The following is a 144,179-nucleotide window of genomic DNA, read 5'->3' on the forward strand; positions in this document are numbered from 1 at the left end:
TTACGACTTTTCTTTCACTCTATTGAGTCTGGCACTATCCACAAATATTTTGTGTGTATATTTGATAACATCAACATTGTACTTGTAAAACGAGACAGGTGCAAAGCACATCCGGTTTTTTTTATGCTCAGTCTTGTTGCGCTAGCATTGGACGTGATGGTAAACTATGGTGTGCACTCTGATTGGATTTTATAAACTTTTTCTTCAATCCACAAGTTCTGATAAACTTTTTATAGTCTTTTTAAGTGAAATACTTGTTTATAATCAAACTCTAAAATTTACGCTTGTGACGTTCGTGCGATTGTTGCATCAAGCACATCTGTAATATCGAGAAAGTAAATAATGCTGAACAGTATCAGGAGACATCAAAGGTGGTCTGCCAAACTGTTTGAACTTCACAATTAAATTTCTTCAGTCGGAAGATCATAATCTCTGACACATATCAACTAATACATCTTCGCACGCAGCACAAAACGCAGAATCATGCTCGAAAATTGGCTTGCTCTTTCTGCAGCTTTTAATGCTCGCTCCCTTTTCATGCATCGTGCCTAGTACATATGTGTTCCAAACCGGCTCTTCGCCAGACACCCTGAGGGGCGCTATCAGCGTCAAGCAGCGTTTGCAGTAATATTCAGAACTAAGTAGCACACACTGCAAGGCCGCGCTGAAAATGGATAGGATAGGATAGGATAGGATAGGAAAACTTTTAATGTCCAACAGAAAGAGGGTAGCCAGAGGGCTACCCGCCTAGACGACGGCCGAAAGGTCTTGACTCTCGGCGGCGGCTTCGGCCAGTCGGACGAGTTGTAACTGAGTCGCCGGGTCGGAGCTCAGTAGCAAGGTCTCCCATTGATCTTTCGTGTTTATACCTCGTCCCTCCCGGGGAGCATGAGGACATTCCCATAGTATGTGGTCCAAGGTGGCCCTAAGTTCGCAGTTTGCGCATTTTTCTGAAAATTGCCCTGGCTACATAAGACTCCAGAGGGCCGGGTTTGGAAAGGTGTAAGTTTGTAACCGGCGCCAGTTGATGGCTTGGTATCTGGACAAGGATCTATCCGCTGGAGGAAGTCTAGCTCGTTGCAAACGATAGTGTTGTGTAATTTCTCTGTAGGTCACCATGCGATCCCTGTCTGTAAAGACCACCTCGCTTGGGTCCGCCCGGAAAGAAAAGCCTCGGGCGAACTCGTGGGCCGTCTCATTACCAGGCAGGGATGCATGTGCTGGTGTCCAGACTTGTGTAATTTTCCTGTCTATTACATGACGGCTTAGAATTGTATTCGTTAGAGGGGAGACCCGGCCCCTGCTGAAATTTAGTATGGCAACTTTGGAGTCACTGATGATGTATCTCGCTTTTGTGCCTACACAAGCCAGTGCTATGGCAGCTTCCTCTGCAGTCTCTGGGTTACCCGAGAGTATGGAGGCACTTATTTTGAGTAGTTGTTTATTATTGACGACCGCGACGGTCATCGTGTTGTTACCATACTCAGCGGCATCCACGTAGACCACGTCCTCGTCTTTGTAGGAGCGGAAGCGTTTCTCTAGCGCCTCTGCCCGCTTGGCCCGGCACACTGAGTGATGAATAGGATGCATATTCCTGGGTAATGAGGGTACAACTATATTGTCTCGAATTTTTCTGAGCATGTCAACTTTGGCGGTTGTTCTGTTATCTCGGCTCAGATTGAGTTTTTCTAGAATGGCCCTGCCGGTTGTGGTCCCGGCTAAGCGTTCGATTTGGGACGTTCTCACTGCTTCCGTAATTTCTTCCAGGGTATTATGCATTCCTAGCTCTAGGAGGCGGTGAGTGGATGTACGGATGGGCAATCCTAGAGCTTGTTTTGTGCATCGCCTGATAATTCCATTTATCTTTTCCTTTTCTGAAACTTTAAGATCAAGGAAGGAGGCAGCATACGAGATACGGCTTACTACGAACGCCTGTACCAGCCGTAGGAGATTCTGCTCTTTCATGCCGTGTCTTCTGTTGGCAATCCGCTGTATGAGCCGCATAGTTTGTTGCGCGCAGTTTTCCATCTTAGTTATTGCATCACCGTTATACCCGTTGCTTTGTATTATCATTCCTAAAATTCTGATTTTTTCAACATGAGGAATCTCCGCCCCTTGAGTTTGTAATTTGATGTTAGGGATGGTTCTACTTTTTCTTTGATGCGAAGGTCGATAAATAAGAAGTTCGGACTTCTGCGGCGAGCATTGCAAGCCCCTACGGCTGACATAGTTTTCGACCTCATTTATGGCCTTCTGTAGCGTACTTTCGATGTGCGCGTCGTGTCCACGGGTCATCCACATGGTGATATCGTCCGCATACATGCAGAAATTCAAGCCATCTATCCCCTCCAGTCTCTTCGGGAGCCGTATCATGGCCACGTTGAAGAGAAGAGGGGAAAGAACCGAACCCTGAGGGGTGCCTATGCTGCCCAAGTGTATGTCTTGAGACTGACTTTCACCGAAGTGGATGCGCGCTATCCTGCCCGAAAGGAAATTGGCAATGTAGTTGTATGTGCGCTCCCCAACGTTTAAAAGAGCAAGGTTTTCTAGTATCGCCTCGTGTTTTACATTATCGAAAGCTTTAGTGAGATCAAGTCCCACTATTACTTTCGCATCCAGCGACTTAGTGTCTAATATGTCATGTTTCAGCTGTATCATGACATCTTGCGTGGACAAATGCGATCTAAAACCTATCATCGAATGGGGGTATAAATGGAAAACAAACCTCAACAAGAATACGTCCGCGATCACGTTTCACTTTGCAAAACTGTCAGGGAGGCGTCCAGCTCTGATAGTCCTAAGAACGAACCGAGAGGTCAAGGTAAACTGAAGAAGGATGAGAGGGAAATTTCGGTCCCAGCAACTTAGCTTCTAGAAAGAGTATGCTCATGAAGCGGGTTCTAAGAACGTCGAACGCGGATCATAGAGTTTTCGAAAATGGCCCAGGAACCCTCCACGCATCGGCCGGCGAACAGGTGACTCAAATTTTTCAAAACTAAGCTTTGCTAGTTCAAGAAATCTTGGATTTCAGGAGTTGTAGAAGTTTATGCGCTCAGTAAACTGATATTCACTGGCTTATGAGCATAGCCAGCACAAACGCAGTTGACATGTGCTCAGTAAACGTATGATATGAAGAGAAAGTTTTCGAACTCAATAGGAACGTCAGCCGCGGTGGTTCCCTGCAAAAACAAAGGACAAAGGACAACATCAGGCAATTCTTCCTCATCAGCGGCACCATAAAGAGCGGCACTCAATTCCGCACCCTCGTCACACACCGTGATTTCTTGCCAAATGTATATGGATCACGTCCCGCACGCAATCTTTCGTATCTCTGCAATCCTACGACGCGCGCATGCTGAAGACGCGATACTGCGGTGATTGACGACACCGTGCGCTATAAAAGACAAGTAAACAAAGGACTGGCTTCACCGAAAGCTTGCTTGACTTCGGCAAAGTCATTACCGCCCTGCTTGTGACAGCTCTGGAACACTTTGAGATCTCCCTCTGCGCTGATAGGCAACACTTCTCCTTGGAGCGCCAACGTCTTCTACACGTTTTGGCGACGTATCTCCTTCTGGTCTGTTCCGACCGGCTGCTTCGTCGTGCGCCGATACTGCCGTGCTCTTAATTTCAGTCGCAACTTTTGTATCGACAGTTACCCTCTGAGTGCGTCACGCACAGGTGGACGCCCAGCTTCTTCTATGCTCAGGCTATCAACAGCGCCCTACGTTTTATCTGACTGATCTTTCCTGTGGAGGTGCTGGTCTCATTCTGTACTGCATTTTATAAACAGAGAAACAAACATACCAAGACGGTAGTGCCCCTTGCCTCCGATGTTGTATTCGTGTGGGATTAGTTGCGTATCCGTTGTCCTTTTGGTACTTGCTCATTTCGTAACCAAAGTGAGACTGTGCGGAACTTTCAGCTGCCTACAGGAGATATTCGTTGTGTACGGATATAAATTTTGCCTTGAAATACGGGATAATTTCTGAATGTGTTTCGGTGAGAAAACTGGAAGGAAAAAAATTGAAGGTCATAGGTGGGACATGATTCCTTTAGGATAGCATGACTGAACAACATAATGGTGGTAGACTCAATGAGTGATTTTTTTCCGACACTTTAATACCGGAATTATTTTCAAGCAAAGAAAATTAAGTGCTATGCAGACATTTTCCAAACACTGTGAAACCAAAAGCAATGTGGTGGCCTAAACTTTGCAGGGAACAAGCAAGCCTAATTTATTTCTTGGTTAGGCAGAAATAAAAGCCTTTGAATTGAATTGAATTCACTTGCATTAAAATGCTACGCGCACATGCAGTCGTTCTCGGTGTTGTTTGCTGCACTCGGTGCAAAGGTCTAGTCATTAACGTGCCCGAACGTAAGGAGTGCAAAATAGACCTAATAAGGGACCGTGATTGGCACTGAGAAGTGTGTGCACAGATCTGATCAAAAGGGTTGAAGCAGCAAGTATTTTCGCCGTTGTAACGCACATGAGAGCTGGGAGACACCAGCCTATATAAACAAGAAAGCTGATTGTCTTAAAACAAGTCCTGACAGGTTAAAAAAAAAAAGGTGACCCGCTTTGCTTGGATCCATCATTGTTTGGTGTGAAAGTACTTCTCTATTTGAGGCATTTTCCCTCAACTGCTAATTTTCATCTTACTTTGCTGCAGAATTACTGGCCTGTCATAGATCGTCACGTGGTTTATCCGCTGCACATATTGATTCACTGTTCCTTCACATTTCACTCTAACCGAGCATCAATGTGAGCACTGTATTGCAGCCGAGGCTTGCTCATGCTACCCTAGTCGCTCTGCCTTCATGGTGTTTTTTTTTGTTTTCATGTCCACACACGGAAAAAAATCTGCCAGCCAACTTAAAGGCGTCAAATCACTATTTATTCATATCGAAGGAATTATGCAATCGATCTATTATCTACCGGCTTAAGGCGAATCATGAGGCGTGAGAAAAGCTTGTGGTTTTGATGGCGCCAGGGAAATATCCGATACCCTGCAACGCTACCTATTGCACACTGCATTTTTTTCTTTACTTTTCTCCAGCTCAAAATTCTCCCCTTCACCTCCATTCATTTACCTTTGCTCACTACTTAGGCATTTGTTTGAATGTCTCCAGGACTTCTTGGTGTTCGACGTCTGCTGCGTTTGCAATTACGGACGTGCTGTTAAAAAAAATCTTGCCGCACTCTTTGCCGCGAAGAGCTTAGAATATATTACACTATATTTTACGCAATGTTTTGAATGCAGTTCAAAATATTTTACTCAGTGTGTTGCATGCAGCTTAATCTTAGAGTGCTAAAAACGCTGGATATATTATTTTGTTACAGTGGGACTGGCATTGTTCAGCCAATACGAGCGCTTGAACCACGAATTTATTATATCGAAGAATTTCTTTCACTGAACAACTGAAAATGATGAATCCGGTTTTCGGCAACCACATTTACTTTTAGTTCCTGACAGCAGCCGGATTCTCGTGCACAATTTAAAAACAACCTTAACAATAAACTGCCATTTTACTTAGCATGATTCCAAAAATTTTTTTAGGCAGTTCAAAATTTTTGTTTCAAACTATTGCGCCTCAGTTTTACAAATAGTGCACGGTAATCAAATGCACTCCGAAACCGAGTATTTGCTACATTAGACAACACTAGAGTGACCTGTATGAGCAAGATGTGGTATTTATAATCTCCTTAAAAAAACTTTGTTTTAAAATTTTATGATTGATTAAACTTGAAACACAACAACCGATGCTAACTCCCACTCCATCGCGGCTCACACTTTATGTCCGAAACGTCGGCATTAATTTTGGCTCCTGGTCAAGATGTATGTCGTCATTGAAGTTCTCAGCGTATGCGCTACTCAGAAAAAGAGTCTCTAAGTCAGTATACGTTCTTAAGGTCACTTTGTTTCTGAAGAAAACATGTAAGCAAATTGCGTGATCACTGTAAAGGAAATAATAGAGGCAGGCTGTGTTGAAGGGTTCTACGTGGTTCCCCCTAGCCTGCTGTTCTTTGCTCACAATTTTAGTATCATTACCTATATTTATTACAGCTTCCATATTTGTGTGCACACAGCCAAATAACTGGACAAAAGGTAGACATCGCCGTGGTATCACCATACCGTGGCTGAGTGGCCCGTTATTAAAAAGATAAAAACTAAAACACAACCATCAAGAATTACCCGTAATTTATTACAGATGGCTTTTCGCTAGAGCTTTCAAAACTTCTACTCAAAAAATAAAACTTTTAAAGAAAACGAAAAGTAGAAATTCGCGTCCTTATCCAGGCCGAAAGCGTGCCCCAAAATTATCCAATTACTCCACTCCTTGTACATGAGCGCGTTTGTATCCGCTATGCATCCTGACCAATCCCCCCCACCGTGGGTTTGTGCCATTAAGACTGAGGACATCATCATCATCATCATCAACTGCGCCCCAGGAGGCTGCCATTAAGACGCCGCGTAGCGAGCGACAAACCGGAAGCAGGATGATTTACTCTATGCGGCAAGAGTCCTTCCGCAGTCTTTTCCTCGTAGAATAGGAACGAAATGAATTGCTTGAAGGAGCGAAGACGACGTTCTCGCCTGTTTGAGCTCTGCACGCAGCCATCGGAGGATTTCACTCTGTAACCACGCACTTCTTTTTCAGCGTGATGAATCTGCATGAACAAAGTGAAGCATCCTTATCACCGAGGCCACACAAAAAGTAGTCTCTGCGTATAACTTCTGGAATAGTGTAGCGCTGCAAGAGAGAAACAGGAGGCGCATCCACCGTCATGCTAATGGTTCCGGCCCCTCGGACCATCTATCAGGTTGAAACAAGTGTTCCAGTATGTCCACTCTGAGCATCCCTGATTAAAAGGGGAGGCAAGGAAAAATAGTACAGCCACGAAGTCTGGTCCCGTTCATAGAACTTCTGGTCGACGCAGCGGAAATGCCCAGTGTTTAAGCCTACCCTACTTTCGTGGTGAATTCGCTGTCAACATACTGCAGCTTTCGAAATAAATGGACGTTGCGTGAAGTTCGCTCCACTCGAAGATATCACAGCTGATTTTCTGAGCGTAGGCGAGAAATTATAGGTGCTGCTCAATCTCTTCGTTTTCGCATAGTTATGCACTTTGCACATTTTGGAAAAGACTGCACTTTGGCAATGAACCTTATGAAAGGAAACTGGCAGACTTTCGAGAGCACATATTTAATTGCCCAAACAGCATACAGTCTTAGGCACCCTCAATACCATGCATCAAAATCCCGTACAAACTATGGGTTCCAAAAACTAACTCACATAATTCCTCATACATTAAACACCTATCCATATTTAACAGAATTGTCACTACAAAATATGTCCGAGGTCAGATTTAGGAAAACTGTTCATGAATATTTTTGTTATAGCTAGTTGTGGTGTGTTTTTACCTAATCAGTTATTGTCTTTGTTATGTTTTGAACTTAGTTTTGTTGTGCTTAGCTTTATGCATGCCTGGTCTCTGTTTCGTTGTCAATATATCCGCTGCTTTTCTAGTTTCTGTTACTTATGGAAACTTTGTACCATTGCCAAGTGCCACTTTGTTTTTGTTTTTTTTTTACAGGGGGAGGGCAGGCCTCAGTCAGGCGCTACTAGGCGCCTTTAGCTTGCTCTCCCTTGTTTGCAGTCTCTGTACTGGCCAAACAAAACAAATAAATGAAATGAAATGAAAACCAGTAATATTCCATTGCATAACCACTACACAAGTGTTGTCACCTTTAGACGATTTTTATTCTAACCCGGGACCACGAGTAAATAGGGAACGGATAAATCAGATGTCTACACTTGTTACTATTGTGCAGTTCCTGCCAGACTGACTATAGGCTACATAATTTCATTATCAAGATTCTGCTCAAAACGTTTTTTCCTTGCCTTCTGCCCGACATTTTTCGTCTAGCACGCTCTGTTGTAAAACAGAGTCCAAACTCTTAAGCTTTCTTTTTAATACTCGCTGTTTCTGACGGGTAATGTGAAGTGGCCAGCTTTTGTAAGGAATCAGATGCAGACGACAAATATTTTAAAGCAGCCTTTGTTCGCGAAAAACGCGCAGCACTAAAGCAATCTCTCGATGCTGCATATGTATCGGCAATCCCTACTGGGCTAGGCCACCAGTGCTTTGATCTCAATATGCAGCTCGAACTGTGCGTGAAGCTCCAATTGTCAAGAACTTGTCGCAACCGGTTCATATCACGACTCATCATGATGCGCGTTGAGCAGGGCAGGGCTACAAAAACAACGTTAGTTGATTCCTGGTTAGGAAGTACGTGTGGCGCTGCGTATATATTGATTCCTGATTTTTACCATTTAAGCAAAGCGTCTCTTTCAAAGCGGCGGCTCAATTACTAGAGGCCTTAGGCTGAGATCGCCGCGCGTTGCCGAGGACCTTCAAGGCTCAGCCAAGGCCAAACCTTCAGTTTATAAGATTGGAGAACAGGTGTATGGTCAGTGGTCAGGCCAGTGGTCAAGCAATTGGACAGGTCAAGTAAGGGGCAGGTATCTGTGGTTTCAGCCAGCGTCTTCGCTTTGGCGGAAGCGTTTGTTGCAACGCGCGTTTCTACTTTCTCTCTTTCCTCTTAACTCTCCTCTATCTTCACGTGGCAGCGGTGGTGGCTCGGCTCGAGCCAGTCGGCAGGCCCGTGCACTTTCCTTTTCATCCTTCTCTCAGTCGCAACAACAACAACAACGAGTGTCAAGACCATTTCAAAGTGAATTAAAGACCAGGCCGGGGACGTCAAGGTGGGCCAAAATTTGGTCACGTGATCAGTTTTGGGCTCGCTGACGATCCTAAACGCGCCGTTTATGTCACAGGGTGCGACCTCACCCCATCTTTAACTTAGTACATGACGGAAGGAGCGCCGGCGCGCCTAGGAATAAGTTGACATGTGGTGTTCACGTGCTAGTCCCTGACGTCACGGCCTCTTAAACCGAGTACATAACGGAAGTAGCGCCTGCGCGCCTGTCTTGAAGTTCACATCTGATGTCCACGTGCTAAGCCGTGACGCCAGGGTCTGCAGCAGCGGCGTACCTTCGCATGAATTCCACATGTGGTGTTCACATGCTAGGTGCCTGAGCGGCGGCGCACCTGCGCACGAGGCCCACATGTGGTTTGCCAGGCTAAACCATCCTGAAGCTGCCGCTTCTCAATCGATTTAACCAAAGGTAAAGCACCATTAATTTTGTGTTTGGCTTAATCAGGGTGAAATGCTTGGGAAATGGGTCTTGGACCCCACCATGAGGAAACGAAAATACCTTGTGCCATGGCGCTCTTTGGCCGCAGATGCCTTTACGCCATAAAAATTGATCACCGTCATCATCATCATCATCAATTTTGTGCTCATCCTTTTGGCCACCGCTTAGCCCCGCTCTACTCTACATACGGGAATCAGCAAGCTGCCCTACGTCAAAACGGCAAATTTCTTTGCGCCCGACACACGTTAATACTTCTGGTGTGTTCCACGACCCCGCCAACCAGGCCACCCACGCATGCTCGAGCAGCCAATCGCCCCATAAATGCACATAAACTCAGCACTCCACGACTTTATATCAGTCTGGTCACGTTGTCAAGTAATGTGCCCATATTAATGGCCGACTGACGCTGCTCATGCGCGTGAGCAAGACGGGGCTGGTAACAGATCATTGAGCGGGGCTTTCGGTCTTCTCTAACACGAGTTGGTCGTTGATGGCGACAGAAGATGCATTCTGTACGCATGCACGAGTGTGAGGCACTGAGTGCTCAGTGAGTCTGGAGAGCGAGTGCGCATTGCATCAGAATGGACATGTAGTAAACACAGTCGTAATAAGGGAGTAATTACTCATTGGCATCCACCTGAGCGCAGCCATACGGCTACAGAGGAAAATATACAGCTTTCTCATAAACTTCGTAGTTAAAGAAAAATTCGTCCTGGTCCGGTATTCGAACCCGGGACCACCGCTTCACCGGAGCAGTCACTCTACCAACTGAGCTAACCGGGACGGCAAGCTTATGGTAGGGCGAGAGCGAATTGATCAATAACTCGAAGTGGGAACAGTGTTGGTCAAATGTTTAGGGGAATCCCCCAAGGTGGAGTAAATTTGTAATAAGGGAGTAATTACTCATTGGCATCCACCTGAGCGCAGCCATACGGCTACAGAGGAAAGCTATACAGCTTTCTCAGAAACTTCGTAGTTAAAGAAAAAGAAAAATTCGTCCTGGTCCGGGGTTCGAACCCGCGACCACCGCTTCAACGGAGCAGTCGCTCTACCAACTGAGCTAACCTTTAACCTTTAAGCTTTAACTGTGACCTGTAGACGCGGCGCACTGGGTTCCTTCAGTTAAAGGCGCTTTTGCTTTTGCTTTCGCAACCTGCCAGGCTTAAGCAAAGCTAAGGGCCCGCAAATTTTTATAATTTGTTTTTGATATTGTTGCGACTAGAAAGAAAACAATCTTCAGCTGGTATGACGTCACAGCGGCCGTAGCGCCGCAGGTGCGCAGCGTGGCAAACACACACCGCAAACACGCAGCGGGGCTCTCTCAAGGAGCGAGTTGGTCGCCCATAATCTGCAGCTCGTATGACGTCACAGCGGCAGTAGTGTCACAGGTGCGCGGCGCGGCCTAACGCAGCCGCGCTCTCTGAAGGAGCGACTTGGTCGCCCATAATCTACAGCTGGTATGTCGTCACAGCGGCAGTAGCGCCACAGGTGTGCGGCACGGCGTAACTGCAGCCGGGTTGTCTGAAGGAGCGAGTTGGTCGCCCATATTCACTCCGGTAAAGGTCAAACGTAACTGCGGCCGGGTCACGCGAAGGCTCGAAAGTGCGAGTAGTACTGCTGTCGCAATAAAATTCGGAATTAGCTTACCTGTGGTTAAGCCTGGATATAGAAGCGAGAAGGTTCAGCTACGCATGGTTTGACGTCATGGCTGTCGCAGTTCGCGTACAATGCACTGGGAGCACCAGGATAACGATGGAGGCGTTCGGCCGTCCACACACTGCCTGTACGGAGGCGGAAGAGGAGACGCGCGTGTAGTGAATACGGTGCTGTCTTAGAAGGTTGCTTTAGAGACATGTACTGTGGTCTCCATTCCTTTCGGGTGTACACCAAGATATTAAAGTTTCCTAGCGCAATGTTTTTTTTTATTTGTGATATTTTATTTCTTTCATTTGTTTCTTATTTTCGTTTCTGTGCTTATTTTAATTCTTTTTTTAATACGCAGTCGGCGGCCACCTGCGCTGCGCGTGACTTCACTCGGTTTCGCGCATGCGCAGAATACGGCTCTTGCAGCATAGCGCGCATACGCGAAGCTCGGCTCCGACCCTCGCAGTGAAGCTTCTCGCATGAAAAATTTTATTTACATATGTACACATGCCAACATTACCAGATACATTGACATTTAGGAGAACATTTGACAGTAAGCATGTAAAGCGAGCCAATTAAAGAGGTACCGTAAACATCCCTATGTAACTAAGAGGAATGGACGGTGTAAAACAGGATAGCATACCTATTGACAGAACAGTGAAAAAGCAATAATTTGACATTGAAATACTGAAAAAGAGACCTTATCGCCAAATCGGCCTAGAAACCAGGACAAGACGACCGTTGTTCACCCAAAAGAAAGGGCATGACCATAGCCTAATATAGAATACAGACAATTTTCTAGAAGATTTGGAAAGAATTCCATAATGCTGGAGTAACAGATATCGCACATGCAGACGAAATCCCAGTGAAGTGATCACTGGTTGACCTCATTGTAGTGGCAGCATTGCCGAAAACATTCACCAAAATTTTGAGCAACCGTTCGTTATGCGCAGTCCTTATGGTGCGATAGCATTTCTCTTTGCAAACAGCTTATATATTTTAGTCAAGTTGGAGGCTAGCTTTCGATAAGGTTTCATACCAGTGACATGATAACTTTATATTTCATGCTTTCTGAGGCTACATTTTTCCTAAAGCTGGCGTTGAGGACACCGACATGTCTAGATGTGAAGTTGGATGTATCGTGCAATGTCAGTGCAGGTTAGGCACCGCAACTGGTGGAAATGTCCGGAACCCTTCACTGCGGCGTTGCTCATAGCCTGAGTTATTTTGGGACGTTAAACCTCATGAACCAACCAACCAACCAACCAACCTACCACCTAAATTAAATAAATTGGTTTTTGAGGAAAGGAAATGGCGCAGTATCTGTCTCGCATACCTAGTTGAAGGTGTGAACGTCGCCGTAAGGTATGGAAGGAGGGTGGGAGTGAAAGAAAAAAGTGAAAACGAAGTGCCGTAGTTGAAATCTCTGGAATAATTTGGACCACTTGGGGATCTGCAGTGCTCACTGACATCGCACAGCATACGGGCGCCTTATGCGTTTAGGTGCAGGCGGCATGCAAAAGGCGCCCGTGTACTGTGTGATCTCATTGGGAGTTAAAGGCTCCCAGGTGGTCGAAATTACTGCGCAGATCTCCACTACGGCACCTCTTTCTTTCTTTCTTTCTTTCTTTCTTTCTTTCTTTCTTTCTTTCTTTCTTTCTTTCTTTCTTTCTTTCTTTCTTTCTTTCTTTCTTTCTTTCTTTCTTTCTTTCTTTCTTTCTTACTTTCTTTCTTTCTTTCTTTCTTTCTTTCTCTCTCTCTTTCTTTCTTTCTTTCTTCCTTTCTTTCTTTCTTTCTTTCTTTCCTTCTTTCTTTATTTCTTTCTTTCTCTCTTTCTTTCTTTCTCTCTTTCTTTCTTTCTTTCTCAAATTCGAGTATAGAGATTGTGGGCAACGATGGCAGCTGGCGGAGAGTATCTGTTACAACAGGTGTCGTCGCTTCGGCGGACGCGGTCGTTCCGACGCGCGCCTGTTCTCTCTTTTCTCTCACATCTTCCAACTCCCTTCGGTGCACACATGGCAGCGATTATGGCTCAGCTCGACCCAATGGGCAGGCTCATGCATTTTCCTCTTCATCCTTCCTTCAGTCGCAACAACAATAACTCTCGTATTTCATTCCCACCAGGCACGTGTACTGCATACCTTGAACACAAACATGTCTTTGCGATCACCATATTCGGATTCTGCTCCACAGCATGTCCTCCTGCAACTTAATCGGGCAGTCCTTCACCCCCTCGAATGCCCCCATAATGACCGGGTAGTACTCGCCTTGAATCTTAAAGGATCATTTGACAATATAACCCACGCGAACACACGAGGTGACTATTCGTGCTGGGAACATCAATTTTCTTGCATCTAAACGAAAACAACAAAAAGCCCCTCTGTCACGAAGTGAGAAAAATGAGGGTTTTTATTCTCCTTCTGATGGTTTCAACTAAAATGCTTCGCGCCTTGTTTAGTGCAAGTTTTCCTTGCTGTTCTTTTATATTCATGTACGAGACCTGAGCCGGAAACAGGGACGACATTCTACGCCGGCATGGGCACCCATATTTGTTTGTATAGCGTCTAGCATGTTTCAGATCGCAACTGCAGCGGCCATTGTTGTTGTGTTGTGACTGAGAGAAGGATGAAAAGGAAATTGCACGGGCCAGCCTACTGGCTCGAGCCAAGCCACCACCGCTGCCACGAGCAGATAGAGGAGAGTTAAGAGATCAGAGGAAAGAGAAAAAGGAAAGAAAAGACGAGCGTCGCAGCAACAACTGCGTCCACCGGAGGGGACGCTGGTTGAAAAAAAAAAGCGGCCGAAGCCGCGCTCGCCGAAGCCAGAACAGATACTCAGCCAGTTACTTTCACACAGCGGCCGCTAAAACTGAAGCCGTTTTAATAGCGCGTTGTTTTCTTTTTTTTTTTCACTGGCACGTATGCGCGTTTCCATATTTTCAGTCAGCCATTATTCAAGGCTGGAGAGAGGCGCACTTTCGGCTATGCTATCCGACGCAAGTCTCCTGATGACTAACGCGGTCTGCCTACAAAGAATATATATGACCATGGCGTAATATGACAGAAATGAGCTGTGTGCTCGTTTTTTTTATTTCCTTGCTTGCGTGTGTGCATCATTGAATCGTTGTTATCTTTAGCTTATATGGGTGCCTCTGTGTATGTACAGTTTTTGTCAGAGGTACCCAGGCGGCGCGTTTTTCTTCTCAGTCGTACATTAAAGTTATGTCAGCCCTCAAGCTCTAAATCTCTGTATGGTAAGGAGAGCCCCTGCTCTCACCTTCAAGGAAGTTTTTTACCTTTAGGGAAGCCGTGAGGTCTCTGTTATACGAATGACAAGCAAACCATGGAACCTGGTTACTTTTGACAAAGACTGTACATAAGCTTACGGAGGCCATTCAATCCGGATTTTACGGTAACAACTTCCAATTTTATGAAACGTATGAGCGTTTGCAGGCATAGTTCTTCCTTTCTGTAGCTGCCAATGAGACCAAAATATTTCTTACTTGATTTTACACTGGCATATTGCCGTTCTACTGACTATCGAATGTCCTTCGACCCATGACATTATCTCATAAGTAAGTGCGCTACCTTCACGAAAGTGCCTGCTATTGAAAAGTGGTCTCTTCATCAAAATAAAGAAATTCGCCTCTCGAATGATGAAGACAAAAACATGAGAGAGGAGCGAAGGCTTTCTTTTTCTTTTTTGCTGCGTGCTTCTTTTTTTCGCTTGAAGCGATTGAAGACTGGCACTTTGAATATTTTAAAAAGACACCATTGCAATGTGTGACGCCAGTTGTTTTGGATGATGTCTATGAATTTTATCGGCAGAAAACATAGTTGGTCTCCTTTGTAATTCCACCTTGAGCACAGGGTTGGCTTATTAATTTGACATACACCTGATAAGCTGGAGGTGTGGGGCTTCACACACCTGTACAGCACTGTGCCTGATACTTTTTCAAAGGGCTCATATATTGCCCTGACCGAGCGCTCAAGTTCCCTGGGTTTAAATACCCGTGAAAATGTTTTTGTCTCACTTCGAACCGAGAGGATATGTCACTCATGGCGATATTTGTTCAAAGATTCCTTGCTGCTTATAAAAATAAATCATTATTAAATTGTGGCCTATGTTTTCAGACAGTGTGCCGTCCCCTTCTCCCGCTGCTGCCAGAACATTGAAGGTCTTCCATCGCTTGCTCCAAATTTCACACCTTAACGGGGGCTTATGGAGCTTGCAGTAAATACAGACCCACTGTAGGGGTTATAAAGGGTGGCTGCTGAACCCAATGACGGGGTCATTGCCTTTTGATTCAGGTGAAATACAAAGGCACCCGCGTCCTATGCGTTGTCAGCGTGCGCTAATGAACCTCGTTTTATCGTGAGAGATCTAGAGGACTCCACAACGGCTTTCTGGTGCTGCACACACACAACATCGCTGCGTTAAACATTACAGACAAACACAGTATATACATGGACTTCCTGAGTACGCTTCCTGCCCCATACACGGAGTTACCCATTTAGTACAGATCTGATGTGGCAAAGACTTTCTCAAGCAACGCCGAAAATGTCCAGCCCATGAGTATACCTTCCAAAAAGCTGAATCGCGCCTCTAGAAAAGGAACTGAAGAACCTAATAGAGCAGCTAGTAATCTATAACTTTCATTAAAAAAATGGGACAGAGCTGTCATGTATCGTAATATAGCTCTTGCGTGCCCCGTTATCCCTACCGTTTGAATTAAATTTCTCTTTTTCGGAATGTGGGCTCATTAGGTTTCCAAGAGTGTGATCGACATGCGTCTTCTTCGATAGTGCTGAATAAGAATGCTTCAATGACTAAAATTTCGGTTGAGACTGCGGGTTTTAATGACTGATACCGCAAATCATTCGTTTCGTTTAACATAACAGAAAGAATCTTTTGCTCTGAAGCATAGTTCAAGGACGTACACGCATTGTTATGCTTTTGCAAGCGCCGTCATTCGATAAGGATTCAGCAAGTTAGACCACAAGCCCGCTGTACGTCAAACAAGCTGCTTTGCATTTGATATATCCGCCTCTTCAATGGCTTTTAAAGTGTATCACATATTTTGTATGCTTCTTTCATTTCAATCTGGTAGATTTGGCTAGCAATAAAAAAAGAACTGGGCGCATTAATTTTCTTCTTTTCTTCTTCCGTGAGCATCATCATCATCATCAACCTGACTACACCCACTGCAGGGCAAAGGCCTCTCCCATGTCTCTCCAATTAACCCTGTCCTTTGTCAGTTGCCGCCACTGTCTCCCCGCAAACTTATTAATCTCATCCGCCCACCTAACTTTCTGCCGTCCCCTGCTACGTTTGCTTTCTTTTGGAATCCACTCTGTTACCCTTAAGGACCAGCGGTTATCTTGCCTTCGCATTACATGCCCTGCCCAAGCCCATTTCTTCCTCTTGATTTCAACTAAGATGTCATTAACCCGCGTTTGTTCCCTCACCCACTCCGCCCTCTTCCGATCTCTTAACGTTACACCTATCATTTTCCTTTCCATAGCTCGCTGAGTTGTTCTTAACTTAAGCTGAACCCTCTTTGTTAGCCTCCAAGTTTTTGCCCCATAGGTGAGTACTGGTAGGATACAGCTGTTGTATACTTTTCTCTTCAGGGATATTGGTAAGCTACCATTCATGATCTGAATGGGCCGCGAGCATTAGAGCCCATTTGTTCTATTAACTCGGGTCAGATGAATTTGTCACTACCCTCATGAGATTAATCACTTGCGAGCGGATTCCCGCCGAGATCAGGTTGAATTAACTCGAGCGTTTCAATGTTGTTGGCTTTTTCATCATTCATCAACCAGACAGCCGGTGGGTGTTATTGATGACTCTCAGTACTTTCGCTTGTTTAGGCGTGCGCGTACTTTGAACGAAGGTATAAGCACGGCTACTTATAGAGAACTACTGCCCAGAACTTTCTCATGCTTGTGTGCTGTCGACTTATATTTTCTTTCCTATCGATTTATTCCTTCCTAAATTATCTACTTTGCTTCCTGTTTCGAAGTTCTCGCAAGGCAAACAAAAGGTGATTCAGTAGTGTGTTTCTAATGAAGCTTGGCCGATAACCCATCAAGGGCGACAACTAATGTAGAAGAACTTCTTGCTGGGCGAGTTGGTGCATAGCTTTCTTGGGATGGCTTCGCGCACACGAACAAACATACACAGGAAGGAGCAGAAGACAGAAAGAGCGCTCTTTCTATCTTCTGCTCTTTCCTGTGTATGTTTGTTCGTGTGCGCAACGCCATGCCAAGAAGGCTACAAGAAAAGCCAGCTTTAGTAATGGCGAAAACAAACTAAAGCTCGAAGTTCATAGCTCGAATTTCGTTGCTTGTGGATAGCGCGAGAAAGATCTATCCGTGGAGCAAGGTACAGTTCTCGACACAAAAACGAAAAAAAAGAAAACTGATCCGCGAGCCACGTCTAGCAGACCCGAACTAACGGTTATATCGCAGCGGTGGCCAAATAGTTTGAGCGCACACCTCACATGCGGGAGGTGCGAGGTTCGATCCCCAGTTGCTCCGGGTACCTACCGGTGATACAACGGATACAAGCTATCTTGTTTAGCGCCGATGTTTAGCGCCTCCCGTTTAGCCCAAAGTGCGAAAACGGGAAACCGGAAGAGCGATAATGTTTTTCTGGTTTTATGAAACACCTTCCCCTCTTCCTTATACGCCCCTGTTCACCCGCGCACGTCTTTTTAGTTAGCCGCATCCAGACAGTCTGGCACGGCGGCCTCCTCTGCAACCGAGCCGCAGATTTTTTTTCCGGCGGATGCCTGTCCCTTAAGCCTCACTCAAATGTAAAGCGGATGAAAAACCAGAACTTGAATTACGCTGCCAAGCGGTAAACGGTCAGCGAACGGTCTGTGGGCGGCTAGGATTTTCTATCTCCAAGAGCTATCTCCGTCTATTCCAGATAAAGGCCGGCATTTAGATAAGGACAAGAACAGGACGTATGATTGTCGGAATCAAATTACTGTAAGCCGCTCTGCGGTGACGTGTCGGATTTAACTACAGGGGTGGGCTTAAGGCGTGTCTGTGCGACTAAGTCGCGTGAAAGAAGTACAGCGAGCGCGCTAGACTGATGAAGAGGGCATGAGTACCTTCAATGGCATGGCTCCCAGTGATTTCTCGCATGCTTTAGAATTGATGATACGGGGATACAATTTACTGAAATACAAGTTCTCACTCATGTACTCAATCTATTTCGGCAGCAGTCGAGCTGTGTGCGAGTAATTAAGGGTCGCTCGTAAGTTTGAAAAGTTAGGGACGTTTAAGAGACATTTCGCTATCAGTCTTGAACTCGGCAAACAAAGCAGCGCGACCGTTTATAATGAGGCTCACCTGCTCCACCTTGTAAATGGTTGGAGTAGCGGTTAAGTATTACTTCAAGTGGAGGAACTAAATTCTAAAAATTCGAGCGGCTGCAAGTTTAATGATTAGCTTTGCGCCTCGTCATGGCAATGAAATCTCGGACTGGTGCCTACTGAGCAAAGATGAAGCTTCACTTCAAATCATTCATGATTGTTTCCCGGGAACTGCTAAAGAAGGAGCTGCGCATAGTACGATAAATAATTTCTACATCGAGCTTACGTCGAAATAAAATGCTTAGTTTAGGAAACTATTGGGTGTAGGCAATACTAACTAACCTGCCTTAAAATGCTTCAAAAGTAGCTTGGTAGAGTTAGAAGTGCTTGAAATCTAATTATATTTAATAATTTCTTGCATCCGGCGGGAAGCAGAAAGTGAGGTTAGTATTATTTGAGAAATGTGTATTCTTCTAGATAAATCCCGGACTTAAATTTCTAAGACGGTGGTCAGAATTGCTCTGAATGACGTGACAAAGAGTTCCTAACCGCAGAATTTTGATATGAGAGAACACTGCAAACGTTTACCCTGTGCGCGCATTTGTGTATTTTATTAACAATGACACAGCCAAACAAAAAGAAATAGAGCACAGGCTGGAAACGTGTCTTCCTTAGCTAATATAATAAAGCAAAGGCTGTCTTTGAAAAGCTTCACAGAAAACCTCGTCAGATATCGAAACAAACGTTAAACAATTCGCTGTCTCATGCGACCAAGCGATTGCGCCATGGAAAGGCTTCTAAGCGTCCCAGCCGTAATTGAGAACGCGCAAAAAGAAAATGCAAAGCCAACCAATGCAGCTCCTGCACCTGACGTTAACACGACGCCACAACCGAAGATGAGACTCCTCGAGGCACTAAGCAAAGGAATCAAAGGACAGTGTTTCGCAACGTCCAACACAAAGTCATCCGGAGGCGGTGGCAGGAAGATTCAACGTTGAGGTATAATAAAAAGACTCACTGAAGAGAAGCACCACGGGTGAGTTCTGCGTGAGCTGGCAAAAACAAAAAATCTCAATATCAAAGAGCACCAAACCAAAACCTGCAAACGAGGTAGGGTTCTTTATTCTCTCTGCCGAGAAGCAATCAAGGGAGGCCAACAGCACACACATGTGGTAACGGAGACCAGTGATGAAGACCGGAGGTGTGGCAGTGACTCCACCTGCAGAAAGAGAAAATTTCGGATCATATTCTGAGAGCGGGGCGTTTCGCGATGTCGCCATTCTCATGCGACTGACGCAACAAAGCTTCCCCACGGCTAACTTTGTCCTTTCATCGGGAGTTGGACGCAGCAGTATGGGACTTACGGAGCGTTGAGGGGAAAGCCCCTGGCGGACGATTGTGGAGTGCTAAGAAAGGGACAAGCATCGGCAGCAGCGTCAAGAAAAAGCTTTTGGGCAGCTGTTTGCAAGGCCTGATGCAATAGCCTCACACAGCGCAGAAAGACAAGAAATTGTATTAGCATGGTCAGACAGTTGTAAACGAATGGGATGGGAGGCAGAGCATCTCCTGGATCCCACAAGCGTCAAAAGCCTTGGTATGAATGCTACAGCGAATGACAGTCGCAATATCTTAGAACAAATTATTAAGTTATGTGGTTTTTAAATGAAAAAGATCAATTTATAGCATGATGCATTGCTTTAGAAATGTCAGGAAAGTGCATGTTGTTTAAGAAACAAAATAGTATTTCTTCAGAACGAGCTCTGCAGAACATAACAGGACCTTTCTACGTATACTATAGGTGGTCATCTGAAGTACACGAAACAAGACAGGTCGAGCATGTTTAATTAAAGAAAATAACAATTAATAACCATCCTCATAACTCTTGTTTTGCGGCTGGAAAATTGAAGCAGCTTTTTCAAATTCTCCAAAATTTAAATAAAACTCGCGTGGAGCGCGACGAGAACTGGTGAGAACTGTGAATGTTGTCTCTATGACTGCACAGGGTACACGCGAACAAGCAATCGCTCGCTTCAGCGGTAACTGTAATACATACGCCTAGTGGAAGCTGAGCTTTGTAGTATTTTCAATGCCAGTGGTGCGTATGCTGCAAAAGTTACGTCGATGACGTCACCACGAACGAATCAGGTGACTGTCTTTTTTTTTTTCATTAAGAATAGCGCACTGTCCCATTTCCCACCTGTCTAGAGAATACACGCTCTGTTCTGCAAACGCTGCAAACGAGTGGCCTGAAGGCGTCTCAGTGATTTATTGTGTAAAGTTGAAAGGGGAGGGAATCGAATTACTACTACTGTCACTTATCCACCCTACTGGTAAGCGAAAAGCCTTAGAACACTCTGCCCTCATTAACAATTCGAAATTCGTAGCAAAAAAGCCAAATATAGGAACGCTTTACCGAAGTGCGTGAAATGGCAGCCATACTAAATCTTCAGCAATGAATAGTACCAAATCTGAGTGTCTCACTATATGTTAAACCACGCAATGATAAACACTTTAACGTAGTAAAAGTAAAAAGAGTCAAACAAAAAAGTTGTGCCAAGAAGACAAAGCTGTCATTCATCTAGATTCCTGTAACACGGCAAGCAAGGCAGAGTGATTTAAGTTCTGTGCTGAGTGACTATCACAAAATGGCCTGAAAAGTGCCTTTGTTGTTCAACAGTATTTGCTACCTGCAGTTGACGAAAGAATATAGGTTGAAAATGAGGCAACAACTTTTGCCAGACCGAGGGCATACACTCGTCTATCATTGTTGACAACACTCATCGGGACATCTTTTGTCTCAGTGCACACCCCTTTGCCTCCCTTCCTTCCTATATGCAATGCCTCTAGGGCGATCATCCGTCAATGTCTGTCAAGCAGGCTAATGGGCAGCCCACTGACCTCTCCGTCTTCTGCCCTTCCAGTCAAGCAGTCGCGAACCTCGGCCCCTGTTTATCTCGGGCATAAATAAAAATAACATGCAAGCGACGAACCTTTCGTCCTTGTTTCTTAACTGTCCTAAATATAGCGTTAAGACAAATGTGGCGTTTTACCAGACATAGGTGCGACCATGCGCTATTGTTATTATAATCAAGGCGAATTATATCATTGGCCTGTTTCTTTAGAGCTGCATGACAAGTACCAGCACGCCTGGAAACCACGTGTTGCCACGAAAGCCTGAAAACGTCATAGGCATGCCCGCATCTTTGTATTCCTGAACCAGTTAAATAAAGCTTTGAAATTTTCGCAAAAAGAAAATATTTTCAGCTCTTAACATCAAAAATTCGCTGGTGAGGTCCGCGACGACACTGGCGCTCATTGGAATCAAAGGCGAGGTGGCCTAATGGGGAAAAAAAACAACCGAATGGGTGAGGAAAAAGAAATCTTACAATGTTCGTCGTACGACTGCAGTACGCTTAAGTCGTCAGTTTTTGTTCTCTCGACACGCATACGGCTGGAGAATTTGTTACCTTAATGCGTTCACTCTGCGTAGTGGAATCGAACGTTGCATAATTAGAGCATAATCTCCTAGATTACTAAGTAATTAAGTAACGAAAATGATATGCGAATATGTTTAACGTTGATAGCAAGGTGCTAGAAGTGGTAAGAGGGTACTTCTACTTAGGGCACGTAGTCGCCGCTGATGCTGATCGTGAGAGGGAAATGACTAGAACAATAACAATGGGCTGTAGCGCATATGGCAGGTTCTCTTAGATCCTGAATGTCAGTTGCGGTATTGCGAAGCGCTATCAAAGCCACCTGACCATGTCGCCTGGGTCATGTTCTCTCCGTTGTGCCTTGCCCACTGCGATAAGGTGGATTATTAAAGCGCATTGGACCAGCCACAGGAGGGCATTTTCTTCGTTTCGGTTATCACAGAATAAAGCCATCCCGTCTGAGCTATGCTGCCTCAGTTGTCTAGCTTCAAACACGGCAGCAGTTTACCAATGTCCCTCAAGGGAAAAAAGTACAACGCCTGTATCTTATTGATACAGACTTATGCGCTAGATACTCTTGTTTTGAAGATATGGTGGGAACAAAATGCATTGGAAAAGTAACTCTGCCGTTTTGCTTTACCTGGTCGTGATCCGTGTTAAAAAAAATAATAGCAAGGAAACAAAAACATGGAGTAAGCATTAGATAAAGTCTATTCACTTCCATGGGCTACAGTAAGAAACGGATTTATGGTCTTTCTAAGATTACGATTCTTTTCACTGATTGCGTATTTTGTCTCGTAATTCTTACGTAGCGCCGCACCGTTTTGAACATTCGGTTTGGGCTTGATTGTTGAAAGAAATGCAGCAAAGAGAAGAAAATGAAAAGTTAAATGTGTGTTTGTAGGAACTTGCGAAAAAAGCTGTTCTCCTACCTTAAGTGTGCCACGCGCAGTGATCGGTAGCTCATTGAAAGTCTTGTGCCCAGCCCCGTCAGGCTAGCTCACATGTTTCCTAGCTCACTCTCCTCATTATTGTTTTTTTCTCTCTTTCAAAAACATGTTACAGTGTTTAAAAGTTGTGATTTTCTTAGCAAGTGATAAAGTACAACGTTTTCCGAGCCGCATGGCCGATGCAGGATAGTAACCCGGAGACATTGTGAATATTGGTGTGTGCATTGCTCACTTGCAGAGAGGCGTGTGCAATAGAGTAATGAAGCAAGTTGCATGCACGGATAACTACATTGCCGGCATGTGGTAGGTTAAGTAATTGTCGTAAATATGGCGAACTCCAGCGTATTGTGAAGCTCACGCGTCGAAGGCACTGGAAGGCATGAAATATACAAGAAAGTGCCACTCAACCTTACCGACTAGTCATGTGAGCGTCCTCTTGCTTCTGATTTGTATAAAGGTGTCGAGAATACTGTACGGTCCATTGTTAGCCTCTAAAATGCCTGGCGCTTTAGAAATAAAAAGTTAAGAAAGCTTTTTGTATATGAGTATACATCAGTGAGAAAATTACCATGCTTGCGTCCTGAGCATTTGAGTGCATATGCTAAAGATAACCGACAACGTATTCCATGCAGAGTAATGCAGTAAAGAGCATAGAAGCACTAACAGACAGTCGTTGTTTTTGCAGAGGAGCTCACTTGTGGTAAGCCTAGTTAAATAAGAATTCTGGTTTGGGGTAGTTGGTTCAATGCTTAGAAATATTCACTCAGTAGATTTATGTTAAGTTTTTTATCGGATAATTATTTGATCATTCGCCTGTTCTGATTCATCCTTTACTAATAATTTCATGGTTTCATTACCATCATGAAGGTGCCTAGGGGTGCAACACGTGAGGAGCTGTTTTGAGCAGTGAGCTGAAGGTGAGTGAGTTAAACATGCTGCTTTGCATGTTGGCAAGACTGATTTCTGTGGCGAGACCGACTTTTCTCTCTGTTACCACTTGCCACTAAAACTTCCGTTTTGCCGAGGAGCAGTGGCGTGAAAGCGCTTTGGTCGCTCCCAAGGTATCATAGGTCAGGATACCAACTGCGATTTCTCAGGAGCATTTGCTGGCTTTGAAAAACACCTAAAGTTCGGGTCGCCCGCCCCCGTACACAGAGCCTCAGTCGCATTTATGCCGCTAGGAGGCAAAAGATATTAGAAGGAAAACGAAGGGAATGGAGGATACAATCACGGCTCCTGGTAACTGCGATGTTAACTCATCGACGTGTTTCCGCCGCGGTTTCACCGTGCAGGGTGTAAGTTTCTCCTCATCGGCGCATAAATGTTCGTTTAAGAGACTCGCACCATTGATGCGCCTGTGCCGTCAAGAAGGTACGCTTGAATGTATAAAGTCGTTCAGTGCACTTTCGATGGACTAAGAGCCATCACAGTGGGCACCGGGAGTAGGCCTAGTATTCTATAGAACGCTAGAATTATGTAGACCTGGCGTCGGGTTTGAAATGGAGGCTGAAAACCATTGGGGTAGCTGAGGTAGATAGCCAGTCACAACTGTGCTCCCGTGCTTCCAGCAATGAATGACATAGCTGCCCCACCGATTTTAGAAAGTTGATGGCGCCATGCACCATGTAATCAATCACAAAAAGTGGCGCGGAGACCGACACCTAGAGAAGTGCAACTTGAAGCCATGCCTGTTTCACGCGTTCTCACTATCTTTGTACGAAGTACTAATCGACCCATGTTTCGATATAATTCTTCAACTCTCTATCTCTCTCTCACTCCCCCGAGTTTCTGTGCGAGCAATTTGTGCGTTCGAGCGCATACGAGCTTGAATTCGTGGACGTAGAAGTGCATTCCAGAGCCTCAGTCGACTGCAGGATCGCGCTTCGGTTAGCGCTAATAGATTTCCCCCCGTGTGTTCGGTTAAACACGCAAACTAGAATTACTAGAGGAAGAATGACTTTGCCATCAGGGCAGATGAATTACAACAAGGTACTCCTTACATTAGGTCAGATAATTTGCTTTCCACGAGGAAGCGCAAATTCTCTTTAAATTGTTAAGGCAGCTGCCTGTCTACATGCTTTTCACGCGATAAAATTAGACGCATCTTTCACGAGAAAATCCAACCACCGTCTGTCCTTTTCACGAGGCGCACCTGCACTGGTGGGCAGGTTGTGACCTGCCCACAGTTAGAGGTGGCAATGAAATTAGTTCTAATAAATTCAATACAGCTGCCACCTGCGCACCGTGGCACTCTACCTATCTGCCTCTAACAGCTATCTGTACCTAGCAGCATCCCAGAGAGCTACCAGTGCGAAATGGCCCTTAAAGGAGCTCGAGAAGAGTAACGTGGAACCCAAAAGCCCCACCGGTGTTGTATTTTAAAGAGCCACCGACAGCATCAGTGGCGCTTCCCTTAATCACTTTTCCACTGCGCCAGCAATGGTACAGCAGTGGTGTAAAGCTTCCCCGCGATCAGCGAATCCGTGAAAGAGAAGAAGTATTTGTGCTGCAGGGGCCCCTAATGCGACCGGATTGTACTGTAAGGTAGGTTAAGCAACGACCATGTTTACTTTTTAGGCTGTTGCTCTCACATCAGGAAGATAAATCTGTGTGGGGGATTTTCGCATACAGAAAAACTGCTGGACACCGGCACCTGCATGTAGAACTTCCAGAGTGTAAAAGTCTTTTAAGGCGGAAGCCTTCAATGCCTCATTGTTGTAAGCAGGAGTTGTCGACTGAAATGTCACGCTTTTCAATTGGTCAAAATGATCGTGACGTCACAGTGCGCGAATTTCAAATGGGGCCAACTGTACGTTTGCTAGTAACCATGCAACCAATTAAAGGGATGGTATAGTGATGCTCCAATTAAGTGTGACTGAGTTAAATTAATTAACCGATTAGCATAACTAGTGAATTAGTTAATTCACCCATTAGTTTTTCTAGTCAGACCAGAAAGATAAATAAAATCGAGAGGGAAATTGGCCGAGTTGGGGAATCGAACCAGGGTCTCCGGAGTGCGAGACGAGCACGCTAACTACTCCGCCACGCCAGCTCTTTTTTTTTTGTCTTTATTAGGTCTCTCCTCAGATCCACGTACTAATCTTTCGCCTTTTTCCGCCATGCCGGCTCGATGGCTCGGAATGAACAAAGGCGTGTCTAGTCTTTATTATTTATTTAAGGTGTCTTTATTGACTCCTATCTTCCTCCCTTCTCTTACGGCAAGATCCAGGTGTCCACCGAGATATGCGGGACAGGTACATTACCTTTCTTCAAAAGCCAATTTACCGACGAGCAAGGCGTACAGCCGAACGGGCGATGGCGTTCTGTGGACTCCCTGGTAGCGTTGCAAGACGCTGCCGCGTTCCACTATTAGGGGCGAAGCTTGACATTTTAACCACACACCAGTGACACAAGTAGCAACACTGCGCTTAAGGCTTTCGCCTCACCGCACTTTAGGTCAACAAAGTGCCCCCCTGAATTTTCATTAGCATCACCTAGAGCTCGTCCCGCGTCGCAGGGGCGCAGAGCTCTTACAGGGAGTACAGTACAGGGAGGCCCTGGCAGTACCGGCGGATCGCGTCCCAGAATTGAGGGCAACCGACCCGAGGGTAACCGACCCGAATTGAGGGTAACCGACGCTGTCACGTTCCACTCAGAGGCGAAGCTTAACATCTTAACCACACATCAGTGACATAAGCAGCAACACCGCGGTTAAGGCATTCGCCTCACAGCACTTTAGGTCAACATATCACCCCCCCCCCCCCCCTCCCCCCGAATTTTTTCTCCTTTAAACGGAACCCTCGCCGTAAACAAACTGCGGACTAAGAAATGGCGGCCTCACGATTGTGGTGTTTTTCATCACAGGGTCTATGGAGGCGTGGGAGTACATGCTTTCATATATGCTAGGGCACAGTACAAAAATTTATTTTTCACGTTTCCGCTCCCGGACCCGGGTACAGGAAACCTTAAAAGTGACCAAACTGACTTTATGTGCCAAGGGAGGGTGCCGTAATTTTTTTCTCTTATTCCCTAACACATACCATGCATCCCTCCGTCTTAGTTCGTTGCGGGTAAGCGGTGCGTCACCTACAGAGCGGCCACAAAAAGAATGCTTTCACGCTTGAAGATTAGCGCTAAAAATATCACACTTGCAACATTAGAATTTAGAGCTGTAGCTACATGCTTTTAATAACCTCATATAGCATCATAGATGATGACTTGTACCCGCCGCAATATCAGGTAAATGGTGAAGAAACAATGTGAAATCCAAATCTGCTTCTCGATGGTCGTTGACAGAACCACTAACATGCTTTGCTAGCATCCTAAAGAAACTATCAACCAAAATGAAACAAAATGGGAAGCTACAGCTACCGAACAAATGGCTCGGAAAAGTATTTCATCACACTTCAGTGCTGACCTTGCACCCTTCCGTGCTTGCCATGTGCCAGCATTGTCGGACCACCATTGATTTGCAACAGCCGTCGAACTGCTGCAATCCTTGCCCAACCTCTCCAGTATGCTCCAGGAGACGGCAATAGTGTGGAGGCCGGAGGAAGTCCCGAGAGCGAAGTGGTCGTTGTTTGGGTAGGTGAGGCCGTCAACTTCGCCCTTTGTTTTGATAACACAGCGGTTCCGTTAAGCTGCCGCTGCCTTTCGCTGACAGTCGATCGACCCGACATTGGACGGCTATAGCCCTCTGCACGGAGCACCAAACCGATAGGTCAATATAAGGTGAGGTTGGTCATTGTTGAAATAGGAACGGAAAGTCGCGTGCTTTATTTGGCACCCCGAAGAGATTTGAAGGCCTCATTTCAGGCCGCCCAGTGTGGAAAGAGATAACGCATTCGTAGTCCTTCCTCAAAGAAGCTGGGACATCGGTCTTGGTAGGGAGTTATTGGGACAGGGGAGCTGGGGCGACGAAGGTAGGTTTTCTTCCGTAAGCAAGTTAAGATATTGCCACGTATCATTGTAGTGTTTGTTCGTTCACGCTCAAGGCTGCAGGAAAGGGTTGTTATCACTTCTGTTCGTGACGCGAGAAGCCACCAGACAAATCTCGATTGATCGCAGTCATGAAAGGCAGCATCTAGGTTTTTCTAGATTACTGTAGATGATCTTGTCCTGTTATCTGGAAGTTTCCTTGCCGCCTTTAAATTGAGCGATGCCGCGAGCGGCGGACATTCGTAGTTCGACGACCGACGAGCACGTTTGTTGCTTACGCCGCCGCCGAGTGATTCAGTTCTTTTGTGGGCGCAAGTCAGCCCAAATAAAGAGCTTCGTTTCCAAGACTGGTTGGTGTCTTCCTGACCGCTGGACTGCCGTCACTACAACGTGACAATATAACCTTGCAACCACAACAGCTTTTGAGATATAGTGTTGCCTTCGGAGGGTTGTGAACTAAGCGAAAACTCCTGCGCTTAGCTGCTCACCGATTAGAATACTTTTAGTGCCGTCTAAATTGGCGCTCTTGAGAATGCATATTCCGAAGTAATGAGGCTTTGGCTGGAAGTGGGCTCCCATAAGTGGATGGCAGGAGTTTTATATCATTATCATTCGTCCGATTCCTGATAGAGCGAAGCCTCTGGAAGTCTGAAATTGGAAACTCATTTATGGGCTTATTCTCTAGTATCTGGAATAACCTAGAGGGCCGCAGAAATGTGTACATTTTTAAAAGACGAAGAAAATATCATTTAACAACATTACGCACAATGTGCCGATTTGGCGTGGTTTGCAATCTTGTTTCGACAGCCATCTGATCGCACCATTCGTCAAACGGCCGTTTCTTTCTGTGCACATTGTCGGCATGAGCACTGCCCGTATGCGATAAAGATACGTAGCACTATAGAGAAAAACTATGCGGTATTTTTCGGTGGCGTGTTTTTTATGGCATCAGGCTTCGTGCGTCACATGACCATACTGAGACAAATTGGGCATCTTGAGTAATAACGTCTGCTAGCGGGCGCGTGACGAAATGTTAAAGCGTTTGGGAACTGGCATCTTCTGATCGTGTGCCATTTCCCGTCCTGTTATCGTCAACAGATAGCTGTAAGGAACACTTTCGGTGAATTGGAAGAAAGCGTGGAAGACAGCAGGTAGCGTTAATGCGGTTGAGGATATCACTAACCGCTCATCAATTCAATGATTGTGGGACATAAATTTTAATTATGTGACACCGGTGGAATATTGTAAAGTACACTTTTAGAAATATTGAAAATGTGTTCCGTTTTGATGACTCGTCGCAAAATAATTTTTTTTTAAGTTTGTCTATCGCCGTAGAAAAGCAATGAGGAACATTTTTTGGCGCTACAAGAGCGAGAATATAAAAAAAAAACTGGAAGCCCGCCGAAAGAACTATAGATATGAATATTTTTTTATACTGATATCTCCCGATATATGAAAGTTCTCGTTCATAAAATATTTCGTGTTGAAAAACTGCTAATCCAAAGTTGCTGGGTATGTACGATTCAAAGTAATACGTGGACGAAGTGACAGACATCAATGATTTTCGTGAATGCCTGAACTTGCACAAGAGACACTTCTCATCGAAAGATGATTACTGCAGTGTAGGAAGCAAAAGCAAAGGACAGAAAAGCTGTGTGCGAGCCAATAAATTTTATTATAGAGCTAGTTTTGCGACCAGGTCAAAGATCTTACTTTTAAAGTATATTGTGAACGCTTTGAAAAGTGCTTGGCGTTATTGTTCAAATATTCCGTGCTACGCCAGTTTGTAACCCTTTGTAATTTCTTGTAACACGAAGCCCCACATGTGAATTATCTACGGGCATGTACCCCGTTGCGTACAACACATGTCACTGGTTAAAAAGTGAGATGTGGAAGCAACTAGATATCTCAGATGAGCCCACGTGAATCACAAAATCTTCCTTTCAAGCGCGTTCAAGATTTGTAGATATATATTTTCGGCATTTTTGCTTGATTTTATCTCTATTGGATTTGTATTTAATTCAGTTTTAGACACGCTGTTCGTGTTCTACGTATTTGATTCTAAAAAATTACTATTCACGCCCACCTAAATTAACCAGAGAACAGCGCAGCCAGCCATGTAAAGGAAAATGACACGGTCAACGTTAGGAGACAAGAAGAGAGCAGAGTGTATCAGGGAACAAATGCAAGTTAATTTTACCTTTGTTCAGTTTTTTTCGCCCCTTCATAAAGTAACAATGAATCTGGCTCAAATGAGCAGCAACGGCACAGAGTGGTCATATTTCAACACATTTTGCTTTGAAAGCTCGATTCGGCTTTCACAGGGCTTTATTTTACCCTTCATTACTAATTAACGGAAAAAACCATGAGGACGAAATTAAAAGAAGTTTCTTGAGCTATATCCTGTCCAGTGACCACTGTAAACTGCCTTTCTGCAAAGAGTGCCTTTCAGGCGTAACTTTCCGTGCACTCCCGTAAGGTAAAGCGCGTAGAGGCCTTAATGGCGCATTGCTGTTGTAGGCTGAGGAAGACGGGGAACAAAATGGTATGGCACTATCTAACCTCAGCTGCCGAAGGAATGCAATCGTCACGCTCTCTTTGTGAGGCCTCCACAATCCGGCATTTTTATTTGAATGGTAAGAGATAAAACGACAACCTTTTATTTCAGTGTCATGTTTTGAAAGAAGCAGCGATTATTTTTGAGCATTTTGTAACCAGACGAGAACATCCTGATGTCTAGGAGAATTTCTCAGACCACGTATACAATTATTTTAAATTAACAGGCACGCAAAACGCACCTGCTACTCTGTAAGAAAAAAGAAATTGGTACGTATAAACACACGAACAGAAGACTACCAATCCGTTATGTAGAGAGAGAAATTTAAGTGACGGTCTTCTGATAGACTTCTCTCCTTCAGAGTATCTGTCAGAGGACCTCTGACAGATCGACTGCTGCTGTTATTAGTTTCGTAGTCAATTCAGTGGCTGAATAATGGACGTCGCGTGCTCGTGCGAGGCACTGTGCGATGGCAAGTCAGAAATGTAGCCTGCACGTGTGGCACGTCGCGGATATCACTGATCACATAATAGAATATTATGGTTGACCGGTGCGGCCATGCAAAAATAACTGATGGTCCGCGCACAACCGAAGTACAATACAATAACCTTAGATACATTGTACGAATTGTGCGCGCTTCGCATTCAATACGCTGGTGTTATTGAGCTGCTTCTGTAGTTGACCACGAATACAGTTTCCAGCCCTCAATTTCGTATGAAGCTTGTATTCCATGCATCTACCCATTTTCTCTTCTCCTCACTACTTTTTTTTTTTTAAGATCGATATTGGGAGCTGACCTTACGAAGCTGACAGGAGTGTTAGAGAAAAGGGCTGTAAGAACATGCTGTGGTGCGAATAGTGCAGCTATAAAACTTGTTCATACTTCATGCTAGCTCTTGTTTTCTGCAGCAGCGGTGGCGATTCGAAGCAACGCATTAAAGAAATCAATATTTTTACTGCTGTACGAAGACAACATGCAGCAAGACGTCCTTCGTCCTTCAAACGTCCTTTTCTTTCCGCCGCCTACTCAACTGCTTGAACAGTGGTGGCTTGCAGCAACTGAAACGAACCGGGACTTCACCTTCTGTTATTAAGGCTAATAATAGAACGAGCCATAACACAGTCCCTATACATGGCAGCCATCCGAACTTCTCAGTCACAGGCGTTCTATTTCTCCTCCTACGCCACGCGCTCCTCATTGCCCCGGTCAGCAACGCAGTTCCTGCGTGTGTTATGAAGGAGTTTTCACGGATTTCCTCATAAAACTCTTTTAATTCAACAGGAGCGAGTGAGCGCACTTCAACGTTTCCGACAGTTTTTTTTATTGTTTATTAGTTCGCTTGCTTGTTTGTTTGTTTAGTTGTTTGTTTCTTTGTGTAAAGGCAAGCCTACAGCAGCACTGACGTGCTCAAAGGATCATAATGAAGCGCGCGCTTTACAAGCGCGCGCTTCATTATGATAGGTTACGTGGCCATGGGTTAACCGACGAAAAAAGCAGTTTTCAAGAATTGGCAGTGCCTAGTTATGTTGAAAACTGGACAAAACGTTGCAGTGTAGTGACGGGACCATGTTTTAGGTCCCAGCCTCGGACCACCACACGTTCATTCGGGGCTAACCAAGGTGCCGAGGTCATCCTCATCATATCATCAGCACGACTACGCCCACTGCAGGGAAAAGGCCACTCCCATGTCTCTCCAATTAATACTGTCCTTTGCCAATTGCCGCCACCCTATTCCGGCAAGCTTCTTAATCTCATCCACTCACCTAACTTTCTGTTGCCTCCTGCTACGCTTGCCTTCTCTTCAAATCCAGTCCGCTACCTTTACAGACCAGCAGTTATCTTGCCTGCCCATGCCCTGCCATTACATGCCCTGCCCAAGCCCAGTTCTTCCTCTTGATTGAGCCGCCGCGGTGGCTCAGTGGCTATGGTGCTCGGCTGCTGGCCTGAAAGACGCGGTTTCGATCCCGGCCGCGGCGGTTGAATTTCTTTGGAGGAGAAATTCTAGAGGCCCGTGTACTGTGCGATGTCAGTGCACGTTAAAGAACCCCAGGTGGTCGAAATTTCGGAGCCCTCCACTACGGCGTCTCTCATAGCCTTCGTCGCTTTGGGACGTTAAACCCCAGTAAACCAAACCATCCTCTTGATTTCGACTAGGATGTCATTAACCTTCACTTGTTCCCTGACCTACTCCGCCCGCTTCCGGTCTCTTCACGTTACACCTATCACATTTCTTCCCATAGCTCGTGCTTTGTCCTTAACTAAAGCTGAACCCTCTTCGTTAGCCTCCGCGTTTCTGCCCCATAGGTGAACACCGGTAAGATACAGCTGTTCTGTACTTTTCGCTTGAGGGATATTGGTAAACTTCCATTCATGATCTCAGAGAACCTGTCATATGCGCTCCACCCCGTTCCTTTTCTTCTAGTTATTTCCCTCTCGTGATCCGGATCAGCGGTCGCTACCTGCCCTAAGCAGACATATTCCTTTACTGCTTCTGGCACCTCGTTACCAATTGCGAACTGCTGTTCTCTTGATAGACTGTTGAACATTACATTGGTTTTCTGCATGTTAATTTTAGCCCCACCATTCTGTTCTGCCTGCCTAACTCATTGATCATACTTTTCAGTTCTTGTCATTAGTGATTTAGCAAGGCAATCTCGTCAGCGAATTTCAGATTACTTTTGTATTAACTCTTATCCCCTATTGGTCCCATTTCATGCCCGGAATGCCTCCTGTAAACAGGCAGTGAATAGCATAGGCGAGATCATGTCTCCCTGCTTGACACCTTCTCTTATTAGAATTTTATTGCTGACTTTATGGAACAGTATGGTAGCTGTGTATTCGTTATAGATATATTCTATTATTTTCTCATAACACTCTTCTACACCCTGATTCCGCAACGCCTGAATGACAGCTGAGGTTTCCACTGAGTCAAATGCTTTTTCGTAATCAATGAAGGCTATATATAGGGGTTGGTTATATTCTGCACTTTTCTCTATCACCTGATTGATATTAGGAATACGGTCTATTGTCGAGTCTATCTGCAAAAAGACTCCTCGTACCCACATCTACTACAGAGGCTGCAGAATATTATCTAATGAGAGCTGAAGTACTATCTAGCAACGTCGAATGACACACTGCTGGAAACGCCGTTGTGGTTGCGCATGTAGGTTCCCAAACACAGCCCGAGAAGTTCTCCCATGGGCCAACTAGGCGGAATCTCTCAAGCTGGTATATCCACGGCCTGTCCCTAGCAAGTGCGCAGCGGCATTGCATGGTCCTGCCCCATAGTGTTCCGCTTGTCATATTTGTAAAGCCATTAGCTTTACACGTTTTAGCACTTTTCTTAGCATTCTTCCAGCCTCTCAGAGAGCAGGATTCGCTTTTTCTTTCTACGTCCTTTTGTGAACGCGCAGTGAAAACAAGACACGCTATTCTATGCGTCAGTGCCATGCTGAGAGCTTCGCGCATTCCCACAACGATATGAAAAGCAGGCAAAAGAACTTTTTCGCATTTGCACCAGCCGATTCGTGGCGAATACTACAAACGTGCACACATCAAAAATAAGAAATAATTTCGGGTCCGCGTGCCCTGCATTGTGCGAATGCTTTCAGAAATGGGTCATCTTACCTTCTGTGTACAGTTTCTGCCGACAGTGCCCAACGAGCACGTTAATGTTGATTTCTTGTGCTGAAGGAGCGTTAGAAAACTGCAGCGTTGTTGCTATCTTTCCTCTTTCAGATAGCTTGCAGCGAAGCCTAGAATGGCTATAACTATTTAGTTTTGCATTTTTGTTTGTGTGCATGAAAGGAACGAAACCAACATCCAGGTTTGGCATTTTCAATTTTTTAGAGGGCTGCTCTTTTACATTCGTTTATGGGACTCGCGCGAAAGAATGTGAATGTTCTCTTTTTGAAGAAGCAGACCAACTTTTCTTTGATTCATCGAATCATTCGCCGAATTAGGAGGGCCCGCATTGATATAGAGCTCTTAGAAACCGGTGGAGAGGAAATGGAGCGGCTCGAAAGGAAGGTCCGATTATCGTATAATCTGCCTGAAATGAGAATTGCGAAATTCGGGTAATTTTTTTCGTGCCGTCCATATTTTTTCAATCCCAGCCTTGCACATAGCACTGTCATCTTTTTAAACAGCTATTTTGGATAAGAGATGAGCTCAAAACGTTTTTGCTGGCTGTCATGGGTTTACTCCCCCAGAACTGAATGCTGTTTCAGCAACCACAGAGCAATATCACCAAAACTAAATGCTTCTTCATTTTGACAGGAAGAATTTTTTTTTTTCACAGCATATATTAGCACCCGGCCTGAAGCATGCCTCAGCATATTGCACCAGGGTAGGATGAGCTTTTCGACTTTTTATTGTGCACTGAGATGTCAGTGTATGAGTATTTCCACATTTCATCATCATCGAAAATCGGCTGTCGTGGCTGGGATAAATTCTATGAACATGCGCCCAGCTATAGGAGATGAAGTACTATGCAAGAACATGGACGGCAGAAAGAGATAGATAGATTATCATGCCAAACAATGTGTCTGGCGTCTAGAGTACGGCGCTTTTGCACGAATATCTTTGGCAAGCATTTGTCACAACCCTTCGAAGAGAGACGCACCCCACATCGGCTCCGCACAAAGACAGCGGAATTCGCCAATCGCCAGCATCATCAGCCAAAATTTCACCACCCACGGATCTGCGAATGTGAGCGCTGCACGCCATCAATTTTTGGCCCGCCTACGCCCTTTTTCGGGCACCCACGGCCCTTTCTTCTCTGTGACCTCTCCGCCTGAGCTAGGCCTACTCCGACGGACGCTTCCGCCACCAACGCCATCATGGAGGTGCAGGTGCAGGGAGAGGTTCTTAACCCCAACGACTACGACCCAAGGGACTGGACGCACATTCTTAGTGTGCCTGCTCGCTCCAAGGACGTCCTTTCAACAACCCGACGCCAGGAGGGCGCAGCCTCTGCTACCGGTACCCCCAAGTCTCCATGCCTTGAAAAGTCAGCGCACCTGCAAGCAACGCGCACAGCTGCGCAGCGTTCGCGGCAGCAGCCACCGCTTCCTGCTGCAGATTACAAGATCGTTTTTAGATCACGAGGGGGGCTGCAGCTGGACCTGCTTCCACCCCGACGGCTACGAGAGGCCATCCTCCAAGCGGCGTCCCAGCTTAAGGAGCCAGCACGTACCCAAATCAGGGCACACCCGGTCAACAACACCTGCACCGTAAGCACGCCCCTAAAGGATGACGCGCTCGCTCTGGTTCGGGTGAACACCATCACACACCAAGGCAAGGAATTCGCCGTAGCACCTTACAGAGCCCCGCCGGACGGAGCAGTACGCGGAGTCATCTCCAATGCTTATTGGAATGAGACCCCGTCAGAGCTCCTGCAAGACCTGCTCACCGGCAACCCAGACGCCCTCATCGTGGACGCCCGCCGAATGGGCTCCACGCGTTCCATCTTAATAACTTTCCGGGCTGGACCTGTCCCACGCGCCGTCCTTTATGGAGGAGCCCTCCACAGGTGCACACCCTATCGAGGGCATATAGACGCCTGCACTAACTGCCGCGTCCCTGGTAACCGGGCAGACGTGTGTGTCCACCCAAGATCCCATAAGTGCCCCCGCTGTGGGCAGTCCCACCCAAAGGAAGATGTGCCCTCATGCACCCCCAGCTGCATTCTCTGCGGAGGCCCTCATATGACCAGCACCGGGAACTGCAAGGGACGGGGCCGCAAACTAGCGCCCCCGAAGAACGCTCTCTCTCCTCCGGGTACATCGCGGCTTTCCCGTTGCGATCAACCAGGCACAGCCAGCAGACGCAGCTCGACGGCTTCCCGGTCGCCTTCTACAAGCCGGCAGAATGGCAGCAAGAACGCCACGCGTCTCACCTGGGCAGACCGCGTTTCCGGCAAAACCACCCGTCAACCCCCACCACCCCAGTCCTCCCAGGCAGACCCGAGAGACCAGGAACTCAAGGCCTTGAGTGACGAGGTAAGCCGCCTTTCCTCTCTCCTAAGCACCCCCGCCCCCTCCATGCCCCCTCAACCTGCACCCCCTGTCATTAATTCGAGCTCATCATCCACAGACACTTCGAGCACCCCTCCTGCAAAGAAACAGCGCACCACAGACGCCACACCCCCTCCCGTGCCCCCAGAAATAGACGCTAAATTAGCAGCACTCGAAGCAAAATTTGACCATAAACTAAAGGAGCTCGACGCCCGCCTCGAGGCCAGATTCAATCACCTTGCCGCCGCCCTCACCGAAAAACTTGAGCAGCGCATGGACGCTATGCTTACCAAGATGATGGAGCTCTTGGAGCATAATCTTACCCATCGCTTCACCCAACTTCAAACCCCCTCCACTCCCCCCATCCTACCTCCACAAGCACAAAACACCTTCCCTGAGCCACACATACCAATTGACACCCGTCTTAATACCCTCCTCAATCCCCCCACCATCCAATATGGCGGGGGGGGGGGGGAACACTAATTATCTCCCCATTATAACTTGGAACTGCTGCGGCTTCCGGGCAAAGCGCGCACCTCTGCAACTTCTCCTTCCCACCATCACACCCACGCCCCACATACTTCTTCTCCAGGAGACTGCACACCGAGCAACCCTCCCCAGCTACACATCTACACACTCGGATACCACTAACACACCCAGGGCGTCCACACTCATCCACCGCAGCCTCACCTACAAAACTCATCACATTACGTCTGAGACGCCCTGCGTGATCACGGAAATTATACATCACACACATTCACTTCCTTCTATATTTATAGCAAACATATACCACCCCCCGTCCCTGCCGATGGCCCCGCTAGAATCACTTCTGCGAAAGCTACACCATCTAGCAGGGAAACATCCCCTACTCATCGGTGGGGACTTCAACAGTCAGCATACTGACTGGGGATACACAACCACGACACATCGAGGTCGCAGGCTCTGGCTGCTCCTGCAGAACCTCCAACTCACTGTGCACAACACGTTTCAGACGCCTACGCGGATCGGCAACAGTGTCAGCATGGACACCAGTCCGGACCTGACGCTGAGCCGCTGTATCCGCGGCGTTACCTGGAACAGAACACAACATACACTGGGCAGTGATCATTACATTATACAAATCACTGTCCCATACAAACCACCCCGTCACGCAAATATGACACACGAACTCATTAACTGGGATGCCTTTCGCGCTGCACGCACCGCCCTCCCAGACACTCCCATCGCAGACATCGATGCATGGGTGCAATCACTCAAGCATGACGTTCACCACAACACACGACACATTGAAACTACAACCGAAACACCGACCCTTGACACACTCCTAGCCCACCTCTGGGAGGCTTATCACAGCATCCTGGAACGCTGGAAAGGCAACAAACACAACAGAACGCTTAAAAAGCGGCTGGCCGCGCTGCAGACACAAATCCAACAGCACTCTGAGGAGCTCTGTCGATCCAACTGGGGACAGATATGTGACGGCATCGCCGGAAACCTGTCCAGCAAACGTGCATGGCAACTCCGACACCTCATTGACCCCACACGCACCAAATCAGCAGCACAGCACCACGTGACACGCCTCACACATGAACACATTGACGATCCCGACACCCTTCTAGACACACTTCAAACCATGTACACATCTCCAGGCGGCCCCATACCTCTACCGCACTACACAGGACAAGCAAATCCAACACTCGACACCGACATCACGGAGACGGAAGTCAGAGCGGCCCTCCTGACTCTCCGCGCCAACTCCGCACCTGGTGCAGACCAAATCACAAACGCCATGCTCCGTAATCTGGATGACCAATCGATCACCCACATTACGAAATACTTCGACCAGTGCTGGAGGGAGGGTAACCTCCCGCAGTCCTGGCGCCACGCGAAGGTAATATTTATACCAAAACCCAACAAACCACTCACCATTCAAAACCTTCGCCCGATTTCGCTAACCTCATGCCTCGGGAAGCTCCTCGAGCATGTTGTGTTAGCGAGACTCACAAGTCACATGGCGGACAACAATCTCTACCCGCATAGCATGGTGGTATTCCGCCCTCATCTATCCGCACAGGATGCCATGCTGCAACTCACACACGACCTTTTTGACCCGCTTCTTCCAGGTCACACCAAGGCAGTCTTAGCTTTGGATCTCTCCAAAGCTTTTGATCGCATTGAACATCAGGCGATCATGACTGCTCTATCCCCATTGAATGTGGGTGTGCGCACGTATGCCTACATTCAAGCATTCCTCACTGACCGCACGGCTGAGATACACTTCGGGCCTCTGTCTTCCACCTCCTACACACTTCAGAGTATCGGCACCCCTCAAGGGTCCGTCCTTTCCCCCTTTCTCTTTAACATAACCCTCATACTCCTCGCCCGGAAATTGGCAACTATTCCCCACCTCAAGCACACTCTTTATGCCGACGATATCACCCTGTGGACCACCCACGGCAGTGACGGCGACATAGAGAACACCTTACAGGAAGCAGCCACCCTCACCCAAAATTACGCACGGACCATCGGACTGTCTTGCTCCCCAGAGAAGTCCGAACTGCTCCTCATCCGGCCTAAGAACCACCGCTGTCCCCGCTCCCCCATTGCCATTGAATTGAATAGTTACCCGGTACCTGAGGTTGGCACCCTCCGTGTATTGGGCTTGCACATCCAGAACGATGGCAAAAACACCACTACCGTCAAGAAACTCAAGCAGGTTGCAGGCGCGATATCGCACCTCATCCGCAGGGTTTCGGGACATCATAGAGGCATGAAGGAGCGCGACCTATGTCGCCTCATTCATGCCTTTGTCCTCAGCCGTGTACTGTACACTACCCCATACTTACAACTATCCAAACATGACATAAACGCTTTGGATGCTTTGATTCGCAAGGCATTCAAGGTAGCACTTCATCTTCCCCTCAACACACCCACAGACAGATTACTAGGCCTGGGCCTCCACAACACGATCGGGGAACTGGTGGAGGCCCACCGACAGGCCCAATACATCAGGCTCACAAAAACTTGCACAGGTCGGTATATCCTGGACTCCCTGGGAATCAAAATACCGGCCAACGACCCCACCCTTCTCGCCATCCCACGATCCCTTCACCGAGAGCTTCTCATCAGGCCGCTCCCGAGGAATATGCACCCGTTCCACCATGAGCAGCGCCGCAGAGCCCGTGCGAAGGCACTCCATCGAGCGTACGGCCCCCAGCCGGACGCCGTATGGGTGGACGCTGCCTGCACGGGTGATGAAGCGACAGCAGCTGCGGTGGACTCCTCTTCATCCACCCTCCTCACACTACCTCTCCCTCCAGATACGTCCCCAGAGGCTGCAGAGGAAGCCGCCATTGCACTTGCTATAACCCGCACGGAAGCCCGGTATATTTTAACTGACTCTAAAACTGCGATTCTAAATTTTGCTCGAGGCCGAGTTCATGTCCCTGCTTTTGGCATACTGGACTCGCCCGATGCACCCCCGCCCCGCCAAGTGGAGCTGATATGGGTGCCTGCGCACTCCGGGAATCCCGGAAACGAGGCCGCCAACCTTTTAGCCCGAGGTTCTTTAAACCGGGCTCAGGTGGCCTCGGATCGGGGATTCACGAAGGATCGCATGCACTCATTTAGTGAGCTGACCCAGGCATACAGAGCCTCTCGCCAGCTCTACCCCCCGCCCCACCCCTCCCTAGATAACAGACACGCAACACTCTGGCGCAGATTACAAACACATACTCTCCCCTCGCCCCTTACCCTAACCCACTATCATCCCTCCTTCCCCACTCCTGCTTGCGCCCTATGCCCAGAACCCTTCGCTTCTTCCCTCCACATCCTTTCCCTCTGCCCGGCGGACCCTCCCCCGCGGGACCTAGAGAACCTCAAGACCTGGGAGGACTGGGAGACCCTGCTGCATTCGGAGGACCCGGCCGTGCAGACCATCGCCACCGGCCGTGCTGCCAGTGTTATGGACCTCAGGAACATAAACACTTGAGTGCAGTGGGGTCGTGCGGGTACCCTGGGGCGTGCCCCGAATTCCTTTGTAAATAAAGTTCTCTCTCTCTCTCTCTCTTCGAAGAGACTTTTTTTAGTTCAACCAGCATGCCATCGCGTCTTCGTAAAACCGCTATGTCATGAAAGCAGAATTGGCAGGTTAAGGGACAATCTCCCTCTCGCGCTGTTCTTTAAAAAGAGCTTATAATTCAATGCACACATTTTATATTGTCCGATATTGTTCTGGAGGTCGCTGTTGGAAGAAGTTCCGAACATTGAAATCGCCCTGTGTTAGATACGTGGTCATTTTGGGATGGAGGGAAATGAGTTTGCTTACCAATGGGCCTACAAAATTAACATCCGGGAGCCACCGATCCGCTGGCCAAATCCAACGACAGTGGAAGACGCTGCAAATACAAAGAGGAAATAGGTGAACACTACGAGAACACCAGGAAAAATCGCACAATTTTGCCTCAGCCTCACCCGTCACTGCACAAGTAAAAAGCACACACCCTTCGCGAAATTCAAAACTAAACTAACATTTTTCTCAGTCCGCTAATGTTCTGCAACTTTGAATGGCTTGACACAGCTCACTCTTCAACTGTCCAGAGACCAATTCAGACACAGAACACATTCGCTACTCATGCGACACTTCTATAGCCTCTCCTTATTTTCCTTATCTTCCCCCTTTTTCCTAGAGTGATTCGCTTCACTCGGGCTCGGCAGATCATCAGCGGGCCTTGGCGGAGCAAGCACATTTGTTCACTGGGCCTTTGTGCTGGCCAAAATAAAGTTTTTTTTCCTCCTTCCTCCCTGATATCTTCGCTGAGACCCGGAAGCATCTGTGTGGCGGTTAATACAGTTCTTAACAAAAGGCAAATAGCGTTTGGTGTTTTAATGCTTGACTGTTAGAAACCTACTTTTTTCTAACCTTGTAGAATAAGATACCAAAAGGGATGTGGCGTCAAGGCTGTGATCACTTCCGTTCAGCTAACTGAAAAAGCTTGCAAGCAGTGCCATAATATGCCCTCACGGAGAAGCTGAACGGTTACAACAACTCTGATTCATTTCTCGAGTTTCTCTCTCGCGAACAAGTGATCCGCTGTATTCGGAAGACAGAATATTGCCACCTATTGCTGTCCCGTGCAATTTAAACCATGCTTCACGTAAGGATTTTCCCTTAGTAGCGATAGAGCAACAAGTAGTGTTCTGACGTCTCGCTATGGAGAGTTTAAGATTGGAACAAACCGTAGCAGTAGTAATGTAGGGAAGTTTTTGTGACGTCTGAACCAATCTATCAGTTTTCTGGATGCGCTAATGAATGTTGAAGTTTCGCAGTGCTTCTCTGCGCAGCGTTCGCCGCTCACATGTACGAAATATTGGTTTATTGGTTCATTGGGGTTTAACGCCCCAAATCGACTTTGGCTATGAGGGACGCCTACGAAAGAGTGAAAACTCGGGCGACTAGTGAAATTTTTCGCTGCTGGCCCCTGGTAGGTGAAGACAATCATTGTGGTCACTCCACTTTTTTATCGTTCTGTCGCGGAACTAAACAGTTAGGTATGCGGCGCAATCAATCCCCCAGATTTCAGATTTCAAGCCGTCATATTAAACGTGTTCTTTCAAGCTATATTTACCTCTCTAAGAATACTTACTACTGCTTTTTCTCGATTGTAGGACGTGCAGACAAGTCACCGCGGATCCTTTGCTTTAACACTGTATTGATTGAGCGGCCTTTGCCTTGTTTTTGTTCCATGAGATCGGAAAATCCAGTTTGCTTTTTACAGATTCCAGTGGTTTTCTTCGGGTACCGCTCAATATTTTCCATCAGCGCAGCGCAGTGACTGTATAAAGCACTTACATTTTCAAAAACTGTTGTCGTTGTGGACGAATGCGTATCCTGTGTGTCACTGCCAGTTGTGGTCACTGATGGCTAGAAGCGAATACTGCCACCTGGACCAAGCAGAGACTGTCACCAAGAAAGGAAACTGTTCTAGAGGAGGAGAAAGGAAAGGAAAACGAGGTTATTAGCGCTTCGGGGCAGCTGCTCCGGGCCAAAAATTTGAGCAACAAACTCAGCCTGAACGGTGTGCGAACAGGGACCGTAATGAAGAAAATGAAAATTGTATTTAAGGAGAAAGAGAGGGAGAGAGAGAGAGATAAAGAGGGGGGGGGGGGGGGGCTGACTGCCGGCGAGCTGATGGAGAGCGCGCGGCGGCGGCGGCTCCAGCGGCGGCCGCGGCGCGCCAGCTGTGCGTCGTGTGGCAACCGGTCCTCGGGCATGCGCAGCTTTGCCTTTCAAGAGCTCCAAGAAATGGCTCAGCGACTGGCATAGTGTTTCTTTCGCAAGAAAACTAGAATTAAGGAAAGTGAGGCTGCCGCGGTGGCTCACTGGTTACGGTGTTCGGCTACAGACCCGAAGACGCTGGTTCGATCCGGGCCGCGGTGGTCGAATTTCGATGGAGGCGAAATTCTAGAGGCCCGTGTGCTGTGCGATGTCAGTGCACGTTAAAGAACCCCAGGTGGTCGAAATATCCGGAGTCCTTCATAGCCTGAGTCGCTTTGGGACGGTAAACGCCGTAAACTATAAACCAACCAGAGAAAGTGAGAAAGAAAAAAACCCAAACCGATAAACAATTAAAGGAAGGAATGAAGAAAGAAGTAAAAGAAGAACGAATGAGAAAACGGAAGAAGAAAATATATAAGGAAGGAAGTCAGGAAAAGAATGAAGGAAAAAGGAGAGTAAGAGGGAAGGTGACAAAGAAGGAACTAAAAAAAAAGGGTAAAAAGAAGGAGAGGGCAGTGGCTCATCACTTAACCGTTGCACCACTCGCCAGGAAAAGTACGAGAACGCCAAGGGATGTGTGAAAGTCGAGAATCACTAATCCCGCATATATGGACATTGACCTATTAAAATTCTCGCGTCTTCCACTTGAAGCGGAGCTTAAATGTCGAGGTGAATTTTCGCTTCTGTTTCGATTTGAGTTCGAGGCTCTCTTTAAAGAAGGGATTGCGATAGTGGTGTGTGCTGGATCAATTGCTCCCGAATGGAAGTTGATGAAGAGGACGACATCCAGTGGACAGCTCGAGATGCTGGAGCTAAAAAAGCCAGATTTTCTGCTACGGCAGGCTAGATGGCGGTTCTTGTGTACATATTTGATAATTTGGTTGGTAGTGAAAAAGAAAAAGAGGACGGCGTAGTGCTCTAATTCAGTGGCCAGCGAAGCCGTTCTCTTCACGCTTCCCCCGGGTTCAAAACCAATTCATGGCCATAGCGTGTTTTGGGATAAGTTGTAATATTTGTTGTTTCTTTCCTTTCTTTGTACTGTTGGCCACAAAACTTGCCGCCAGATTGCCACCTGCCCCCTGCTGCAGGTGGACAACTAGCCAGAGGGTTCGGTCAGACAAACGCCGGTGAAATCTGAGATTTGGAATTTTAGTGCTTGCGCACTAGGAGAGAAGGAAGGAAGAAAAATTACAAGGGGAGGAAGAAGAGAAGAGAAGGCCCACATAAAATAACCGCATTAAAAGGGAGCACGTCTCCCCTCTTAAGTAGGAGTTTGCTTTCCTCATCTCTACTTTTACCAAGGACCGCATATGTTAGCCTCTTGATGGATCGACCTCCAATCGCAAAGTGCACATCCCGTCGTCTTTTTATTTCCACCTAGCTGAAATTTGAGAACAGCGGCATCGATGGCGACGGTGCGCTGGTTACGAGCGCCTACCGGCAATACTCTCAAGTTCCTCTCCATTTTTTTACCCCTGTTTTTTCTTTCTTCTCGAGGTCGTCTGCATGTCCCGACAGCGGCCTCCGCCGGTGAATTTCAGTGACCGGAGGCGATGAGGCAGACACCTCTGTTGGTCTAACACTTCTCTTTAGCCCCTAATTCCTTTTCTTGCCTCGAATGGGCTGTTATTTTTGTCGGGCATTTACCTCGAGATAGGCTGACCATCGCGTGGGACTGGGCTGGACGACATTATGTTTCCATTACATTTTGTTTAGCAAATATTGCAGCAGCAGCTTTGTTTATTTGGCTCTTTTACTCCTATTCAGCTTTTCACATGCACATCACCTGCAGGGTATCTGATTTCGCTCTGTTTGTGCATACAACTCTGCTCATTGGTAAGCGCTATATATCCATACTCTTTTGTTATTACAATCCTTTCACGGCCCCTTTCTCTTCGAGGCGGGTAAAATTCTCTTTCCCTTTTTTCCACTCGCATTAGAAGCTATAGCTACATTGACGTGACTGCGTAATCACCTCCTGAACATTGTGATGCCCCTATTGTAGCGCCAGCACATCAAAACAGGCGACGTCTAACGCAAGCGTTTTGCTTTGCTCTTTCATACTAACGCGATAGCATTAAAGGCCTCGTTCTTTAGAAATTCATATCTCGACGTTGTCGGAGTCGGTGTAGTGAGCGAAAAATCACGAGCATGGGTCTGGCTGGTGGTAGCCAGAGAGCACCAAGTAGGCAGGTGGCCCACCCAGGTCACGTGACCTTGAAGCGTGATCAATGCCTGCCCAACGGGTAGTGAGCAAACTGCCCACGGTGGCAGGTGACGGTTAAAACAATGATTGACCACTCGGGAGGAGCAACTTGGACCGCGCCACGCCACCGCTGGGTGCATCTCCCATTGCAGGGCGGTGAAGCGTCGCTTAACCGCTGCACCGCTGCTCCAGGAGGGGTATGAGGACTCCGAGAGATCTATGTATGTAAAGTAGAGAATGACCTTCTGTAGACACGGGAATTAAGTGCACATATGGAATTAATTGAGGCCGATATCACGGTGCCTTCAACCCAATATCTGCTTTGTCACGCATCGCACCAGGTATATAAAGGGACGGTGTAATGTGAGAAACACGACAAGAAGGGGTTAGGTGCGTCAAAGAAGACGTGAGAACGCTGGGACACGCACTGGTCGACGCTCGGTCGATGGCGCGCCCGCACGGAACGAAGCAGCTTTCCCACGCCGCCATCGATTTGCTGCGCCCTTGTCCATGCAGCGCATCCACAGAGTACGAGCACAGCGTACGCTCCTTGTCAACGTCTCTAGAAGGTCGTCAAGTTAGCTTCCCCGCGGAACTCCGGCACTGCTCAGCTGAAGAGCCTTTTCATTATTTTTTTTTCTTGTTTAAGACCATATATCTGGCCAACTTTCCTCTTCAAGCGCAATAAGCCCAACTTCGTGGCTACAAAGTTTTCCTGCCATAGTGCAGGGGAAAGAGCGAGAGGATTAAATTTCAAAGTCCAGTCACTCCCAGGCCTGTCTTTCGAGCCTTGTATTTCTCGTAACAAGAAGGGAAGGGTGCCATGGAGCTTGTATTTGCTGGTGAAAATGTTGACAAGGTATTAGGCTGAGACGCACCAATAACTGGGTTAGCACAGCACGCGGAAAATGTCAATACAGTGTTTAAATCAGAAATGTTTTTTGATCAAGATATATTCTTCACATTTCTTGGTTCCTATAGGCATACTCTTTGGTTAGCTAGTCTTCGTTAAGAGATGTCCGTATTGATTAAATTTCACTTTTTCAAGCGCTAATCTTAGCTTTAAAGTTAAAAGGAGTGAAGCTATCCGTAAGTGTGATGAAGCTTGTCTGAGACGGCTTGTAGATAAACTAACAGTTACCATATGAAAACAGCAGCGTCCGTGATGCTTTACCCCTGCCTTCAGTGAAAGAAAGTTTCTGACGGGAAGATAAGTTCCACCTGTTTTAGCATCAAGCGTCGTAATAAAAAACGTATACTACAGATAATAATTTAATTTAGCGTCACGCAGAGCCCTGAGTTTACGTTTAGGGAGTAATATTGATTAGTGGCCCCTCGTTTTTTCTGGGCGCATTAACGCAGTCGGCTAGCTGCAGTACACTCCTGACAAAGATGAATGCGCCAAAGTATTCTTCTTAGTATTATGAACAGATCCTTTTAGCAACATCGACATCCATCTCACAGGTGAGGGCTATGTAGGAGTGAATGTTCCGTGCAAAACTGTCTGTTTTACCGTTTTAAAAAAAAATCGACAAGATTTTGTCCTATCAATCAATCTGTCTTTTGTATGTTTGTCAAATCCGACAACATGCTGATGTCATCAAGTTAGGCCATCGAGTAAACTGTTGAGTCTTGCGTACAGCTCATGAACGCAGCCAGAATGAATCAGGATTTGGTCGTTCCCGATGGGTGAGGTAACGATAGCATAGCGAGGCCCCTGGACTATAGGTAAACTACAGCGAGGCCTCTGGAAGTTACATTTCTTGCTAGGTGTTGAAAGGTTCGCATAAGCCGGCGTGGTATCTAAATAGTTATGGTGCACGGCGGCTGATCCGAAACACGTGGGTTCGATCCCGGCCACAGCGGTCGCATTTCGGGGGAGGCGAAATGCTAGAAGCCCATGTACAATGCGATGTCAGTACAAGTTCAATGACTTCAGGTGGTCGAAATTATCCGGAGCCCACCACTACGGCGTCCCTCGTAGCCTGAGCCGCTCTGGGACGTTAAACCCCATAAACCATAACCAAAAGCAAATACAACTTACGATACAAACTGCCCCGACCATTCTTTGAGGCTGCACAGATATTGCTAAAAAGTAATAACGTGTGGCTGCTCATTTGTGATATGGTGACTCTAACATGGTCAATACTTTTTTTCTTTTCCGCCTGTACAATGCTGCATGGGAGGTTTTAATTTTTATATAACTAACACTTGCTCTTTTTAGGCACTGACAAATTTCCTGACGAAGATGGCAAAAATGTTCGAACTTCATGACGACATCATGTGAGGACCTAGTGGATATTCGCAATAATCCTTATTCCTCATTGAAGTTTTAAGGCTCTCACGAGAATCAAATAAGCTATAGAAACAGTAATTGATTTATTATGAGCGTCTCTTTACTCATTTCATGCAGGTTTGCGTCGTCATGCGTTTCGTCAATGCCTCGAAGGCTGTTTTTCCCCCCAAGTGAGCAGGCAAAGACGAAATAATGAACATTGGTTCTGTTTAAAAAGATCTCAATAGCTTGTTCGCGCTAATTACTGCAAGGATTAGCGTGCAGAATGCCTTTGACGCACTGTTTTCTTTCCTTACGAAAGATTTATATTTGGGCTCCTACTATTCATAGGTTCGATCAACTAGGGTAAGGTCTTTTTTTTCCGTATCTCTGAACAAAAATCAATTTTTGTAGCTTTCCTTAGGACTGTCGTAGCGCAACAAAGCTTTTAACTGTTCTTTCTTTATGCTCAAGACCGCCGACCCGCGGACTCTTTTTTTTTTTGTTGTTGTTGCGACGCCGGCGATGAGATTCATATGGAATGTTTCGGGCCACGCCCAATGCCTCTAAATTGAGGCCGACTCTGTTCTCTGACGACTCTTCAGCACCTTTGTTGCTATCGCCACAGCCAAGTTCATCAGTTCTTTGTGGGCGCCATGTCAGCCCAATAAAGATTTTCTTTTTGAAGACACTCGCTGTCTGTCTGTCTGTCTGCTGGACTGGTGCCAGCGCCGCGGACAGTAGTACAACGCAGCTGCGCAGTGGTTGCGTAGCTTGAATAGAAACCCACAAGTTTAAAACACCGCCACGTGACATCTGTTGGAGGGGCTGGGGGTGCGATTATGTTCAGGAGGCCCCATACAAGGCAGTATGCAAGCCCCCTTTTTTCGGCGCCGGACGACACTATAGTGAAACAAACCAGCTGTCGACTACAAGGCGTGAAGGCAAACTTTAGGTCCTTGCTAGACGAAGACCTTACAAACGCCTAGAGCTTCTGCATATGCTATGGCCATGCCTGCTGCTTCAGTCCCGGTCATTTTACAGCAGCGCCGTCAACCTCCATAATCTCGATGTAAGCTAACAAACACATCTTTCCAGGTGCAAAAACAGGTTGATCCGCGAAATAATTGAGGCTATCTACAATCAGAATAAGAGCGTAACTTGTATCAGTCGTCCTTCTGTGATCTTGATTGACGAGGAAGCGATCATTCTTACCTATCACTTGATATCTGCAGTTGTACTGGTTGTGTTTTGTGCATTTGCCGCTCAGTACCTTTCGCCGCCGCCGTTGTTCGACGCGTTTTCGTCGACGTGCGGTGAGTCACAGTGACACCCCTTAACAATAAGTTGCAAGCTGGACCAGCCACCGGAGACCATTGTGACAGCGGTGCCCGTCACCGCAAAATTGAAGGCTGGCAGGGCGGCAAGCAACCGTGTTGGAATGTCTCCACTGACAACCCCATAATAGGCGAGGGGAGGCCCACAGGATGTCATGACTCCGACTTGGACAAGGTCGTTCAAGGTTGCGTTGACGGTAGACGCTGCGTTCATGAGCTTGAAGCCTCTTAGCTGTTTTTCTGTCTGTGTACCTTCTTTGTTTGCGCGGTTGGCGCACAAAAAGCAAAGCTTGTAGACTGCCTTCTAGTGGAAATTGGTTTCTCCTCGCGCAAGTTTACAAGCCCACGTTACGCATTTCCTGTACAGGTTAAATATTGTCACGCAGTGGTGACTGCAGTCCGGCGAACAGGAAAACAGCGAGAATAGCTTCTAAACGAAACTTTATTGGGGCTGACTTGCGCTCGCAAGGAACTGAATCGCTGGGCGGCGGCGTAGCAACAAGCGTGCTCGGCGGTCGTCGAACAGAATGCCCGCCGTTCTCGGCCGTTCTCTTTTTAAAGCTGATAGCGAACTTTCGAGATAAAGCTTGGAAAGTTACTTGAACATTCTGGAACAACGCAGAATTGGCATCGCCTAGATGCAATCAATCGAGATTGTTCTGGGCGCATCTTGCATCACAAACAAAGCGATGAAGCGGCGTGTCGGCAGCTTTGAAGAATGAACAAATACCACGAAGATTGGCGGCAATATAGCGAGTCCTTACGTATAAGCAGTCACTAAATGATGGAAATTTGAAGTCAGGGACGGAGTCTCTAGTTCTGTACCGATGACGTGTTCACTGCTATCATGTCCATATCTGCAGTTCTCTACCGACGCAATGTTTATTTCCATCTCCTTCTATTTATTTAGTGCGGATTAAGTATTTTTCATTCGTTGTACTACTCCACCGCGCATCGAGCCAACAATTCCACGTCCTCCGGGAGGGTGCGAACCTTCGCTGGATCACAGATCCCCAGGCACACAGCGGCAGCATGAATTTCTATAAGTAAAACGTTAGGTGGAAGGCTCGGTAAGTTGCTGCCTCTTCCGTGTCTTTTGTATTCGATCTGTTTTTAACGTCGGGCCTTATACACCATGCTGCAATATTCCTGGACAAAAAGCTATAATAACGGCACCCTTAGTTTGTAACGCATGTCCTTGAAACGAATCAAAATGAAGCGAGAATTGTCCACATAGAAGACTGCAGTGACAAAACCCGATGTGTCGGGTAAAGATTTCTTTCGCCTATCAAAGCAAAAGGTCCACATCCACAGGAAGAAAGTACTACCAGCATTCTCGTCACTGCGCCCATTTTCGGGAGAGATCATGCAAGCAGAAATCGCAGCGAAAATGCGTTGTTCTCCGCTGTCCACTGTGTTGTGACGCGAGCTTTGTTTTTATTTTAGAAAGTACAAGAGTCCAACTGAAGGCCGTTACACACTGTATTGATGGAGTGAACCCCTGGCGACGAGGCAATGTAGCGCAGCCAGCGCCTGATTAATAGAGCAAAGTTTAGGGGCTTGTCCCGCGGACAGCAATCTATCACTCTCATGGTCTGCGGCCTTCCCGATGCGTGACGAATAGCGAATAGCCTGACGCCTTCTTGTGTATTGTCGCCGACCAACCGGGTGCACTCAAAAACTCTCCGCCTGTTTATTTTCACCCTCTCTCTTCATCGCACAGCATAGTAGCTCTTGCGAATTGTGGTCTCTGGAGTGTGTCTGCTGTCGCTTTGTAACGGCTGCCTGGATCCTGTAAAGCTGTTTGTTCACAGCTTATAACCCAGGCAGCCGACCAGAACCTTCCGGGAAAATAAAATTGAATCGAATTGAATTGAATATAATATGTTACGCATCTGAGTACGCATCCTGACGTGAGCCGGCCAGGATGAAAGGGTGCTGCAAGTGCTCACGCAGTAGCCTGAATTAAAATCATAAATCGAAAAAAGAACGGAGAAAAAATTTTGGGAATTCTCGGCCTATTTGAGAAGAAATGTACGGGCGCTAGCCGGCTTAAAGACCTAAGATGTCGTATTTGTGAAAGGGCGTTTATTAAGTCTTTATGTGCGCATAACAAATATGTCAATTTTCTCACTACTGTGCGACATAACTACAGGATTGCACCTCATAAAATCTTCACTCTGAGAGCGGTGAAGTGCAGGTCTGCAGAGAACACTACGACATATCTCTGCACATGAGTTCCTCCTGTTCGCAGCCATAAACACAGTATAACTCGAGTGCCTGCGTGCGACATACCACGCGTTTCCTTTTCCAACAACCCGACATCTGACGCCGGGGGACGTCATTTTTTTATTAAAGTGCCTATGACTTGCTGTCCCCGTTAAAAAGGAAAAGTGTGCCCATGGAACGTTTTTTTGTTGAAGGTGGAAATTGTTTCACACTTTTTTCATCATAAATTTTTACGCTCGGAAAGCTGACTTTGCCATTTGCTCTGAAGATTGCGGCTTGAGAAAAGCGGTACAAGGCGCCGTATCTTTCTTTTTTACCTTTAATCAGATGAAACACAGGTAGTAAATAGATCACTTAATTCAAATGCATAGGGAGCCCACGTTGAGTAAAGGACTGGAGAAATGGACATTATTGCGAGGGGTGCTCATTCAACAGGGGGATTACCCTTGCTCATGGAGATGGTCATGGTAACTATAGTTACAATGACTCATTCGTTTCCGTTCTAAGCAATATCCGCCAATCCTTTCCTAGTATTCTCAGGATTGAACCGTTTTTAGACTTTTGTCTTAAAATCTAGGTCATGCCCTACGATGAAAGATACTTTCTGGCTGGAAAGAGATGCGATGATTTAGTTCAGACGATGTCGGCGTCGAATACTTCGTGCGACGGTCGCTGAAGGCTATGCCAGCGTTAAACAAAGTTGCTAAAAACGAAGACAGCATGATCCAGAATGCATAAAAGTTTTCAAAGCCCAAGAGAACCTAGAAGAGAAGAGAACCTAGTCCAAGAGAAAAAAAAAAGATGCAGAGAGGGAATCAGCGAATGTATCCTAGCAGCTTGGTCCTACGCGCAGGTGCGGAGTGTTCACTCGCTTGTTTTGCTTCTTTTTTTTTGTGTCGCCAATGCATCTTTCTATGCACCACCAAAGTTCCTAAACATGCACCCAAAAATATTTTCTTGCGGGGTTGATGGCACCGAACAACGTGGCATGACGCATGCGCGCAAACTCTGCTCGTGCTAGAAGTAAACTTCCGAACTCGGTCCGTTGAAAGAACCGCTCCGTCACCGAAGTTCGAGCATAAACCAGGTCTTCGTTATTTACACGGAAAGTGTAAGCATTTTCCCGCGTCAAGACTCGGCATCGGAGCTACTGCGCTCGATGTTCTCGTCGGCAGCAGAAGTTGCAGCTTCCTGCTGCTTGGCAGAAAGATCAACATGACTTCCCCTCTACAAATATCCCCAGGCTAGTTACGTTGTTGTCCCTTTTTCCTTGCTTACTTTGCGCAGACACCGCGTGTATTCCATCGTTTTTTGCAAGCGCCACCTTCTTTCCATACGCAAGCAATGGCCATAGAGAAACTGGCTGCTCTGCTGGCCGCCGAGATTTTTACGGCTGCTGCGTATTCGTCGATAGGGATAGGCGCGCCAGCTGCACGACTGGGCATAGCTGTCTGTTTCGACCCAAACGCTGCTTTCGTCGACGCTACCACTGGTGACACGACCAACCGCTCACGGGGCACAAGCCGCTTTAACGGCACGCTATTGCGTAACACGGAAAATGACGCTGTGAGGACGTATGACACGGAATTTGGCAATAATATTGCTCTTTCTGAGGGAGAGGCTGCTTATTCAATTTTTCTGGCTGACTAAAGCTCTCCACTTTATGGACAAGCTTTGAAAGAATTCATTTCATTTTTAGAAAGGCACAATTAACTCACGCTACTCTTTTAAATACTTGCCATCTTCCGCGCACTTTTCAATATAGTGATGTACTTTCCATGATCATGTATGCATTCATCAGAGGACGTGGGTGGCTCTTGAAGAGGGAAGCGGGATCTGATTACTTTTTTTTACCAGGTTTACAGACTTATGGCTATGCAGCTTGACTGTCATTACCCTTTCGTTGTATAACTACCAGAGACAGCCAGATATTTATCTTATGCTATGTGCCGTCATTGCTACGACTTATGTAGACTACATGTTGGGATGGTACCCAAGACACTACCTTCCATATCAAAAACCGTCATAAGCGAAATATCCCTTTTGAAAATAAACGATGCACGCGCCGAAATATTTGAAAATCTGGCGGTAGAAGATATATTTAACGGCAAATATCGGAGTTGCTTAAACATACTGGCGGCGGTGAAATATAGTGGCTGGTAAAGATTTTTGCAGGCACAACTCCGGTTGTCCAGTCCTTTTTTCCTAAAGACGGACACCGTTTATTGCATAACACGCAAATTGTTTTTTATGCAACCTTATAAACTAATTAAAACAGACGTATAATAAATTCGACTCATTGTGCAACACTTCGGCTAAAGTATTTAAATTCTGCTATCGGCTCTCCTAATAGGCTTTTGGTAATACGTCGCCGGCTTGATTATGTGAGACGTTTTTTCTCTAAGATTTCTACTAACTGATCTTGGTTTTCATGCGTTTGCATGCGCTGGTTTAGTCCGCTGCAATAATATTGATGGTATATCTCGTCATTAACTCTCAGAGAAGCGTAGTTGCAACTGTGTTCTGTAGTGCTACATGCTTGAAATTTTGCAGCTGTAGGTTTTTCGCTGTGACCACGGAGTCCTGCGCAATTTCTTTAGTGCGCTAGCACTATATGCGTTCTAGCGAAAAGGCCAGGCGAAGCTCGGAGGAACTCGGGCAGGTTCGGGTAAGCTCGGAGGAACGTCGCTCCAGTCGCAGCAAATATGAGAAGGCATCGCGCCATCTGCAGCCGAGGGAAGAGAGGGTGTGCAGGTGGAGAGCGAGAACTGCAGTTGCGTGCGCATGCAGACGACAGAAAGAAAAGGCGGAGGATGAAGCCGACGGAGGAAAGTGCAGTGCACCAAACGGTAAATCACAGACGAAGCCGGTCTTTCGACAGATTTCGAAGCCGAACGACGCACACGGCGGGCTGAAAAGAAACTCAAAAGAATAGAGCGCCTACGGGAGTCAGCCAATCCATTGGCTACAGCGAGGCGGCAAGCCGAAGCCGAGCGGGGACGGCAGTATAGCCTTGCTAAACGGGATGCGGAAACAGATGAAGATTGAGAAAGCAGAGAAGAGTGAGAAAGAAGAGGCGAATGATGAAGTCGATGGAGGAACTAGTAGTGAGAGGAGAATACAAGTGGCTTCAGAGAGCGCTGAACAGAGGGAATAACGACTCGAATCGCAACGAAAAGCTCAGGCAGCTTATTACAACAAGAAAGCCGAGGAGCGGCGGCAAGAACATCAGGATCAAACTCAAATTTTCAAGACTATATCAAGCTAAACGAAGCTATACAAAGGGAAACAAGGGCGAACGTTTCAGTGCACCTAAGCCGCATTTAGCTTAAGCAGGTAAATCGGGGGTCAATTCTAAACAAAAATATACAAAGGTAAACAAGGGTGAACATTTCAGTGCATTTAAGCCGTATTTAACTTAGCAAGTAAATCGGGGGCTAATTCTTTTCGTAGGCTGTACTTTGATCTCCGCACCTGGTCGAGGTCATTCGTTCACCTTTAAACATCGTGGTTCCAGTTTACTTGAAATATTAGGCGATATTTAGGAAATATTAAGCGATATAACTCAGCGTCGTCCCGTCGCCGCCTTTGTTTGGCGACGTTGTTTTGCGATACTCCGCACTCATTGCTCGAAGATCTTTGATGTCAAATGGGAGTTTGTGCAACAGAAAATTAAAACATTACATAAAGTGAGATTACAAGGTCGCAGCAGACGCAAATGTAATATCGGCAAGTAGTTACACAAAGTAAATTAACGGCGCGGGAATAAAAATAGGGGTAGTTATTGGGGAGTCGAACTTCTGATTCTCTGACTGAGAGTCGACACGCTGCTCCTAAGGCAAGCGAAAACTCTTTTTTTCAAACGAGAAAAATCCATGCGGAGAACAGTCACATTCACCTTTAAGTTCGCCCATAAACCTTTAATTTTAACAAGTTTTCAAAATAAATGGCCCATATATCTAGATTTTTAAAGCTTTTTGAATCCACAGCTTCCAAAGCGTTGCTGCGGACATAACATTGTTGCAATTTTCTTAATTTCTGTCAAGGTCTATTCAGCTGATTTCGAAAAAAAAATCATCATGTATTGCACCAACGGGTGTGACATAAGACCCTGCTCATTTTCTGCGCCATATACTAAGATGAACTGCCGTTCAAGTAACATAGCCTGATGACGGCTTCTTATTTCGTAGGCTAATATCTCACATCTGACACCATCTGTAGATCAGAAACAAATGTGAAAGTTAACGGCTATAACTTGCGGAATGTCTCGAAGACAGATTTTGTTACTAGCATTAAGAACTGCATCGGGAAGAACTAAACCGCTCAACTACAGTCAAGGAAATCTCGGATAATAGATCTCGTATATTCGAAAGACCGTGTGATACCTCGACCCTCACTCTTGGTGTAATGCTAGATGAGGAGGTTGTGATGGAGAGAAGGTTATGAGTTAAGGCGAAGCGCAATAGCTTCCTCTTTCTCGGTGGTCATCCTTTCTAATTATTTGCAACCTCACTGTTGCAAGACCAATCGCAAAATCACTGCATGGATGTATCGCCGTTAGTACCAACAACCTCACCCTTAATCTATACTTTAACCTTCAGCGTGAACAGCTGCGTGCAGCCCCGTGCAAGCGATGCTAGAAGCCAGAGAGTGCAGTGCATTCCAGGCAGGGTATACAGCCTGCGTGTGTGGGTGCTTGCACGCATCTGCGGCCGACTTCAGGCTGCATCGTGAAATCTGTACACTAATTTGGCTTATCTGACCCGATCTGGGGCAGCAATATTTTTTTTATGACTGGTACTTTGACAAAAATTATCAGCACATAAATGCACATAACTTAAATTTATCAGTGGGTAGTAGCAAGACGGTACGACCTCAATACAGCAGCTCCATCAATTTATTTAACTGCGCATATCTGGCAGACAACTCAGTAATGTAAGATAGAACTAAACCTAAACGTTCAGTGTAAAAGAAGGTATAGAGGGTGATTTCCTTTTGAACGTTTATAGATTTTTTACTTTGAAACGATGAGAAATACGACGGTGCGTTCTCTGCAGCTAGATTTGGCAGAAAAGAGGACATTATGTGCTGCCGTTGGCATACATGTGCAGGGAACTTTAACATCTTCCTCATCCCTAAATACACAACCTGTGTTTCTATCTGCTGGATTAAAAATACGAGCGAAGGGAATTTATGAATGTGAAACGCTGGAAAGCAAAATCAAGAAGCTTTCAAAATCCTATTTTGACACTGAATGTTTCGAACCACAATGCTGATTCAGAAAAAAAAAAATTAAAACTCGGCCACCTTCGATGTTGACGGCCTTAGTATCGCAATATAAGCTTGCCTACTAAAATAAAAAATTTATTTGATGACTCGTCTTTTAATTGAGCTCTACCACGAACTTAATGCCCACATTGCTGTATAAGCCACCTTTACAGTCCCCGCCGACGTATATCTCTCTTGTATTATAACAAAAATCTGTAAAAGTAAAAAAAATCCACCAGGTTATACTGTCAGAAAAAAAGAGCGTAGAATCCGAAAAGCATTATTTCTGATATTAATTTTTGTGAGAAAAGTTTTCCTGGGCTGTTCCGCAAATACAAAGCGAAGGGCGTTCCGTTTTTCCTTCTCTTCATACATCAAAATCTGCGCAGATTTCACGGTTGAATCTACGCCATCGACGTGCTGGCTGTCGCGCCTGTTTTTCTTGCTAATAGATGACGCTCGCACGCAAACGCTTGAGGCTCTGACAGAGCTAGCACCCTCCTAGACAATAAAGTCGCTAAAGTGTGCCCAACCCGCCAAAAAGGCCTCGGAGCCCAAAGTGTATTCCCCGAATCTCACGCTCCCTCCTTCGGCTTTGCAGCGGGCGACACCGGGATGGAATCCATATCGCCTTTTTGTGTCCCCCTCCCTCTCACTCCCTCATTCGGCACCCAATGGTTTCGCGCTCGAGTGCGTCTGTTCGTGTGCTGTGCGGTGAGGACGTGGATCGCATAGACACTCGATCTTTGTGCGAGCGTGCATGCGTGCGTGCGTATGTGTGCGGAAAGGTATTGACAAGAACCACTCGCTCTCTGCGCGATTTTCCTGCCTTCCACTTCCGAGGCTACGGTCCACATGACGCAAGGCTGCGCGAATGGGACGAGCCCCGCTCACACCATGGTCTACAAATGCAGATACCCTCACTGGAAGGCTGCAATTTTGTCGATGGGCTGAAGTGCAGTGCGGACGGGTGACGTGATAATTTCGCAAACCCGACCTGTTTCACCGTGAGTGCGTTTGGCGGCGTCCAATCAGTATAGCTTGAAAGCGTACTGCGAGTTCCATAACGCGAGTTTGCCTCATCCGCAGTTGATTAAGCCGCTTAATCATGGGCTGCCAGTAGAGTTGTTCCGCTCTGATTAACACTTGGAAATTCGAAAAACTGTAAAAAATAATTATGAACAACAAATCATTGCTTCAATATTCTAAACTTCGTCGAACTCCCGCCTGAAATAATCGCGACGCCAGCCTTCATGCGAAATGTTGAGGCTGCATTGGGCAACAACGGGCTCAGCACTTCCCAACACCGTGCATTGAAGCGAGCTTTTTCACGCAGACTACAAAAACACTTGCGTCCCCAGTTATTCTAGGCAATAGAATTTACAAGCTCGGTTCAGATGTGCACAGCGCGCATCAAAAGAACAAATAAAAATGCATGCAACTCATTATGTTAAGTTTGAAGGCGGACTGCGGTACTTTAGACAAGGCAATCACCTCAGTAATGCGAGACTATGGTTTCAGTTCGACCCCTTCAACGGAACTTCAAAACATCGGCGGCGATGCAACAAAAATCAAAAATTTCTGTGGAACCCGCAGGATTAAACCAATGTGCATGCAGCATTAGCAAAAAATCTTCAAGCCGCAGAGTTCGCTTCTGAGCCGCGCCGTTGAGCACCAACGACACATCCAAGGTTGCCAACCTTTGAATGTGGAAAAACTCTTGTTCTCATGTTTTCGAACTTTTCGACCCTCCGATTGTGGTACTCAAAATCAAAATCGTGCCTTGAATACTTTTCTAAAACCGTGCATATCACACTGCGCTTCCAGAGAGGCTTACAGAGATAACTTAAAAGTCACACTGGCACGTCAAAAAAATAATATTCATATCCAAAAGTAATAATTTCTTTAACAGGAAGAACTTCTACTAATATCTTCTGCAAGCAACGTATTCACAAAAACAGATTAATGCCTTTAAACAGACAAGGAGAAAGTCATTTCTGTTCTCAAATTTCCTGCACTCATATACTCTAATCTTATCCTTTCGCTATCGGCTCTACCAATCTAATGAACTGCGGTGATATCCTAATGGACGCGATCTCACTACGTAACCTGCAGCCGCTAAGGACTATCTTGTTCTCTCCCTTTCCACTCAACGCGACCTCCCACTTCGCCCAGCAGGGATGAATCTGCCACTTCTAACCCCCAGCGTTCTTTGGTCACCCACGTCCACCGAGCCCTATAAAGATCAGTGACCATGTGGTGAGACTGAACTAAGGTAGCAAGGAGAGAAAATTCCGCAAGAGTGCAAACACTATCGTCGTCCGATATCAAAGTCTGGAAAGCCCACCAGCATGCAACCATTGCAGCCTGTATCAGCAGAGACCACTTGGCGGGTTTTAAACAGCTCAAGAGAGTCACCGAGACACTAACCATAACTCTAGACATACATGCTCACAGTGTGAAAATAATTAAACGCATCCTGATACACTCGACACAAGAAGATATTTAGTCTTGACCAGTGGAACGCCGACGTCGATGCACACCAAGTCTTAAATACAAATGCCTATCCCCTAAGCCTCCCTTTAGATCTACGCTACACTCTTCCCATCCTGTCCTCCTCTACATACAAGGGGAAGCGTACGTGTCCTACTTACCCTGCGCACCTGCCTCCTCCCTCATAATTTACCGTGATTAGAGGAGGTATCTGTTAGAAGGATAAGGTGTAAGGCGGCCTTTACACTGTCGGTGACATGCCGATGGAGCTCTCAGGTTAGAAGCAGTGCCCAGCACACGTCAAAATGTTCCACGGTGGCGGCTGAGGTGGATCTTCGCCATCTTTTTTGCATGTTTCCAGGAGCCCAGGACTCAGGAACAAGGCGATTACTGGAAGTGGGATTTATTGCTACAGAGGAGGAGCATATTTCCTTGTCTCTGACGAAAGAAGGCCAAAAGCCGGAGCCTGCTGACATTTGTGTACGAGGACATCCTCCACGAAACCTTACGGACAGTTTCTTTTATGCCACATGGCAAGCCTTAGAATTAAAAACAAACAATAATAAGTAAGCTTTTTCTTTGCATCAAAAATTCACTCTTCCGCTCACTCCGCCAAGTTTATTAGTGTGCCCTGAACGTCCCCTCGCTCGAACAGGTGCACGGTGCAGAACAGCGTCATATATATTGAGCTCATATCTTGAAGATTTGGCCCCATTCATTCTGCTACCCAGTGAGCACCAGTATTGAGACGGTAAACGCTTGGTTGCGGGATGCGGCCGTTGTGTATCTGTGAGTACCTACGCCGAGAATGGAATGAATTCCGCTAATAAAGAAAGCAATACTAACTCTGTATTAATCATTTCCTTCGTTTCTTTCTGTTGCCCACAATATTTTCTTTTACCGTGAACACAGCCTGCAATGAAAGACAACGGCGGGTAGAGGCTGAATGAAAGGACGCAAAAAACAGTCTAGCATCCTCAACTGCCGTATGGCTGTGGCCTTTGCGCTCCATAGTACCGTTCCATTTCGCATCTTCGTGCTGCAAGGTGCAGCTCCAGCGAGTCGTCGCGTGGGAGGAGATGTCCTATTGGCTTCAGCTTTTCTTTCTGCTCCGCTCACTTTCGTTTTCTTTCCTCATTACCTGTAATGCCTGCTCAATAGAACTGCCAGTTCCTCAGATCGATGATGTACGGCCGTGATTGCAGATCTAGTGGTAGATTGCTTTCTGGATGCTTTCGTGCACAGTTCTTTTGTTACGGCCATAGGAGTTTTCGCTTCTCGGTGACTGTGATTGTGCAGCGTTGATTGATGCGGGCTATACGCGTACTTTCGTCACCAGGCAAGCTGATGGTTTGCGGGACGGGACGGGACGGGACGGGACGGGAGGGAGTGAGGGGAGGGAGGGAGGGAGGGAGGGAGGGAGGGAGGGAGGGAGGGAGGGAGGGAGGGAGGGAGGGAGGGAGGGAGGGAGGGAGGGAGGGAGGGAGGGAGGGAGGGAGGGAGGGACGGGACGGACGGATGTTTTCTTGGAACAACTGCCGCCTTTAGCAGATAATGCGAGAGGGCTCGCCAATTTAAAGTAGAGTCAGGTGCACAATCATAGGCATACGCCTGCTCGCACTGAAAACAATTTGCGTAGCCTTCTGACAATGCAGGTGGCTTATAAAAAACTTGGTGGCACTTGACATTTTCTCCCACCTTACCATTGAAACGCCCTTTTATGGTGGTGACCTTGCAAGGAACAGGAGGGAAAAATGCAACCCTAGGTGGATTCACAACACCTAAAACACCGCCCACAAATACTGATGTCCCGATAAGCTAGGAGACCTTTTGCCGCCTACGCCATCTACGCAACGGATTAAAAAGGAAGATGATTAGCGGTAAAGTTCCCTTCGCAGGGCCACGAGAGAACGAATTGTCAGCCACGGTTGGCGTGCCTCACTTACCATACCAGCGCCAACTTGTCTTCATTAGTTTTTGTTGGAGGTTTATGCCCATTCACATTCACTTGCATCTGAGAAAAAAAGCGAAAAGATGAACATCTTCGCTGTCAAACGCCGACCAGATTTAATTTGAAGTCTGCACGTTCCACCGCCATTGCCAGATGATAAAGCATGTCATCATTTTTTTTTCGCTTGCGTCCACCGCGGGCGGGATTCAGTGATCTCGAAATCGTGACATGGTGCCATGCAATCAATGGTTCAAGCTCCTTACAGACGGTTCCATTGAACATATATATAGGCCATAAATACAGGGCGATCTTCGTAGGTTCCTAAAATTCATGTCTTGCTTTGGAGCATTAAATTCGGCCTCGTTTGGCACCTGATTCATTTTTTTATGCTACATAGCGCTTGCTAAAAGTTTATCTAGAGGCAGGAAGGAAGCAAATGTATTTGTTTCATCCATTGAAATTTCTAGAAAGGCATTTCGCCTGGAAGCAGTGCCATGCTCATCGAGTAATACATGTACATGCTGCGGAAACCCTGTTCCCTGCAGGAAGTCTTTCGCTATTACATGCTTACCATTTTATGTGGCTGCTCAAATCAGCCGCAATAATCCGCTCAATTCAGTAACACCGAGCCAAATAGAATATACGCATGCAGCTAATAAACTTTAACTGGTTTTGTGAACAGTGAATTGCGCTAGAAAAAGAGGTATGCAACCTTCAAAATTTAATACCTGTTGGCTTGCTTGTAAAGCCGAGCACTGCATTAACAAAGTTTTTGTCGTGCCGAGGACATTCGCCGCTTCAAATTTTCTTTCCTGCTAGTTTTCTTGCGCAGAAAAGCCTGTCTGAAAAAGTGAAAGCACTTCTGCCATCAAATTTTAAGAACAATAAATCCAGATAAACAATAGTCGCCTACCTTGTTACGGCTGTTACATTCTAAGAATTGAGCGTTGGTGTGCGGTTCTAGGGAACAATAAGAACGTGCTTCAATTCTGAAGCGATCATGCGTGAGCCAGCTTTGTCCGCGTAGGCTTGCACTAGCGCAATGCTGTTTCTAAGAGAATGCCAACCAGCGCAGCATGGCACCCTTTAAAAAACACCGCTCTTTTGAGGAGGGCTCGAGTTCTACTTTTGTGGATTTTCTGAAATTCCTCTGCACCACCCAAAAAGAAAACTTTACTGGCGAACATCGCCGGCACAGAAACGCACTTGCAATGCCTGTTCGCTCTTTTTTGAGAGGAATGCAAAATGCAGGAGCATGCAATGGGCTCTTTCCATTGGCTCGTTCCTTTGGACGCACAGTTTGCGAGAATCACTACCGATAGTTTTAAAAAGAATACAGCTTCTTTGGCCGCACTTTTGCATTCCTTTCGCCTTTTGACATCCATAGTTCCTCGTGTTTCGTGCAGATGCACATTTATGAAAAGCATGAACATTCCGAGTATCTTTGAAGATTGAAGTATGCTTGAAGCGGAAAAAACACCTTTCATCTCAAGCCACTTAAAGAACCAAAAAAAAAAAACAAGGCAAACCTCCTTCATTTTCGAGTAACAGATATATAGACCGAAGTAGACGTGTGCGGGGGGCTCAGTAACGTCAGAGAAGTTTGTAGCCGAACTTTTTGTAGAAAGTTGCACATTCTTAAAGTGCGTTGCAGGAAAGGCATATAACACATTCTACTACGACTCACAGAGGATAGCAGCACCCTCCTATCAGTGGACCAATATGTGACGGCCGACAGGCAAACCTGGATTATTACATTCTGATGACGCCGGCGTCAGCGGCTCATGGTACTTGGTATTAGAATTACGACACCCTAGACCACTGTGTACTAACGGCAACTCTGTTGAAATTGTGTGTGTGTGTGCTGCTCCTACTGATCTTTACAGTAATATGTGTCTACAGCAAAGTGCGTAAGCAACACTGGTGTCAGTGTATGTAGAAAGAAAAACAAAACGAGTACTCTTTTCATAGCGCTAACACTCGCTTCTTCGTGTCATGGCAGGGAGAAAGGTCTGGACGGTTTGTTGTTTTCCCGTTTCAATCCTCTGCAACAATAGCAGAGAAAGAATTTGATTCGTTTGATGGGATTGATCTATTTTGTCTTTCTTTACTGTGTAGTTCATCGACTTCAACTGCAGTGCTCGGTTTTCGATCGAAATACAGTAACGAAATGATCGTTTTCAGCACGCGTGCGCGTTACCCACAACCTGCATAGACGATTCTTTTTACATCCGCCATCAGCCACAGCCACCCTAGGGAGATGCGTGTGTGTTCTCCGGAGTAGATAGAGCCCCAGCGGATTGAAGTGGCAGGCGTCATTCCTAAAACAAACAACGCTTTGCACGACCCTCATGCTGGCTGTAAACCCATCGTGGCAGCTAGTGTTACTCTACCCGAACGGGCTGACGTTGAGCTGATTCTAAAGGCGTCGTAACCTAGCTTTCTGATCGATTATTCTTTCAGGAACAGAAATAAAGTTGCCTGTGAAGTCATGATGTTATAGGATACATTTTATCGTGCTGTGGAGCTAAAATTTGTGAACACAAAAAAGCTAGCAAGACTGCCTTAACCCATCACGGCAGTGACGTGGCTCGATGAGGCAAACGTAATGAGAACAATGCAGTAGTTTTCAAAGCGAATGTGACCCTACGATTACCAACAAAGCTTCCTGAAGGCATCGTGCCGGAAAGGCAAGGCGCACCTTTCGGACACCTGCATTATGGCCACGCGGCAGTGGCGGCAATCACTGACTTATTCCATGTAATTCAGAATGGCCCAACCAGCATTCATTTTCAGCTGCATTTGCTGTGCATAGGTGAAGCTTACTGGGGTGTTTTTGAGAGGATTTGCTGTTTAAGTGACTTTCTCAGCAGTTTGTCCTAACTGTCATCATCATCATCATCAGCCTGACTACGCCCACTGCAGGGCAAAGGCCTCTCCCATGTCTCTCCAATTAACCCTGTCCTTCGCCAGCCGCGGCCACCATATTCCCGCAAATTTCTTAATCTCATCCGGCCACCTAATTTTCTGCCGCCCCCTGCTACGTTTGCCTTCTCTTGGAATCCACTCCGTTACCCTTAAGGACCAGCGGTTATCTTGCCCCTAACTGTGTCATAACTAAACCAAGTAAGTGTTGTCTCTTTTAACCAATGAGAACTACACATTGGAGCCCCGCCTCTTTGATGCTCGAAAGCAAGAATGAGCGATCAGCAGTAGTCTTCGGCGAATATATAAATCAGCTTATAACGACAATTACTAGCCAATTTCGCTCGAGTGATGCTTTCAGCACTTATGTGTACAATTTAACGTTTTGATTTAAGCCTACCGACCCAGTAAGATGTGGTGTGGTAATTTCTTGCTACGCTGCTAATTTATCCGCCCGATCAGACTTAAATGAAGTCACCTGAAAACTTGAAATTCCCTCTAAATTTTCCTCACAAAGCTATTTGAAAGTGGAAGGGGAACTAGTGCTTTACGTGCTCTCCGCTTTGCACACGTTTCCGACAGCAGCACAGCCAGGAATATGGAGAAACATGGCCCTGAATGAGGGCAATAACGCAGTTCAGAGCGTCATAAACTTCCTAAAATCCTAAATTTGTATTTATCTTTCCAGGCCCTCATTACACCTCATTTTGAATGTCGGTTACAAGGTGCTAGTTGTTCATAGGCTCTTCCACGATCAGGAAACAGACTCTAATGTGAAGCTCAAAGAAAGCGGACATCTTTATTAATTTGAAAGTTGAGTATAACTTTGTCAGGTCCACTACGATTGTTTTCTTTTTTAAATTTTACAGCCATTACAAGTGCAGAGAAAACCGAGACCAAGCTCAGACAATTACCTCTGCAGCGTAAACTTTTCAACAAAGTCAACAAGAAATATGTATATGCCTATCTGGCGGCAGAAAATCGTAGGGGTAGTGGCTGACTACATAAAAACGTTCTAAGCCGTAGCACTGCTACCTTCCCACCTGCATTTAAAAGAGAGAGAAAAAAAAGGAAAGTATGGGTCTGAAAGAGCGGAGCCGCTGGAATTTCTTCATCGCAGAACACTTTGTAAAAATTGTATTCAGCAGATTGCAAACATTCCGCAATGTCAATTTCTGCCCCCGAACGCATTGTTAGTATGCTCGCCAACAATGCCATCCATCTTCAAAATTCGCACCGTCTCAGTGGGACAAGTTTTTTCACGAGGAGTGCTTGCTGCTAATAAAAGTATCTGTTTTCTTTCATTGCCGATACAAAAGTGCCTTCGAGGTTAACTACAGATTTTTCACAGAACTAAACAAGAAATAAAAGGTCTATTTGGACGACTCATTATGGCAATCAATGTTCTGAGCGCCTGGTAGCAATCAGATCCCGATATAAACTTTGCATTGGAGATGAAAGACGGCTCTCTTTTTTTTTTTTTGCAGGTCACTGGCTTTATTTACAAACCGCAGTTTTCTTCCCATCTTTATCACAGAAGGTGATTTTGAAAACAAATGCAAAGCCGCCGCAGTGTCTCAGTGGTTATGGGGCTCGGCTGCTGACCCGAAAGACGTTGGTGCGATCCCAGCCACGGCGGTCGCATTTCCATGGAGGCGAAATGCTAGAGGCCCGTGTACTGCTTGGAGTCGTTTCACATTAAAAAAAGCCCAGGTGGTCGAAATTTCTTGAGTCGTCTACTACGACGTCCCTCATAGCCTGAGTCGCTTCGGCACGTTAAACTACATTAACCAATCCAAACTGAAATTAAATTCCAACCTGAAGAGATATTTTGTACTCTCGCAAAGACTTCTTTCTGTTTGTGCCCCTGCGTGCCGTTTGTCAGGTATTGCTCACTTGAAACTTAATGTTTAGGCTGCTACAAAAACGTGCACCCTCCAGAAAGCAGCAAGTGACTGGAGAAACAAGCGGAACTGAGTTTACTATGATTACTGTTCTTATCCCAGCCGGAATGCCTCAAGTGCTACGCGAGAGGCCAAACAGTAATATTTTGCCGTGTTGATAGTTTACCATTTTGGGAGTTTTCGGCTGCCTTTCCAAGTTACACCACCACCGCACAAAAACCTAATCGCGGCAGACATGTAGTATCTGCATGAATTGGAATTTAACGCGATTAATCGTATAGACAAAGAAAATCAAGTTTTCTTGACGCAGTTACAAAGCACGTTCGTCACACGAATGGGAAAATGCGCTCTTCCCCTCGAACGCAGCCTCTCTCGTTCGTTCTAGGGCTGGGCATCTTCCCTCAAATGTCTTTCTTCATCTATTCTATTCCAAGACTGTCCGGTCACTCACACAAGATTTCTAAAAAACAATATAACAATTACCAGAACCTTCTAGAGCCACCTTTATACCTTGGCATGGCAGCTTATCTTAAAAAGTGCTGCCTACATTTCCGTATTTCTTTTCTTTCGTCGTCACGTCTATATAATTAATAATTTCACCTCTTTACTCTTTGCTCTCTTTACGTATCCAGACTCAGTGTGGGTGAGTTACCGTTTGCGTTTCTTCTCTTCAGGACTTTTCATTCATTCCGGAAAGTCGCAAAATAGAGCAAGGAACGCGAAAGATTAGGGGACGAACACTGTTTCACCATCTCGCCTATCAATAAACACTCCTACTCTTTTTCCCATTTTAACATACAAAGAGAATCATTATTCCGCAACACTGAGCTATATTTTCGGTCAACTAGGGTCGCAATATGGTAATTATTCTTTATATCCGGGCGAATCGTAGTCATTTCCAAGTTTCTACACTTTTCTGTATTCTTTTCCCAATCTATTGTCAGAAGAATCGATCCCGACGACGGTCAGCATTTTTTCGCATCAGTATGCGTCTCCTCGTTGTCGATTCCCTTTTTTTCTTCTTCTTTTGCTTACTTCATCTATTTCAAGGCGCTCATCGTGCAATGGAGGCATCGAATGAGCTACCTCCCCTACCTATACCGACACCGCCCTTTCTTCCATATGCTGTCTTGAAGGCGGCTAAATGGAGAAAAACAAGAGTAAAATATCGCAGTTACTTGTCTGGTCATCGTTGTGGATCCCTCCTGTATTTCCTTTGCCAGTTCAGTCAAGAGAGTTAGACGGCTCGATCAACTGTTTCATGGGAGCGCGCGAAGATTCCAGGAACGTCTTAAAGTAGACCCAGTGGGGAAGTTTCGGCCGGTGGATGTCTACGCTGCCCCGCAAATTGCGAAGCTGGGTAACTTTGAAGCCGCTGGTAATGCCAACGGCTTAGTAAATATATTTGTTAGAGTGATCGCAAACATTTACTATAGGGAGAAAGAGAAACAGGAAAACTGCATGCAGTTCTGAGACTTCACGCTGTATAAAACGACAATGTCTTTCGATGTGTGCAACCACCCAGCAATTTGCCCCTTTCAGATATACGAGATGATCTATATCTTGAACGATGTACTTTGATGCATGCCTTTGTCAATACTTCGTTTGCCTGCACGCCATTCTTGTTGAATTCCATTTCTACAGGGAGCTAAATAATTTGAATTTGCAGCAGGTTTTCAAGCCCCCCAACCGAGGGTTCTCAGGATGACAAGTCCATTACTCACGAGACATGTTTGATCGACCCAGTGATGTGGTTTGCTTTCCTGCGAGAGTACATTTTTCCTCGCATAGTTCAGCCGTTTCACACATAAGTCAATTTCTTTATTCACCGGTTAGCGTTGATTTTTAAGGGACCATTACAAAATCTGCACTTCGCATTGCTCCGCGGTAGCTGTCTTAGCGACTATGTTTAGTGTTTTCCTTTCTCTTTTTTAAATATAAGTCTCGAAGTGATGTAGCCCACCTCCTTACACTTCAGTTTTCCGAATTGCGAGCAAACTTATACTTTCAGTGCTTAGAAATTTCGATGAGGCTAATGACACAATATTATGGCAGAGCATTATTTTTATGGTGCATATGAACTTATGGTGCATATGAACACCGAAGACTTATTGATTTGAATTATTTACATGACCTCTAAGTCTACAGGCACAAGCCTAACAGAAATAAGTGCCTCTCTTTGCAGGTAACTAAGATTTCCTACTTCGCCTCTAAATTTAAACACATTATGATAAATGCCTGAGGTTAACCTTGTGACAATGGTACTTGCCGATCAACTGACAGAAACGTGTAACCACCTACATTTCAGTACTTTCTATCAATAACTTATTCTTTGTGCTTTTGTTTGGCCGTTCATTGTACTGTGTATGAGTTCCACTCTATCACTGCTGTTCCCCACTTTTTTTTCCCTCTGTTTGCATGTATTTTTTCATAACACGGCGTATTGCTGTCCCGCCACAAGAATTCACACTTTATTTCTGGCAGGCAGTCATAAGGTACTATGCTTGTACTAGCGCAAGCAAGATCTTGGGATGTTTGCATGCTTGTGGCGTTTCTGGGTTTGTGCAATTCGAAGGTAATAAACGGAAAGAAATCAAATAAACATCCAGGACTTATATTCGAACCTGCGGTGGTGCCAACAGATCAGCTTCGGGGGTCACTGTTCGAGAGCACTGCGCTATCGCTGCAGTTTTTCTTTATTGGCTGGGCTATCGCCGCAGCCGAACACTTCTCGTGTTAAACTGCAAGGCACCCTCGCGCTGTGCATTGCGCATCATCTTCTGCCACTAATACTGCTATGAAACTAATATACGCGCTTTGAGCTATGTGGCGACAGAAACAGAGAGATGTGCGCTGCATGCTTTGGCGCGGATAACGATGTAGCAGAAACACGACACTAGAGCAATAAGCCTTGGCATCGACAACATTGCTGCAAAAAATTCGGCACTGGAGCATAGGCTGCCTGCGTACATTACGCGAATTGTCATTGACGATGGAGGAATTGAAGAAGCGCATTACTGGCTCCATGGGTGAGCTGAATCCTCAACCGCGCTTTCTGGAACGGGGCGATGGTGTCCACCTACAAAATACTGTGCTTTGGCGCAGTATTTCGTGCTTTATGCTGAACCGCCAGCAATTTTTTTCGGGACACCAAGGTGGCAAAAGGAGGCAATACGGATAAAGCGGAAGTTATTGTCGCTACAATTCACTCCTAGGAAAGTTCAGCATGTGCTTACACATGTACTGTGTACATGGGCTAAGTTACGACGTGACGGCATGCGGCATACTACTCTTTCTGCGACTGTTCATTAATCGTGCGTTTTTGACCTTCATAGAACTTAAGTATTGCAGTCAGAAGGTTTTTACAGGAGCCAAGACAAAGTTTATCCAGGCATTTTTTTTCCATTTCGGGCTACAAACGTCAGTAACTTAAGCCGGAGTGAATTGTTCACAAAGCGTTTTGCTGCCCACGCAGAAGCACATCAGTAATGAACTTGCTGCTCTAGTGTGCTCAACAAAAGGAGTTTGCAGGTGAAAATGAAGGGCAGGGTGAGCGCCATATTGAAGTGTGTTTGTAAATATTCAAAACTTTATTCCTCGTGCAACCATTGATGCTGCCTTCGAACTCAACTCGTTGGGAACCAAATATTCAGGCGTTTTACAAATATTTCTTTTCAGGCTGCTTTTTCTTGATAGAGTTCACTGTGTTTCGTGTTCCCTTCACCGTGTTTTGCGCATAACAAAGTTACATTAAGTATTATTTTTTGGATGCCAGAACACTACTTGCTACTGTCAGATTAGTGCTGCATGTATCAAAACCACAATGCCAATCCTGTCGCATGCACACGCTGCGCATATCAGTATCAACTTAACAGAAACAGTACCGAATGGTCACCTCCTCCTAATTTAGATGCTGCGAAGGCTCAGTGCGATTTTTTCCAAGTCAACATGCCAATGCTATTGCATGTATTAAACTACTGAAGCGATATTTGGTTCACTCGTATGCCTCTCCCTCAGACTTGCTTGAAAGGAAGATCCCGTAAATGGTAATTGCTTTGTCTCTGTTGTCCTCTGTAGAGGCGCAGCCCCAAGTTTTTTTTAATCGTGTTGTACGGAATACAATCAATGATCCAACGTACAGCGTTGCAAATTATGCACCTCTATGTAATTCCATATCGCTTCTTTCGTTTTGAAATAGCCCCTACAGTCGTTGCTGTCTGTTAAGTTCCAGTCGTGGAACGACACAGCTATATTACGTCGTGCCACAAATGCCGGCGAACTGACTCCTAGGGATAGCCAGCACTTCTCAGGCAACAGCGTAAGCAGAAAACAAAGAACCGATGTTCCAGAAAACGGAATTACCGCAACAAAAGAACAAGAATGCGAATCGAGTTCCACTCGCTCTCTAGAGGTCCCCGCCGCAATGTCCGAAAGCCATTATGGCAAGACCACGAAGTATTTCCGCCGCGTACCGTAGGAGTCATACAGCCGATTCCCGAGAGACGCAGAGCCAGTTCGTCCGTTCAAGCTGCGCTGAAGCACCTAGCTTTATCTATAGTAGATTTCTTACTTCTTTTCCTGCGATGCGAACGCCCGCTGCCTTGTTGATGCTCTCCTGCTGTCACTATATACTAGAGTAATACTCGCGTTGCATCCACTGATGTGGGAAAAATAAAACTCACGACTCACCGAGAACCAATTTCGTCTCCAGGCCGCATGGACACGTGGCGATGGTCACTAAACCGCACCACTTTTGCCGAGCGAGGAGATTTCTCTTCATCTCAAGTGGTTTGCAGCTTCTTCACCCGGGAATTATAGGTTCGCGAGTGTGCGACTCTATGACCGTTGCGACATGGCAGCTTGAAGAGGTAAAAGTTTAATCATCGATTTTTCTTATTCAAAAGTTATATCTTAATCACTTTCATTTATTCTGACTTCGTACAGTTTTGAAATTTCACTTGGGTGAGGCTGTGCGCTCGTGAGAAGTGGTGGTTTGAAGTGAAGTTTCTCCACAAGGCGGCGAAATCCCGTTGGAGCTATTTCCTTGACTGGAATCTTTAAAACCTGCACCCATCATGTTGTACAAATTTTTATTTGACTTCTGCTCCACATATCTCTTTGCTTCCGTGCTTTCGAATTGCTTTTCCTAGGAAAACTAGGAAAAAGTATGGTACATTAATCAGACCCCTTCCATAAAGCGCCTTTTTAAAGCATTAGCTTTCATTACCTCGTTACAGAATTTCATTCCGTCATCGTGGACATGCGCAGAGCCACACTACAGCCGCTTCGGTTGGCAGGTCGGAAAGCAGAAAGGGGCGAATCGCCTTTTAGTCTTTTATGGAAGAGGAGGGCGATTGAAAATGAGAGAGGAAGAGAGGCTGGCAGTTCATGGGTACCGAAGTGAATAGAGGGAAACCCCTTCTTCACTCTTAGGGAAGAATTGAGAGAGAGAAGAGGGAGAGAGGGTAGGAAGTGCCGAGGGATCAAAAGGCTTGGGTGTCCGCTTCGGTTGGGAGAGGTGGTTCGGCTGCACCGACTGCATACTGATTGCGTACTGGCAGACTGCACCGAAGCACTCAATTCAATTCAATTCAATTTTAATTTATTTTCGAATTTCTTTTACAGGAAATGCAAACACTTTTTGGACCCATAGCCAGCGGCTAGTTCGGGTCCAAGTACACGAAACACGTAAAAGCAAATTCAAAAACGGCGGACATATACAGAAAAGCGTAAGCGTTGTACAAGATTAAAAGCAAAGCAGTCTAAATAACACTGGTAGATAAGATTGGGCGCGGCAAAAGAAAGAAAATAGCTTTGAAAACATGACATGCAAAAAGAACTTTCGGACATCAAGTGTTAGTAAAAACTATCGTGTTACATACAAAGTACATAATAACAGAAAACTGTGACGAAAAAAGAATTTCAGGTTAAATCAATTATTTCAATTAAGTGTTTTTTAAACATACCAGCAAAATTGTGTGAGTTTTTAAGAGAAATGGGTATCGCGTTCCAAATTTTTACCCCAGCAGACTCCAATAAACGCTCACCATACACATTGCGGATGGGAGGGAGGTTGAAATTGCCGAAAGAGAGGTTTCTAGTGGACCGAAGCGGGAGATGAAGTATTGATGCATGAAAAGGGTGGTTGTGTCTTACTATGTTGTGAATACATACAGAGATTTTTAATCGGTACAATGAATCAAATGGAAGGATCATTGACTTGCGGAATAACGGTTTGCTGTGGTCATAACGGTTAGACTTGTTTATTGTTCTTAATGCACGTTTTTGAAGACGGATAATAGGATTTAAATACGTATGGTAAGTTTCACCCCATGCTTCGACACAGTATGATAGATGGCTTTCGATGAAGGCAAAATAAAGCATTCGTAATGTAGAGACGTCAAATAATTCCTTAACCTGATGAAGAGCATCACATCCAGATGCCAACTTCCCGCAGACTGCCTCAATTTGGTCTTGCCAGTGTAAGTGGCTGTCAAATGTGACACCTAGATATTTAAATGAAAATGTGTGTTCTATTAGTGCATTATTTACAAGGATTCTGACATCAGTTGGGCCGATTAGTTTTCTTCTTGAATGGAATATCAGGTATTTAGTTTTTTTCGTGTTTATTGTCAGCTTGTTTGCTGAGAACCATTGCGCTATTTTATGGACTTCTTGATTCGCTTTTTCCTCTAGCTCTTTCATTGTATCTGCCGTTATAATTAAACATGTATCATCAGCATACATCAGAAGTTTTGAACAGCCGATAAATGAAGGTAAGTCATTAACGTAAAAGGAAAACAATAATGGACCAAGTACGGATCCTTGCGGAACTCCAGTGTAAAGCTTGTGCGGTGAGGATGTAAAGGAATTCATCACCACAACTTGTTGACGGTCAGTGATATAACTAGTGAGTAGGTCGGAAATATTATGACGAAAGCCGTAGTGTTTTAGTTTTGTTATCAGTATAGAATGATCAACTGTGTCGAATGCCTTTTTTAAATCCAAAAATATTACTCCAACTAACATGCCATTGTGCAAAGCCGTGTTAATTTTCTGGGTAAGTGACAGAACTGCTGTGCAAGTTGAATGGTGTGACCTGAAACCATGTTGTTGTGTACTGAGGATACCGTATTTATCTAAAAACTTGTTGAATCTGTTTGCAAGAATTTTTTCAAAGATGTTATTAATTGTGCTAAGAAGAGATATTGGCATGTAGCAATTTGCGTCGTTCCGGTCACTGTCCTTATATACTGGCACTTCCTTCGCTGTTTTCAATACAGACGGATACTTGCAAGCATTAACAGAATGCTTAAAAATCGAGCACAAGGCGGGACCAAGGATGTCAAAATTTTCTATCACAGCCCTATTGCTTATGCCGTCTAAACCTGTCGCTTTATTCGTCGGCATCGTTAAAACAACAGACCGTATTTCTTCTAGTTCAATTCGGAACAAAACAAAACTATTTGGAATCTTAGACTCAAGGTCTATTACATTTAAGGCCTGTAGGTTCTGCGCTAGGAGTGGGCCCATAGAGGCGAAAGTTGAGTTGAAGTTTTCCGCTGTCCCCCTGTCTACTGTTTCAGGGAGTATATGCGGTGCCTGTTTGCTACCCACAATGTCTTTGAAAATGTCCCAGAGTATTTTTGAGTTTCCATTTGCCCTCTCTATGCGTTCTCTGTAAAATTCTCTTTTACGAGCCCTCATCATCGTTACCGACTTGTTACGCATCTCCTTAAATTGACGCAGGTAAAAGTCGCTCTCTTTTATATGCTTCCATTTATTGTACCAGTAGTCCTTTTTCTTTAAAACTTCAAGAATGGGCTTATTCATCCAGGGGCAAATTGGTATGCTGCGAGAGCGACCTTTGATCTTTTCAGTACTGTTTGATATCGCACCTGTAAGAATATCGGTCCATCGGTCCACCGAGAAGACAGCACTGCGCACAACATCACACATGATGGCATGAGAACATGATGGCATTTTGGTAACGAAAAGACCCAGGAGCTGGCGAGCGAGGCTTCATGAACCACTCCCAGCACTGGACATGACAGCTGTCATCGCGTTCCCGAAATACCTCGGTGAAGAGCGACCGCGCTGCTGCAAACAAACACGGAAGGAGCTTCTCTCCAAGGCTGCTAAATATTTCGACCAACGCCCCCCGATCTTACTCGAGGTGCTCATGTTTTCCTCCACCGGGCAAGATCTGGGCATGCTTGCACCAACGACGTCGTCGCCCGCTGGCGCTGCTGTGGACGCTGAATGGTCCGACGCTCGGAGCACGACAGCAACGCACCTCCTGAAGCATCACTACCAGACAGATGTTTTGCATACAGGCAGGAAGAAACCACGGCTATACGTCACCACGTTTGGAACTTCCCTGGTCAGAGATAGTAGCCATCAGGTACACCGTCCAACTTGGATATTGAAATATTTAGCGTGGATTCAGCCGCGCGAGTGGCATAGAGAGACAACGGACGCCTTGTAGCATTTTCATGGGAGGCAACCATAACCAGCCGCAATTAATCCCTCATTCCCTCATTCTTAACCCTCTGCAGTCACTTTCAGAATAAAGGTGCTTGAATTTAAGTCTTCGAGGTCCACCAACAGACAAGAATGGGTGCAAGCGTCCCCAAGTTCGGTGCCTGTCTTCTATGCTGTCTTCCCACAGCGAACAATCAAACATTCGTGTTGCACACTACTAACCGTCTTGCGATTTTTATTCAATTGAATACGCAAAACAGGAATATCTCCACGCCATTTATGCCACTACATCATTGGAGACTTCCTTGCAAAGAGCTGGGTTGTTATAGAACCATTATTTTGTTTTCGTTTCGCTTCGTTTTTTTTTTCCACACTGTGCCTAGTGGACGGACATGACCTCTCAGAAAAGGGAGTTGAAAAATAGCAATCAGTTACGTGTTTCTTGGGCGCAATTGCTGGCCCGAAGAGTGCCGGAAGGGTGCACTCCAATCCGCTACGGGCGCTGGGATGTGGAGGCTTTCAACACACACGCGAACAACGGCTTTTCGTCGAAAGATGGCTGTACTGCAGTCGCAGCACGAAATAAAAGTAGTATGACGCAACGCGGCAGGTTGTAAGTGTGAACCTCTGCAGCAGCTTCCTTTCACTCCAGACGTGTGTGAGTGCATTTCAGCTTCTCGTTTCTAAGCACTGCCTGGAAGGTTTCCGGCCAGGGCTCCTCCTTCTGGCAAAATCGGGCAGGCACTTTTCATTTTTACTTTTTTAGTGTTAAGAAATCGCTTCAACGTGGGCTTTTTCTTCCAATGAATGCTAGCATTGCTTTTGCTACTGTGCTGTTTTGCATGCGTACACGCGCAAGTATTCATTTTTCTTCCCTGCTACCACTTTGCCTTCACGCACTACCTAGCACCGTTCTTCTCCTTATGCTCTCATCATCCAGTACTCCTCACGGAGGCAGCAAAGCCGTCGATCTTCTTAAATTCATCCGCCAGTAATTTCGCTTCCAAAGTTCTAGCTCGCTCATGAGTGCGTGACCAACATAGCAACAGCTATTCCGCATTTCTTAATTTATCGCACCAAGGAAAGAGCACAAAAAGTTCGCACTAACTCTTCCGCAACACTTTACTCATCACTTCCTTAATCCGCTCGTGACTCGCATTTAGTGAACCCGTAACTAGGCACCTGCCGGGATTCTGCTTGGCTGGAACATTAAGGAAAAATAAAAAATAAAACGTGTGGGTGCTCAGGCAGTGTTTGTGTAGCGAAGTTTTTGTAGGGAATGGCATGTTTCCGTTGCTTGCCCTGAGCGGTATAAGAGAGCAGGAGCTTGCTTTCAAAGTTATTTTCTTATTCTTGCACACAATGCTGTGAAGAAAAAGAGGCTCGAAGAACTAATTCTAGCTACGCTACTTCTGCTTGACAGAAATCGTGCATCCGTGTGGAATTTGAAGGTTGTATCAGCTATTAACAAGACCTGTATTCAAAGTGCTTGACATGTAGCTTTACAGATAAGAATTAACTTTTTTTCTTTGTTGTGACTGGTTACAGACTCGAAGACATGCACAGCAATCAACCACCTCCTTTTTGGCGGGAAAGCAAATGTATGAATACAGATATTCGTTACAGATTACGTGCGCCCTAGGTTCTATTGGGCAGCGCTGTTTCAATCACGCGAACTTAAGGGGAGATGTGAGGGACTGGACGCTGGTGGCAGGTGTGCACCTCACCAGTTTTTCCGAAATCCTGATGATGCACGCTGATGAACTCTAAAACATTTTAGCTCTGCCTATTTGTTTTCAAGGAAAAAAGAGAAAAAGGCGCTAATTCGTCTCTAACCCCATTCATGGGATACCTCCTTTAATACAGCTGCTGTAGAAGGAAAACAGTTTATGCCTGGTACCCCTTTCGTAATTTTTTCCCTCTGTAAGAATCATCTCCAATAATTTACGGTGTTCTAAACGGCATCTCATTGTAAGCTGATGCTAGCAAGAAACGTTACAATTTATAAAACAATACTTCTCGCGTCGAGCTTGTCTGTAGTAAACGAATAAGCAGTGCGCGCCTTAATGGCATGGTGATCGGTAACGATTATCATGCATTCACGAATTTCTTCGTTCCGTGTGGTTCCACATAAGTTTAATGCCTCTTCAAACGAGATGCTGAGTGTTCATTAGAACAGAGAGAAGATGACGATGAGATAGCAAGCAACAATAGAGTGACCTTGGTGTGTATCTATTTATTTTACTATAGCACTTATCAGCGACCATTACCTCAGAAGAGTTGAACTAGCAGAAGATGAGTGGAAATCACAAAATCTAAAGCAACACTATTTGGTTTAGTTACTAAACCTTCCACCATAGAGCAGATTAAATCCGAAAAACATTCCTGCATTCCTGGGCCACTGAGTACGAATGTCTTCTATGTATTTATTCAATTATTCTGCATGTGATTTGTTGGATTGTGTCACTAGCTGCTCAGTGCTTTATGCGAATGTTGCTGCATACACCGTCGAAGAGGAAAGAGAAAAACAACCATTTATTGCGAGGGAAGAAGTGAAAAAGGAGCAAAACTGCCGAGAAAGGCGGAAGGCAGGAGCACAGCAGTTGCTACGAACTGTGCCCCTCTATTCGATAAATTCGTGCCTTGTAGCCTGAAGTACACAGTTAGTATCTAACTCCTTAGTGCGAGCAGATGTCTCTCTCAGTTTTGCGCCACGTCTGAAGCTCTGTAATATGGAAACATATGAATCAGTTCCTACTACGAGAGCGCAGGGCAAGGAGATGACAAACGCAGGATTTTACATCGAAGGGGTGCTCCTTAGATGAATTTTTTTCTTTAGAAGCCCAGACGATGCATACGCAGGCGTCCGGAACTTGGAGAGAATTTTTGAAAAGAAATAGGAAAACAGGAAACCAGTGAGGGAAGAACGGCATTTATATACAATTCGTAATCTCATAATGTTGGCTGAGAACCACTCACCGTATAAGCCACAGTGCACGTTAAAGATTCCTAGGTGGTCCAAATTATTCCGAACCCTCCACATGTCCGAAAATCTCGGAAAAAATTATGAACGGAAAATTGTAAGATACGTCTTAAGGAAATATTGAAGGTAATGGTCCATTCTTCTGATATGTAGCAAAATATTTCTTATAAATAGTTTCCATCAATCCATGAATTTCTAATGGGGATGCTTTTCACGGTAGGAAAAACGTTAATAGAAAAAAACATTCAAGACTGCCATCGGGTCATCAGTGGTGAAATCTTCCATTGGCGTTTAAATTGCATTCATAAGCAGTTTCCAGCTTAAAAATGCTTTCGCCCAGGATTGTTGGGTATGACTACTGCATCTCTTTCTCTCTTTCATCTTTCACTCCCACCTTCCTTCCTTCCTTCCTTCACGGCGTGGTTGACCCGTCCACCGAGAACTGAGAGTTACTGCGCCATTCATTTCCTCAAAAACAATTTTCAATATTTAAATTTTACCACCTAACCAGTGGCCACCGGGAATGGAAGGAACAGTCAGCTATTGCCAGTCAGCTTTCGTTGATTAATACGCTAAGTTGTGAACCTTAGCTATTCAAGCCAGTAGAAGACGTAATACTAGACTTCGGCTGCGGTGGTGGCAGACAGCGGTTCGCAGCCTAATTGCTCCGTACAACTGGTTGCAGGTTGCAGACTGCGCGACGGATTTCTCCTTCGCTTGGAATTCCCAAGACTGTGGGACCTGCAGTAACCTTCTTTGAACTGACCGGCTGTGGATGCACGGCATTTCGTTTCCTGAAGCAACTACCGCTGCTAGCGTCACCAGGCTGCTATCACCGGAATTATTTGTGCCGCTCCTGTCACGCCCACTGCTCGTCACTTCGGCCGCGGTGGTGGCAGACAGCGGTTCGCAGCCTAACTGCTCCGTACAACTGGTTGCAGGTTGGTGCTTTCGCCTTTCATTTTCAGTCTTGGTCTTACCCTGCTGCCACCGCTGCCGAAAGTGTCTTGCTTTGTGCTGTGCCTTTTTGACTTGTTGGCCCGTGTTAGATAAGACATGGCTGGCCGCGATAAAGTATGTGCGGCATGTTCGAAAGCAATTCCAGCCAAAGGCCGTGTAATGGAATGCTCTGAATGTAGCAATTTGTTCCACCTAGGAAAATGCTCTGGGGTGTCTGAGGCTGCTGCGAAGGGAAAGGCTGAGGCTTTTTTCGAGGTCTGGAAATGTGGCACATGCTATTCGTCACGCCTCAGAGGGGCGGGAGGCGGCAAGGAGGGAGACGAAGTCAATATACCTGTCATTCTCAGTGCTATCCTTGCGAGACTTGAGAAACTTGAACATCTTCGAGAAAAAGTTGACAATATTGACAAGTCGATCAATATGATGTCAGAGAAATATGATGAAGTGTTAAAAACAATGGCTAGACAAGAGGCAGAGATTAAGGAACTTCGAAAGCGAGTTGTTGTCCTTGAAAGTTGTAGTAACAGTGAGGAAGTGAATCATCTGAAGGTCACTGTGAACGATTTGGAGTGGAGGAGTAGACGGCAAAATTTGGTATTCCACGGCATTTCGGAGTCAGATGGTGAGAATTTGCTTGAAAAAGTGAATGATGTGGCCCACTCAATTGAGCTTCCTGAGCTGTGCGAAGGCGATGTGGATGCCGTACACAGGCTTCCCGCCAAACAAGGCAAAGTTCCAGGTGTGCTAGTTCGTTTCACTACCCAGAAGCTCAGAGATCAATGGTTTTTGAAAGGCAAATCACTCAGAACGTCTGACTCTGAGGTCTCAATCGTGGAAAACCTGACTCGGTTGAACAGAACGCTTCTCGATTCCGCGAAGAAATGGGCTGATGCGAATGCCTACAAGTATGCCTGGCACCGGAACAACAAAGTGCTTGTACGAAAGGCGAACGGGGAACTGGCACACGTGATTCGATGCGATGACGATTTGAGGAAGCTGTTGCAGTGAGTCACTGCTCTTGGTTGTAGTTAGTTCCTTCTATATGGGTGATACTTACCTCTCTCCTAATGATATTAATAATGAGGTTCAGGGCCAGTCTAACCATTTTTCAGTGCTATGTTTGAATATTCAGTCTGTTCGTGATAAACATGACATTTTACGTGCATTCCTTGAACAGTTTAAATTCATGTTCTCTGTGGTAATGCTTACTGAGACATGGGTCAAAGACAAAGTTGATTGTCCTGAGCTGCTCAACTATCAGTCTTACTTCCTAAACAGAACAAGCAGAAGAGGTGGAGGCGTTTCTTTGTTTGTGCTTGATAGTGTTCAGTGTGAAAGGGTTGATGAGATTACTTCGGTTACACCTGATTATGAGGTGCTCTCAGTTTGTAGCAATAAGAACCTCTTCACTGTTGTGTATCGCCCCCCGAATGGTTGTGTTGAGAACTTTTTTCACTATATGGAGCATGTTTTTCAATTTGCCACTGAATATAATTACACTGTATATATAGGTGGTGATTTCAATGTCGATATGCATGAAAATACACCCAGAAGGTCACGACTATCATTACTAATGGAATCATACTGCCTTGTAAACGTTGTGGCATTGCCTACACGCATAACACCCACCACAGCAACACTTCTTGATTTGCTGATTACAAATAACGCAACAAATGTGCTCTCAACCGGGGTTATTAATTATGCTATTAGTGACCACCTGCCTGTTTACATCGTATGTAATAGTGTGCCTGTATTAAAATCAAACTGTAAACAAACAAATGTAAAAATACAGCAGATCACCTCAACTACGTTAGAAACATTTCGAAGCAAAATAATGAACGTCAATTGGGAACCAGTTTTTGCTGCATTGACTGCTGACATAGCGTTTAGTTGTTTTCTGAAGATATTCGCTTCTATATATCATAACAGTTTTCCGTACAAAGATGGAAAGAAACCGAAACGAGCTCGTAAACCCTGGATTACCTCGCATATTCTTCGAATGATTGCCAGGAAAAATTCCCTCTATCAGAAGTTCTTACAAAGTCGCAGTCCAGAATCGTGGGCAACATTCAAGAGGTACCGAAACAACCTGAACTTAACTTTAAGAAAAGCGAGGAATGCATATCACCTTAACATGTTCGCTGGCTTGACCGATCAAAAGAAAGTTTGGAATAGGTTGAATCGAGTCTTGAACCCTAACTCTACAAATACAATTGAAAGTATTACAATGGAAGGCATTAGTTATAGCGGACTCGCACTCGCAAATAAGTTTAATAGCTATTTCAGTGGACTTGTTGATAGTGAACACAATAATATGGCATTGGATTACATTACGAATCATACAAGTAACAGTATTTTTATAACATGTTGTGACGAAAATGAGGTGCTTAATATATATAAAGGCATGAACAATACAAACAGTGAAGATGCTTTTGGACTGAAAATGAAACCTGTCATGTACATCTTGGACATTATCTGCCCAATTTTAACTTATATTTATAACTTGTCCTTGACTACCGGCATTTTCCCTTCGGACATGAAAATAGCAAAAGTAGTTGTTCTTTATAAAGGTGGTTCGAAAAACGATCTTGGTAATTATAGACCAGTGTCTATATTGCCTATTTTTTTCTAAGGGCTTGGAAAAAACAATACATTTACGACTTTCCAATTTTCTTGAAAAATACAACGTGATAACTCCAAGACAGTTTGGATTTAGACCTAAGTCCTCTACTGAAATGGCTCTCCTGAAGCAAAAAGAAATAATCTTAAATAACATTGAATGTAAACAAATAACCCTTGGAATATACATAGACTTCTCCAAAGCCTTTGATAGGATTCATCACGAAACTCTTCTTCTTAAACTTTCTGCATACGGTGTCCGGAACAAGGCATTATCTCTTATCACCAGCTATTTAACTGACCGATATCAGTACGTTTCTATAGATAATCATCGCTCTACTTATAATAAAATAAAGCATGGTGTACCTCAAGGAAGTATCCTTGGTCCCTTATTATTTAATGTATATATTAATGACTTAGTACAGATTGACTCCGAAACAGAATACGTAATTTACGCTGACGACACTACTTTATTTCTGTCTGGCACCAACGCGAATGATATAGTAGAAAAGGCTAACAGCGTGTTGGGCAAACTTAACACATGGTCTGAAAAAAATTCCCTACTAATAAACACACGGAAAACAAAGGCGATATTTTTTAGAGCTAAAAATGTCAAATGGGCTGTACATACATATTTAGTATTGGGTGGTAATATGATAGAAATAACTAATGTTGTAAAAACACTTGGCGTTCACTTCAATGAATTTATGCTATGGGACTACCACATCGAGCAAATGGAGAGTAAGCTAGCTCGCGTTGTCGGCATACTCAGAAGGTTAAAGTGCATGATACCTACTAGGACAAAACTTGTTATTTACCATGCCCTCTTTGATTCTCATGTTAAATATTGCCACTTGGTCTGGGGTACAACGACGCAAACTAATATTCAGAAGGTTTTGACATTACAAAAAAATGCAGTCAGAGCAATTGCGGGTGCCACATACTTAGCACATACGAGTGCTCTATTTGCAAAATACCGCATTATGGATGCAAGGGTTATTCATCAGTACCGTGTAATTCAGCAGTACAAATCTCAGGTACATAGTGACACCACATTTTTTGCTGACCTTGCGAATCTACGGGAAAATACCGCTGTTCACAACACAAGACACTACGAATATTGGTATGTACCTTGCCCACGCACAAATTACGGTTTTCAAACTCTCAGGTATGTGTTTCCATCATTCCTTAATAGTAACGCTTTCACTAATCAATCCATTCTTTCCGTTTCATATAACGCTGTCAGAAATATGTTCTTACAAAAGAATGAATCATATCCAACTGTAAAATAAACAAAGTGTCCATATGCTGTGATTAAACTATCATTTGCGTGTGTGTAACAGTACCGAGACTATTCTGGTGATCTGTTATGAAGATATTGTACATATTTGTTATTTCATGCATTCTCTTGTTATTGTTTTACTGCTGTCTGTCATCGCCGTGCCAAGCCGCCACGGGAGATGGGAGCTTTGTCAAGCCGCGTGCGCGGCTTTTTTTCCTTTCTCCTCAGCCATTGTATATGACTGAAATAAATGCATTGAACTGAACTGAACTGATCCATTGTCATCGCATAACTATAGTGGCATTTAAGAGCCCCCGTAATTTTTCCCACACTATTCTCCTGATACATGTGGCTGTTACTCGCCGGTCTCAGAGCACCCGTAAAGAATTCGCAGCGAATTTTCCAGGTCGCCTGCGATGCTCGGGAAGTGAAAGCGATTAAACGAGAGATTCCTTGAACTGAGTGACCCGCGGTCGCATCGTCGCACAGTCCGGTTTACATACCTCCATGGGGAATGAAAAATATTATTTAGCGCGGTCCTGTGCAAGGGGTTCTCCTGTAGCGAAGTCATAATGGCCAAAGACTCACGCGCTCTACGGAGCACTCCCTTTATGTTTGTTGTCTTACCCTCTTGTGTGCTGCGCTTTGTGTGTTGTATTCGTGCCTTCTTTTGTCCCGTCGTCTTCGCGCAGTTCTGTTTTCCTCTAACCATGAACCGACTAGACCAATATCATGTCTTATCTTACCCTCTTGAAAGCGACGGAATGCAAAACATGGACAATGTTCAGCCTCGAGCCTGAAGGAGGTGACAATGTTTGATTCTGCGTGTTGTAAATTGAAACATTCTTTTAACTCGTGGCTGTGGCGTTATTTACAACTAACATTGACTTCCATCCACAGCTATGCAAAAAGCCCTCTCCTGAACCTAGAGAAGTGTGAAAGAAGCGCACGCTCCTTTCTATAAAGGTGTTTCTAAGTAGCCTTTTTCTGTCAACGTCTATGTTCCTATCAGTAAATACACTTGAAACAGGTGTAGAACTGCTGCGTGTTTAGTGCTCTATAAATGATGATGTTGTTGTTTTGAATTTTAGTATTTTCATGTGTTCTTTTTCTGCATTCTAATGGCGTCTTCGTCAAAAACGCCATGGCTAGCTCTAAATGAACAGAAATAGAGACATTCTCAGGCATTCATAGGCTGGGTTACACAAAAACGCTAATCAATCGAAATTTATGCAGCTGGAGCCCCCTCTAATTTAAGTGCATCTCTGCTGCATCGCGCGAAAGATTGGAGTGATTTACTCGTGGACTGTCGATTTCTGCGCGTCGCCCACATCGAGTACTGGGTGCCTATTACGGAAACACGGCGCGATACTAAGCGAAAACATGTATTCTGCTCCCTGTTTTCAGCTTCCAGCCACTTTCGCTTTTCATTCTACTGTAGGAAGGGCAACTGCTACGGTTCTTTTGAGTGGTATTCCATGTAATGAAACACATGCTTAATTTTGCGTAACACTGACCGCACTGCAGGCAGAGGGATCTCCATGCTAGTCTGATCACGTTCCCCTTAGTTCTGCGCAAAGTAGTGGGTGCAATCATCGGTATGCATAGTTGCGGGCGCGAAGAAATATGGGCATCCGAGAAGTACTTCTGTGCTCAGTCTGGTCCTTCCCAGGATGCGCCATTTTTCTGGCCATAAAATTAACCGTAAAAGAAGATGTCAGATTTTTGAAATCAGGGTTTAGGGCCCACAACAGGAGGACTTGAAGCATGTCCAGAAAAATCCTGTAGTGGTATGGTAATGTATTTCGTGCATTCAAATTAGCATTCTTAATTTAATGCGACCCTTTTCCGTGTGTCTGTTCTCCCGTGTTCGCAATTCTTTTCAGCCTCTGTGTCCGTCTATGGAGTGACACATCCTAATAACGCAAGACAGTGCTCGCCTGGAAAACAATAGAGAAGTGTCTTCATAAACGCAAACACTCAACACGTCCGCGTAGGTAGGATTAGTTGTCCATATTGTCCAGGAGAGCTAGAAAGAAGAAGATGAAGATGCCGTAGACAGAGAAACAAAAGCGGAAGAAAGCAAAAAAAGGAAAAGAAAAAGGAAACGAGAACAACGAATGTGCTTCCATGGACGGCGCCGTGAGAAAAGTGTGATGATAAGAGTAAACGAAGAACCATGCCGCATAAAGGAAGTAGAACGTTCTTGCGGGCTAATTGGGTCATTGCAGAAAAATTAGTACTGCGCGAATGGGACAGGATAGGAGAACGAGGAACACAAACGACCACACAGGCGCATAAAGGAAGAGCTTACTGCGTCCTATGCAGTGGGGTCATCTATGTGCAATACGAACAACATCTCAAAATCCTTGCCTGCAGCACACGGTGCTAAAATTACTTGTCAATGATCATTTATTATTATCAGAAATCTCCGTGCAGTTGAACCGTATGGACGGCTATGCAGGTCCGTCGGAGCCGAAACGTAATTTCTGGTCCAGAACGGTGAATCGTGGTATGAGGGCATGAAAGTCGATAGGAAGTAATTTCGAGGCTGCTCCGACCGTATGGGCTTCCACCATGGGTGGCAGCTACGTGCATCATTAGTCCGCAGCCTCAATCAATTCAGGGCCCTTACTTTTTTGTGGACGGGCGCCCGCGATGAAACAATACCTGGCTCATGTGAGTGCACCCGCACAGCCAAAGCTACCTTATCGATTGCTGAATAAGCCAACAAGAATAGCCTACCCTTACCAAGGTATTGAACCGCGCACACTTTCACCATATTTTTTGCAGCAGAAGACAAAAGGCTCGGCAGTGCTTAGTTAGTAAACACGCCCATTAACCGATTTACGTTTGGGTGTTCTAGTGTCCAAACACTCGGATGTGGCATGTTACTCGTTCATCATGCTTCTATACTTTGCGTCTCATCCTGTTAGCTTACTACCTGGCAGCTTTCTAATGTGACTGGCTTTTCGTTTTCAAGCATGATGTGCAGTATTTTTATTCAAGCTTTCTTTTTCTACTTTCTCTATACTGCGGCCCACCCAACGGTGTGTCGAACGAACGATACGTGCAAGCAATCCCAGCCCAAGTGAGCGCCCGCGGCCCAGTTCGGCAGCCTGCAGATTGATACAGATAATGAAAACTAGGCTACCTCTAACTAGGTGGCTTCACTGCTTTCTATTCCTTTTTTGTCGTACAGTTTATGGGAGGTGGCTCTATAGAAGCCCTGTCTTAAATGGTTGTGTGTGGTCTGACTATCACTTATCGTTGATCACAGCGCTCTTTCTATGTTCCGGAACAATTTGCTGATGCACTTTAAAGACTATGCTCACAGCGGCATCGGCTGCTCGATTCGAAACGATGAGCGCGCACGCTTAGTTCATTCAGAACCCATTTGGCAGTGCTTCAGTTCGCTAGCCCGAGACCGCAATCACCTTTTTTTTCTTCATATTTCATGGGCTTTCTTTATGCTGAACAAAGGACCACGTTCGAGATACGTTGCTACACGAGACTGCATCGGTTGTTTTTAATCACTCTAAAAGTTAATGAAACTCACTTCTCTTTGCAGAAAGTTATAAAAGGTTTCTATAATTAATTTTATTGCTGTATTTAATTCAGCGGAATTTGAAGAATACTCTGCGCACCACCACGACAAGAAGCAATATGTCCTTAGTTTTATTCAGCAGGAAAATGAGCTTTTTTTAAAATACGTTACTAAAATAACGAGAAATATTCTTCGGGGCGTCACCAATGCTTTTGACTTACTTTTGAAGCCTCAGGGATCTAAACTGCTGAAGTGAAGTATTATACTTTCTTTGAACCTCATTAATCTTGATCTCACTTCAGCTCCTACGTAAGAAAAGGCAGCACATCTTGAGAGCACATCCAGAGCTCAGCTGCGAGATGGTTCTTCTGATCGGATCTTTCAGATACCTCTCTGGTGTGAATTCGGATATAGTTTTCGCGTTTCTCCAGCCTGAATAACGTAGCTCGCCTCTTGTTTCTGATACCACCTTAGTTGGCATGGGCACCTGAATACCACGGCGTTGTTTGTCTGCTCCCCCCCCCCCCCACCCGTGCCCTAATTTTTTCTAGTTGATTGAAGTTAAAAATGCTCACTGTGCTTATGCAGCCGTCACCTCTGTAATATATCCTTATGTATGCTCTTGTGGAGATTCATGTAAAATACTTTTTTTCCAGTACCTTATAGAGCAGATTGAATACCAGCAGGCAGACAGAATAAGATAAGAAGGAACTTCAGAACATCCAGCTCGCATAACGAACAATGCAACCGAAGATTAACAAATATTTGCCGAAATATGGATACCGTTGCTATTCGTGTCTGCGGGGAAAAGTCGTAACGTAACTAATTTAAAAGACATCTCCGTAGGGTTCGGAAAAAAGAGAACTAAGCCGCAATTATAAAGGCTGCTGGTCCCATGACGCACAGGGATATAAAAGCACTCGATATTTGGAGACCCATAGAACTGGAGAAAACAAGACAGTAGAACGTGAAGAGTTTTTCGATGGACCCCATCGCTTTTCTGAATTTCCTTTGAATAAGTTTTGATGATGAAAGCGTGACCACATAGCGCCATGGTTAACGAGCTTGCCTGCTCATTCTTTGTCCTGGAGCATTTTTTTTTTCGATAAAGGCCTTTGTCATGAGTGGTAAGATGACATGCTAATCGGGCCATTAAGAATCGTGTTCTGGGACCTTGGGTAACAAGCTGTGAACTTCATCCGCGTCACTCATTTTGTGAATTCTCCTAAGTACTGCAGCTGTCTTCATCGTGGGAGGGAACAGCGCGAACAAAACGACAGACGAAGCAAGAGGACACAAAGACAAGCGCTGACTCGAAACTGAATTTTTTATTGAAAAACTAAAACATATATACATCAAAATCACGTGAACAAACAATCAGGGGTGCCTTTGTTCGGAGTTGACCACGTGGCATATTGAGCGTTTGATTGTCTTGATTCCGCTAGACCAATGCTCGTTGCTCTGTTTGTTCACGTGATTTTGATGTATATATGTTTTCGTTTTTCAATAAAAAATTCAGTTTCGAGTCAGCGCTCGTCTTTGTGTCCTCTTGCTTCGTCTGTCGTTTTGTTCGCGCTGTTCCCTCCCACGATGTATCAGTACAAACTCGCCCAGTTATCCATCCTTCTTCAGCTGTCTTCATGTGTGTTTGTCGCAACTCTTCCATTTTGAAGAGGTGCCTCGGTACCGTACATAGAAATGGCTACGGAAAAGGCTTCCCACCGCGTAAACCTCCAGGTAAGAGCGCACGACGCAGCCCTGCCCACTTTTGTGACATGATGAGTACGGCATGCCTTTTTCGATTGTCACTAATCGTGGGAACGGTAATGAATCTGTCATGTTAGGAAGTAGCGCCTATCTGTCCCGCGTTGGCAATGTCTCCAGAGGCTTGGTCGCCCTGCGCTGCGCTTAAAAGGCAACTGAAGCGGTTTTAGAATTCGATGAGTTTAAGCATGCCGAATGTACGAAATGTGCTGGTAAAGCCTGTGAAATTGTTTTGCTCTAGCATTTGAAATGGTTGCGTAATCGCCGAATAAAGTCGTCGTCAGAGTTCAGGCTTCTCTGAACTGCACAGCGACGGGAATAGGACCCGTTAATGACGTCACGTGTGACGGCACTACGTTTCCAGAGAAGAAATGGTTATTCCATGGAAGAAAACTGACGCCATCGAAGGTGAAGCTCACAATGTATTGTTTGGCGCAATCTGACGACGCACAGCAGCATGCAGGCGTAAGCAGCGGACATTGAAATTTCGGCAACAATGACGTCACTGCCGAGTTACCTCGCACTCCTCCAACGTAGTGAGGAGAAGCCTAAACATCGTTGCGGTTTTAATTGACAATTACGCCACCATTTTAAATGCTAGGGCAAAAATACTTTGCATGGTTGATCTAGAAACTTGATAGATTCGAATTCTTGAATCACCTCGAATTCTCAAAAAACCGTTTCAGCTTCCCTTTATAGATATCTTGTCGCTGCGGCTGGGCGCAAAAAAGAGAGATACTCGATCTAGACCAAGGTAAGCAAAATGTAAACGAATCCGCGTACAGCCCCGCTATAGACCCACTGAAATACGGAAGTGCCAGCAGTGCTATTGTCAGGGGTGTAAAGAAGGCCCTAAAAAACATGCAGGATTCAGCGTAAACTTCGTCTAACTGAATGGGTGCCAAAATTCTGCGTCGATATCTACTGGTGTGAAGCTGAATGTTTGACTGTCATACGGCTTTTGATATTCGCTTTGCCCTGCTCTCTGACTGCTTATGAGAATGCATATTTTTCCGAGAAAGGCGTTTGTGAGAACTCTTATCTGCAAGTTCAGCTATAAATTCTAAGCACAGGAGTAAGATTATCCAGTCTGGTCAGTCGTGGCTGCATGTTGCTGCTTGTTTATTCCTTGCGAAGCTCTGACTCACCCTTCATTCACCGTAGATTGTAGAATCACTGCGGAAATCGCGCCTGCAGTTTAACTAGACAAAATTCGTCTGGAGGCCATTAAACGCGCTGCAAGGTTTACAATCCCGGTACACTGCCATGGTTTTTGGTTCGGACGACCTGATTAATTTGTATAGATATCGTGGTCGGCGGCAAAAAAAAAAACAAAAAAAAACAAAAACAAAGCGTTCATCTCGGCCGCCTGAGGGTGCACAGAAAAGGCGACTTTGCATTTTGCAATTAACTTTTACGTAGGAGAGGAGCTATTTTCTCACCTGTGTTACTCATGCAAACATCCGGTGATACGACTCAGTGGAGGCGGCATTAGGCCAATAGGCTGGAATCTGCAGGTTTGTTTCCGACCAGATATCTGTATTTTCTAAGACATTGAACTTCGTTTGATGATATCACAGCGAAGTTTTCCGCACCATGTGGCCGAAAAGCTAAATATCGAAAACAGGCGATTTTACCTGCTGAACAATCAGCCTTGACCAATCAGCCACTATTTACTGAACCGTATCAGCAAAACACAGTCATAAAAATGTCCACTTTGCCACGCATACCCCTAGAAGCCGTAACTTTTATTAACAATAGAAATTGCCTGAAAAGATACGGTCAATTGCTGAACCTCACTAGGGGTTTACTCGATGTCAGTAAGAAATACTCGTAAGTGCCGTGCCGACACCGTTCAAACTTGTCGCCAGATTAAGTTGCCTGAGACGCTCGTATCGTTCACCTCTAACATATATACGTTGAATTAGTGGCGCCGTGTCTCAGAATTAATTAGTAGACGAATATTCAATACATTCTCAAATAACGATATACAATGAAATATAGGTTAGCGTAGTATTCATGTTTAACGCTACGAAGCCCGTTTCAATTTTTTTGTTTGCTTTGGGGCGTACGGACAAAATGTGCTTCGTTGTAACTTAACAAGAGGTTCAGCTCTGGCAGAAAACACATTAAGCGCAGTTTGTCTTGGTAAGCCTTTTTTTCCTAAACTAGTCTCGGGGACGTTAAAATATTATTTTTCTTATCACTACTGAACTACAAAATTGAACTCCTTCAAGAAGTCGTACGGCTGTCTGCAGTTCCAGCAGATTATCTTTTTTTTTTCGGGGGGGGGGGGGGGGGGGGGGGTGGCGATATCCACTTACATTCACTTGACATGTTGCTGCTGATGCCGTGGCTTCAAACAATAGCTATTCTGGAGCGGCTATTTTTTATTCATCCTTTTTTCTGATCATCACTTGTGTCCGCCGCCTTTATTACGAAGCCAGAAAATGATACGGCTTATTAGGTATTAGCAGTGACGTAATCGTAAGCGCTGAGTGAAGGAAGAGAGTGATGCCAAACTATAATCTCAAATCTCTAATATCACCTGTAACGAAGTGAACGAAAACTATACTGCACGTCCTGATCCCCTTAGTGATAGGGATACAATCTTTACCCTAAGAAAAAAAAAGGATGCAGCCTTGATTGCTGACTTTTTTTTTTAAATTGTCTGAACGCCAAGAGAAAAGGAATTCTTTGTGTCTAAGCTGAGGTCCAAATGAGTTAACGATGATATCAAGGCTAACTTTGTTCTTTCAGTAACATTCATATCAACGACGATAGGGTGATGTTCGCAAAGAGCTGACATGGTCAGGAGAGTTTTTTAGGCACGGAGATGCGTACTAACAGAGCTATTTGTTGTACTATTGCTGTATTGCACGGACGCCTTACTTTTCTAATACAAGCTGGCTACGTGCATAATATCGCTAGTTTTCGACGCGCATGTTCTAGATATGGGGCTCATTACCACTTGCTTCTAAAATTCATTCATTCTGAGCACTTTTTTGTGAAATAAATTGCGCTCCGCTTTATACCCTGATTAAATACTCAACGTGGCAATGTGCTCAATAGTGACGAGTGGCAAAAGTTACCTGGAGTTACCGACTTCCATGAAGAAGATCTCTTATCGATATCGCACAGACTATTGGTTTGCAATTTTGTTTTGGGGCTTCTCATATCAAGGAAGGCAAATTTCCTTCCTCAAATTATTAATTGTCATCAATATGCGTTTACGCGTCACATAAATGACTTTAAAGAATGTGTACGTAATGCGCTTTCATGGATTGATTATTTTCTCTTTTTTAGTTTGTAATTTTTTTGCATCGTGTGTTTTCAGTGTGTTTTTTGCTCTTTACAAAGCACTGCTGCTGCTCAGGATTGATCTGCTCTATTTCTTTTTCCATTCTATTTCTGCTGTACTGCCTTGCCCCCTGCTTGGTGTTCAATGCACTGCAGTATGTTTTGAGTAAAAATAAATAAAATATCTACCGTCTGTCAGATTCTTGTGGTGCCAAGAGTGCTTTAGCTTTTTTTTCCTGTACTTGGGCTTGAAACACCACGCCACATGCTTTTGTTTTATTATAAATTGCCGCCGCAGGCAATTTCCTCTAAGGACGGCACGTGTGGGTCCCAGATTTGTTTTTCGTTTCCTTTTCCTTCTTTTGCATGAACTGCGCCCCGTTCCCTTTACAGGGACTTAATGTAATTAAGCCACGTGCCTTGCGGGCGTAATTAGGCGGACTTGTAACTAAATTTACTCGCCCTTGGCTCAAGCGTTCCTTCATATTTGTCGGCCTTTAGAGGTTACGAAAGGGCTTAAAAATGCGTCTCATTAATTTTTCCCAATACCAAAATTTGTTCATTTTTCTCCTATCTGCTGTTCGTGTAAATATAATGTTTTAACTGCCAAAAGACGCGTTCAAGGTGTAGACAAAAATCGATAAATGCGTCTACTCTTGATAGGAATCATCATTAGTCAGCACAGCTCTCAGATAGTCCGGGCTGCAAGACCGTTTTTTTTTTTGTCTTTGGCGTAAATTGAGAAATGATCAATGTATTATAAATTACGAAAGTTAATGTGCAGCAAAAAGAAAAAAAGATGAATGATTAATGTAATGAGGTGACCTTCTTCATGCAACAAGGATCGAGAGAATAAACGAAGTTCATTCCGCCTCGAATGCTCTTCACTGTCTTTCGGCGATATTTCTGCGACATATGGAGCACGGCTGTGATAAGCTGCACCATGCTCGTCGCGAACGGTTTAAATATGACAGATAGCGCTGCGTACTTGCTATACGTTTAGGTACGGGATGTTTAGATAACATATAGCATGTTCGGAAAATTTGCTGGCTGTTTTCGCGATGAAGAAGCTGAAGTAGTATTTATAAAATTTTGCAAATGAAGAAACCAGTATAGTTTACTTATTTAGCCCTGACCACTGGATAACCCTTCGATAAGACATTCTTTATTCTATATTCAAAGATACCCCGCTTTGCCAAAATGCGTATAAGCAGGGGGGGGGGGGGGGGGGGATTACAACTTGGATAAAAACAAATCTTCATTAACACGTCATTGTACATTAATACAAGGAAGCGATGATTCGCTGATGTGGTCTGTGGAAACAATAAACGCCGCGAATACTGAAAATGAAATGCAGGTCTAAACGTTCTCGCTACAGTTGCCTCTCTATCCTGCTTTGACTTATTTGCGAAGCGCTGGCTACGCGCGAGATTGCGGTCGATTGCGAGAGCCCCGTTGGAAGTACAGCGTTTTTTTAAAACGAAAACAAAAGGCGACGACAAGGAAGCTTCGCTCTATAAAAGCGGACAAAGTGGGTTGTTCTGGACAGGAGACACTTTTCTCTGACTTCATGAAAATGTGGTGATCATCATGCACAGGCGTAGCAGTGAAATTGATATGGCCACGGAACGAAAATTCTTAAGAGGTGTAAGTACAATCCTGTGTGCAAACCCAATTTATTTCGTTTATAGAGAGCAGCAAAAACGTAGAATTATAACTCCCCAGAGAAATTAAGAGGGCCTGATGATCTTTATTTTGCACGTAGGTATGCAAAAGAGGAGAGACGGGAACTAAAAAAATTCTGAGAGTTTGCGGCGATTGCTATGAAGGTCGTTCCGCACAGGAGTACGGACTGAACTCACATCGCAGGGGTAATCACGTGGTTTTTTCGGTCTGCATCCGACGCGCCTGATGATGTTCGCCCCATCATTTAGGCATGCAAGGTTTCGCGTCCTGTCCTACAACGACATCGAGTCAGTTGTGTTTTAGGTTGTAGTTATAGCAGTGCTGAGACGGAAAACGGTACAATTGTTTTGGATGCAAACACTTCTTCGAGATATCCTGTCATTCTGCGCGAACTTCTTCATATCGGTAGCGCACGTGTCATTCCCGCTTCTATTAAAACATTCGGCGCTCTTTCTCGCGTTCTGCATGCTCCTTTATTCGCCTATGTACCGCACGCGGGACAATAAAACAGAATGTAAATGCACTTACGCCAGTTCACTTCGGCGGCAAAGATAGCTGTCATGGTTTTCTCACTGATAGCAGGACCATCCCTAACTCGACTCAGCGTGCTCTTCCTAGCCCTCGTTGTGAAGAAGATATTCTCACTACTTGCAATACGAAGAATTCGAACAGCTTCTGCGAATACCCAAGCTCATAGCTAAGTGATTTCGGCGCAACACACCTGCTTTTTGAAGCGAAGTTCCAGCAGCTATCGCGCTACACGCCCCCTCACCTTCAAACAAAGAATGAAAAAAAAAGAGGCAGAAAACTTGTACAGAAAGAAAAGTTCTTGATAAAAACTTTGCGCATGATGCGTTGCCCAACACTAATAGCCTGACGACATGCGGCCAAAAATTTGCAGACAGTGATCCTTCTTCTTTTTCCCAGATGACTGTCAAGATTTCACGTGGTATCAGCAAGACGTTTCGACCTCACCTCAAAAGCTACGCTTGTGTCTGCGCCTGTACATCTACAATAGTACAGGTCCCCACAAAAGTTTCGGAACACTGAAATCCCAAACGTGAATTTTCTTGCTACGCAGAGGCACCACTAGGCATTAATCTCACCTGCACACCTAATTTTTTGCCGCCCCTGCTACGCTTCCCGTCTGTTGTAATCCAGACGGTTACCTTTAAGAACCATCGGTTATCTTGCCTTGGCATAATATGTCTGGCCTAGGCCCATTTGTTCCCCTTGGTTTCGACATGTCATTGAGCCGTGTTTGATTCCTGGCCTACTCTTCCCTCTTCCTCTCTCTTAACGTTACATGTATCATTGTTCTCGTTAGCCTCCACATTTCTGCCCCATAGGTAAGCATCGGTACAGAGGCTAGAAATTGAGTGCATCGGTCCTCCTAGCGTTATTAAGCCCTATAACATCCCTGTGACATACCCGAAATGCGCAAGGATAAACCTATTGCGTGCTTGGCAGAGGAATGTGCAGACGCACTTGTACGAGCAAATTCTGTAATGGATATATATATACACCACCTGCTTCCTCCAGGTCTATCATGGACGTCCCGTTCACGCTTAGGGAGCTTCAGACTGCGCTCAGTGGCCTGCGGCGCCGGTGTGAACCAGGTCTAGACGGTATCCCCAACCCAATGCTACATAATCTGCCCCTGAACCTCAGGAAGGAGCTCCTAAACTTCACCAATCGAGTTTGGGAGACCTGCGATGTTCCTCCCTCATGGAAGGTGGCCTATGTAGCTCCAGTTCCGAAGCCTGGCAAAGACATGACAAACCTTGGCTCGTATCGCCCTGTGTCATTGGCCTCCTGTGTAGCTAAGTTGATGGAGAAGCTGGCAAATGAACGCTTATTGTGGTGGCTTGAGGACAGCAAAGCACTGACATCATGTATACGACAGGATTCTGCCGAGGTCCTAGTGCCCAAGATAGCGTCTTAGACTTGGTGAGTCACGCTGAACACCAGAGAGCTTTCGGCCTTTCCATACCTTAGCCATATTTCTTGACGTTGCAAAAGGTTATGACAGTGTGCTTTAAATCTAAATTCTGAACAGTTTGCAAGGCATGGGCATACACGGCCATATGTTAAGATTCATTTACTCGTTTATAAGCGATCGTGCGGTTCGTGTACGGTTAGGGAGTACCATAAGCACCGAAAGGGTTCTATCGCTAGGTGTGCCTCAAGGAAGTGTTCTTTCCTCCACGCTCTTTAATATATCTCTTTAATATGTCAATATATGCTGACCGCATTTGTATTTGGATTACTGGCTACCAACAAAAGCGATTAGCCCTGATTGCTCGACAGGCTCTGCTTTCGGTCCAAGCTTACCTTCAAGGTGTGGGATTTTCTCTATCAGTGGAAAAATCTGGCTTTATTCGGTTCCCAAGTGTAGGAATACGTCAATCGCGGTTGCGGATAGATGTTCGTCAGTCTTGCATCCGTCAATTAAATCACACGCGTTTTCTGGGCGTCATTATTGACTCCTGTCTACAGTGGCGAAAAGCTGTCGATGCGATTGTCTCTTCTCTATCTTCGCGTCTAAATGTAATCCGTAGAATTGCTAGTGAGCAATGGGGAAACCATCCTTCCTCAGTGGTCAAACTTAATGAAGCGCTGGTGGTCAGTCCCATAATGTATCAATTACCTTTAATTTCCCCCTCGCCCTCACAGCTTGAACGTCTCGAAATTTTTCATAGCAAGCGCCTAAGAAGAGCCATTGGAGTTCCTCAGGTGGCTTCGAGCAAGGCAGTACTTCATAAGTCACTATCGAACCCTCTTAACCTTATCGCTTCACAGAGACTACTACTGCATCTTGGCCGCCTAGGAGAGACGGTAGCCGGACAATCCCTTCTCCAGCGGCTCTGCGAGAGATATGAGTCGAAGGCCTACTTGGCACTTAAGACTTAGTTCTTTAGGCCTTAATGTTCCAAGGCAAAGGAAAAGTTTGAAACCACCGTGGTCTTTTCCGACCCTCGACTGTAAGGTGTCAATTCCCCACGTGAGCGCAAAGCACAGCTCTCCTTTGGCAGCAACGCGTTCGCTCGTACTTGAACATTTGGAAAGGAGTATGTCCGCCATCTTCAGATTTTCACGGATGGTTCTGTGGACAAGGTCAAACGAGCTAGCGAAGCGGCTTTTTTACATTTCTTCTTTGGCCTGTAAGTGGTCTGTACGCATTTCTGCTGTCGTATCCTCCACAACGGCCGAAACTGTTGCTATTGAGGCGGCTTTACGGAAGTTAGGGTCCTCTCCGGTTTAACCTGTCGTCATCCTAACTGGTTCAAAATCTGCCCTTCATAGGTTAGAGCGCGGGTTCCCTACTGACAACTTGTCTATAAGCTCTCTACGCTTGGTAAAGAATCTGCACAACAGGAGCTTACTCTATATTTCCAAGGGGTGGCCTCTCACATAGGAGTCAGAGGCTATGAGGTAGCAGACAGTCTCGCCCATAAAGAACTGTCACGAAATTCCACACAAGTCCCTCTAGATACAAAACGTTTGTTCAGAAAAAAGGCGCTCCATTATTTCAGTACACAGTAGAGTGCGTCCCACAAGCCATGTGTGACCAAGGGTCTGAGAAGATTCAAGGCCACACTCTACTACATCCAGTTTGAATTAGCGCTGCTCGTACTCCTGCCTGGATGCATAAGACGGACATGACATCGCCTCCGCTATGTTCTATATGTGGTGTGTGCGGGGGTATAGAACATTATATTATGTACTGCCGAGAGTACAACGCGGGAAGGTCTGCGATGTTCGCTTTCTTCAAGAGGACAGGAGCCCTTCACAGTACAGTTCAGGACATTCGGTACCCGAGTGAAAGCCAGACATACAGAAGAGAGACTTCACGCCTTCTTTTAACATTCCTGCAGGACATTGATCTTGTCTCTAAGTGGTGACAGCAGGGACGGTCTATGGTCTTGTGCGACTTAATGTGTGCGTAGATGGTGCCTTCTGGAGTGGTCTATGTTATTCTGTGAGTGAGTGTGTGCATAGATGGTGGCTCTGCAATGGACGATGTTGTACTGTGACTGAATATGCTTATAGATGGTGACTTCTGGGGTGGATAATGTTGTGCTGTGAGGGAATGTGTGCATAGACGGTAACTGCAGGAGTGGCCTATGTTCTATTATAAGGGACTGTGTGCATAGCGCGGCAGCTCTGACTGATTTTAGGATATTATTAGCATATAAAAGACGCTACGGCTGAGCAATTTCCGGCACAATAAGCAAGGCTAATTCCAGCTGTAGCATACAGCAAGACAACCCGCTAATTTCTCTAACAGCACTGCTAGACTAGCCCACTGGCTATGCTTAGATCACTCAGGCGCGGCAGTTCTCGTTGTTGTGGGCTCCTACGCATTTCTACCGCCCTACGGACGCACAGTTTTCTTTTACATCAGCCGCGCAGCCACCCTGGCGTCCTCTTACCTTACTGCCAAAGCAACATGGCGTGGGCTTTCACGGCTTCACCCTCTTCCCGAGGTCGTTCAAGCAGTTTCCTCACATTGTCGCCTTTTATCGTAACACGTGGCGGCTTTTGCTCGCAGCTTAACGTCAGTTTCGGACGGCAAGCAGCCACTCTTTAAAAGGAAACGGTTCTGATCGGCGAGATGTGCACACGTGAGCGCCTTAGCGTTTGTTTTCTGTTTCAGCCTGATTAAGGACGGCAAAATGGAACACGCGACTGACACTGTTCTTAACGACGTCGTAGAGTGCTAGCGCTAAGAGGCTGCTCAGCTGCTGCCGTTAAAAAAAAAAAAAAAACGAATGAAAGGAAAGTGGTTTCAGGTGTCGAAGGTATTTATTGCTTGTTACTTTTTTTAATGTTCTAGCTTGGGCAAGGCTGAGTCATTGCAGTATAAAAAATGAAAGATTACAATCTTGGTTTCGCGTCACTTGTGCACTTTTTCTTTTCTGTCGGCGCTCGGCTCAATAAAACGCAATCGTTAACAGCAATCCTGTTGCATACTCCCTTGCTTGTACTACTTTTGACTTGAAGGACAGGAGCAAGGGATAAGATATATGTGCCGTTTGGGCCAACGCAAATGTTCCTGAATCGCTGAAGTTTTGTACCCACTCTCTTTGCGCAACGGGGCAAAATTAGGGCTATTGTTGATTGCGTGACAACTGGAACACGAATGTTGCAGGCTTTTTTATTCTGCATTTCTGTCAGATTTGAGGATATTGCTCGGAATTCTTAGGTTGGTACTACCCATCAAAAGAAGAAAGGATATTTCTACAAAACAACAACAAAGACAGCCCGTGCATGCCGTACATAATTAAAAATTTATTTGAAAAGATAGGATATACTACGCCAATGTTAAGGCGTATTAGTTAAAACACAAATGGTTGCCAACGTTTCGACTGGAGGACTTATTTCTTGTTCACTCTGTGCTTTCGAGGAAGCAATCTACCTGCCCTCGGTCTAGCATAGGATAACGACACAAATAGTGCTGGAAGCCAAGCCGAAGAGGGGGCTTTTTTAATTACGCTATACTTCATTATTTATTTCAGTACTTATTTTATTTGCTTATTTTGTAACTTTCTAAAGGAATTATGTACTGCTCTTGTTATGCACCACACACTATCTCAAAAAGTGTAAACACCAAAAATACTTATTCGGTGAAGACCAACACGCGATCTCTTCGGGCACATTGTGGTATCTCGCAACTTTGGTAAACTCTAATGAAAGTTTGTTGTTTATCAAGCAGCCAAATATGAAATTCTGAACAGAATCGGTCCTTAAAGTGCCACTACAATTTAGACCGTTCCTATCGCAATGAATCAACAGATTCGCAAAACCTTAGCCTTTCTCACCTGTCCGTAGTTCTCATCTACTCTGACTCATCTACTCTGACTGCTCGCTCTCATAATTAAAAAAATATTGCACGAAAAGAGTTCACTTGTATTAGGAGTTGCCGCTCTGGCTGTCAGATAATCCCCAGGTGGAAAGTGAGGAAACCGGTTTTTCGGCACACACAACGGCCTAAACGTCGCATTATGAGTGACACGAAAAGCTTAATGCTAATGCCACCATTGAACGATATGGGTTGAAAGAAGCAAAGTAAGAAAGTGACAAGAATGCTCTATGGCTTCTTTAAAAATAATTTCACTGCCTGCTGCACGGAACTTTCGATGGCTATGCTATAGAAGAAATGCGACGCTTTTGTCAAACGTCAGAACCACATATTTATGGAACCGAAAATGCGAACAAGTAAAATGCCGTAAAGATTATGTACCCACAGAATTGAATTTAAATAATCTAACTGTAGTCATACACGTGTGCTCCTGTTTTCGCGCGTTTGAAGTGCCTTGAACTACAACCCGAACTTTTCTGGCAGCCGCTATCAATAAGCGCGAAAGAAATGTTTTGGAACAGCCCCCGTGTGCACACCTCATTAAAAGCTTGCGAACACCTGTGATGTCGCGTGGTCTTTAAGTTTTGCCTATGCTTTTAGGCGTTTGATCACTGGCTCTTCGGTGCACCTGTCACGGTCGTCTCCGACCACAATCCTCTTGCGTACCTTACGCTTAGCACACCACACGGCGCGAAGTTGACGCGCTGGGCGCTCGCGCTCCAGCGGTATAATGTGGTTGTGCAACACCGAAAGGGTAGCGAACACACCAACGCTGACGCCTTGTCACGCGTAAGTAATGATTGCTGGGTTCTCGACAGCAGTGCTCCGCTGGCGGCGGAGCGGGAGGGGACTCCCCTCGCCACTTCCACATGACGATTACGCGGGTGAACTGTGTGTGTTGTGTGGAATGGGTGTTCTTGGAGGTGGTGAACTGGGTGCAACGCACCAACTTGGACGCTGTGTTACGGCGCACGGCAGGCATGCCACTGTGTGTATTTAAGTGTGCATTTTGAGTAATGTTGTGTTGGTGCCCGTGTACAGTGTTGTTTTTGGTTTTGTTGGTGCAACTGGTCGCAGCGCGACAGCTTGGACTTCGGTGAATGTGCTGGTTTTACAGGTGTGAAACGCGCATTTGAATGTGTACGTTTTGTTTATGTTATGTCACCCGAAGGGTAGTTTCGTGTCAGACACCGATCCCTTTTGTTTGTAATTCTAAAAGTGCCATTTGAGCCCTTTGTAGAATCTTGGGAAGGGCGTGTAAGGCAACGTTACTAGAACCAACTCAGTTTCACAGCTCCCAATACCGCCCAGCGGAGGAAAGTGTCCCAAGCGGCGGTCACGAGAACTAACGGCGCTGCAGTCGAGTCTTGCTCCCTGCCGGGCGCGTCCCGGCACATATGAGGTTTTGGCGAGCTGCGTTTGCGCTCTGCAGTAAATAATGCTTCCATTACGGCAGTTTTTGCTTTGAAGCTGCGTGTTATCTTGGAGAACACGTTTGTGTGGTGCGAAATTAGGCTGTTAATATCGTGAAAAAAGTGCAAAATCGCTGCCAGCACGCTCGCGAGCATTGTGTCTTGCTTCGTTCAATGGCTTGTGTTTTTCGAAGTCAGTTTGCGATCCTTTCTGTGAAGTCCACGCTCCCACCTTTTAAACTCGATGGGGTCTTTCGGTGGCCCGAAGAAATGACTGTCCGTGGAGTCATCGTTACGATACCCGCTATTGCATCCCAGTGCAAAGCAGGTCAGCATGAAGATGCCCGATGTCCCAAGATAGTAACAAAAATTCAGGGGCCACTGTGACGATGTAAAGTGCGCGAGGCGAAAGCCTTTCCCCGCAACTTTGGCCGCACGGCCGTTGGCACACACGAGGCGGCTATGGGGCGACTTGGATTAGGTAGCCATGAGAAATTGGGTCGTGACTAATTAGTTATGACCCATGAATAACTAGTCATGATTGGTTAATTAGGAACTAGTCATGACAAACCAGTCATGACTAGTCATGACTAAAAGGCCATTAACCAGTCATAGCTACTAATGACTGGTTAATGACTAACTAGTCATGACTAACTATTCATGCCTGCTTAATAACTAACCAGTCATGACTAAACCGTAATTAGCCATGGTGAGTCATAATTATCCAGTCATGACTAACCATAACTAATGGCTGACCAGTCATGACTAGTTAGTAATTAAATAGTCATGACTAACCATTCATGACTAAATGGGTCATGACTAGTCATGACCCAATTAGTCACTGGTTAGTAAATCCTGACTAGTAAGTCATGACTAGTAAATCATGATTAGTAAATCATGGGTCATGACTAATTAATCATGACCCATGACTTACTAGTCATGATTGGTTATTGACTAACAAGTCATGATTGGTAATGACGAACTAGTCATGACTATCCAGCGATGACAAACCAGTCATGATTGGTTAATGACAAACTAGTCATGTCTGGTTAATGACTAGTTAGTCATGACTAACCAGCGATGACAAACCAGTCATGACTGGTTAATGACTAACAAGTCATGATTACTTAATGACTAGTCAGTCATTAGTCATGGTTAGTCATGCCTAGCCATGACTAATGGCTAACCAGTCATGACTAGTCATGACTCCTTAATGACTACCTAGTCATAACTAACTAATCAAGACTAATTGGGTCATGACTAATTCGCCATGACCCATGACTAGTCATGATTGGTTATTGACTAACTAGTCATGACTAGTTAATGACTAGCTAGCCATGACCAACTAGTCATGACTGATTAATGACGAGCTAGTCGTGTCTGGCTAATGACTAGTTAGTCATGACCATCTAGTCATGGTTGATAATGACAAACTAGTCATGTGAAGCTAATGACTAGCTATAGTCATGACCAACGTTACTAGAACTTGGTTCTAGTAACATTGGTCATGTCTAACCAGCGATGACAAACCAGTCATGACTAGTCATGACTAACCAGTCATAACTAGTCATGACTGATTAATGACCAACTAGTCATGGCCGCTTAATGACTAATCAGACATGACTAATCTGTCATTAGTCATGGTTAGTCATGGCTAACCAGTCATGACCAACCTTGACTAACGACTGACCAGTCATGACTAGTAATTACTGGTTAATGAATAACTAGTCATGACTAACCAATCATGAATGACTAGTCATGAGTGATTAATGACTAACGAATGACTAACCAGTCTTGACTGGTAAGGTAGTCATAACCAATCATGACTAACTAGCCATGAGTGATTAATGACTAACGAATGACTAACCAGTCATGACTGGTTAGGTAGTCATTAACCAATCATGACTAACTAGTCATGAGTTAATGATTAGTTCAAATGCCAAACGAGTAGGTAATGACTTCAAATGCCAAAGGCCCTGGTTCAATTCTCAGCCTCGACAGTTTTTTTAAGTAGTGACGCCGAAACGCGGACACATCTGCCGACACGGGTGCTAACGACAGTATGAGGCATTAAAGGCTTTCGCCGTAAAATTAACTGAGAAGCAGACGACACAAAGCGGCTGTCGCGAGCGCGCGTTTAAAAAGGGCGCAGCAGGGCCAGCGAGCAGCACCGAGCGGTGACGAGGGAGCAAGACTCGATCGCAGCGCCACTAGTTCGCGCGACCGCCACTTTGGACAGCTCTCCGGTCGGAGCTGTGAAACTGAGTTGGTTCTAGTAACGTTGGTGTAAGGTATCGGTAGCGTTCGCGGAGGTCATCGGAACGCGGCTGGGGGCACTCAAAGCGGAGCGTCTCCTTTCTTGGAACGCGGCTGCTCGCGAACGCGCCGGGAAGTACGGGTGTCCACCCGACACGCGGTACCGAGCACGAATGTATATTTGTGTTTATTTTCATTTGACACGACCGTGCGTTTGGGTTTGTGGAAAGGGCGTTTTGCCCTACGGAAGCTGGAGGGCTGGCCAGGCTCTCGATAAACCAATCGTGTGAACATCGTAACATGATTGGAAGCCACCAGATGTGGGCCGGGCCTTTAAGTCTTTAAAACTGGGCCCCGGAGCCGGAAGCGGGGTTCTGGGCTAAGGTGAGATGCAACGCATCTTCGGCAACGCCGAGTAGGGGCCTCCCCTAGTATTAGCCAGATCCACCTTTTTGTTGTTTGGTTTGTCTTTTGTGCCGTCAATTTGTCTCTAGTGCCTTAACTTGTATCTATTGTAAATACTGTACATAAAATTTGGAGTGTTCGCCTCCAGAATGCTAGAGAAAGAGAATGCTAGAGGGGCCCCTTCGTACCAGTATTACCTACGACCCATTCATTCTTCTTCAACCCGCCACCCACCCTCATAACTCACAATCAAGGTGCCGAAGGGGGCTCATTAAAAGAAGCATTCTAATAAGGCAGAGGATCGATATGAGCATTACGGGCACCGTGCCGGGGAGGCGATGTCGGCGGCGGCACCGGGCCGGCAAGAAGGATCTCTCAATTCTATGCGCCGTCGCGCCTATGCCTGCTTGTTTCGCCGTCGTCTCGCGACGCTGGTTTATGGATTTTTACCCTAGCTTCTGCACTGATGATTGTTTTTTGTTTTGTTTTTTTGCAAAAAGAGAGCGACTACTTTTATTCAGGAGTGCTAAGCGTACGTTCTCCGTGAAGAAGTCAGTAAAGTTGCGCGAATTACGCGTTCACTTCCTACAGAAGAAGGTTTCGGTGCCACTTAGACGCGTTCTTCGTTATTCAGTCCCAGGCGGAGAAAGGAAGGCAGTATGACCTCGCACGTGTCTTCGCGTCAATACATGGTACTAAAAAACACGGATTGAGCTATCTTTCTGTTCTCGAAGACGGAGTGCTGGTAAAATTCCATGATCTTATCAAGAAATATGCCAATCCCAGTTCAAATGGTTTTCTAAGTTCTCATTAATCTTTCAATAGACTCCACAAAAGACAGACATTAAATCCTTATAGGTTGGTTTACCTATATCTATATCCTATAGACATTTGCATCAAGTGGGGACGTTGTCGAAACGCCCCCTCTCTGAACGGCCGAAAACCGGTTCCCCTAACGCATCCGCAGTGCGAGCGCGAGGTTCTGAGGACAGTGCAGTGAACAATACGGCAGCGCCCAGAGAACCCTTATTGCAAAGGTCTATAGCTTTGCCACAGCTACCTGTTATCTTTCACTGACGTTGGCTGATGCTAGGTCTATGATCAGCAGCAACAGCTCTAGCCGTTAAATGCCGTTTTTATCTCGGGCTCGCCTCGTTCTTGGAGGCAAGGTGAAGAAAATGAAAATAAAGTGCATGGTGCCAGATAACGTAAGTAATAAACCGGACAGATATTTCAGTTTTGTATAACTTAACTGGTGCGTGGAGGAATCTAAGCGAAAACCAACGCGCAAATTTCATGCACCGTAAGAACCGCAATACGCATGCATGAAGTTGAAGCTCACAATGTAAGGGTTGTAGACAACGTATAATATAACTTATTAGCAGAAGGAACACCTACACATTTCTTTCTTCCTGCGAATTATCACCATACTGGATATTTTCCTCTTTAGTGTTCGGTATGAATACCTTTTGGTATGATTAGGCTTAAGTAAATTCTTTAAATTAGACTCGCAGTTCACGCAACCAAAAAGCGCAAAACGCAGCATAGAGAGGGCAGCAGTTTAGCAACAGTACTGCTAAAACGTTCTCATATATGAATTTACTTTCTGCGCCTTTCAGGATTGTGTGAAGACGGGCACAGTAAACGGAGCTTAGGAGCGGTGCGATTGAAAGAACGCAGGCTGGAATAAAATATCTCTATTTTCCAAAGACAATACTTGCAATCAACACAAATACAGGAATTCTGGTATGGAATGAAGCAAAAGAAATATTGTGTTTTTGCGCATCTCTTCTGAGCTTGTTTTCCTTTTGCTGCCACTAGGAGTCCAAGGTTTATTTAGCTACTAAAACGCAACCCACGTCTCCTAAGCCAGATGCCATAAATTCAGACACAGAAATTTCCCAAAATAGGTTAAAAAAAAGGAGCACAAAACTTTTTTTCTCCTGTTCCGTGCATCATACCAAAATATTCTGGAAAAAAAGCATTTTTCAATGGGAAACCGCATGTGCAGAATTTTTTTTTTCATATAAGATTTCACTACAACAATCAATATATCTACAGTTCACCCGACGGCAGTACTGAACTGTTTTTTCTATACATGTTTTTGCTACCGTCAAAAGCGTTCCCTATTGGAATTTTATGGCAGTCTTAACTCTTCGGTGCGATCAATGCAAACAATTTAAAAGAAAGATTTTTCTACATATAACAAGAATGGACCATACCCTTTATATCCATAACAGTATCTGGTAATTTTAAAATTTTAAAAATTTTTTCTCGAGAATGTTGAACATGTTTGCGTTATTTCAGTAAGGATTTTGAACAAGCGAGATCAAAGCTTATAAAGGATTACGTATATGGGTTGAAATATGTATTAGGGTCCCGCTGCGTACGAGGAATATGATAATTGAACGTATCCAATGAAGCAGAAACTGAGGGAGCGCAGAACACTCCGCAGTCCCGACAGTGCTCCGGTTCAGTGCGGTTCAGCCGATGCAATGAACTAGCTCGGGATCCGTGGCTGCGTACTTCGCGTTGATTATGCGGCAGGCAACCTCGTAAGAAACAAGTATCTGCGTAGGAACTTTTCAGAAAGTCCGCGGGGACAACCAGACGCCCAAACCTACATGGAGTTGCCTGGCGTGTAACGAATCTTCTTCCGAAGTTATACTTATGGCATTCAGTGTGCCATGGTCGATGAATGCACTGTCGGGCCGGTTGCCGCACTTCCTTAGCACGCTAAACAAAGACTTTTAAGTTGATATCAGCATCGCATTTGCAGTAAGGGTCAGCGGGCAGCATAGCATCCAGCTCAGTACTGATTTTACTGCCGAGGACAAGCTGGAAGGGTGTAAGGCGTGTCGTCTCCTAGAGGACAGTGTCCTAAGCAAACATTATATACAAAAGATTTGCATGCCACGTGCTATGCTCTACATCAATATACATGGAAACCACGTCGGTGTGTGTTGGGTTTAGTCACCCCGCGAACCATAATCTCTGCCGATAACACATCGTAGTCGTCTAACGATTGTGTGGGTCAGATTCATCACTGCCGGGGATAAGCGCACCATGAAAGCAGTCCCATGGTCATTAGAGATTACGGTGGGGCCACCGTACAGCAAGGCAGTATTCTGGACGAAAAGCTGCACCACATCGGCTGCAGTTCATTTGCCAAGCGACTTCATCTCAGCGCGCTGTTTTAAATAGTAGGTCGCGACGACTATGGAACGTTTTTCATACGATTACGTCGGGAAAGGACAAGGTAGGACCCTGCTCAGTTGATGGAAAGGGGCCCTCAGAATGTGAACGGGCTGAAGAACTACAGCAGATTTAATGGTGGAGGCATTCGGCGTTAACAGCCGCGGCATATTCTTACTTAGGCACACAATGACAGTAATAACGTGGCCAATAGTACTTTCATTGTATACTTGCGAGTGTACGGCTGACTCCGAGGTAGCCGACAGACGGCTAATCATGAGAGGCAATCATCATATCTGGGCTAACTCGAATGGCACAAGTAGAAACGCCTTTATGTTATCGGCAAAGTTTTGCTCGTAGCGAATGTTACTTCGTAAAATACAACTCTCCAGCCCCCCGCCCCTACCAGAAAATCATACTTATGCGAGCATCGGTGCCGTCCAGGCAGTCTATGAGTGGAGGCAACTATGGGCTAGCCCGGTGAGGCTTCGCTAGTTGCACTAAGAGCGCAAAGACACTGGATATATAGCTGCATTATGCATATATTAGCTTTCACTGTCAAGCTCACGGGGCGACAAATTGTCCTTGATTATCGCCTTCACTGCGGCTCCTCATCAAGAGTTCAGACGTTTCAAGGCAATGTAAGGATTGCTCGTCGTTACCGCGAATTGCTAGGTGATCATGCTCTACTTCCGATCCTCGTTTTTTAACGAGCTGATATTGCAGGCGCACTGACATTGCACGGCACAGCATCATTTTCCTACATTTTGCCTTCATAGAAACCCTGACACCACAACAGGGATTGCATCCTACGACGTGATTATCAGCAACCGGCCATCATATACCTACTCATCCACCGCAGCTGATCACCTGCAATAGATGTTAAGCAAATTTCGCTCCCCATGTCTTGATTCTCAATAGAACCCTTCAACAGTGTACAAAAAGTCATCGCCAAGTTTACTTACTGAAAAAAGCTGAGAAGACAAGCGAAAAACGAAAGCCTATTTCGAATCAATACAATTCCAAGGGGAATGACGGGCTTCACAAAAACCTTGTTCATTATCTGTTTTAGGCGCTTGGCCTCTGCATTTGAATTGTTCACTTCATTTAAATAGACAAGAATAGGCGTTTTTAATAGTTGCCGTATTGCTGACTGTTTCACTGCAATACAGAGAACCTCAGATAAACCTGAGAGTTTAGTGACGCCGAACCAGCATCTGCGAAGTTCTGAATTGCTCAATACGTGAGTGGCAATAAATATGCAAAAATTTTGCTCTCCGTCAGACTTGTTTCCGTCATTCCCATTTTAGCTCCCTGTTTTTTTTCTGTGCTCTCTATACCACAATCTACCGTCCTCGATGTGTACGGTTGCCTTCGTTCAGCCTAGTCCGTTTTCCTGGCTGTAAACATGAAACGACTCCAGCAAGAATATCATGCATAATTTACGGGGTCCAGGTCATTGACCGGCGCAAAGAATGGCAGTAACGACCCGCTGGCTATGCCGTTCGAGCAACCTCCAATTGGTTCCTTGCTTTTGCCTTTTTAATCTGAATTTTACGGCTCCCATGATATCCAGCTGCAGATCGATTTTCGTTTTTTTTTTGTTTCTTGCATTTTTTTGCGTCGACGCGTTTTCTTCACTGTACAATAGCCGCTGCTTCGGCCATTGGACATAGACATAATGCTTTTGTCTTAAACTCAGCACACGAGGCTCTGAGTATTCTCAAAACTGTTTTGAGTTTTCAAACGCTTGGCAACTCTCCACTACAGCGTCGCGTCAGCTTCCCAGATTGTTTTTTTTATCTGATCACCTTGTTGCTATTTTTTCCAGAAGTGTAATTTATAGCGCGATTTCATTGCGTTGTATTCGTTTTGCAAACTCTGCAAAATGTTAAAACTGATCTTTCTTTAAGTCCGTAATATTTCTTCCCTGAAAACAATTTATAAAATGTTTTTCTTCCACGCAGAGCATTTGAACTGAACCAAATGTTACGAGTTCTTTCAGCCCTTGAAACAAGCAGAGGTCACGTGTTAGAAATTACCTCAGCTTTTCACAAGTGTATTTTGTCTCATGGCGGGAAGCAGAGCCAGACTCGGAGAAATTATGTTTATAACTAGCGCAATATCATTTTTGCTAACTGCTATAAGTGCCAATCAGAAACATTATTTCGTACGTTAGCTCATGAACGATGGAGAAAAGAGCTTACTGGTATGCTTTTTTAAGCGTGGGGGTGCACCTTTATCATACAAAAAACAGCAATTCGACAATGAGGCAGAATCACACCACGGACCTTAAAGCAGGTACGGGTGGGAGTGGTGTTGAAGGGAAGAGGTGAAGCATGTACGCTGACAGCTACAACGTCGGCCCCATCCGCTGCGCTGTCGCTCATCGCCTCAACGCCCGAGATTGATAGCCGGAGGAGCATTGCAGCACGGGGACGACTGCTTGCTAAGGAACAAAGCTACAAAGTAATCTCGTTACTCTCTCGACGGCCAACGAGGGAGTCTTCGGTGCGCCCAACGCGCTGTAGGCTGACGTATTCCTGTTACGGACGCACGGAAAGGAGCTTGCCTCTGCCTTATTAATTGCTCAAGATTCGGAGTACGATCTGGCACAGGCATGGTGATCACATTCGGCCTTGGGGGCGTTGTTCTCCTGTGCCGAGATGAATGAGGGAAACGGGGACATCGAACACGCCGCCCAGGGATGCCGGACGCGCGGCTTCCCACCCAGTGGCTGCGACAGAGTCACTGTCCTCTCGGCAAAGTTTTTTGGCAGCGTTAACAGGGCCAGATACAACCACCATTGTTCACTACGCTTCCTGTCTTTGCCCACTACTCACAAGGCCCGTTTCAATGCGCTAGACTCCTTCAGTCGAAACTCTTTTAAGGCTGTAAATCCCTTTAAGAGGGAGTGCTCTAATAGCTTAATGTCGTTGAGACTGCACAGGCTTTGTGTGAAGATGTCCCCCGCAAAGAAATGAGACTTGTGACGGTTTCTCTACGTTTACCAAGTAGCCCGCAGTCTTCAAAAGGCAGCGAATAAACGCTGAGTGGCTCCTATAGTTCACACACCAGAGAAACTTCCACGCCAAAGAAACTTTCAGCTTAAGCTTGTGTATTTGCGTGTGAGTTCGAAAGGTATAGCTGCGACAAAAAACACATGCAGCCTTATGGGATGTTTGTCGGGCACTTTAAGCACAAGTAAGCCAATACGAGATTAAAAAGAGAGTAAGCTGTGACCTAGCGGACTCCTTTTTATAAAAGGGAATGCCCAAGAGGTAAGCTTGCTTCCTTTTTACTACTTCGTGTTTAGAGTTCGGCTCTAATCTTCGCGATTGCTCAGTTCTATGAAAAAGCCTTAAATCTTACAAACAGTCTGATGTATTAATGAGAGACGGAGAGTTTGCGTCAAGTACAAGAACGCCCATTTGCCCGCGCGTTGGTTCAGTCTGCACTTCTGATCTGCAGTTTTAGGATGCGAACAATTGGGGTTAGCAGTGGGAGTGGCAATAAAACATCCTGTGTAAGTACAGAAATACTCTACTTTCATAACAATGCAACACTATGCCTAAGCGCGGCTTCGGTATTATAGTATTTGGCGAAAATTGTATTCTTTGAACATGTGCTGCAATGTTCACCTTTTAAATTCATGTTGAGATCCTGACTTCGACTTGCTGTTTTTAGACCTGCCCGCAATGCTACCTGTTCATACATTGATTATGTCAGTGCATGGGCTATTTACATAAGAAATTTATGGGGCATGTGTTTTTGTACATGTCCCTCGCGACGCAGCTGTGTGATATTGTTACCAGCATGTAGAACATGCTCACTTACTCATGCCCTTACACATTAAACGCGACTAGATTACGTGACTTCGTCGAGATTAATGTTTTCCCACACTTGTGCCGTTGGGTTTTTTCATCGTGATAGTACATAAGTGTGTGTTAATTGATAGTGAAACAATCGAAGTAGCCATAGGAGTGAGTCACTTAAGTAGATGTGTAGGCTAAATATTACATCAGATGTGGAACGTGAAAATTAAATTAGCAGAATAAGAATAAATTTAAGTTCATTGGGGCAAGAATTTTCAACTTACAAACAGCACATTACTGATATCGTTCAGGAGTAATCTACATGACAGTTGTATCCTGCTACTACTCATCTACCGGGCCAAAACTTGACACGTAACAAAAGGGTTTGCAATTAAATTAAAGAGAACGCACCGTCATATGAGAACGAAGTTGGTAGTTTATAGCCCATGCGACATCTGTTTGGTGCGCGGCTAGCAAGAGTTATGACCCGTTCTTGAAGGGGCTATGCGGGTCCTGCAAAGCATTCACGACGGCTTTTACTCCCGGATACAATGAAAATCTTTTTTTTTTTTGTAGAGGGTTGTTCAGGACATGCCGAGCGGAATAAACGGGTAGGAAGTCGTATTACGCCGGAAGCGAAAACATCCGCAGTGATCTGCAGGCAGGTAAGAATGCTTTCTAAAGTGTCCAAGGAGTAACTGCACTGGACAATGTGCCTCTGGGTCATGCAGCCAGGCCTGGAGGTGCAGTTGGGTCGCGTGACCCCGCCTTCTAAAGCCCATGTAGGAATCGCAGGCGGCGCTCGCATCCTGTAGGAATGGGGTTGGGGCGGCGATGCCATCCCTCTCACTTCTTCGTCCCGTGGGTGAGCTAGAAGTCGAGCGCTTTATTCTAATGAATAAAAATAGCGGAGCAATTGAGCGAAGAGGAGTGGAGAAGAAGTACTCCACCCTTAAAGAAGTACTTTAGACGACCGCTGCTAGGGTGACTGCTCTACGAGATCAGTACTCCACGTCACCAACCATGCTTCCGTTGCCACCACGACGCTTTTCAGAACCATGTGTGCCAAAGCCGTCTATCTCGCACGCTTATCTGGATAACTCTATCCTTCCCTCGGCCTTTATGAACTGGGGGGCTTAACTAGACTCCGTGTCTAAATCAAAATAACGGCAGAATTCACAAATGCGCCTCAGCTTGGCACTCCGGCTTCATTGCTTAAGCGTGGAACACGGTGGCATGTACATTGTACGATTGGTTGAGATACAAGAATGTACCTCGCAGTTTTTTCGATGAGACGCTCTTCGAGAAGTCCCCCTAAAAGCGCCTTTCTCGAGGAGGCGTGGATGGTGAATGAAGAAGAGATTAGAGACAAATGCTGACGTCAACAATGTATGCCACTGCATGTAACATATACTTTTTGTCACGTACAGCTTTCTGAATAACCACCACAATGAATCTTGCGTGCATAGCTTAATAAAGACAGTTTTGAGGGCTACAGGAACAAAGCTTCAGTGAAGAGAGGTCGGAAAAGTTTTTGCATCTGCAGCAATCACGGCTAGTGAAGTAGAGTCTACGCAGGCATGGCGTAGGTGATTCGATAATGATATGAAGCTTTATTCAGGGTTTGTATGAGATTTCTCACATCCGTGCGGGTTAGCGGGATGAGATGCAAGCACTGAACACTTGAGTGATTATGTGCAATGGTTTGCAACGCGTTTGCTTGAACTAAAAAAATAGACTCCCCAACAGTGAGCGCTGTTTTGCGGTTGGGAAGCCTGCCAGAAGCCTGCCAGAAACCAGCCAGAACCATACCAGAAGCCTGTTGGAAAATATAGTTATAAATTCACTGTTAAAGCCCTTCCATAGGAAAGGTGAAACGGCGCGCATACTCGCCAAACGCGTACCACGTCTCAAGACATGCACGTACCCTGAAGCGCCGGGTAGGCCTTTGATGTTTTAAGCGTCGATGTTCGTACTGCGGACCCGCGCCTTCGAAGCCCCTCAACTTCCGCTATGCCGGAAGCCATTCCTTACATATGCTTCGCCGTCTGACACACTACCATCCCCACATCACCATCGCCGTTTGTTTTGAATGCAGTAATTTACAAAAAAAAAATCGACTTTCTTGCAGTTTTCAACCAGTGGAGTTGCGAAAAAGAAGAAAAAGAAAGTCACGTGTGCAAAGAGGAACTATTTGCAAAAGGTTGAACAAATTTCTTTCAACACGGCGGCCAGCGAGCAAATTAAAAAAAGAAAAGAAAAACAGCAATGGTATGTTTTGGTTCATGCATGAGTGTTGTTCCGTATTCAGCTTTTTACTGGCCCTATCGAGAATCCTCAATTGGCTTTTACAGCTCTCCGCGCAGCAGAACCACTCCTGTTTCACCACTAGATGAATGTGTTCCCCATTCTATTCGCCCTACCGGAAAGCACCCACTCTCGCAAGAGCCCTTTTCTGAGCGCTGCTGAGTACCAGGTTCGCTTTCGAAAGGGTTAGTTGAAAAAGCCCCATATTCACACCATCTGTCAGGCGATAAAGAAATCCTCAGTACATAACCAACCCCCATACAAAGCCTCCATGAATTACGAAAAGCGTTTGACTCAGTCGAATCCTCAGCCGTTACGCAGGCTTTACGGTACCTAGATGTAGAAGAGGCATATATAAAGGCACTGGGACATATTTGAAGCGGTTGCACAGCAACGATAGTCCTCGACCGGGAAAGCTATAAAATACCAATCAGAAAGCTCTTACGCACAGTGGCACTATCTCTTCATTATTTTAAGCGCATGTTTAGAGTAGGCATTCAGAATATTGAATCGGGAAAACTGCGGGTTAACGTTGTTCAAAAATACATTATTAATCCCCGGTACGATGATGACACTGCCATGCTATGTGACTAAAGGAACGAATTGCAAAGCATGATCACTGACTACGACACGACACGTACATGCGAATGGTAGACCTCAAAATTTGTATTGAGAAAACTAAATTAATGTTCAGGAGAAGCGAGCGTCAATGTCCAATAAGAACCGAAACAATGAAAGCAGTGAGGGACTACATCTATTTAGGATAGGTAGTAACTACATATTCGGACCACGAGACTGAAATACCCGAGGGAATTAAAAAGGAGGGAGCACATGTCGCAGGTAATCTCGCATGATAAAAGGCAACGTATCCATACCCCTCAAGAGAAAAGTATACAACAACCGTGTCAAACCGGTTGCAGGGCAGAAACGTGGAAGCTAAACAAGAGTTTAAATTTAAACTGTGGACAACGCAGCGAACGAGGCAAACGAAAATTATTGGTGTAACGTTAAGAAATTAGAAGAGAGAAGAGTGGGACAGGAAATAAACGCGAATTAATGACAGTTGAGTGGACTGTGAATGACGCCTCGCGGTTTTCGCGGTAAATGATGCTGATGGGAGCTTGGCCTACAGTGTTCTTAGACTTTTTTTTGTTTTGGATGCAAGCAACCCGAGAATTCAGTTACATCACGTTGTGGTACCGCTTCTCCCCCTCCACCTTTCGCTGTAATAATCTTGATACAACAAAGTGCGGACTGACAAACTGAAGCGTAGGTGTGATACTAAAGAAACTTAAGAAATCCTCGGAGCACTGAATGTTACTTAATAGAAAAAAGCAGACAAGCTGCACAGCTATAAAGAGGCTTAAACAAGCGTAGTAAGAACGCTACTCTAATTGTGAAAACGTATTGTTTTACACGTACATTCATTTTTTTGTGTCCTAATTTCTTCAGCCATGCTATGCGCAGTGCCCAGGTATAACTGTAGTACGTAGAAGGCTTCACGTCGGAAGCGAAGCATCTTTTAATGCGCGGCTGGGGATTAATTTTGATATCCTTGAGCTCTTCTTTGCCGGGTAAATTTTAGCACATGTGCGGTTTTCAGTTTCACATTCATAAAAAATTTTGCCTGCAAAACGAACACGAGTCTTGCGCTAGTTCAACATGCACAAAAGCCTAAAAAGTTTTTAAGGCTGTTGCCCTGTGGAATTCCCTCAAGCTGCAGAACCTGGCAAGAGTTGTTTTGAACTCTTCTGTGAATACTTTGCCAATCTTCTTCGCGGCTAAGACCAACAAATCAGATGCACCGTTTAGGGCTTTATTTTGTTAAAAAGGTGCCTAGCAGCAACCCATTAGCCACTTTTTGCTTACCCGCCTGAGTAATTTGCACGTTTGTGATCCTTTTTCCACGAAAAAATTTTTGCATGCAACTAGCGTGTTGGAAAGAGAAAAAGAAATCGGTTACGTCTTGTCTATCGATGTTGTAGGCCTGTTTTACTCTGTGCCCCATAGCGGCCTGTTTATAGCTGTTCGACATTGTATTGAAGCAGGCGGCACTATTGTCTTTCAAAACACAGCACGGGTGAGGCACTTTTAGAGTTAGCGCCCGTTCTGTACGTCTTTCTATGTGGTTTGTGTTAAATTTCGTGCTGCTTTTGTCTTTTGTTAGGCGATGCTCCACGAACTAGCTCCTCAAGATGTACTGTTATGCGTCGTTAGGCCACTGTCTGTTACAAGTTCACAAAGGATCATGAGAAAGAGCTACAACAGGCTTTGTATACCAATTGAAGGCAAACACAAGATACTACAGGATACGCAGAAGCACGTATGACAAACAAAAAAAAAAACCCGCATGCTGCTTACCTTCTTTTTCAAAGACACCGTCTAGCTGTGCACAAGCGGCGACCAGCCTTTGCCCGTTAGGACAGAAATGGCAAGGGAATAGAAACTTTACAAATACGTAGACGTAGTTGGTTGGCTTCGAAATGGCGTTCCCGCACGTATACATCAAAAGGCCGTTTAAACAAATTCTCTCAAATCCACCTGAGTTTCGCGTTTGAGGCATGTCATGAACGGGCCCCTTCAGAAAGACCCACGTTCTGCTGTCGTTATAAGACTGCAAGGTATACCTTAGGGCCCTGAAACAACCGTTCCACTGCGCCTCTGAAAGGTTTGTGCGTGCAGTTTTGCGCGAAAGAAAGCTGGTTTCAAATGCATTTCTTGGTCCACCACAGCTGCGTAAGATGCACCCAGGTAGCGACAAGGACTTCTTGCTATTAAACTGATTTCTTTTTCTTTTCTGCAAGGCCTTTGATCCTAGTGACGATGTAAAAGTCAATCCATCATTCCTGCACTACCTATGACCATTCGCGGTTTGCGTTCGTGAGCTGTGTGTTTTTTGTGTCTTATCACTTGCAGTATACACTATACAGCTGAATGAGAAATGTCCGGTAATAAAATGACGCTTGTAAGGCCTGTCGGGTCCTCTCTGTAGGCGAGGCAGAGGTGCCACTTTGAGATTCGTTCGTAAATGCGGAACCTGCCTTGTTGACTGTTTTGCTTCCCAGACAGAAGCAAGCACGCCTGTTATACCGCGTGTTTCCGGGAAGTCTACCACTAACTTATCAAATAGGCTTCCGGGGGTAAAAGGAAAGGTTTGCCGGCAAAGTAATGCCATTGTTTGCGAACTTCAGAAAACTGGTTCATCGTATCAACTATTAAGCTGGTTAACTAAATTGCAACAATTAACTTTTTAATTATTACAAATAAGCGCCCGGCGACCATTCGAGGTTTGTAGCTGACCATTACTAATAACCAGGACAGTTTTTAGAGTTTAGACAAATGCGACTACCTGCAGCGCTGTGCCTCCGCAAAATTTGGCCATTTCTCGTTGATTCGAAATTGGCGCTCCGGCAGTATACGCATAGCTCCGTCCGTCACACTGCGCCTCAGCACGGCACACATACAACGTGACCATTTCTGTCCTGACCGCGCTACCCGCGCTTCGCTGTTCACCGCTGCTCACTGCACCGCGGAGAGCCGCAACTTAACGGACGGCAATGTGCGCACACAGCCGAGGCGCCATTTTCGAGCTGCGCGAGAAATGCCCGAATTTGGTTGGGCCACAGCGCCGAAAATATTTGCGTAGACCATGTTCTAAAAACAGATATGGCCATTAAAAATTGTCAGCTACAAACCTCTAATTCCAACCAGGACTATTGGTAACAGTTGAAAAGTTAACAGGTTCTCTTTTATTCACCAGCTTACTATTTAACAAGATTCAGCTGTTTTCTAACGCCAACCAACACCGATATTTTTTGGCCGAAAAAGCTATCTTTTTGCCTCGAAAAGCTTAATTTTAAGAATTATGGGGAGGCTAGTCTGAAAGACCTCGTAACTTCAAATAATCCAAAACAAGCACTGAAATTTAAGCTCAAAAGGAACACCTGTAACGCCGCTTTCTTAGTCTAATACAGTGCTCTTACACAGTTGCCAAGGCGACGTACTTGGAAGGCACGGCCAGACCACATTTCTTTAAAGTGTGGCTAGAGTCCAGACATATCAAAGTGATAATTTCATTATTACAGGAAGCAACGGCACAAATGTTATCAGGGTTTTCGTGGTAAACACTTCATAGTTAATGGAGATTTCTTCTTTGTTTCTTCTTCTGAAGCAGTACGTTTCCAAGCATTTATCATTACTTAACCACTCAGACTCATGCGCTGCTTACCAGCAGTCAATCTTCTCTTCCATATCAAGACTCGGAGTTTGCTTTCACCCTTGCTCGGCTTGAGAGACGATATAATTAACGAGTTGCGGCTGGTCGCAGTACTGCGACTGAAGAGAAGTGCTTTTTTTGGGCTGTTATTTTCTTGTTACTGCGAGCAGAGATAGAGTCTGTATGGTGGTGACCATAAATACTACACGCATTTCATAGTACTTGTAAAACTGCTGTAATAAATTCACAGTGCTCTCAGCTCAAAGTATTTTTCTCTTGTACAAGACACCAACCCCGGCTCAAAGGATGAGAGCTATTCTTGTGGGCTTGAAAGGAATGAACTTCGCCATCATGCTGAAGCTTTTATGGACTCCGGGAATATTGTTGAAATTATGTTTGCTCAGTCAGGCCTTTATTGCCGATTTTTGGCAACCTCAATCGATTTCCCAATGGCCATCAAGCGTCGGCAAAGCGCTCATCCAATGCTTCAGCTGCCTAAAATAAACTCTGCGTGATGCACCCCGAATTCACAGTAGCGGAGTATTGCCTCACTAACTGCGAAGAACATGAGGAGGGTTGTTTATTTTACGCAATTCTGCTTTTGAGCTTCCTTCGACTCTTGTTCTTAATTCTTTTATATAATGCTACCATTGTAACAATAATAGTAAAAACATTCATATTTTACATTCATAGATCTCTGCGAGTACTTATTCTAGCCCTGTCGCTGTGGTGCAGTGACAAAAGCGCCGAGGGTGTGTGTGTTTTCGAAATTCTGCGGGCTACGGGCTACAGGCTTCTCAATAATTATCGAGCCCAACAGTAATAGTTAAGAAGTTCACTATTCAGTATTAGTTAACCAGCCTGCTAGTTAGCACGTCCTGTCTGTATTCTGATGTACTACACCCCTGACAATGCTATGTCGAAAGAAGATCAGTTCTAACTTAAGACCTCCGCCTTTAAAAACCGTGCAGACTTAGGTGAAACACCTGTATATTGCCAGATAGCTTCTAGGCCAACGTCACCAACCTTCAAAAAGATCTTGTTCATATCACGAAGTTGTGTAACACCTGGTTAATGTCATTAAATTTATCGAAAACCTCCCCCTTCTTCCTTTTCGTCACCGGCGCAACCACCAGAATGCTTTCATAAAATAAACAATATCCCAGTCAAGTCAGTAGACAGCTACAAGTATTTCAGCATCCGCTTAAAGAAAGATTAAACCTGATCGCATCACGTTGCCCATGCCAGTAATTCAGCTAATCACGTTTTATGCTACATGCGCCATAACCTTACCTTAGCCCCCTTTCCACGAAACTGCTTGCTTAATTAACATTTTTGTACGGCCGAAATAGGAGTTTGCAAGCGCCGCCTATGATACACACTTTAACCTCATTGGCACGATCGAATCTGTCCAGAACTGCGTGGCTCGATTCATTTGTTCGCATTATTTGTTTCCCACCAGCGTTTCCGCATCAAAAATTCAGCTTCATCTTCCTACATTGGCCTGTCGCTGCAAAATCGCCCGTCTTTCTATCATAAATTCTATCATACCTTCAATCATGAAGCTACAGCTATCCCACGCGCTCATCGTATTTCCCGTACCAATCACCCTGTCACCGTATACCACGTAAAAATCCGCACCACAAGAGGTTGCCACTCTTTTTTCTTCAAAACAGCCCGAGACTAGAATGACCTTCCATCATAAAGTGGCTACCATCGCCATCTACAGTCATTTTAAAACCGCTATCGAAGAACATCTGTATTCATGTTAATACCGGCTTGTTTGCCCCACCATCATATAATGTCCAATGCAGGCCTTTGAGGAATTAGTAAACAAGTACTGTGATTATTCAGAGAACGAATGCATTAAGCTCTGCTTCAGTGCAAGAAGTTGGCTAGTAATTGATCACAGAGAGAGAACTAATAAAAGAAGTCATCGCTATCCTAAAAATATAAAACTTGCTATAGACAGAGAGCACGACTTTGGGAATTCTATTCGCACCAAATTTTCCACGGCATCTCAAACTCGTTATTGACCTGAATTTGAAAAGCCTACACTGGGACAAGAAAATTACCACGAAAAGCTTAACTCCAATAACAGGAGGACACAATAGATGGGAAAAAAGGATGCAAGCATCAAAGCCAGCCTTTCTTGATCTTAGAGGAGCGTCGCCCACCGCTGCGCACTCGTTTCAATGACATCCTTTCAGGCTCATTGCGTCTCTCAGTTCGCAACTTCCTCTTTCTTTCTCATTCCCTTCTAGCTTACAAATATTTGTTCCTTTTTTGCCAACGACTCAACACTGTATTCTGTTGCAGCGAAAGCTACACTTCTACATCTGCGACGCATCTCGCCGTGAAATAAGTCATGGCTAGTGTTGCTATGTGCATATACCTAAACATGTGTGAGCCACTTAGTGGACTACCCTTGACCTTGAACTTTTTCTTCGAACAGTGACCTTGAACTTTGACAAACGACACACGTTTTGCCGTGAGATCTCCGAATGATCTTGAAACGACCTTGAGATAAGTAACCGTTGCATGTCTGCCTAACCATATGTGGTCCACCTTGGTGCTGCACCACTTGACCTTGGACCTTTCAAGTTGCCGGTAGAGGGCGCTAAGCAGCCACGCGGTAATCACGTAGTGTCACGTGATTCAATTTAGAAATGTGAAATCAGAGTATGGGGTATATGCACCGGATCTGCGCGCTCTGCTTTTTGCTCATGCGTTCGTTGTCTCTTTCCAATGCAACGTCCAGCAATTTGTTCGAACTAATGGAGCACGCAATAAGCTCTAGTTTTGCTCTCACAACGTTGGTTCCGAGCTCTTTTTTTTTAATCGATTGTACTAGCAGCTTCAGGACAGAAAAGAAAAAAAACACCGTGCTTAGGGTTAAAATTTGCTGAATGGCCAGGCAACAATTACGTTACAGGATCAGGTGACGTGGCTAGCGATAACTATCGCAACTTTACATTTTATTTTAAGCATAATATCTCAATTCTTTTCGCGGGAAATCGCTCCGTCAGCGTGAGACACTCAGTTAACGCGAGTTGCCATTTCTTTTTCTGCCTTCTGAACTATAAGACATCATTTGTGGTGGCACGCCCTGATACGTGTGGCTATTTTATTGCTTCGAAAATTAAGGTGCAGGTTTAGCCTCTGTCTCAAACAGCCATATATGTCTAGTGAGTAGTCGCAGAATAGTGCTTTTCTCCGAAGTGTTGGTGCGCATAGTCTATGACCCCTGCCCACTAAAATATTTTTTCCTTGACTTGACCAGGCCTTTTACGGATACCGGTTTCCTTTTATATCAACCGCACACTTTGAGCTGGAAAAATTTGACATGAGACCATCCATAGTCGTCAAGCGGAAAGAAGGAAGTTGATTGGAAAGCCTGTCCTTCCATGAAGCAGCAGAAGTAAGTCGTATTATTATATTCTTGACTTTCGGTTATCTTTGTGAGCCCCAAGATACGAACAATATTTTACTGTGTATACTTAAGCAAAAACTCCACTTATCTTCCTTTAGAGTATAGGTATCACTGCAGCACAGGCAGCGATGTGGGATCTGGATGGGGTTGTAAATGCAGAGAACGGGAAAGTAAAGATAGAAGTTGGTTTGCCGCATACGTCATATGGAGATCATCTAGCATTACGTACAGGGTAGTCACTCAGAAATTAACTAAAAGCTACGTTCTTACCTTGTTCGTTTGCTCGTAACTACAGCACTTTTCTTCATATTCGCCTTTTGCTTATCATGTTCTAACATGATCCGCGTCCAGCTGATTACATCCTTTATTACAACCTTCCTTATCTCACAAGCTGTTGGCCAGTCAGTAAACTAGGAGGGGGGGACAAACATAAGCGAAAGCGCCTGCGCTCTCACACGCACCATACTTAGAGGCCCATGGTCAAATTACGCAGTTCTTCTGGCCGCTATATCTTGCTTTCTGAAAGCTGCAGAACTGTCAGCTCTGAGACAAAATACGGTGAGATTATTAGTTTGGCAAAATGTATCCTTATTGAATTATTTTAAAATGTGCCGCCTAGAAATATTGACAGATAATCTGAAGATTTCCTGCCATTCATTTTTTCGTTCCTTCAATCATTGTCAGAGTGTAGCCGTAGTGGACACAATTGTCTCCGAAACTTGTAACAGAAAGCCCCCGTTACTAATATAGTATCAAAAACAAGCACTGCACGCCTAGAGCGAACTAGTGTTTACATCGTAGATAGCATATGCATAATACTGGCTGCCTGAAAATCTCTCTTTTACTTTGCCTTTGCGTTCTTATGGGCCTCTACTCGACGTTACAAAATAACTAGGGCTTCTTTTCTCTCAAGTTCATGCAAAGAACCTAATGGCAGCAAAACGTGCATAAGCTCTACCGAACCTTCATTGTCATTCAGGTAGCACATTGACATTTTAAGTCTCGCTCAGCAGTATACTTCTCTAGCGACTCTCTCATATACAGTAAATTTAATAGATTAGCACTCGCTCGCTGTAACGGCCGCACCAGTCAATCCACAGTGGATGTACAACGTGAACTGATGGTCATGTTGGTCAGACATAATTTGTAGGGAAACTGCACAACTAACGAGGCCTCAGGAAGAGAAGGGACAAGAAACAGCGCTCACTAACAAGAGATACTTTATTCAGGAAGTAATAGCGTATAGGGGCATAGCAACACTGCGGTGAGCCTTTTTGTTTTTCCGTGTTGATGTGCCTTTATAAGCTTTGGCTTCCTCAATAAACTATCTGTTGTTGTTCAGCGCTATGTCTTGCCCCTTCTTTTCCTGTGGCCTCTTGCCGTTGCGCTTTTACACTACAGCAGTAAGTGTGTCGGTTACCTTTAACATAACGTTGCCTTTTAAGCCTACCTTGGGCCTCCTCCACTCGCGTTTGAGCCACCGTGGCTCATTTTGGTACTAAAACCTGCTGTTCTCGAACGGGGCGGTGATGACGATCGTGTCAGCAAATTGCAGGCAGCGCCCGCTTAATGCGCCCCGAGTACGGACGCTCCGTGCAGCTACAGCTGCCCATTCAGATGCCACTGATGGGTGTCGTTTTGGGTCGCATGTAATGGGGTTCGTAATCGCGCCTGCCCCCTAACCGCAGCAGCCGTAAGGTTTCGCTAACGGCGCATATCACGAGGGCTCCAACACCCCCGCAGATATCAAGATCGTTGACGTGCCGTCCAGTTCTGTCTCCCTAGCAGCCTCTTCTCTCGCACATATTTCTTCTGGTTTACGAACCATACCTCGCATTTCCTTTTGCACTTGTTCTGCGCGTAAAGGCTTTTAGTTCCAGTGCACATTCGTTTATACGTGAGTGCCTCGCTTGTGGAAAAATCCGAGGTGCCTTTCCAAACTGATGGAAAAGAGGGAGGTGTTTGACGCTCATCATTAGCCGGCTTATGTTGTTGTTGAAAACTTTTATCGTCCAACAGATAAGGACCACACCGCCTGGGCCGCTCTGTCTCACCCCTCTTTACAGGGGAGGAGACTTAGGAGCGGCCCAGCCGCACGCGATGGTCGCAGTCGATGCTGGCCGGGTTGGTTTCGCCGGCGGCCTCTTCTGCCAGTTGGACGGCGGTGAGTTGGAATTCAGGGTCCGAGCTCCGCAACAAGGTTTCCTAGGCTTCCCTACTGCTAATGTTTTGCGCCCTGCCTAGGGAGTAAGTGCACTCCCAAATTATATGGTCGAGGATTCCGCTCACCCCACACTTTTTACATTTATCGTCCTCGCAGTCCGATCGGATATGTTTATTTAGTACTGGGTTTGGGTATACTCCAGTCTGTAGGCGTCTCCACGCCGTCGCCTGACTCCTATTTAACGCCGTGTTTGGTGGGGGAAAACACCTCCGGCATTGCCTACAGTGTTCTGTAATCTCTTGATACGAGATTTATCGCCCTTCTCTATCATGTTCGGCCTGAGCCGACCCATCCTGTGCAGCTGGGAAGTAGAGATCTCGAGCTGCACTGTGGGCCACCTCGTTACCGCTGACAGATTCGTGCGCCGGGGTCCAGATAATGTTGATCGTCCTATCAATCGCTCCTTGTTTTAAAATTTTGGTGGTGAGAGGGTTTACCCTCCCTCTACTGAATTGTGAATGCGACAAAGCCACGATGAATTCAACAGCAACAAAAAACATGTATTTTGAAGAATATGTACCAAAGGGTCAAGCGCAATACGTTGCATTCATTCAATAAATAAGAATACCCACGTAAATAACAGACTACGGTGCATGTGCATGTACATTCGATCGTAGTTCATACACATCATATAAATTAACGCTGATGATTGCAATTTAAGGAGTCAGCATTACATAGTATCGGAGCACATGCAAAAAAAAAACAAATGATTTAAATTACTCAAAAGCTATCAGTATCAAATAGAAGAAATGGGAGTGAGGTTAGAAATTTGTAGGAAAAAAGCGTTGGAAAGGAGCGGCTCTCGAAGGCAGTAGTTCTTTTGGAAACGCCAAGTGGGTTGTAGGAGGGTAGATAGATATGGTGTCGTCTGGGAGTGCTCGGTGGCGGTTCTACTCTCTCAGAAGCGGGCTGAAGCGGCCAACTGTCGGGCCTCCTTTTATACTCTGCCGCGTACGCCGGACAGGAGCCACTCGCGACCAATGTGTTGTTGTCCAGGCACCTCACTACTCATACATAGTGCACGTAGGGGGTCTTAAATTTCTAGATTTTACACGAGAGTAGCATGGCTGGGCTCGTAGAATTCATTGAAATTGTCATATTAAATATAGAAATACAAAACAATGGTAGCGGCATGCGCAGCAATCGAACTTTTCCTCGGGGATGTCAGTGAACTGACGCAGCTTGAGTTGCTTTATTGTGCCTGAATGCTGTACAACGAGGCAAAATCTAAAACCTGATGTTTAGTTCCAAATGGCTTGTTAAGATTGTGAATATTATTGAAGGTGTTCTTTACCGAATGCCACTACAGTGCGGTAGCTCTGTGCCGCCGCGGTGGCTCAGTGGCTATGGCGCTCGGCTGCTGACCCGAATGACGCGGGTTCGATCCCGGCCACGGCGGTCGGATTTCGGTGGAGGTGAAATTCTAGAGGCCCGTGTACTGTGCGATGTCAGCGCACGTTAAAGAACCCCAGCTGGTCGAAATTTCTGGAGCCCTTCACTACGGCGTCCCTCATAGCCTGAGTCGCTTTGGGACGTTAAACTCACAAAAGCCAACGCCCAAGTGCATTAAGCTTTGCTCAATGTGAGCGCGAATAAAAGGCTATCTCACGCACCCCTAATAGTTATTGCTGCTGCGTGAAGAGCTGTGATAGTATAAGCTTGGCACGCACTGCTGCGGAAGCAAACATTAGTTTCTACTATGGACTTGTCTACAACCTCTAAATACAAGCAAAAGAGTGTTCCGAAACAACCCAGCAATGTCGACTGCGGTGTGAAATCTGTCTGGTGGTGTCTTCCAAAGCGCTTTTCAAAGATCGAGCACATATGTTTTCAACCTCCGCGTCCTTAGCTCTGCAGGCTCCAGTAGTTGCGCCAGCATCAAGGACCTGCGGGTTGGCTGCTTGTTACAATCTGAGGCAGATGAACAGCGTCCGGTGTAGGACACCGACGAGGAAAGTGGGACTCACACCCATGTTCGAAATGCCAATCGCGGCTTAACTCATAACCTCCGTGTTGAAAATTTGCATGGGGAATAGGGGGCGCCGCTGTGGCTACCCGAAGGGTGATCCGGCAGCTATGGAAAGAATGCTAGCCCTGTTTTTTCAGCGCTGCGCTGAACATGGGCTGGATATACACTGAACTTGCGCTGAATACAGCATTAAAATGGCAATTTGAAACAGGGATGTGTCAGGTACCACAATGGTGCAACTGAAATGCAAGTGCACTCACATGCTAAAAGTGAAAAGGCTCTAATATGTTGTATGCTGTCGCATGAAAGCATGCGCTCTATCACCTGTCACGTTGAAAGCCCTAATTTGGTACTCATCTCAGGTGCAGTCGAAACAACACAACTCAGGGGTTTGTGGTCATATGACAAAACATTCTGCTACCGATAATGCGCAGAACAAGGTGAGACCCATGTCCAGATGGCTCTAATCCCAAGAAGAAGGTGAAAATGAACCACACCTAGTCGAGACACGTGAAGAGGCCAAGCGGGGCGTGGCATCATTAGAGAGACAGGGAAAACATTTAATGCTTTTCAGATTCTCTAGAACAAGCCGACTACAGCATTGCAAAACGTCGCAAAGCACTCATTAATGCACCTAGCACTTCCACAATGAGCCTGCGGACTCTGGTCTTCTTTTCGACCTTTCTTCAGCAGATGAGCAGCCTCATCTAGATTGACTAGAAAAAGACGACACAACAAATCATTCCCTGGAAACAAAAGCAGGGATGCGAAGTAACAGTATCGCTCTGCTGCGCACTTTTCAGCCGTCATTATACATTCTGCAGCACCACCGGTCAGAGAAATCTGCTCTTTAATCAATCTCGAAGAAGTCCTCAGGGAAAAATTTTTAAGTCGCTATCACATGACACGGAAAGTAGCGACGGCCTTAAAGAGAAGCTTAAATCACTACTTAGTCAGTGCCACAAATGCCAGCTGCCTGCCCCGGTGGCAGAGACAGTTCTATGTCCCCTTGAGGGTCTGCGCACATTACAAATTTTCTGTGATTACATAGAACAGTACGAGAAAAAGTGTTTTCGCGTTCTTAAAAATACATACGCTGCCAAGTGGTCCCCACTGAAAAATTTTTTGTCAAAGCTGATTAGCGATTTATGTAAGTCACTACCATTTCTTGTCGTTGGTGTCCCAGAAATAAACATAGGACTTGGAATGCGGTCTGGAAATCATCATAGCCCTGGCACAAGGTTTTATTACCAACGAAGTTACTTTGGAAGCAAAGTACAGGGCTTCAACGCAGTGTGTACTTATCAGCAGGCGGTGCAGGCTTCACAGACCAAATTGCGGCATGTCGGGTGCCAATGAGGCAACATGGCTCGTTCTACAACTCCACGTCACGCGAAATGGACATTGCTAGAAATCCTTTTAAAGGAGCTTTTTAGTTCAGCATAGAATCCATGAAAGAATGCACAGCACGGTATTTCAGTACTGCGGTTTCCCATTGTGGCTTTAAAAAAAAACCTGGAAGAGAAAGTTCGCTCTTTAAAAAACTTGAGCAGAAAACTACCCAGTGTATTGGTGAAGTTGGTAAATCGAAAAGAGCTCACGCATATAGTTACATTTTAAAGCAAATATATGTAAAAATATTTCAGTTTTTTTTATATAATTGCGTTTTCCAGTGTTAATGGTAGAAGCGTTACAAGACTAGAGCTCTATGTTTCGTACATTGAAGCAAAAAAGTTTTGACCAAGACCGGCTGTCTTAATAATAAAAAAAAATGTATGAGGTTTTCCTCTCGCTGCAGCGCCGCTCCTCTCGCTTTGTTTTTAGCTCCATTGCACAGTTCATTTCAAGTCCTTCTTTTACTTGCAATTAGGCAACAACCCTGACGCGTGATTTGAAAAAATTTTAGGAACGTGTCCTGAGCATACACTGCAGTCTCAGCTTAAATTTGCAACTTCAACCCGTAAACAATCGAAGACACAACGCCACCGGCAGTAAAAAAGTGCCTTTTTTGGAAAGGACGGGGGGGAGTAGGGTGCTTCTAAAAAATGAAAGCGCATGAATGTACCGCCTCCACCCCAGAAAGAAAAAAAAAAAGGGCACAAAGAAGGCTTGGGGTAGTTTTTTCTCTCCTGTAATCTCCCGCGTAACTCGAAACTGTGGTTATTTTTTTATCTCTGAAGCCAAGCATTTACCTTTAGGAAAAAGCAGAAACACGGCACTACTGCTGGCACGTCAAGGAATTTAGCCACGCTTTCCCTGTCAGTGAAAGGAAGAATTTTAGTATAACACTGGGCAGATCATGATTAGGAATACAAAAGCACACTTAACAATGCAACAATCAAAGGAAGAGAGCATAAATTGTAAAAATAAAAAAGCAGCTGGTATATTTGCAAAGAGGGAAGCCTTCACAGTGTCATGATAAAAGGGAAAACTCGCACTCAAGACGAGCCAAGTGTCAAAAAGGTGCGACCCAAGTAAACTGCTGGAGACATCCGGGTATATTGCGATTGGGTTAACCAAACAGCGCTGACGTTAAGTGGACAGAAGTTTTAAAAGTAAGGCGTACCACATCGTGACCTCTCAGAATATGTGGTGTGTGCGTTTTGACATCAGGCAACTTCTCGTGTTCTGCAAGAAAAAAAACAAGATGTTATACTGAAGTGTTCAATACTTCAATCAATCAATCAATCAATCAACCAATCAATCAATCAATCAATCAATCAATCAATCAATCAATCAATCAATCAATCAATCAATCAATCAATCAATCAATCAATCAATTAATCAATCAATCAATCAATCTTTATTTTGCATTTTTAGTACAAATAAAAATGCAGGGAGTGGGGACAAAAAGCTGCTCTGAGGCAAGCTTGACTGGGTCCCCACCCCCTTTACATGGCAGTTTGTGCAGCAGTTATGCATGAAATGTGGAATGTTTAAAAGAGAACAATTCACAGCACATGCGATTTTCGCGCAGGAAATGAATAATGCAGTCTTACAAATGCAGTCTTGTTACAATATAAAAAAATACAACAAAATGCAACAAACACTCGCGTGATAGCAGACCTGAAAAATGACAATGTTAATAAACAAACTCGCCTGAATATAAGGGAAAAGAAATAGTAAAAACAAATGGACACAACTACAGTACTCTGGGATGAAATGACGTGCTACAAAAGCTCGGTTTTTGGTTATGAAGATGGTTGACACTGTTAAACGCCATGAAACTGGTTGATGAAATTGTTCTGTATCAGCCAGTCAGTCTGATAACATTGTAACGGAAATGACGTGTGCCTGACCGGCATGCAGCGTTGCCTATAAAAGGACGCTGCTGCCTCGAATAAAGAGCTTTTTGCGTTGCTGCCACTGAAGCGTCTATCTGCTGCTTAGAACAGAACAGAAATGAAGTTTTATATTACATTTAGTGGCTGTTTGCAGGTCGATTTCCATCATTAATAATTTGTTCAATAATCTCGGAAGGCGATTTTCGACGCTATCTAGCCCGTGTGTTAGCCTGGTGAATGGCACGTGCCATGTTCCTTTATTCCGAAATACATACCCCCCTGTCAGGAAGGCTTTTTAAATTACATAAAGACAAAAATGCATTGTTATTAGTTTTTTAGCTATGTTTATATCTCATCCACAGAGCAAGGAATTACCCGTAAAACACTCTACAACAAGAAATTTACAGCTACGAAAGCTATGACGTGAAAAAGTAAAGTAATCTATATCGTAGCGATTTCAATCAGAACGTTACTGAGAGAGGCAGTAGAGCACAACAATGGGACATCCCGCCAGTAACGAAGGAGGAAGTAAAAAAAGCTTTATGAGCAATGCAAAAGGGGAAAGCAACTGGTGAGGATCAGATAACAGCAGATTTGTTGAAGGATGGCGGAGAGATTGTGCTCGAAAAACTAGCCACCCTGTATAAGCAATGCCTTGTGACCTGAAGCGTACCTAGAGCTTGGAAAAGCGCTAACATTATCCTAATTCTTATAAAAGGAGACGTCAAGGAATTGAAGCATTACAGACCGATCAGCTTATTGTCTGTTGCCTACAAGGTACTTGCTAAGGTAATCGCTAATATGGTCAGGACAACCTTAGACCTCAATGAACCATATGATCAGGCAGGTTTTTGTAAAGGATGCTCAACAATAGACCATTATCACGCTACCAATCAGGTGGTAGAGAAATGCACAGAATATAACCAGCCCCTATATATTGCGTTCATTGATTACGAGAAAACATTCAACTTAGTAGAAGCCTCAGCATTCATGCATTCATTGCGGAATCAGGGTGTAGAAGAGTGTTACGTGAAAATATTGGAAGATAATTATAACCATTGCACAGCTACTCCATAAAGACAGGAATAAAATTCCGATAAGGAAAGGTGCCCGACAGGGAGACACGATCTCGCCTATGCTATTCACTGCCTGTTTACAGGAGGTATTGCGGGTCCTGAAATAGGAACAGTTGGGGATAAGAGTTAATGAAGAATACCTATGTAATCTACAATTCACTGATGACATTGCCTTACTAAGTCACTCAGGACATGAACTGCAAAGCATGATGAATGAATTAGACAAGCAGAGCAGAAAGGTGGGCCAAAAATTAACTAGCAAGAGAACAGCAGTTCGCAATTGATGGCGATGCTGGAAGTAGGAAGAGAATATATCTATTTAGGGCAGGTAGTGACCGCTGATCCGGATCATGAGAGGAAAATAACTAGAAGATTAAGAATGTGGTGGAGTGCATATGGCAGAAGACCAAAGGTTCTCTCAGATCATAAATGGCAGTTTACCAATATCCCTCTAGAGAAAAGTATACAACAGCGGTATTTTACCGATAGTCACCTATGGGGCAGAAACGTGGAGGCTTACAAAGAGGGTTCAGCTTAAGTTAAGGACAATGCAGCGAGCTATCGAAAGAAAAATGATAGGTGTAACGTTAAGAGATCGGAAGCGGGCGGAGTGGGTGAGAGAACAAGCCTGTGTTAATGACATCCTAGCTGAAATCAAGAGCAAGAAGTGGGTTTGGGCAGGGCATGTAATGCGAAGACAAGATAGCCGCTGGTCCTTAAGGGTAACGGAGAGGATTCCAAGAGAAGGCAAGCGCAGCAGGGGACGGCAGAACATTAGGTGGGTGGATGAGATCAAGAAATTTGAGAGAATACTGTGGCCGCAACTGATGAAGGACAGGTTTGATTGGTGAGACATGAGAGAGGCCTTTTTCTTGCAGTGGGCGTAGTCAGGCTGATGATGATGATGAATTAAAAACATGAAGGCATTTGACCTAAGCGTCTTTAGTCTGAAGGCGTTTATCTTGAAGGCTTTCACCCATTTGTAGGCTTCACTCAGTTGAAGGTCTGCCATGTGTACAGACGTGGCAGGTTGCCCACAACCCTGCGGGCAGGTGAACCGCCTGCTACGAACCAGGCTTCAGGGGCGTACAAACATATGCCCGAAATCTGTTAAGTGCGCGGCTAGCAGTGATACTCTACTAATGTGTCTCTGAGACCTGGTACACAGAGAGATGCTGCAGTTGGACTATAAAAGGAAAATAAAATAAAGCGTGCCAGACGATTAAAAGAGTGCAAAGAACAAGAGTTAATTGAGACCTGTATGAGAGACGAGGTGCACCAACCTCTGTCTTCTTTACACGAGGATTCAAACAACCATCTGCACCAAACTCTGGCCATATTCCCCCACCATGGGTGCGTGCCATTGCTTCAGAGGCAGCAGCAACAACAACAACAACCGCTTAAGGCAGGGCATCAACAACATGAAAACTGCACTGCACAATTTCAAACTAAATACCCTGCTTTTTTTTTCCACTCTTGCCCTTCATTATTTAACAGGGAAACATCTTCACATCATGCACTCTGAACAATACATTTACCAGCTAGGAAACACTTCGATTATGGCATTTAACGAAAAGAACAAATTACGGTATGTTGCCGAGAATGGCGATTCTTATTTCTAGCAGCGAAATAAAAGATCCGATCCATAAATACACAAGTCCGCGCTTATTAGGAAAAAAGTAAAATAAATGTTGTTTTTACACCCCGATAAATCCATTTCTTGAAAATTGTCCTTGTTGCTAGCTCATACGCCGTTTCTATTCTATTCTTCACCTTATCTTCTATGCTGTAATTAGCAGTCGCAACATTTGTGCGCGCGAGTTTATACAAGTTATATGACTATTCATATACGTTATGTCATAAGTCAATGCGCCAGTGGGGATGGGCTTCGTAAAACTTAATATACTAACTAGCTTTTGCTCTCTGCCTCAAGTGTACATTTATTATTGGAGTAAATGTTCCTTCCTTCCTTCCTTCCTGCACAGTTTCATATAGCGCATAGCATGCTCAAAACCGTTCAGAGTTCACATATTGTGACCGAGCGCTCATCTTGCAACTGCTGTGGAACAACGGTGTGGGCCTATTTCTATGCATATCGTGTCTCAGAGCTTTCTCAGTTGCCATTCGTGTAAAACATCCTCACAATCACGGCCACCGTCGATACGCTGTATAGTAACAGTAGAGGTTAAACTGTTTCTGCGAAAAGCAACAAGAAATGACCGAGACTCCGCAACAATTTCACTGAACGAGGGGCAACAACAGCAACGGTGGGCATCTGATCTAACCTAGCAAGAGTAAAAGCAGGAAAGATAAAACTGGAACGATGAGGTGGGTAGGAGATGATAACTAAACATTTAATAATTAGGAGTACACGAAAACAAGAAATTTTAACTCAACAAGCACAACATGAGCAAAATCACGTACAAAGCTTCGGCGCAGCCCTCGTATTTTACTCGCATATGTTTTAAACTCCTATAATGCACACGAGAATTCGTGAGAATGTAGAACGCTAACGTACTTACGTTCGTAAGAACGCCTTCATCAGGGTTTGTAGTCTGGATTGAATTAAGGAACGTTCGCCAATATTTGCGGATGGATTTAAAGGAACTGCAAATTTGACAACGCGCAAGTTACAAAATGCTTTCTACTGAAAAGCACAGCAGAAGAGACGCAGAGGTATTTCCGGCCTTGTCTATCCATTCCAGTTTCGAAGTAGTGAAGTAAACATGCCATTCAGAGAACCCACAGCTTAACTCCAAATAGTTGTGGTCGGAAGGTTTGCGTAGACCAAACCGCACGCTTCACAGGGAAGCCGTCCTCTGCACAGCAACATCATGCGCAACGGCGGAGGTCTTGGAGGTGGACATTCGGTGACGACAGAAAACCGTTCGACTAACACTCGCACGCGGGATATGGAGGCCGAGTAAGCAAACAGTGCTCGTTTTGGTATTTATGAGTCGCCCACACAAGGTCCTTTGGAACTGCTAGTGAAACATATATGTCTTTCCGTCTAAGACGGTTTCTTTTTCTACCTGCAACGCGTGGCTGCTTGGGATCTATTTTCATTTTCTAGGATTTCACAAAAGACTATTTTTACCCCGGCTGTGGTGGACAGAAATTCGGGAACCGTTGAGCCTGTTTGAACAGACGCCGCAGCCAATACTCGAAGGCTGCTTCCATTCTAGCCTAGCGAAATAGGAGCGAAAGCGATACACGCTCTCTTCATATGTTGGCCCGAAGCTCCCTCGTGAATCACTGCTGCACCACAATTTCCTCATATTTGCTGACTCTCCTGCCGTGTAAAAGCGTGCCTTTGAAGTGAAAAGACAATAGAGCACTACTGGTGTTTTTCGTTTATTTCCTGAGCTATTGGAACAAAAAGTATATTATTGCCGAAGTAGTTCCTGTCTTATCCTCGTCGCGCAGGATAGTTTTGTGAGCAGTCTAAGCTTCATGAAGTAGATAGAACGTAAACAAGCATTTGTAACGAAGGAGCAGAAGTTCCTGTCTTATCCTCGTCGCGCAGGATAGTTTTGTGAGCAGTCTAAGCTTCATGAAGTAGATAGAACGTAAACAAGCATTTGTAACGAAGGAGCAGAAAATTAATGATCCAGTTTTTCGTGTTGGTGCCTACGAAGCTCAAATCTTGGACAGCTAATGAAGGTCTCAATAGCACAGCAGTTTAGTCAAGATGGAGATACTTTCTACATATGCACCTTGCTTTTGCTTGTAAGTGACTTGAAAGAGTCGTTATAAGGAAATTAAGGGCCACAAGGTTGTTACGCCACAAGGCTTCCAAACTCACTTTGATTAAATAGCTAGAAAATGCGAATGTTCATGGTATTAAAAATGCCTTCTATATTTTGCAACTGTTCACTTTTCCCTGAAGCTGATTGTCTGTGTATGAACAGCGGGGGTAGAATTCTCATGGGAGTAGGTAAAGAGCCTTGCCACTAGCGTATTGAAAGGCTGAAGGGTAGACAGGGATAAAACATGTGTGCGTTGTTGACAAAGTACTCCGTGGTCCTAAAGAAGTATACTTTGTGACAGGCGTCCTAACCCCTTAATTACCGTTAAACTCGAGACAATGAGCGCAGAAGAAAATGAATGCGAAAAATTCGACAAAGACGCATACCGGAAGCGTGGAAAGAAGTAGAGATAACCAAATTGAACCCCTGAGAATGCCGTTGATTGTCACAGGGCTGTAAACGGAAGATAAAGTATTGAGTTTTTGTTTTCATATAAATTTATTACTATTATTTTGTACTAAGTCCGCAAAGCAAATTGATTCACTACTTTCTTAGCTGCACTTCTACGAGTGCAGTACAGACTGAAACGGCTCTGTGAAGAGAGACGAGGCACAAAGATTAATGACCGTATGAAAGTTACGACTGCCGACGTGGCTTAATTATGCCGGCACTTAATTCTTTTTTTCCAGTGGAACTTTTAAAAAGGACATAGTTAAGTTAAGTTATTCTACAAGGAAAACTACTAAGATAAAACCTCGCCCTGAAACGAATGGATATCTGGCGCGAGCTAAGATACACTCTAACAATGAAGGTCCTAAGAACGTGGTGGGGACTCTAGAAAAAGAAAATAGATGAAGCGCAGAGGCCTTGCGTGAGAATATTTAAATCGCCGCGAGCTATGCAGGCACCATACCAAATGAACCCGACTGAGCTGTGAGCAGAAAGCTTTTATCAGGGCCATTGTTTTAATGAAAGCGAGATAATGACACACCCGTTACAGAAGAACGGTCGGTTGATCTCTCATTTTGGAGATCTTCGTGCTCGCGAGAGGAAGAATACCAACCCAGTGAAGAAACAGAACTACGAACTCACAGCAAATTACACGCAATTATTGCACCTTTATTATAAACAAAAATAAATCCGAATGAAGTGAACTGTATCGTCCTAGGTCTGCCTGAACTAGCTGTACATTTAGTAACAGTCTAGATCCAGTAAAGAAGTCGTTAGGATTGTAGTTCACCTCAAGGGTCTGTTGGCGAAATTTAGCTCTAAGCGTAAATGCAGAGCACACAACTGTTTAGCGTCTGAGCGTCATATAAAAATCACATACATGTATTATAGTGCGTAGTGGCGATGTTTTCAAGAAGATATCATTTCGCTTCGCCATAATTTTGTACTATAGCTTAAGCCTGCATTCCTCAGTGTTTTTTAATCTAAACTTCGAAGTCCTCATCTATACGATGTCATCTTTCGAGAGGTTTATAGCGTACTTAATGGTTCCAATTCTGATGTATGCTTGCCAAATGATTACTTGTTCTTGTTTCCAGTCAGAGTAGTACCAGAATGCGCACTTTCCTTCGTTCAGGCAGCAGTTGCATCAATCAGGAATGTTTAAAAGGAAAAAATCATTATGTGCCTGCTGGAGCAGGCGGGGTTGTGTTTCTGTTCTCAGCGTACATAATGACAGAAAATCCTAAAATGTCCTTCTTTAGGATAGCGGTTCCAGCGCTCTTCAAGCTGCATCATTTTATTTTTGCTTCTTCTGTTCTAAGCGGGCTTTATCTTCTGTACAGGTGCCTCTAGTAAATAACTTCAGAGGAAAACCGGAAAGTTTTTTAATGAGGGCAGTAGTATGCCTCCTAGCAATCTCAAAGCAACTGAACCATTAAAATTTTAAACCAGTTTCCTTTTAAAGAGCCTCATAAGATCTAAAGAATCCGTTTCGCTCGCGTACATTACGCCACATAGCCCAGTGTAAAATTTCCGAAGACTCTAAACCGACCAAACGCAAAGTTCTGAACACTATCTATACAATACCGTATTTACTCGCATAATGCTCGCACCCCCCACATTGGCTATCAAAAATTGGGAAAAATTTTTTCCCCGCATATCATCGCACCCCCAAAATTACTGCCGCGAGCCGTCTGCTTGTCGTAGCGGTCGCCATCTATTGACCGCAGCTACAACTATCGTTTTTACTCAATTCTAAGCACCCCCTTTTTTTCACGATCGCGATCCCAACGCGATGCCCAAACTGAGAGGGGGTGCTTAGGTTCGACATGGTTCGACTTAGACATGGTGGCCAGAAGCTTCAAGAAAACGGGAATTTCAAACGCCTTGGATGCGACTGAGGACCACCTGGTGTAGGACGACGAAAAAGCATCGGAAGATGAAGAAACCGATGCCGCAGAAGCCAACGATTCCAGTGTCGACACGGACTCTGATCAAGAGTAGAATTGCCTGACGTACGCAACGCGAGTTGTGACGGGAGGTTGCGCGCGGCAATTAAAGTGCTTTAGCAGCTTGAGCTTACGTTCACCTTGTACTTTCATAACGAAGGTAAGTTCCGCTTGAAAGTAATGTTTTCGTTATATTTACAATAGCGGACCTGACAATCCCGATCTCGCACCCATTCATCTTTTCATTTAACACTCCGAAACATTTGCTTGAAAATTTTCCCCGCATAATTATCGCACCCCCAAACTTCGCGTTGATTTTCAGGGAAAAATAGTGCGAGGATTAAGCGAGTAAATACGGTATACCCGAAAGTTCTGAAACCAGACATTTGGAGCGTCATTGGTCAAATGTTTAGAGAAATCCCCCAAGGTGGAGTAGATTTGTAATAAGGGAGTAATTACTCATAGACATCCACCAAAGCGCAGCCATACGGCTACAAAGGAAAGCTGTACAGCTTTCTCAGAAACTTCGTAGTTAAAGAAAAACTCGTCCTGGTCCGGGGTTCGAACCCGGGACCACCGCTTCACCGGAGCAGTCGCTCTACCAATTGAGGTAACCGGGACGGCAAACTTATCGTAGGGCGAGAGCGAATTGATCAATAACTCGAACCGTCACTCGGAGCGTCATTATGCGTCACCACTGACGTTACTGCTCGTGGTTTGAACGAAAAGCAGGTTCACCGGATAAAAATCGCCACTCATTGCTGTATTTATTGATATAGATATAAAAAATGCTACAACCACGAATCTTTTCGGGAGAAGACCTGTGGTCTGGGGCTCCATGCACACGCAACTGCAGCTTGAAAACAATCATCTTGTCTAGGCTTAACATCTAATGTCTCATGATTTGTAATCAGAAGCTAACATACAAAAGATTTTCACACAAACACAGTAGACGACTGGCGGCAGCTTAGAGTCTCCAGTACGCCGCTGTGGTGTCAACCTAGTGTAGGTGTTATATGAACTTCTGGTCCTGAGCCCGGTCGCCCAAAACACTTATCGCAGCAGTGGGAAACTTTCGCCTTGCTTCTGGATCGTCTAGGCAGACATCTGCGCAGGTGACGTATGCGTTCCAATACGCAGCAAATGTAGGCACACTGAAACGGCACAAGCAGCAGAAAACGTCACAGCCAAATGGAAGCTGAAGCAAACAATGGAAAGCAGCCAGACTAAATGCGTCTAAGAGAAAAAAAAATATGCCAACGTAGCCTATTCCCGACAGCTGTCTAGATTCTCGCGTTGAATGACGATCAACAAGAAGGTTAAAACATCAAGTATAGATAATTGTATCCCCTTACCGCCTGTAGCGTGAGCAGTCTCTGATAGGCATGCAGAGAACGCGTCACATGCTCCCAGGCCACAGAGTTTGCTGATCAGCAATATATTCTAGTATTTAAAACATCCATAAAATTGTCTAACTTTTCGCAAGGGAGTTTGATACTTCTGCCCACTACTGTGATTTTGAGGTACGGGAGGTCATAACTGCCCAACTACACTGCTCAAAAGCCGACCCTGTGGCCTATGAACTTTTTCCTCTCCTTCCAGATGTGAATGTACAGCCTCCCCCTCCTAAATAAATAAAGAAAGGAAGGCCGGAAGAGGGGTCCTCCAGTTAGAGCAGTGCTTTATTCTCTGCTAAGAAGGCCTTTTTCTTTACCTCAGCATAACTGAAATAGATAAAAGTGACGCAGTGTAATCGAAAGAATATCCATCAGCGAGCTAATGCTTACCTAATGCTGCCTTCGGTGACAGGCGGAACAAAAAAGATAGAGGAGAGTGACGTGCTCTATCACTTTGTCTCTTTTTTCTCATGCTTGGACGCCCTCTTTTTATCCACTCCCGCATGTCTTTGGCAGCTCCGCTCATAGATTGCATTCGCGCGTAGTTCGGATTGGCTATGGTTGTCAAGAAAGACAAGCAAAAAACACACATTAATACAGGCGAAATATGCTAGATTCAGCAGATAGAAGAGTTAAGCTAGAAAATAACCCACTCACACAAGCTTAAAAGGCAAACAAAATGAATACGGACGGTAATAATCTCACAGAGTTCCCTCTCAAAGAGCATAATATTTCGTCCAGTCCATTCCTTGATAATCCCTTGGCGTTGGTGCGTTCGTATAGATTACTGCACACAGGCACAATCCCACTCTCTCGCTAACTCGTTCTTTTTCTGCCATCACACCGTAGCCGACAGCTACCTGCTCGCATTCCGGCCATGTTTTGGCTCCTGCAGACAACCTTTTTTGCTTTCCTGTATATTTTGTCAGATATACAGATCACGTGTCGTGGTGAAGCGAGAAAGAGCAGGTGTTAGCTGCCTATCTGGCAGTGCGCATTAAAGTTTTTCATAGGCTGGTTTTCCATTTCAGGTCACGTTAACTTAGAAGCTATCACTTTTCTGGTGAACCAAGGACTGAGCCGTTAACAATGACTGCCGTTTCATTGGTTCTGCTTTGTTTCACCAAAATGTTCTAGATGACAAAGGAAAGATACTAGATGACATTCCTTTTAAGGCCAGGATACACATTGGACATGAGGTTAAGTTTACTGAAAGAGAGCATGGAGAGCGTGTAGAAGCGCAGCCTTATCCAGAGGGCAGTGCTTACCCAGGGGAAGACTTGGGATAGCGCTTTTACTCCTTAAAAATGGACGTGTCTGTAACCGGAAAGACGACCTATAGAATCTGCAGTAGAATTGAACGCAAGATACTCTGCTGAATTAGGAGAGTATGGGTTAAACCACGACATGATGCGTACATTGCATTTTGTTGCTTAACGTCCTTTAACTTTTATAGTTGCAATATTAAGAGTCTAATACTTAGCTGGTAAGTCCCTGCGCATGTCCATTGCAAGTGAGCTTAAAGCTGGCCTAAATGGCACCCACTAGGAGGAAAGTAATTGGCGAAATGAACATTAAAAAACAACAATGTAGTCGAACATGGAAAAAATTCTTCACGCCATATTTTTCAACCCTGCGGAGCACAACAATCTAAGCATCCTGATTTAAGGCAAGTAATTATTTCTTAGCAATGTTATCGGTCATATCAATTGCACAGTTTTTGAATCTTTAAATCTGACGTTTTAAGGAGGGGATTATTTCAGCAACAAACTACCCATGGGACATTGGCGACATTGTTGGAGTTTTTAAGGCCTAAATTAGTGATAATTAACTTTATTGCTTGCTCCAAAGCCAAGCTCCGCCAGAGCATAAATTTGCTCTAGTTGGTTTCCAATGCATAAATTACAGCAAATAACGGGACACGAAAAAGAGGAACGGCGCAAATGTGTTACAAATTCTTTATTATACTGGGAAATAGGCGTTTCGAAAGAAAGAATTAAACCTGATTCGTAGAGTTGAGTGACTCCTCAGGAAAAGAGAACCAACTCTACGGTTCAAATGTCGTAGAAGGTTGAGGTACAGGAAAGGTATGAGCTGGATAATTGTTTGTCTGTTAAACGTGGTGTTCAGATGCAATCGGCATAAAATGGTTCAAGCAGCTGGCACTCTGCTTCATTCCGTTTCATTCTGCTTTCGTCCGCAGATCGTATGCTGTCTAGGAGAGAAGATTACAAAGCAATATTCAAGCTTGCACACCGAGCGGATCACTTTACACGCGTGCTAAATCGAAAACAGCTATCGGTGGCAGTGTTAAATTTTATTGATCTACAAAAGGTCTAGCTACCGAGGCTCTAAAAACTGATCCAAATATGTTAAAATTGTGCACATATCACCATTTCAATGATTGCGAAGTATTTATGACGTCACTTTTGACCCATATGAATGCTGCTAGTCTTGTTTTCTTCAACCGAGAATACTGTGAACAAATTAGCCTAATGGCGTGCCGGTTTTCTTCGAGCCGGGTGGCCATGTAGAGTTTTGAGGCTATTTCACACATATAAACCTGCTAAAAAAAAAAAAAAAAAAACAGGAAATGTCGGTGGAGAGTTCTGCGACGCTTCCCATCTGCAACTGTGTCTTTCGCGAATTTTCAGGCACTTCGTTGTAAAAAGCGATGCGCCGGTGCCAAATAAAACAGCCGGTCGTCGGAGCTACTCGCCTCAGTTTTAAGCGCAAAGTGTTCTCATGGCTCTGCAAACCTTTTACGTCCAATCGATTAAAATAAATAACACTGAGAAGTTCATTGAATCCTAAAGCGAGTGTTACAGTGCGCCAATTTTTATATTCGTTGCCATACACAACATGCTGCCAAAATACCCACGCGAAAGCCATCGTACTTGCAGTGTGGTTGCACAGGGGCCTACAAAAGCTTTGGAATGCAAAAATTGCAACAAAACTTAATTTCTGAGCATTTCTAGCATGCATTTACGAACTGGCAGATGAACTGTGTACTTTTCTTCCCAAGCAACACGATGTGCTCCTTAACGCCTGGATGTGCCTCTACGTAGTGAGAAAATTAAGACTTCTTGCGATTTCGGCGTTCCGAAAACTTTTGTGGGCACCTGTACGCCTGGTTCCGTGCAACGGTTATGTTGGTTGGTTCTGTGGAGGCAGAGACCATTACCGCATGCCTCCTATGGTGTATTTAGCTAGCAGAAGGGATAAACGACAGCGGTTACCGAGTTAGGCAATTATAACGAGCGCGCAACTGTCAATGACACCTTTGTCTGGGAGCTTTCAAAAAAGATAAAAGATGCTGCAGCAACAGTCTCCTCAAAATGTAGCTGGCACTGCTCACTTCTTCAAAAATAAAACAATGGCATTATCATGAGTCATATGACTCTGGTCCAAATGACAATACATCAAAAAGATTGTGTCACAGCGCAGTGTATTTGACCTCACTAAGAAGCTGAGCAAGGAGAAAGGATGGTAATCGGTCCTGATAAGCAAGTAGGTTGGGTTTGCTGAAAACGGTGTCATTTCTCATACGTTCGATTTATCGATTCTATAATGTGATTGTATTCACCCTCGCTCAGAAAACAACGGGATATAAGAGCGAATACAAACGTCACAGACTAGAGACTAAGCAGGGGACTTAGCGTGGGAAAGTCCTGAAAGGGCTTTACGACACCAAGGGAGGAAAACCAATTTCAGCCGTTTTGGCCGTGTTCGTGGAAAGGATTACCGATGTGGCTTGATGTTAAGTACAGGTATACAGAAAAAAATAGTGGAGGCAGGCCCAGCAGGCGCAGAAAATAAAAAAAAAGAGATCGAGGACGGAGCCTGAGGCAGTGCGCACTGAATGCTGCGGTCACTGCGACGAATGGCTCATCTAGCCCCCCCCCCCCCCCCCCCCCCCATTGCGTAATAAGCACCGTTTATGGTCAGGAGCCGCCACGGTTTTATAAAGGTTTGCGAAAGTCGCAGAACCGCTTGAGACTTGCAACAGTGCTGCCGTAGCTGGTGCTTACGCTTCTTCCGAATGATTCAGGACTGCGGTGAAGAAATAGCGACGGAAGAATTAAGCACCGGGGCATAATACAAGCTGCGAGTGCTCTGCAGAGTTTTGCAATATGTGCGTTGTGTTATAACCAAGGTCGGGGACTGTCTCTGCAGTGTAGTAACATTGCAGAAATTCCCCGGATGTGGTCAGCAGAATAGGGCGCTCTTATATGTGGAGAAGAATAAGGACTAGGCAGAGCAAACTTCTCTGCTCAGCACTTGCTACATACCTTGCTCTCTTTTTGAGTCTTCTGTTTTCTTCCGAGTCTTTTCACAGCGCGAAGTTGCTTTTTCAGTTAAGGCGATACACTTGATTGCAGAAAGGTGATATGCGAATTTCGACACAAAGCAGGAATGGCCTCAACATTCCAGATTTCTGAATGCTTAGAACTTGAAGTGAGAGGAAATGACTGCTCAGCATTTTGTTGTCAGAAATTTGCCCTTGATCAGAAAGAAGTCTAAATAAACAGTAAAAAATGCTTATTTAGCCAAACTTGCTAGATTGCTGGTGATACCAGCGTTGCTAACTAGGCACTTACGTGTGGGCTAAACAAATACATGAAAAAAAACCCTAATAGGAAAAATTAGGTAAGTGGAGTTCGATCGCAGAGTGGAGTTCGATCGATTGGTGCAATTCTCAACGACATTAGGACTGGAAACGACGTGTATTCAGCACTAAAAAACTCATACGTGCCTTTGAGAATGCAGTTAGGTGCTCTACGCTACCTGGATAGTCCCATTCACACAGAAACCGGACCGCGCTTCAACACTACGGAGAGGGCGCAGTTACCGCAGATTAGTGGCGTAGGACCTACACGAGGCTGCAGTAGAAGTGAAATAAAAAACTTGCTGTATTACACAAAACAGGCAGCTCAATGATGCAAGTAATAGTTTTAACTGGGCGTAAATATTACTTCTCTTTTTCCTGACAACAAGTTGTCATAGATTCTTCATTTTTGTGCACATTTCAGGCTGCATTTTTGACCCACACATAATTCGGCTGTTGAACTTCGTTGTTCCAAAGGCCAGCTTTTAAATAAGGTTACCAACGAGCTGGAATAGCTTTCTTAGCTGTCCAGTGGATTTGATCTGACCTTCCTGAGAGTTGATCGCCCCTTCTAGACATCGCGGACGCATCTAAGTAAAACAAGCTCTGCTCTTACTTCTTCTTCTGAGCACCGGTGTCTTCTGCGCATCTGGTTCAATAGAGATGGGCGATTTCGGCATGTACTCGTTCTTAACACAGCTAAGAGCTTACATGTAAAGGACTATACACACCTAATTTTCAACTTGTTTTCTTCTTTCAAATGATGCTTTAGATATTAGATTTTATGGATCATCGCTTGGTTTTGAGATACGACCACTGAATATTATATGGTTGAATTTCTTCTTTCAAGCTGTTTCGGAATTGGTTTCGTAAACCTAACAATGCCTATGACATGTAGTTGACGTTTGGGAGACATGACGCACGAAACAATAGCAATATAAATGTTGATACATAATTTTAACTCACTACAGCACTTAAACCAGCCTGCTTTAATAGCTAGAATTATAACAAAGGATGTATCGCCAGTCATATTTCTGCCATTTATAACCCGCATGCAAAAATATAGTGTCTATAGTCCTTTAAGCATTACATGTATCTGAATTCTCATGTGATATTCCGTCAAATAGTCTGGTGGCCTGCTGTCTGCGCTCATTTTGAGATTAACCAGGGTCAGTAAATCCTCGGTTGCATTTCTATGCATTCTGTACCTTGGGCTTCCATTTGTTCCTTCTGAGGAGAAAGTTTTTGAAAGCGTACTTCATCCACTCAGCTTGTACTTAACTTATACCTGACTAATAGGGTAGACGTGGCAGAAATTTTGTGTTAAAGGGTATAATTTTGAAAATTATCACTAAGAACGAAATCTTCTTGATGCAATGGCATAATCATTAAGATAATCGTATGCTGCTGTTAGGACATATTCCTTGGCGCTTGCCCCAAAGGAAAGAAGAACCGGAGTAGAAAGATGAAGCCCCAGTCGAACGATAAGAATATGCAGATAGGTTCTTCGCAAAGTTATCAATTGATTCAATATTACCGATTGATTCACAAAGGTTCGACAGAGAGAACTCCGATCGGCACAAACAAAGATTAAATAATGGATTCTTCACTGCAAGAGGGTCATGAACACCTCGCACCGCCGCAAACTACATAATCGGACATTTGAAAGGAATGCCACATGCTGAACATTCACTGTAGCAAGGACAGGCTCATGACTCCAGGAGTGCAGTTGCAGGAAAAGTCGAAATCGGGCTATTGTCAAATGCACAGCGTTAGGAATTAATGGTACCACAGGTCCGCAAAGGGCAGACTTTACTACAAAATCTGCCATCACTTTAGCATCAACGGCGCAAAGCTTAGGCGACCAGTGAAGACGCACCTCTTTAACATGCGGTAGAAAGAAAAATCTTAAAGAACGGCTCAGAAGAGCGTCCCTCGAGTCTTTGAGCGCAGTGAGCACCGAAAGGCTGTCAGCAAATATAACGGCCTTATTAACATTTCAAGGTATATTCTGCAAGGCCAACTTAATCGCTAGAATTTGCGCAACGAATATAGGCGCACAATCAGGAGCCTGAAATGAATAACTGGAATCAAGAGCCCTTGAATAAATGCCAATACCTGCCTTTTTGTTATCCTCGGAGACCACTGGGAGAACGGCAGTATGAGTAGAAAAATTCTCAAAATAGTCCTCCACCATCTTACATTTCAATAGTGTAATTTCAAAATAGTGTACCACCATCTTACATTTCATCCCGCAGCGACCAACAGTTCAAAGTTGGCGTACCCAGCAGTCGCGCCAACTTACACTTCGCCTCTTTTATCCCTAAGACTGCTAAGGAATGGAACCACCTTCCCGCTTCCATCGCCTCCATTACAAACGCCGATTTGTTTAAAAACGCTGTAATTTATTTTACATTGTAGTGCTGCGTTACCTGTTCTGTTTTTGTTGTGTACCACCCACTCCTCTCTGTAATGCTTCGGCCCTGAGAGTAAATAAATAAATAAATAAATAAATAAATAAATAAGCCTTTTTAACAGAATGGCAGGCAAATTCTTTGCATTTTCTTCGGAGGATGTAATCAAAGTGCATTGCAGCAGCACTCCGCATGCTGTGAACCTGCACCGAAGAACTGATTCTAGCTAACATTTTCAACAGCAGAGAAATTGTGAAAACAGTCTGTGTGAGCTTACACTTGGGAAAAATAAGAGCGGAAAGTGGAGCCGCGGGCGCGGGCAAGTCCTGAAATAGGCTCTGAAGGTCTCATAAAAGTTCGCACAGTTAGTAGATGAAACCATGGCTTTAAATCAGGAATCCGCGCCTCCAACAGCAGCACATCATTTGCCACTGTTTGTGGTAGTCCAAGGCAAAGGCGCAGAACGCTCTCTTCAAAATAGTTAAAGAATAAAGCGTGTACCTTGGACAACCAGAAAAAAAAAAAACACAACCAAATTCAAGTAGCTGCCTTACGTAACATTTATAAAGAAAGGGCAGTGTCACGATGCATGTCGAATTTTTTCTGCCTGGTCTGCACCAACCTCCTGAGAGCGCGTTTACCTTTGACCAGATTTCTTTTAAATTGTTACCTACAGTCTAAGTGCGGATTGTAGATAATACAAGAGTATTTTACTGAATCAGCCTGCGAGACTGGGGTGGAGCGATACAGCAATGAGATGCAAAGAGGCAGCGCCGGCGGGAAAACAAGGCGGACACTTTTGTTTAGATTTAAACCCAACCTTACAGTGCTTAGCCAGACCTCCAGAGCGTTTAGGTATGCTTGCGACGTCGGTTACAAAGTCTGAACATCCTTCGTAGAAGCGAAGAGTGCACTGTCGACCGCTTACACGTAGACCTTGACAGCAAAGTGGACAGGGAGATCTCGCATGCCTACATTAAACAGAAACACCCTCCGGCTGTGCGTATGGGCTGGAATTGTAATTGCCATCAGTGGAAAACAAAGGCGTGTTGTTTAAGAACTCTTATTTACACAACAGGTACGAAAAAAGTTTGGGGACGGCTAGGTCATGAAGCAAAATGCTGCGCTAAACATTGTCGTGCACCTTTCAATAGCCAGTTTAACTCGAGCTGAGACCTCCTTTTGTTTCACTGCACCTTAAGTCGGCTCTCCAAGTATACGTGTCCAGAACAAATCGAATATGCACAGCGGAAAACAATATGAGCCTCACTGAAGGCACCTACAGTCGGTGCAATATTCGTGACGCGGCTGTCTACCTCCCGTTTCGCATACCAAATTTGAAGTGAGATAAATGCGTCGAGTACTGCCAAGATGAAATCCTTTTCCCTGGTCTTTTAGCAATAAAAGTGTTGTGCTGCTTCTCAGTGGAGTGGAACCCAGGCTTTTTGCGACGACCAGTTTTCAGTGTGTAGGATACCCGTGTGTAAATCCTTGAGTGTGACCACCGTGAACGCCAGGGGCGCCAGACTGCAAACTCACTTACGGCAACTGCAGCGAAGTCTGTGATCAGATGAGGGAAGATTGAAGAAACCGTACTGCATGAATGAAACCCGCGGCGAGCCCCCGAGCTATGCAGTTCAGATTATCTATGACTTGTTGCAAGGCAGAACTAAAGACTGGGTTACGGGAATGGAAGGCCAACAGTTATTGCGTTCTGTGTATCTGTACAGAGCTTTTCAATTTATTGTAGTGGACAAATAATTGTTCAAATTTGCATTGCGTTCCTCCTTAGCTTAACGAAGCTGCAAAGAATTTGTAATATATCCAATTTTTTGGCACTGATTATGCACTATAGGCTCGTTCATGCGGCCTTCCTGCGATTATGGGTGGTTTCATAGTTTTCATTCCACTAGCCCGACGGAATTTTTCTTTTTCACGGCAGAATTAAACGTAAGCACAGAACTATGCGTACCTTCTAACATAAAAGTTAAAGTTCGGAGGGGCCCGGTCCCAGCTCGCCAACGGGGCAATAGAGGATAAAGCCTGACCTAGAAACTTCTTGAACTGCACAGTGTTTACGAATCTTGAGGGGAACTAGTGACCCTAAGAGTATTGCTGACTATAGTGAAAGTTATTGGGCAGTGATCACTCGACGTGCCACAGTCTACTGGAGGCCACGAAGATACGTCAACTCCAATATAACTAACGGCAAATCAATCGCTGAATGAGAATGAGCTAGCATAAAAGTTATGGCACGGCTGTTGTAGCAGCGCACATCGTTACGAGACATCCAAGACCCAAGGCGAGCTAGGACACTTGCCCACTGACATCTCTGCGGAGTCTTCATACTGCATGATGCGAACTGAAGTCTCCGGCAAAAACCACACCGGAGTTATCGCGCAGTAAAATATCCAAGCAATCAGTCCATCGGACGCCAGCAGGGAAACAGATATGCACAACTGTTAGCGCAGCACACGCGGGTATAAGCATATCAACTTCAAGGATCTCACTATCCGGGCACATAACTTTTTGTAATACATTCGCACGATGAATAAACTTCGTTGACA

The sequence above is a fragment of the Amblyomma mixtum genome, chromosome 5 (genome assembly GCF_055824585.1).
Source record: "Amblyomma mixtum isolate Tamu chromosome 5, ASM5582458v1, whole genome shotgun sequence".
Lineage (NCBI taxonomy): Eukaryota > Metazoa > Arthropoda > Arachnida > Ixodida > Ixodidae > Amblyomma > Amblyomma mixtum.